The sequence below is a fragment of the Eleutherodactylus coqui genome, chromosome 13, assembly GCF_035609145.1.
Source record: "Eleutherodactylus coqui strain aEleCoq1 chromosome 13, aEleCoq1.hap1, whole genome shotgun sequence".
In the NCBI taxonomy this organism is placed as follows: Eukaryota; Metazoa; Chordata; class Amphibia; order Anura; family Eleutherodactylidae; genus Eleutherodactylus; species Eleutherodactylus coqui.
This window is the reverse complement of record NC_089849.1, coordinates 123,098,548-123,242,726: the sequence shown is the minus strand read 5'-3', so window position 1 is coordinate 123,242,726 and position 144,179 is coordinate 123,098,548. Positions and strand designations below refer to the sequence as shown.

At 46.7% G+C, this 144,179-nt stretch overlaps 5 protein-coding genes across 13 annotated transcripts; 3 read left to right on the top strand and 2 right to left on the bottom strand.

Moving 5' to 3' along the window:
* Positions 1-22,380: 22,380 nt before the first annotated feature.
* Positions 22,381-37,943, bottom strand: LOC136588104 (zinc finger protein ZFP2-like). 4 transcript variants are annotated; one of them, XM_066587067.1, is made up of 4 exons: positions 37,864-37,943; positions 26,037-26,105; positions 24,863-24,925; positions 22,381-24,780 (listed from the first exon to the last, which is right to left on the bottom strand). In XM_066587067.1, exons 3-4 carry the CDS (start codon positions 24,894-24,896, stop codon positions 23,309-23,311), a joined length of 1,506 nt encoding a protein of 501 aa, XP_066443164.1. In that variant the 5' UTR covers positions 24,897-24,925; positions 26,037-26,105; positions 37,864-37,943; the 3' UTR covers positions 22,381-23,308. The 4 variants fall into 4 exon arrangements, with proteins under 4 accessions (XP_066443164.1, XP_066443163.1, XP_066443165.1 ...); XM_066587066.1 differs by lacking the exon at positions 37,864-37,943 and adding an exon at positions 37,791-37,813; XM_066587068.1 differs by lacking the exon at positions 37,864-37,943 and adding an exon at positions 37,781-37,806.
* Positions 37,860-57,746, top strand: LOC136588077 (zinc finger protein 572-like). The gene is made up of 5 exons (XM_066587009.1): positions 37,860-37,937; positions 39,339-39,484; positions 48,784-48,972; positions 49,057-49,177; positions 50,210-57,746. The coding sequence occupies exons 1-5, from the start codon at positions 37,928-37,930 to the stop codon at positions 52,024-52,026; spliced, it is 2,283 nt and encodes a 760-aa protein (XP_066443106.1). The 5' UTR covers positions 37,860-37,927; the 3' UTR covers positions 52,027-57,746.
* Positions 38,422-70,238, top strand: LOC136588096 (gastrula zinc finger protein XlCGF53.1-like). Its single transcript, XM_066587053.1, has 5 exons — positions 38,422-38,453; positions 65,099-65,219; positions 67,489-67,674; positions 67,761-67,839; positions 68,069-70,238. Exons 2-5 carry the CDS (start codon positions 65,139-65,141, stop codon positions 69,325-69,327), a joined length of 1,605 nt encoding a protein of 534 aa, XP_066443150.1. The 5' UTR covers positions 38,422-38,453; positions 65,099-65,138; the 3' UTR covers positions 69,328-70,238.
* A 7,499-nt stretch (positions 70,239-77,737) lies between these two features.
* On the bottom strand, positions 77,738-91,902 carry LOC136588083 (oocyte zinc finger protein XlCOF6-like). Its single transcript, XM_066587026.1, has 2 exons — positions 91,820-91,902; positions 77,738-80,647 (listed from the first exon to the last, which is right to left on the bottom strand). Exon 2 carries the CDS (start codon positions 80,521-80,523, stop codon positions 78,631-78,633), a length of 1,893 nt encoding a protein of 630 aa, XP_066443123.1. The 5' UTR covers positions 80,524-80,647; positions 91,820-91,902; the 3' UTR covers positions 77,738-78,630.
* Positions 91,903-114,498: 22,596 nt separating this feature from the next.
* Positions 114,499-134,819, top strand: LOC136588126 (uncharacterized). Of its 6 annotated transcripts, none has more exons than XM_066587117.1 (9): positions 114,499-114,578; positions 117,857-117,954; positions 118,041-118,101; positions 119,120-119,217; positions 119,888-119,996; positions 131,584-131,672; positions 131,980-132,075; positions 133,022-133,435; positions 134,252-134,819. In XM_066587117.1, exons 2-9 carry the CDS (start codon positions 117,898-117,900, stop codon positions 134,588-134,590), a joined length of 1,263 nt encoding a protein of 420 aa, XP_066443214.1. In that variant the 5' UTR covers positions 114,499-114,578; positions 117,857-117,897; the 3' UTR covers positions 134,591-134,819. The 6 variants fall into 6 exon arrangements, with proteins under 6 accessions (XP_066443214.1, XP_066443211.1, XP_066443218.1 ...); XM_066587114.1 differs by having other exon boundaries at positions 132,971-133,435; XM_066587116.1 differs by lacking the exon at positions 114,499-114,578 and adding an exon at positions 114,612-114,749 and having other exon boundaries at positions 132,971-133,435.
* The last annotated feature ends 9,360 nt before the right edge of the window (positions 134,820-144,179 follow it).

Sequence of the window (144,179 nt, the reverse complement as noted above, 5' to 3'; positions counted from 1 at the left end):
TTTTCTAGATCTTTTTGAATCCTCTCTCTCTCTTCCCTAGTGTTAGCTATCCCTCCTAGCTTTGTGTCATCAGCAAATTTGATCAGTTTCCCACAATTCCCTCCTCCAGATCATTTATAAAAATGTTGACCCACACTGGGCCTAGGACAGAGCCTTGTGGTCCCCACTTGATACATTCTTCCACTTGCATATGCAGCCATGTATGACCACTCTTTGAGTACGATCACTCAGCCAGTTGTGAATCCACCTAACAGTTGCCTTGTCAATCCAATATTTGGGCATTTTTTTCCCATAAGTATGGTATAAGATACTTTACTAAAGTCAAGATATACTATATACACCATATTTCCCTGATCAACCCAGTCGGTGATTCTGTTATAGAAGGAAATTAGATTAGTCTGGTATGACTTGTTTGTTACAACCCCATGCTGGCTCTGGTTAATTACTCCATTCTCATCCAAGTACTTGCATACATGCTGCTTAATAATTTGTTCAAAGATCTTTCCCGGTATAGAAGTCAGGCTCACAGGCCTGTAGTTTCCTGGATCCACCTTCTTTTTTTGAAGATGGGGACAACATTTGCCCTTTTTCCAATCTTCTGCGACTTCTGTTCTCCAGGAATTTTCACAGATTCCAGCGAGTGGTTCAGCAATTACCTCCGCTGATTCCTTTAGTATCCTAGGATCTAATTCACCTGGACCTGGAGACTTGGACTCCTATACGTTACCTATGTATTCCCTCACCATCTCTCTGCTTACAGATAGCCTTCATTATTTTATTCCCCCAATAGCACAGGAAAGATCAGTTGATGTTCCATCTACTTTCTGAGAGAAACCGCTTAGCAGGAAGCAAAAATGATGGATTTGCTCTTTGTTTCCACCCCCTACAAAGGCTATATTGACGGAAAAATAAGATGGCTTTTAGAATCTAGTGACACAAATAATTTTTTCATTTTCTTCATAAAACAAGAATTTCCAGGTCGTCATCCTGACAGCCCCATTACATATGGAGGTTACCCTCTGACCTCAGTAGGGACAGGAGGAGAGTTTAAAGCACCTCCCTTTCCACCATGCTTTAGTGTCTTCCTGTCCCTACGGTGGCCAGATGAATCAGAGAACTCCATGCGAATCTTCGGAGAAAAAACTTACCGCACGCTGTGCGATCCCCGTGGAGGGTAGAGGTCGGGGCTGCATACTGCTGTAGTCCCTGCATCCCCGACCTGCGCCGCCGAAGGAGCCGTAAGTCGCCTCAGCAGCGTGGGTCTCCCTCGCACGGTCCGCATGTTCAGGTGTTCCCTGAAGCTCCTGGATCCTCAGCGCGCATAGCGGTGACTTCATCCGGCGTGGTGACGTCACGCGTTCAACGTAGGGGGGCGTGGCTACCGGCAGGGAACCCGGAAATGGCGCCAAATTTGAAAATTCTCCCTATATAAGCAGGCTCTGCTCCATGGAGGTATCCTGCTGACTGCCAGAAGTGCCAAAAAGCATGTCTACTCGTGACAGCTCAGCACGAGAGGGAGAAACAGAGACCCTACAAACCGTGACTAGGCTATATGTCAAAAAATGGAATGCGCAAATTGCCACTTGTACTGGATCGGATGCATATATGTTCCCCTTTTTCTCTCCCCCATTTTTTTGTATGGGTTAGATGGATAAGGAAGGTATGAAGACTAAGACGGACCCCAGAAAAAAGTCTAAAAAATGTGTCCTCTGCAGCAAAAAGCTCGAGGAAAATTATAAAAAGCCCCTATGCGAGGAATGCGCAGGAAAAATATTAGCAGAGGAAAAAGCGGCGTTTAAATCTGACATCCACTGTATGATCAGGGAAGAATTACAGGCCTCCATGGCGTCCTTCCCCCAGGCTCAGCCAGGTCCATCACGGGTCCCTAAAAGACCAAGACAAACCGAATCGGCGAGCTCAATTTCCAGTGAATCCCTGGAACTCCTGTCAGAAGGAGAACTAGAGGACCCGCAAGTACTAATAGAGGATGAGAAAAAATACTATTTCTCCTCAAACAACATTGCAGACCTCATCAAGGCAGTGAGGGAGACAATGCAGATAGAAGAGGATCACCAGCCCAGGACAATCCAGGACGAAATGTTTGGCGGCCTCTGGTCAAGGAGAAAGACCATGTTCCCGGTCAACCAGACCCTGCAACAGGTGATTGCAGATGAATGGCAGGAGCCTGAGAAGAGGCGTTTTCTCCTGAGAACGTCCGCCTATACAGAGAGACCCCCAAAGGTCGATATACAAATCGCAAAGGTAGCCAAGAAAACCCTCTTGCCCTTTTGAAAACGCCTCGCAACTCTCTGATCCAATGGATAAAAAGATCGACGGATTGATGAGGAAGGCCTGGGAAGCAACATCCTTTACCGTCGAGGCCAGCATAGCATCAACTTCTGTGGCCAGATCCATGGTCCTATAGCTAAACAGACTGGAAACCTCCATTAAAGATCGGGCCCCTAGAGAGAAGTTAGCCAGTTGTCTTCCCCTCCTAAAAATGGCTACCGCTTTTCTGGCCGGCGCATCAGCGGAGACCGTGAGATATGGCGCAAAAACCGGGGTCCTTAGCAATACAGCAAGAAGGGCATTATGGCTAAAGACATGGGCCGCAGACGTAACATCAAAAAACAAACTCTGCGCCATCCCATTCCAAGGGGAATACATGTTTGGGCCCGTCTTGGACAAGATCCTGGAGAAAGTCGGCAACAAGAGCAAGACCCTTCTCGATAGACAGCCTTACAGAAAACCATCCTTTCCGAGAAGGACACGGCAGCCACCTCCTCAAGTCAAAGGGAAAGGGAAGACTGGAAGATGGTCGTACCCCAAGGGAGGTCGGGGTAAGGAAGCTCAACCCTCCCCTGAACAAACAGGGGGTAGATTAGCGGGCTATCTAAGTCAGTGGCAGGGGATAACATCTAACCCCTGGGTACTCCAAATAATTGAAGCAGGGTACCGAATTGAATTCCACTCTCTACCCCCTAGGAGATTCCTCATAACCTCCCCTGGGTCCCTACAAGAACAAGGGAACCTCATAAAAGGCGTACAGGAACTCAAGGACTTAGGGGTCATTGCACAGGTCCCTGATCATGAAAGGGGTGAGGAATTCTATTCCCCCCCCCCCCCCTGTTTCTAATAAAAAAAACCAAACGGTTCTATTAGGAGTATCTTTAATCTCAGGGCCCTAAATAAGTTTATTTCATATAAAAAATTTAAGATGGAAACGGTGAGGTCTATCATCTCACTAATAGACCCTGATAGTGTAATGTGCACTATAGATCTCAAAGACTCATACTACCACGTCCCAATAGCTGCAGTCCATCACAAATACTTGAGATTCGCCCTGCGGGAGGGTGACGAAATTCACCACTATCAGTTTACGGCCCTACCGTTTGGAATCTTGACCGCTCCTCGGGTTTTCACAAAAATAATAATAGAGATGGTAGCCTATTTCAGACGGAACCAAATCCTTATTTTTCCATATCTGGATGATTTCTTGTTGGTGTCAAGAACGGAAAAGGCCATACGCGCAGACCTATCCATTGTCCTGTCTACCCTAAACAATTTAGGGTGAATAGTCAACGAACAGAAGTCCGACCTGAACCCAGGTACACAGAAGGTATACCTGGGTGTATTATTAGACTCCCACATCCAGGAATCTCGACTTCCATCATCTAGGAAGGAAGACCTTATCCAAGCAGTAACCTCCCTCTGTCAGGCTACTACGGTATCTATCAGAGAAACAATGAAGGTGCTCGGTATTCTAACAGCCTGCATACAGATAGTACCATAGGCACAAGCCCATACTTGGCAACTACAAGGGTTCATCCTTGCCAGGTGGGACAAACGGCAGACCTCCCTGGATAAGAAGGTGAGCCTGTCCATCCAAGTCAAAGAGTCCCTACTCTGGTGGACCTCACAGAGGAACCTAAGCAAAGGTACCACCTGGTCGCGAGAACCCGCTGTACCTGTCACAACAGATGCCAGCAAAACAGGATGGGGAGCGCAAGTAGCCGACCTAAATCTACAGGGAACCTGGGACTCCCAAGTAGCAAAGTGCTCATCAAATTATAGAGAATTAAGAGCAATCTGGGAGACCCTTCAGGCAGCAGAACCCCTTTTAAGAGGAAGGCATGTTAAAATTCTGACTGATAATATATGACAGCTCTGTCGTTTGTTCGTCACCAGGGGGGAACGCGACACCCACACCTTCAACAACTGGCGGCAAAGATACTCCGCTGGGCGGAGTCCAACGTGCTGTCCCTCTCAGCGATCCATCTAAAAGGGTCCACAAACGTCGTTGCCGACTTCCTGAGCAGACAGAGCGTCCTTCCGGGAGAATGGGGGCTGAACCAGCAAGTCTTCGACCAACTAATCTGCCAGTGGGGAGAACCGCAGATAGACCTGTTCGCCACGAGGGGAAATACAAAGTGCCGGGACTTTTACTCGCTAAATCCAGGAGACAACCCGTGCGGAGTAGATGCCCTGTCCCAAAGCTGGGACATGGGCCTAGCCTACGACTTTCCCACTGATTCCCCCACACCCTCAGGAAAATCCAGACCAGCCGGAGGTGAGTCATCCTAGTTGCCCCCATGTGGGACAAAAGGCCCTGGTATCCCTTACTAAAAGCCCTGACTATTCAGGGTCCACTTCTACTACCGGCCGTGGAAGATCTCCTTCTCCAGGGCCTGCTAACATACCCGGGAGTCGGAAAATTGAAACTAGCGGCATGGATGCCGAAAGCATGATACTGCGATGGAAGGGACTTTCCCATAAAGTAATTACCACCCTGACAAAGAGCCGTAAACCTATCACTACAGCCATCTATGATAGGATATGGAGGAAGTTCGCAGACTTCTGCAAAATAGATCCAAGCAAAATTCCAGAGATCGACATACCCGCAATCCTGGAATTTTTGCAGGCAGGCCTAGAGAAAAGCCTTAGCCCAAGAACCCTTAAAGTTCATACAGCAGCACTGGGGTCTTACCTAGACTTTCCTTTGGCAGAACACCGCTGGGTGCGTAGATTCCTCAAAGGGGCTGATAGGCTTCGCCCTTTTATTAGGGAAACTTTCCCTACCTGGGACTTAAACCTAGTCTTGAATAGTTTTTGCCAACCCCCCCTTTGAACCCCTCTCCCAACTCCCCCTAAGATTACTCACACTAAAAGTTACCCTTTTAGTCGCTATAACTTCGGCCCGGAGAGTAGAACTACAAGCTTTATACTGTATTGAACCATACATGGTAATACAAGATAACAGAATTACTTTTAAACTGGACCCAGCCTTCCTACCGAAGGTAGTGTCGAAGTTCCATAGGGAGCAGACGATCACTCTGCCCTCCTTCTGTCAAAATCCCCGCAATGATAGAGAACGAGAATGTCACAGCCTAGATGTTAGGAGAGCCGTTCTAGCGTATCTAGAGGCTACCCACTCTTTCCGTAAAAATAACAACCTCTTTATCCAATTTCAGGGGCCGGCAAAAGGAAAGACGGCATCTAAGGGCACCATTGCGAGATGGATCAAGACTGCCATCCAAGAGACATATAAAGCCAGGGGCCTCGATCCCCCGGGGAAAATTAGAGCCCACTCCACACGCTCTCTCTCCTCCTCTTGGGTAGAAAAAGGCCAGGCGTCTGCCGAGCAAATTTGCAAAGCAGCCACCTGGTCTAGTATACATACATTAATCAGACACTATAGGGTTAACGTCCAGTCGGACAAAGACCTAGGCTATGGACGAAAAGTCCTCCAGGCAGTGGTCTCACCCTAAAGCCACGTATAATTTGGTATACTCCATATGTAATGGGGCCGTCGGGATGACGACCTGGAAGTGGCTGACGGACGGACGGAGCAGAGCAGGAAGCGGTCATTTTGACCGCGCCTGCTCTGCTTCTACAAGCCACAGAAAAAGATGCCGGCTGGAGGGGACATGCCTGGCGATCGGTCCTGGCCAGGCAAGGTGAGTAAATTTTTTTTTTTATGTCAGAACCCCTTTAAAGCTACGACCCAGTTCTGCATACTCTCTCCATCCTGTTGTTACCCCCATTGCTCCCCACAATACTGGCACACAGTAATAATTCCTCATATTAATCACAAGAAATAGTGCCTCCTTTGAGCCCCCCCCCCCCACTGTAATATCACTTCTTTATGCCCCCCATAGTAATAATTCCCATCCGTGTCCCCGCACTGTAATAATGCTCACGTTGTGCCCCAGAAATGTAATACTCCCAATGCTCAAAGTAAGAGTGAGCTGCAATAGTTTTTCTGCTTCCAGCAGTTCATCCCGGGCACCTCTCCTGCCCAACCGTGGTGCCGCGCTCGCTGCCATTATCTCCTCTGCTCTTTAGGGCACCAAGAAGCAAAAACTAGTATGTATGTATGTATGTATGTATACTGGCAGAACTGTAAAGACAGATAACAAGCCAACAGCTACAGGGGCAATGTACTCCCCCACAAACAGACAACCCCCGAGACATGAGCCGAGGCTACCAATTTTGATGGGATCTTTTGAACTTGGGTGGGATTCTGACACTTAACCAAAGTCAAGCCTAAATGTTTTGAGCAGAGTTCTGCTTCTAGCCTTATTAGTTAAGCTTAACCCTTTCCAATCCACTTTGTATCCTGGTTTTCTTAAGGGGCTTACTCTTTTTCTGCCGTTATACAGCAGCGCTATCTGCTGGCTAAAGCCAGTACTGCATGAGGTGACACAATGGATAGGCTCTGATAGCAGAGAGGCTGGCAATCTACAGTAAGAGAACCCAGACGGGCATCTTGCAACATCGGAGCTGTACAGCCTTAAATTATAATGTCTTCAGTCATCAGAAAGAGGATTGGAAAGGGTTAATGTAAGTGATCTGCTAAGTGCGGGGATGTAGGTTATACTTATCTTAGGATGGGCGGACTACTTAACAGCCCCACTTCCAGCGCTGACAGCAGGGAATGATGGGGAAGGTAAGTATAACACTTCCATCCCCAGACTCAGTGGGTCACCTACTGTCAGCCCATGAGCTTAGCTTATACAGCTACAAGTAGGTGACTGAGTGGCTTTAACCCCTTAAGGACATGGCCTATTTCGGGCTTGAGGTCGCAACGATTTTTGGCGGATTTTCATCTCCATTTTTAAAAAGCCATAACTTTTTTTACTTTTCCGTCGACGCAGCCGTATAAGGGCTTGTTTTTTGTGTGCCGAACTGTGGTTTTTATCGGTGCCACTTTTGGGTACATAGACTGTACCAACCATAGAGAGGAGGAGACACAGAGAGCTGAGCGGACCCCCAGTGGTTCCAGCACCCCCTGTACCGACCATAGAGAGGAGGAGACACAGAGAGCTGAGCGGACCCCCAGTGGTTCCAGCACCCCCTGCACCGACCATAGAGAGGAGGAGACACAGAGAGCTGAGCAGACCCCCAGTGCTTCCAGCACCCCCTGCACCGACCATAGAGAGGAGGAGACACAGAGAGCTGAGCGGACCCCCAGTGCTTCCAGCACCCCCTGTACCGACCATAGAGAGGAGGAGACACAGAGAGCTGAGCGGACCCCCGGTGGTTCCAGCATCCCCTGTACCGACCATAGAGGGGAGGAGACGCTGAGAGCTGAGCGGACCCCCAGTGGTTCCAGCACCCCCTGCACTGACCATAGAGAGGAGGAGACACAGAGAGCTGAGCGGACCCCCAGTGGTTCCAGCACCCCCTGTACCGACCATAAGGAGGAGGAGACACAGAGAGCTGAGCAGCCCCCCAGTGGTTCTAGCACCCCCTGCACTGACCATAGAGAGGAGGAGACACAGAGAGCTGAGCAGCCCCCCAGTGCTTCCAGCACCCCCTGTACCGACCATAGAGAGGAGGAGACACAGAGAGCTGAGCGGACCCCCGGTGGTTCCAGCATCCCCTGTACCGACCATAGAGGGGAGGAGACGCTGAGAGCTGAGCGGACCCCCAGTGGTTCCAGCACCCCCTGCACTGACCATAGAGAGGAGGAGACACAGAGAGCTGAGCAGACCCCCAGTGCTTCCAGCACCCCCTGTACCGACCATAGAGAGGAGGAGACAGAGAGCTGAGCGGACCCCCAGTGCTTCCAGCACCCCCTGTACCGACCATAGAGAGGAGGAGACACAGAGAGCTGAGCGGACCCCCAGTGGTTCCAGCACCCCCTGTACCGACCATAGAGAGGAGGAGACACGGAGAGCTGAGCGGACCCCCGGTGGTTCCTGCACCCCCTGTACCGACCATAGAGAGGAGGAGACACAGAGAGCTGAGCGGACCCCCAGTGGTTCCAGCACCCCCTGTACCGACCATAGAGAGGAGGAGACACGGAGAGCTGAGCGGACCCCCGGTGGTTCCTGCACCCCCTGTACCGACCATAGAGAGGAGACACAGAGAGCTGAGCGGACCCCCAGTGGTTCCAGCACCCCCTGTACCGACTATAGAGAGGAGGAGACACAGAGAGCTGAGCGGACCCCCGGTGGTTCCAGCACCCCCTGCACCGACCATAGAGAGGAGGAGACACAGAGAGCTGAGCGGACCCCCAGTGGTTCCAGCACCCCCTGTACCGACCATAGGGAGGAGGAGACACAGAGAGCTGAGCGGACCCCCAGTGGTTCCAGCACCCCCTGTACCGACTATAGAGAGGAGGAGACACAAAGAGCTGAGCGGACCCCCGGTGGTTCCAGCACCCCCTGCACCGACCATAGAGAGGAGGAGACACAGAGAGCTGAGCGGACCCCCAGTGGTTCCAGCACCCCCTGTACCGACCATAGAGAGGAGGAGACACAGAGCTGAGCGGACCCCCTGTGGTTCCAGCACCCCCTGCACCGACCATAGAGAGGAGGAGACACAGAGAGCTGAGCGGACCCTTGGTGGTTCCAGCATCCCCTGTACCGACCATAGAGGGGAGGAGACACAGAGAGCTGAGCGGACCCCCAGTGGTTCCAGCACCCCCTGCACCGACCATAGAGAGGAGACACAGAGAGCTGAGCGGACCCCAGTGGTTCCAGCACCCCCTGCACCGACCATAGAGAGGAGGAGACACAGAGAGCTGAGCGGACCCCCGGTGGTTCCAGCATCCCCTGTACCGACCATAGAGGGGAGGAGACGCTGAGAGCTGAGCGGACCCCCAGTGGTTCCAGCACCCCCTGTACCGACCATAGAGAGGAGGAGACACAGAGAGCTGAGCGGACCCCCAGTGGTTCCAGCACCCCCTGTACCGACTATAGAGAGGAGGAGACACAGAGAGCTGAGCGGACCCCTGGTGGTTCCAGCACCCCCTGTACCGACCATAGAGAGGAGGAGACACAGAGAGCTGAGCGGACCCCCAGTGGTTCCAGCACCCCCTGTACCGACCATAGAGAGGAGGAGACACGGAGAGCTGAGCGGACCCCCGGTGGTTCCAGCACCCCCTGTACCGACCATAGAGAGGAGGAGACACGGAGAGCTGAGCGGACCCCCGGTGGTTCCAGCACCCCCTGTACCGACCATAGAGAGGAGACACAGAGAGCTGAGCGGACCCCCAGTGGTTCCAGCACCCCCTGTACCGACCATAGAGGGGAGGAGACACAGAGAGCTGAGCGGACCCCCAGTGGTTCCTGCACCCCCTGCACTGACTGTAGACCCTATTATTATGGGTCTGGACCAGAATACTATATCCACAGGGAGCGATAGAGGTGTAATCTGTACAACAGCCTGAAGGGGGCAGTGAGGCGGCACAACCATGGCCTTCATGTCCTCGGTCTGTGTGTTGTCACGCGGCTGCGCTCCTTCATGGTGAATCCACGTCAGTAATTCACCTGCACGTCAGAAAGCGAAAGCTTTTCTTCCGTGGAACTTAGTGGTGTGAACGAGACGCAACGAAGAGTCACCTGACCGCGCTCCTACCGGGGGAGGGTCCTGGAGCCAGAGGACTACTGGGCGACCAACAGGAGAAGCCGGCTGGTGCCCTTTAAGCACAGTACAGTGCATACACCCATGGATACCCACCAAGGACCAGCCAAGAGGGGAGCAATATGGCAGCCTCCTCTAATGACAGGTAAACAGACTAGAGTGGAGCTGCTGAAAGGAGGTCTGACGTCAGGTGACATTCTCTGGTCACATGACTCTGTAGCAGCCTGTAAAAAGGTCTGGAAGCTCAGGGGGAGGAGCTCCTCTCTGCATTCTAGTATCAAGCAGACACAAGACACGAGGCATATTACTATATTCCACAACAAACCTGAGACTAGCGGCTGAAAGACCTTTGATGATGTCAGTATCATGTTATCAAGAAGGCGGGGCTTGATGTATGTCATGGCTGGTGTGATGACTCCTAGGTGGACAGAAGAAACCAGAATATGCCGGAGGGGGGGGGGGGGGAATGACGGGAGCTGCCGAGGAGATGAAGAGTCCCACCCCTAGGGGTCGGTGTAAGCGGACCAGTGACGAGTCCCACCGCTAGGTGTCAGTGTAGAATACACAAGTGAGGAGCACAGCGCCCTCTGTTGCCCACTAAATGTTCCGTCCGCTTTACACGGACATGTTTCTCCCTGAGGGCTACTCGGATATCCATCCCCCTTCCAGCATCCTGATTGGTTGTTTGGGTTGTGTGATTCAACCTGATTGGTTGTTCGGGCCGAGCTTGAGAGAAAAAGGCTAATATGCGTCCCCTGATGTGCACACCATGGCCGTGAGCGCCCCCTGTGAGACCAAATGCGGAGCTGTGTGTAATGTATAGTGCAGCCGCACTTCCGTATGGTAAGCAGGTCGCAGGCTACACTGTGGTCGATATATCTATACGTAGTTGTTAGAGCGCCCCCTTGTTACAGTCCTGGGTATAATAGATGATGGAAGATATCTCTATACTGACCCTTGATATATATTTATACATAGTTATTGGAGCGCCCCCTTGTTACAGTCCTGGGTATAATAGATGATGGGAGAGATCTCTGTACTGACTCCTGATATATCTATACATAGTTATTAGAGCACCCCCTTGTTACAGTCCTGGGTATAATAGATGATGGGAGAGATCTCTGTACTGAACCCTGATATACCTAGTTATTAGAACGCCCCCTTGGTACAGTCCTGAGTATAATAGATGATGGTAGAGATCTCTGTATTGTCCCCTGATATATCTGTATATAGTCATTAGAGCGCTCTCTTGTTACAGTCTTGGGTGTAATAGATAATGGGAGAGATCTCTGTACTGACCCCTGATATATCTATACATAGTTATTACAGTGCCCCCTTTTTACAGTCTTGGGTATAATAGATGATGGAAGAGATCTCTGTACTGACCCCTGATATATTATACATAGTTATTAGAGTCTCCCCTTGTTACAGTCCTGGGTATAATAGATGATGGGAGAGATCTCTGTACTGACCCCTGATATATCTATACATAGTTATTAGAGCGCCCCCTTGTTACATTCCTGGGTATAAAAGATGATGGGAGAGATCTCTATACTGACCCTTGATATATATTTATACATAGTTATTAGAGCGCCCCCTTGTTACAGTCCTGGGTATAATAGATGATGGGGCAGATCTTTGTACTGACCCCTGATATATCTATACCTAGTTATTAGAGCGCCCCCTTGTTACAGTCCTGGGTATACTAGATGATGGGAGAGATCTCTGTACTGACCCTTGATATATATTTATACATAGTTATTAGAGCGCCCCCTTGGTACAGTCCTGAGTATAATAGATGATGGGAGAGGTCTCTATACTGACCCTTGATATATATCTATACATAGTTATTAGAGCGCCCCCTTGGTACAGTCCTGAGTATAATAGATGATGAGAGAGATCTCTGTATTGTCCCCTGATATATCTGTATATAGTTATTAGAGCGCTCTCTTGTTACACTCTTGGGTATAATAGATAATGGGAGAGATCTCTGTATTGCCCCCTGATATATCTATACATCAGTGATGGGCAACCTTTTGAGTTCAGTGTGTCAAAATTCGCCAAAAAACCGAGCATAACTCAGTGGTGTGTCACTTCGAGAAAAAAATCCATAAATTCGCGATATTTATAGTTTAAATTACAATTATACATATTTGTTATGTATAACTGTATTTAATAAACCCAAAACACCCATAGCACAGGCCATCAACTCCCGCTGATTCCCCCTCACTTATCTCAGTAATGATGAGCCCCCAGCAGCGACAGCGGCCCCCCGCAGCGACAGTGCACCCCACAGCGGCCCCCCAGCAGCGACAGCGCACCCCACAGCAGCCCCCCAGCATTACTTGCCCCCCACACAGGCCCCCAGCATTAACTGATCCCCCACAGCGGCCCCACAGCGGTGACTGCCCCCCACAGCGGCCCCCCAGTGGTGACTGCCCCCTCACAGAGTCCCCTCAGCGGTGAATGCCCCCCACAGGTGACTCCCCCCCCACAGCGGCCCCCCAACAGCGACAGCGCCACCCACAGCGGCCCCCAGCATTACTTGCCCCCCACAGAGGCCCCCAGCATTTTCTGCCCCCCACAGCGGCCCCAGAGCTGTGAATGCACTCCACAGGTGACTGCCCCTCCACAGCGGACCCCCAGCGGTGACTGCCCCCTCACAGTGGACGCCCCCCCCCCCGACCCATGTACTTACCTTGTGGATGCTTGGATGCTCTGTTCCTCCTGTGCCCGGCGCCCTCCAGCAGCGATGATCTCCTGCGCACACTGTGAAGTCTGTGTTGCAGGACGCCTTCTCCCCCGTACGCTCCCGAGGAACCAACAGGTAGGAGACGTCGGGGGACGGGGGGAGGAGGATCCTGGTGCACACTGACATCACAGTGTGCGCCGGGATCAGCGCTGCTAGTAGTGCTGGTTAATGAATACCGGCAGGGGAGTCACGGCCCCTGCCAGTATTCATTAACGGGGGAGCGGCCGCGTGTCACGACTATGGCTACGTGTGTCAGTGCTGACACGCGTGTCATAGGTTCGCCATCACGGCTATACATAGTTATTACGGTGCCCCCTTATTACAGTCCTGGGTATAATAGATGATGAAAGAGATCTCTGTACTAACCCTTGATATATCTATACATAGCTATTAGAGCGCCCCCTTGTTACAGTCCTGGGTATAATAAACGATTGAAGAGATCTCTGTACTGTCTCCTGATATATTTACACATAGTTATTAAAGCGCCCCCTTGTTACAGTCTTGGGTATAATAGATGATGGAAGAGATCTCTGTACTGACCCCTGATATATCTGTACATAGTAATTAGAGCGCCCCTTTGTTACAGTCCTGGGGATAAAAGATGATGGGAGAGATCTCTGTACTGACCCCTGATATATCTGTACATAGTAATTAGAGCGCCCCTTTGTTACAGTCCTGGGTATAAAAGATGATGGGAGAGATCTCTGTACTGACTCTTGATATATCTATACATAGTTATTAGAGCGCCTCCTTCTTACTGTTCTACAGGTATAACAGATGATAGGAGAGATCTCTGTACTGACCCCTGATATATCTATACATAGTTATTAGAGCGCCCCCTTGTTACAGTCCTGGGTACAATAGATGATGGGAGAGATCTCTGTACTGACCCCTCATATATCTGTATATAGTTATTAGAGCGCTCTCTTGTTACAGTATTGGGTGTAATAGATAATGGGAGAGATCTCTGTACTGCCCCCTGATATATCTATACATAGGTATTACAGTGCCCCCTTTTTACAGTCTTGGGTGTAATAGATGATGGAAGAGATCTCTGTACTGTCCCCTGATATATTTATACATAGTTATTAGACCGCCCCCTTGTTACAGTCCTGGGTATAATAGATGATGGAAGAGATCTCTGTACTGACCCCTGATATATCTATACATAGTTATTAGAGCGCCTTCTTGTTACAGTCCAGGGTATAATAGATGATGGGAGAGATCTCTGTACTGACCCCTGATATATTATACATAGTTATTAGAGCGCCCCCTTGTTACAGTCCTGGGTATAATGGATGATTTGAGAGATCTCTGTACTGACCCCTGATATATCTATATCTAGTTATTAGAGCGTCCCCTTGTTACAGTCCTGGGTATAATAGATGATGGGAAAGATCTCTGTACTGACCCCTCATATATTATACATAGTTATTAGAGCGCCCCCTTGTTACAGTCCTGGGTATAACAGATGAAGGGGCAGATCTCTGTACTGTACCCTGATATATCTATACATAGTTATTAGAGCGCTCCCTTGTTACAGTCCTGGGTATAATAAACGATTGGAGAGATCTCTGTATTGTCCCCTGATATATTTATACATAGTTATTAGACCGCCCCCTTGTTACAGTCCTGGGTATAATGGATGATTTGAGAGATCTCTGTACTGACCCCTGATATATCTATACATAGTTCTTAGAGCGCCTTCTTGTTACAGTCCTGGGTATAATAGATGATGGGAGAGATCTCTGTACTGACCCCTGATATATTATACATAGTTATTAGAGCGCCCCCTTGTTACAGTCCTGGGCATAATGGATGATTTGAGAGATCTCTGTACTGACCCCTGATATATCTATACCTAGTTATTAGAGCGCCCCCTTGTTACAGTCCTGGGTATAACAGATGAAGGGGCAGATCTCTGTACTGACCCCTGATATATCTATACCTAGTTATTAGAGCGCCTCCTTGTTACAGTCCTGGGTATAATAGATGATGGGAGAGATCTCTGTACTGACCCCTGATATATTATACATAGTTATTAGAACGCCCCCTTGTTACAGTCCTGGGTATAATAGATGATGGTAGAGATCTCTGTACTGACCCCTGATGATCTATACATAGTTATTAGAGCGCCCCCTTGTTACATTCCTGGGTATAAAAGATGATGGGAGAGATCTCTATACTGACCCTTGATATATATTTATACATAGTTATTGGAGCGCCCCCTTGTTACAGTCCTGGGTATAATAGATGATGGGAGAGATCTCTGTACTGACCCCTGATATATTATACATAGTTATTAGAACGCCCCCTTGTTACAGTCCTGGGTATAATAGATGATGGTAGAGATCTCTGTACTGACCCCTGATATATCTATACCTAGTTATTAGAGCGCCCTCTTGTTACAGTCCTGGGTATAATAGATGATGGGGCAGATCTCTGTACTGACCCCTGATATATCTATACCTAGTTATTAGAGCGCCCCCTTGTTACAGTCCTGGGTATACTAGATGATGGGGCAGATCTCTGTACTGACCCCTGATATATCTATACCTAGTTATTAGAGCGCCCCCTTGTTACAGTCCTGGGTATACTAGATGATGGGAGAGATCTCTGTACTGACTCCTGGTATATTATACATAGTTATTAGAGCGCCCCCTTGGTACAGTCCTGAGTATAATAGATGATGGGCGAGATTTCTGTACTGACCCCTGATATATCTATACCTAGTTATTAGAGCGCCCCCTTGTTACAGTCCTGGGTATAATAGATGATGGGAAAGATCTCTGTACTGACCCCTGATATATTATACATAGTTATTAGAATGCCCCCTTGTTACAGTCCTGGGTATAATAGATGATGGTAGAGATCTCTGTACTAACCCTTGATATATCTATACATAGCTATTAGAGCGCCCCCTTGTTACAGTCCTGGGTATAATAAACGATTGAAGAGATCTCTGTACTGTCTCCTGATATATTTACACATAGTTATTAGAGCGCCCCCTTGTTACAGTCTTGGGTATAATAGATGATGGAAGAGATCTCTGTACTGACCCCTGATGATCTATACATAATTAGAGCGCCCCCTTGTTACAGTCCTGGGTATAATAGATGATGGTAGAGATCTCTGTACTAACCCTTGATATATCTATACATTGTTATTAGAGCGCCCCCTTGTTACATTCCTGGGTATAAAAGATGATGGGAGAGATCTCTATACTGACCCCTGATATATATTTATACATAGTTATTAGAGCGCCCCCTTGTTACAGTCCTGGCTATAATAGATGATGAGAGAGATCTCTGTACTTACCCTGATATATCTATACATAGTTATTAGAGCGCCCCCTTGGTACAGTCCTGAGTATAATAGATGATGGTAGAGATCTTTGTATTGTCCCCTGATATATCTGTATATAGTTATTAGAGCGCTCTCTTGTTACAGTCTTGGGTATAATAGATAATGGGAGAGATCTCTGTATTGCCCCCTGATATATCTATACATAGTTATTACAGTGCCCCCTTTTTACAGTCTTGGGTATAATAGATGATGGAAGAGATCTCTGTACTGACCCCTGATATATCTATACATAGTTATTAGAGCGATCCCTTGTTACAGTCCTGGGTATAATAAACGATTGGAGAGATCTCTGTACTGTCCCCTGATATATTTATACATAGTTCTTAGAGCGCCCCCTTGTTACAGTCCTGGGTATAATAGATGATGGAAGAGATCTCTGTACTGACCCCTGATATATCTATACATAGTTATTAGAGCGCCCCCTTGTTACACTCCTGAGTATAATAGATGATGGGAGAGATCTCTGTACTGACCCCTGATATATCTGTACATGGTAATTAGAGCGCCCCTTCGTTACAGTCCTGGGTATAATAGATGATGGAAGATATCTCTGTACTGACCCCTGATATATCTATACATAGTTATTAGAGCGCCCCCTTGTTACAATCCTGGGTATAATGGATGATTGGAGAGATCTCTGTACTGTCCCTGATATATCTATACATAGTTATTAGAGCGCCCCCTTGTTACTGTCCTGGGTATAATAGATGATGGGAGAGCTCTGTACTGACCCCTGATATATCTATACATAGTTATTAGAGCGCCCCCTTGTTACAGTCCTGGGTATAATGGGGGATTGGAGAGATCTCTGTACTGACTCCTGGTATATTATACATAGTTATTAGAGCGCCCCCTTGGTACAGTCCTGAGTATAATAGATGATGGGCGAGATTTCTGTACTGACCCCTGATATATCTATACCTAGTTATTAGAGCGCCCCCTTGTTACAGTCCTGGGTATAATAGATGATGGGAAAGATCTCTGTACTGACCCCTGATATATTATACATAGTTATTAGAATGCCCCCTTGTTACAGTCCTGGGTATAATAGATGATGGTAGAGATCTCTGTACTAACCCTTGATATATCTATACATAGCTATTAGAGCGCCCCCTTGTTACAGTCCTGGGTATAATAAACGATTGAAGAGATCTCTGTACTGTCTCCTGATATATTTACACATAGTTATTAGAGCGCCCCCTTGTTACAGTCTTGGGTATAATAGATGATGGAAGAGATCTCTGTACTGACCCCTGATGATCTATACATAATTAGAGCGCCCCCTTGTTACAGTCCTGGGTATAATAGATGATGGTAGAGATCTCTGTACTAACCCTTGATATATCTATACATTGTTATTAGAGCGCCCCCTTGTTACATTCCTGGGTATAAAAGATGATGGGAGAGATCTCTATACTGACCCCTGATATATATTTATACATAGTTCTTAGAGCGCCCCCTTGTTACAGTCCTGGGTATAATAGATGATGGAAGAGATCTCTGTACTGACCCCTGATATATCTATACATAGTTATTAGAGCGCCCCCTTGTTACACTCCTGAGTATAATAGATGATGGGAGAGATCTCTGTACTGACCCCTGATATATCTGTACATGGTAATTAGAGCGCCCCTTCGTTACAGTCCTGGGTATAATAGATGATGGAAGATATCTCTGTACTGACCCCTGATATATCTATACATAGTTATTAGAGCGCCCCCTTGTTACAATCCTGGGTATAATGGATGATTGGAGAGATCTCTGTACTGTCCCTGATATATCTATACATAGTTATTAGAGCGCCCCCTTGTTACTGTCCTGGGTATAATAGATGATGGGAGAGCTCTGTACTGACCCCTGATATATCTATACATAGTTATTAGAGCGCCCCCTTGTTACAGTCCTGGGTATAATGGGGGATTGGAGAGATCTCTGTACTGTCCCTGATATATCTATACATAGTTATTAGAGCGCCCCCTTGTTACAGTCCTGGGTATAATAGGTGATGGGAGAGATCTCTGTACTGACTCCTGGTATATTATACATAGTTATTAGAGCGCCTCCTTGTTATAGTCCTGGGTATAATAGATGATGGGCGAGATCTCTGTACTGACCCCTGATATATCTATACCTAGTTATTAGTGCGCTCCCTTGTTACAGTCCTGGGTATAAAAGATGATGGGAGAGATCTGTGTACTGACCCCTGATATATTATACATAGTTCTTAGAGCGCCCCCTTGTTACAGTCCTGGGTATAATGGATGATTGGAGAGATCTCTGTACTGACCTTTGATATATCTATACATAGTTATTAGAGCGCCTCCTTCTTACTGTTCTACAGGTATAACAGATGATAGGAGAGATCTCTGTACTGACCCCTGATATATCTATACATAGTTATTAGAGCGCTCCCTTGTTACAGTCCTGGGTGTAATAAACGATTGGAGAGATCTCTGTACTGTCCCCTGATATATTTATACATAGTTATTAGAGCGCCCCCTTGTTACAGTCCTGGGTATAATAGGTGATGGGAGAGATCTCTGTACTGACCTTTGATATATCTATACATAGTTATTACAGCGCTCCCTTGGTACAGTCCTGGGTATAATAGATGATGGGCGAGATCTCTGTACTGACCTCTGATATATTATACATAGTTATTAGAGCGCCCCCTTGTTACAGTCCTGAGTATAATAGGTGATGGGAGAGATCTTTTTACTGACCCCTGGTATATTATACATAGTTATTAGGTAGACCCTCAGCCGTGTTTTATTCAAAACTAAATACCGTCAGTTTTGATAACCTCTCTGGGTGTTGCAGTCCGCCCATTCCAGTTATTATACCCCTAGACCTCTCCTGATGCCCCCCATGACCCAATTGGCCTTGGCAGCAGCAGCCTGACACTGGTTGCTTTAGTTAAGTAATCAAATTCCATTCTAATCTGAACTGTGTGTGTGTGTGTGTGTGTGTGTGTGTGTGTGTGTGTGTGTGTGTGTATATATATATATATGTATATATATATATGTATATATATATATATATATATATATATATATATATACATACACATACACACACGGCAGATTTGTTTGAGGTTTCACCAAGCATCTTAAGGCCCATTTAGACACGACGAATGTCGGGCAAACGATGCCAGACACTCGTCCCTGCAAATACACGCTCCTGTGCTGCTGCAGGGGAGCTAGTATCGCTGGCTCACAGCAGGGCGTCTGCAGGAGGTTTCAGTTCTCGCTCTCCCCCGGCCCCTTTCCATTTAGTTAACATGGTGGCCGTTCCATACTGTCCACCTCCCAAACTAAACGCCTATTACAACATAGAGTGGAGCACAACACAAGGCAGAGGTGCCCTTCTAAGGCCGGCTTCACACAGGCGTATGCGTATTTGCGCGCACCGATGGGTGTTTTACAGTACTTTTTGAGCACTCAGTGTAACACGGAGGCATGCTACCATTTATTTAAATGGACAATTAAATTAATTAGTTCAATTTGTGTTAATTTCGTGTGCAAAAGTGCAGAAAAATATTATTTTGGCAAATGAAATGTTCAGGTAAAATGGGCTTATATCAACGAACCCATTGGAAACAAGGGGTTTAATTCACTGCTGCGCCAATGTGTGAATATATCCTTAGATTTGTGAATTAAAGGGGTGCGGCTGATCTTTACCCTTTATTGTAAATGAGATAAAGAGGCCTGGATAAAGTACAACGCTGAGTGACCCTCCGAGTTATACCACATATATCACACAACAGCCGACAACCGTGTTCATCATGGCGTGAGGGGACCCGTCCAGAGACCGAGGCACTGCGCCACAAGTGTGGTGAGAACACGGCATAAGCCCGTTACAGGGCAGGCGTGGGTAATAATCTGTGGGGCGCCCTGAAGCAGAGGTCTGCATTCTACTTACTAATAGTTGGGAGAGTCTTGTACAGCTGGTTGGGGGGCTGCATTGCATTGTGGGGTACTATTATTGGGGTCTGCTCTGTAAAACCGCCAAAACATGTTTAAATACACCAAGACAGCTCCCTGTACATCACCAAAGGGGCTGCACTCTCCTTGGGGACGAGGGCTACAAGAGATGCGTCTTCCCGCCTCTGTCTGATTGGCCAGTTCATTCTGCCAGTTCTATCCATAATGAGTATTTGTGTTGTGAACGGCCGACACCACCAGGACGTCTGCTGCACTGCTCTACCATGTCATAAACACTACCGTTCAAAAGTTTGGGGTCACATTGAAATGTCCTTATTTTTGAAGGAAAAGCACTGTACTTTTCAATGAAGATAACTTTAAACTAGCCCTAACTTTAAACAAATGCACTCTATACATTGCTAATGTGGTAAATGACTATTCTAGCTGCAAATACCTGGTTTTTTGTGCAATATCTACAAAGGTGAATAGAGGCCCATTTCCAGCAACTATCACTCCAGTGTTCTAATGGTACAATGTGTTTGCTCATTGGCTCAGAAGGCTAATTGATGATTAGAAAACCCTTGTGCAATCATGTTCACACATCTGAAAACAGTCTAGCTCGTTACAGAACCTACAAAACTGACCTTCCTGTGAGCAGATTGAGTTTCTGGAGCATCACATTTGTGGGGTCAATTAAACGCTCAAAATGGCCAGAAAAAGAGAACTTTCATCTGAAACTCGCCAGTCTATTCTTGTTCTTAGAAATGAAGGCTATTCCATGCGAGAAATTGCTAGGAAATTGAAGATTTCCTACAACGGTGTGTACTACTCCCTTCAGAGGACAGCACAAACAGGCTCTAACCAGAGTAGAAAAAGAAGTGGGAGGCCGCGTTGCACAACTAAGCAAGAAGATAAGCACATTAGAGTCTCTAGTTTGAGAAACAGACGCCTCACAGGTACCCAACTGGCATCTTCATTAAATAGTACCCGCAAAACACCAGTGTCAACATCTACAGTGAAGAGTCGGCTGCGGGATTTTGGGCTTCAGGGCAGAGTGGCAAAGAAAAAGCCATATCTGAGACTGGCCAATAAAAGAAAAAGATTAAGATGGGCAAAAGAACACAGACATTGGACAGAGGAAGACTGGAAAAAAGTGTTGTGGACGGATGAATCCAAGTTTGAGGTGTTTGGATCACAAAGAAGAACGTTTGTGAGACGCAGAACAAATGAAAAGATGCTGGAAGAATGCCTGACGCCATCTGTTAAGCATGGTGGAGGTAATGTGATGGTCTGGGGTAGCTTTGGTGCTGGTAAGGTGGGAGATTTGTACAGGGTAAAAGGGATTCTGAATAAGGAAGGCTATCACTCCATTTTGCAACGCCATGCCATACCCAGTGGACAGCGCTTGATTGGAACCAATTTCATCCTACAACAGGACAATGACCCTAAACACACCTCCAAATGGTGCAAGAACTATTTACAGCAGAAGCAGGCAGCTGGTATTCTATGGGTAATGGAGTGGCCAGCGCAGTCACCAGATCTGAACCCCATTGAGCTGTTGTGGGAGCAGCTTGACCGTATGGTACGCCAGAAGTGCCCATCCAACCAATCCAACTTGTGGGAGATGCTTCTCGAAGCGTGGGGTGCAATTTCACAAGCTTACTTCAACAAATTAACAGCTAGAATGTCAAAGGTGTGCAATGCTGTAATTGCTGCAAAAGGAGGATTCTTTGACGAAAGCAAAGTTTGATGTAAAAACAATGTTATTTCACATACAAATCATTATTTCTAACCTTGTCAATGTCTTGGCTCTATTTTCTATTCATTTCACAACGCATGGTGGTGAATAAGTGTGACTTTTCATGGAAAACACAAAATTGTTTGGGTGACCCCAAACTTTTGAACGGTAGTGTATAACGCCCACCTCCCATATCACTCTTCTGTCTCACATTGATCACCACTACAGGAGCTTGGGGCTCTTTTACATGCTGCACCCAACAGCTGTCTGTAACAGCGGCTTTCACAGCGATCATCGATCAGTGAATGGAGACTGGGCAGCCGGGGATCATTCAGGCCACTCGCCTCAATTCACAGTAAGCAAGCAGTTGTAGGTAGATGAGCAACTGTCTGTTTTAAGAGGCCGATCATCATTTAATTTTTATGCCTGCACGACACGAACAACAAACAGATTCATTCGCCATTGCCGGCAGTCACGCTGAACGATGCTTCAGATCCCCGCGATCCGGTTTACAGTCGTGGAGGAGATACTAGGAAGTCTTATTCCATACAGACCAGCTAAACACCTGGGCATCTACTACATGTAACTACTACCTGCTGAGTTCTGGCTCTCACATGAGCATTTAACACACATGTATCTCCCGCGTGGAGAGCGCGCAATGCATTGTGTACCGCTGCGTGCCAACAAATCCCCATGCATGTAAGACATTCTTTATTGCGTGCGCATGGGGAAGGGCAATGACTACAGAGGGAATGCAGCATTCTCTCCTTCACTTGAGTCAGGAATGGTATCCTTTCTCCTTAAGGAGAGCACCTAGATGTGTGAGCAGACTTATAAGGCATCCATGCTCCTCTGGGAAATATGCAAATAAGGGAGATGGAAGAATACCTCTGCAGCGCCACCTGACTCACTTTGCTTTTACAGCTGCATCATCTACATTCAACACTGGCCAGTATTTCTGACTATTAGCCTATCCTTAAAATGAGGATTAACTGATTGTAACACCCACCATAGTCTGCTAATTCTCAGCGACGGCTCTTGTTAATGTAAGGGAGGTGTCACAGTAATGATGAGTAAGAGTACGTCTTTACGTTGACCTTCCAGGCATCTGAATTTGAGTGGTTTCTGCAGAATGTACATCGATTTCTGCAAAGTCTCATCATTTAAATGGGAGAAACTTCTACATCAGATGTGGAACATGTGAATGGAGGTTTAGGCTGCAGTTCCTTAGCAGTGAAAGGGCTCGTTAACATCTGCATCAGAGGTTCAATTTAGAGACTCCATTAATGTCCAGGATGAAAAGGCACCGCATGCAGTGTTATGTCATCTGGGAAACCGATGGAGGACACAATGGAAGCCTGACGTCACATGGGATCTGTCCAGCATGCGGATCTGGAACCTCAATGTCAACACAATGAAAGCGCACATGTGTGAAAGAGCCCTACGTCCACTCAACGTCTTCCTTCAGTCTAGTTTTCAAGAAACCTTGAAAAAGCATCAAGAAGACGGAAGTGTTATTAGTATTGTAATTAGGGCATTAATAAGTGAAGCTCTTTCATTACAGGTCTAGATTTGGTTTACCAAGTCATAGAATTGACTCTCTTGTCGTGCAAGTGATGATGTAGCCGCGGAGCACCCTCCTACAGTCTGTAGGTATTATTTGTCACCTGTGTGGCCTCTTTGATGCCTTTTTAAGCTATACTTCTGAGCAAACCTTTTCCCACACCGATTGCAAACATAGGGCCGCTGATCCTTTGTGTGGCTCAGTTCATGTGTCTTTAGTGTCCTCTTGTCAGAAAATGGCAGCCCACATTCATAGCAGGCATATGGCTTCTCCCCTGTGTGAATTCTCTGGTGCACAAGTAGCGATGACTTCTCAGTGAAACCTTTCCCACAATGAGTACACTTGTGCTTCTTCTCACCCGTGTGGGTCTTGTAATGTCTGTTTAAGTTGCTTCTTGCTGGAAATTCTTTTCCACAATCCGAGCACTGAAATGGCTTCTCCCCCGTGTGGATTCTTTGATGTATAAGTTGAGTGTTTGTTAGAAAACCCTTTCCACATTCACCGCAGATGACTGGCTTCTCCTTCAAGTGAATTTTTTCATGTGTAGAAAGGGCTGATTTATCCCTGCAGTTTTTCCCACACCTGGAACATATGAAGCACTTATCTCTGGTGTGTGTTCTCTGATGCCTCTCCATCTTATCCTTTGCGATAAACCTCCTTCCACATTGAGGACACTGGAAGGGCTTCTCTCCAGTGTGTGTTCTCTGGTGAACCACTAGCTGACCCTTCCATAAAAAACACCTCCCACATTCAGAACAGGCATACGGCTTGTCTCCTGCGTGCGCTCTTTCATGCGATACAAGATGGCCCTTGCTCCGAAAATGTTTGCCACACAGAGAACAGGAATAAGGTTTTTCTCCTGTGTGAATTCTTCGATGGACAACAAGATGAGAACTGTCCAAGAAACGCTTTCCACACTCGGAACACTGAAACCGTTTCTCTCCTGTGTGGATTCGCAGATGTACAGAAAGAAAAGAGCTCTTCAGAAAACACTTACCACACTCCGAACATCTGAACGGTTTTCGTTTACTCGCATTCCCTGGCTGATGTTCGGCAAGATGTTCTTCACAACGAACCAACTTCTCTGTCATGGGACTGGATGGATCTTGTTGAGCATGCACTGTGGATGAAAAGCCATCTGTATCATGTCCCTCGTCACAAGAGATGGATTCCTCCTTGATACGAAGGCACAGATCCTGGGAATAATCTGTGAGAATTTCCTCTTCACCAGAAAAGGATTCCTCCTTAATATGAAGAGAGATATAATCTGCATGTTCCATTAGTGTTTGCACATCCGTGTCCGTGAGGTGGTCCTCCTCCTTGTCGGAAACTGATTCCTCTTTAATATGAAGAGACATATACATTTCACTTGCTGTGATATCTCCTCCATCACACAAGACTGTTTCCTCTTGTTCTGTATCATCTGGAAAGCTACAACTGTCACCAATGGTGAGATCTTGTCCTTCACATAGAATGGATGTCTCATTCGAATGAGTGGATGGATGTTGTACATGACTGCAGGTATCTAATGAATGTTCCTCATGACATGAAACCAATTCTTCACCTTTAGAACAATTTGAGAGAAAGGCAATGTAATTAGAATGTCTTACTAGAGTCTAACTCCAGTTTATGAAGCCTACTCTTACCTGCTGATATGAGGGTCTGGTGAATCTCCATCATGACGTCCTCATTGAGATCCCCATGTTCTTCTAGAAATAAAGAAATAAATTATCCCATTCATTCTTCACATTTGCTCTAGATGCTGATAAATTACACACAAATAAAAAATACTTGGATAAAAATGTAAAACATCAAAAACTTGAAATCACACAGTTTATCTTGCAGACTTAATGTGGTCCTCCAACAGTGATACTAGTGCCACACAGATCCACTGAGTCTTCTACAGGTATCTATGGCTAGTCACAAGGCAGGGACATCAGTGAGTACACTTAGATGACAACACACAGACTGGTGGGCCACATGCAGCAAGGCCACACCCACTCGCAGTAGCAGTATTACACAGCCACGGGCCAATGTGAGTGGGCTTGGTCTGGCCGCATGCAGGCCATGTGTTTCAAGTAGAAGGAAGCAGGTGGAAAATGTTGTCAATATATTTTAAGTAGTACATGTGTCAGCAGGTCAGGATGAATCCTTGTATAATGAAGTTATATAATATTCTCTTTAACTTTCCATGCGAACACCTTATGGTTCTCAAGATCTTTTATATGCGTTCAGTGTTTCCTTTGCGTTGAATGGTGTTCACTGTGCAGTAAAATATGTTAAATAAATTCTGCGTATTACATCTAGACAGGACGCGTTGCATCCGAAAACCTGAAATACTCGCGCTACTGCCTACCAAACCGTGCTAAACAATAAAGCCAACTGCAAAAAGGAAAAACCTTTGTCCCTTATTAACCTTTCCCAAAGAAGGGACCTGTCTATACACAGATAACCCACCCTGACATGGAAGAACCCGACCACGTAACTTGGCCACTAGTAGACCCTACGTGAGATAGGTGAATAACAGGAAATAAGATGCAAATGATAACAAGCACAGTACTTAGCTTAGAGATGACTAATAGGAGATCCAGCACCCATCTCTGACTCCTATCACAGTCAGAGGGAGACGGAAATGAAAGAGCAATGAAGTCAAGCACAAGGCCAGGCTAAATAACCCTGACAAATTACCCACAGGTGAGACCAAGCATGTCTCACCTAATACCACTCCCACCAGAGCCAGAAGGTGGAGAAACACATACAAAACTTGTACCAGACTACCAGAAAGTAAGCGATCCCAGAACCGCTGCAACAGTACCTCACCTTTTAGAAGGGGCCCAAATTAAAAATTTCCATCAATCAGAACAGGGGAAGGAGTAGATGAACCATTTCCTGAAACAACAAACATTTTCAAAAGAGATTTATGAAACACAATTAGTTATTTTCACAAAACTGGGGGTCTCCAAACAAAACTATACAGGATTAATTTTTTCAATGATTTCGAAAGGGCCGAAAAAACGTGGACATAACTTGAAGGACTGTTTGAGTTTTACGTTTTTAGTCGAGAACCAAACCAAGTCTCCCACCAAGAAATTAGTTCCCTTAGAACCCCTATTATTTGCCACTCACTTGAAATTTTGAACTGTCCTCCGAAAATTCTTCTGAATGTTTTTCCACACTGCCTCGATGTCAAAAGAGAACTCATTCTCCTCTGACACATTGGACACATTTTTAGAACAGAGACCAAAACGTGGATGGAACCCAAAATTACAAAAGAAAGGTGACGTTCCCGAAGATTCCAATGATCTATTGTTCAGTGCAAATTCAGCTAATGGCAACAATCCCGACCAATTCTCCTGATTCTCTGAGACATAACACCGCGAGTATTGTTCCAGACTCTGGTTACATCTCTCTGCCTGGCCATTAGTCTCTGAATGGTGTGCCAAAGAAAAGGAGAGCTGAATTCCCACCCGAAAGAAAGTAAAACACCAGAATCTGGAAACAAACTGGACCCCATGATCACAAACGATATTCGCTGCTAACTCGTGTAATCTCACAATATGAGTAATGAAACATCTAAAATAAGGTTTTAGCATTAGGAAGACTGGGAAGAGCCATAAAATGACACATCTTGCTAAAACGATCAACCACAACCCAGTTGACAGTGTTACCCTCAGAAAGCAGCAAATCCGTAATAAAGTCCATAGACAAATGAGTCCAAGGTTTAACGGGTATTGGCAAAGACATCAACCTCCCAGCAGGGTGATTACAAGGCAATTTTGTTCTGGCACAAACCTCACAAGAAGAGTCAAAGCTGAATATATCTCGTCGTAATGATGGCCACCAAAAGATTCTTGTAATTTTCAGGTATTATTAATCCCTGGATGACCAGCTAACACGGAACTATGTACTTCATATAGCACCTGTAGTCTCAACTAAACGTGAACAAAAAGTTTTACGCCGGAAGGCTCGAATGGGGCTAAATCCTGCACTTTACGGACCTGTTCCTCCAAATCTAGTGAAACTGCTGACCCAATCAACCCCTCAGAAAGATTGGGCGCAGGAGGTTTGTCCGAAAACACTGGGACAAAAATTCCTTGAAGGGGCATTGGTCATTACATTTATACTGCCAGGAAGATATGTAACTATAAAGTCGAAACGCGAGAAAAATAATGACCACCGCGCCTGTCTCGGATTGAGTCTTTTAGCTGCCACTAAGTAGATCAGGCTTTTGTGGTCCATAAAAACCGTCACCTTATGTCGAGCCCCTTTTGAGGAGATGACGCTACTCTTCAAAAGCCCACTTAATGGCCAACAGCTCTGTCACCAATATCATAATTTTGCTCAGTAGTAAATTTACTTTAAAAAAATGCACAAGGACGAAGATTTTGCAATGTAGTAGTTCCCTGAGAAAGCACCACTCCAACCCCAACCTCGAAGGCATAAACCTTCACGAAAGATCTGCATGAGTCTGGTTGCATTAGAACCAGAGCCATCGCAAAATATCTCTTTAAGGCAAGAAAAGATTGTAATGCCCTTGGAGACATCTAGAAGGAAAACAACCTTTCTTTGTCACATTAGAGGCTTAATCACCACCGAAAATCCTCTAATAAATGTTCAATAGTAATTGGCTAACTCCAGAAACCTTCGGAGGGCTTTCACATTTTCAGGTAGCACCCAGTCCTACACCGCCCTGACCTTCTCCCATTTCATCTGGAAACCCTTTGCGGTCAGGGGCGTAACTATAGAGGATGCAGTTGCACCCGGGCCCAGGAGCCTTAGGGGGCCCATAAGGCCTTTCTTCTCCATATAGGGAGCCCAGTACTATGAATAAAGCATTAGAGTTGGGGGTCCTGTTACAGATTTTGCATTGGGCCCAGAAGCTTCAAGTTATGCCCCTGTTTGCGGTAATAACGTGTCTCAGAAATGTGATCTCTTGCATAGAAAAAAACCACACTCTTTCCTTTTATCAAACAAATTATTATTATTCAATGCTTAAAGAACTTGCCGAACATGAGAAATGTGCGAATCAAAATCTGTTAAAAGAGAACAATATCATCGGGATATAACAGTACAAAGTGGCCGATAAATTTATAAAGAACCTCAATAATGATGGACTGGAAAACTGTAGGGGCATTTGTTACACCAAAAGGCATCACCAGGTTCTCATAATGCCCTTCGGGGTGTTAAAGGCAGTTTTCCATTCATCCCTCTCCTTAATCCTAATCAAATTATATGCCCTTCATAAATCCAACTTCAAGAACTAGTTGGCGCCATTCAACTGAGAAAACGGGTCCGCAATGAGATGCAATGGGTAAGTATTACGCTTGGTGGTTTTATTTAGCTCTCTGAAATCAAGACAGGGCTGTAAACCCCAATCCTTTTTCTTGACCCTACAGTCTGGGATAATTTCCACAGAGCAATCTCCCTCTCCGTGAGGTCGTAACTTGTCTGTCCCCTCCTGAGCAAAGACATCAGAGAAATCCGCAATATATTCAGGAAATTCATCAACTTGCATGGAAGATACTTTTACAAATAAACAACAAAAAATACAGTAAGGACTCAATTTAGAGATGTCCCCCTTCTCCCAATCCACCACAGGTTTATGCAAATGCAACCAAGGCAAACCTAAAGGGCCATTTAGACACAACGATCGTCGTATCTATTTATGCCACAAGGTGATCGCTCGAGCAGGGGATGCAGAAGACAAGCGAGGCCGCTTGTCTTCTGCATCCAGCTGTTCTCTGCACGGAGCGCGTGGGTTTTATACAACCAAGCACTCCGAGTGGGGTATGGAGAACACAACTGGACAGCTCTGTTCTTTATACCCAGCCTGTATTCAGGGAGCGAAATACAGCTGAAACAATAGTATCAGCTGTATCCCGCTGTGAATTCCTGATAAGCATGCTGAAAGACAACGATGTGGGACGGCTTAACGAAAACTGAACGATGTCAGTGCAGTTAGACACAACGATTTTTGAGCGATAAACGGTCTGTCTAAATGGGCCTTAAGACAACCTGCATTGGGAGGGATTTCATGACATATAGAAAGATAGTCTCAGTATGAAATAATCCAATCTTTAGACAAACATCTGGAACACAGAACTTCAAACACTTCTGTGATAATGGAGAGATGTCGATGGTGGACACAGGTGAATCCAGAGGTTTTACCTCTAACCCTAAGTATTTAACCGTTTCATGATGGATTAAGTCAACACCAGCTCCACAATGCAAATAGACTGTGATCAGATCACTATCACCCCCCAAGAAGGATCTCCGTGGGAAGAACCAGCCTGGAGGACGACATCCAAACAATCTGAGGGCCTGGAGGGAACTTCCCTCTAACCTCCAGGCCACCTAGTTTTCCGTCAGAGACCTATTGGCAAAGACCATTCTGAACAAAATGTCCAGTATGATTACAGAAAAAGCACCGTCCTCTAAACTGAACCTTCTTCTCTCTCCTGATATTGCCAGCTAATAAACCCAGTTGCATGGGTTCCTCCCCATCAGAACGTTAAAGTAGAGGAAAACTCATTGTGTCTTTCTCTAACCTATCTACCAACTCTAATGGCTAAAGACATTGCATCCTCAAGATTGTGAAGAACTGGATAAGCAACCAATAAGTCTTTCATTTTATTAGCCAGACCACAATAAAACTGGTTTTGTAAAGCATCGTTATTCCACTAAGCTTCTGTCGCCCAACAACAGAATTCAGTGCAGAAATTCTAAATAGAAGGATCTCCCTGATTTAAACCTCTGAGTTTTCCCTCTGCCAGTGACATCCTATCAGGATTGTCACATTTTAAACCTAGTGCAGAGAAAAGACTATCCACCGAGCACAAAGCTTCAGAGGAGGGAGGCAAGGAAAAAACCCACGCCTGGGGAGCCCACTGGAACCTGGAAATGACGATGCCCACCCAAAACCTAAATGGGATCCATAGCAGATAAGTGAAGATATCCCACCAAGTAAGTGTAGGCTGTTTAATATGTTACATTCAGGCAAGATGCGCTGGATCTGTAAATCTAAAATAAGCACATGCATGCCAAACTAGTAGACCCTACGTGAGATAGGGGAATAACAGGAAACAAGATGAAAATGATAACAAGTGCAGTACTTTAGAGATGACTCAGGCAAATAGGAGATCCAGCACAAAGCTCTGATTTCTATCACAGTCGAAGGAAGACTAAAATTAAACAGCAATGAGCTAAGCAGCAGGCTAGGCTAAATAGCCCTGACAATTACCCTAGGTGAGGCCAAGCATGTCTCCCCTAATACCACTCCCATCGGAGTCAGAAGATGGAGAAACACCTACAAAACCTGCACCAGACCACCAGAAAGGAAGTGATCCCAGAACTGCAGCAACATTGCGGGTCAGTATGATTATTTCTATAGCAAATTTATATTATTTTTTATGTTCTGCTACTTTCTCACACTTTTAAAAAAAATGGATATTTTTCTGTATTGCCATATTCAAAGACCCCTAACATTTTTTCCCTTGTCAATGGTGCAGAATGAGGGTTTTTTATTTGTGGGACAAGTCGTATCTTTTAATGGTACAATATGATGATCCATATCAGTTTTTGATCACTCTCTATTCTAATTTTTGAAAGATGAGATATGTAAAATTAGCTATTTTTTCATGTCTTTTTAAAATATATTTTTTCACAGCATGCACCATCTGGGTTAAATAATTTTAAATAATGCTATCTCCTTCTCTTCTTCCTCCACACTCTCTCCATTTCTTTTTTTTTTTTTTGCTCTGTCTCTTATTTCCGTCTTTCTCTTCGTCTCTTTTTTCTTGCCTTCTGTCTTTTTTTCTAACTCTCCCCATCTCTTTTTTTTGCCCTCACTTTTTATGTACTCCGCCTTTTTCTCTTCTCTCTTTTTCCGTCGCAGCTCGTTTTCATTCTGGCTCTTGTTCTCACACACCCTGTATGCTGACATGTCCCTTTGTACAATCTACGCTCTAAAGGGCACTCCCACTTTTGATATGACCTGAGAACTACCCTGAGAAATGTTCTACCAGGGTGACATTTCTGGATATACCATGCATGATCATCACAATACTGTAGCACGCTCTGTGTATTCTTATAGGGTTGCCTGACTTTACAACTGACAAGAATGGAGTTAGGCCGGCTTAACATGACCGGGTCGGATCCTCATCTCAGAGGTAGAACTAAAATTACAGCAGTTCTGGATTCATTACATATTTGACACCAGCCTCTTCCTCTCTCACAGACTGCACCCCATGGCCCCCTTCCTTCAGCACTCACCCTACTTTCATCTTTGAGTAGGTAGCCTTGTATCCTACTTTCCCTGAATCCATTAAGGCTTATGCCGAAAGGTAGGTGTCTGTTAAAGTTAGGAACTGGCAATAGTTTCCTGGATGTGGGGGATGGGCTCACATGTTTTGATCAAAATATGTGTATAACTTTGCCATTTTTGTGGTTAGTCTCTATAGATAGAAATAGAGGAAAAAACAACAATAAAATCATCATAGGGGTTTTCTGAAACCTGCGGATCTCATAAAGGTAACAAGTTTCTGTCAATTACTAAAACTAATTACCTCACCCAACTTGCACAGGACCCAACTAGAGGGACGGACATTGTGGATTTAATAACACACAGAATAACAGGGGTCTGTCAGGAGGCACCTGGGAAATATTGACCATAATATAATATATTTCGATTTCTCTTTCAATAGGGTGTTTTGCTGGGAAATCACAAAAGTACTAAACTTCAGGAAGGCAAAGTTTGTTCAGCTTCAAGATGCTCTTAACGTTATTGACTGAGAAATAAGAGAACCAGCAGTATATAGGAAACGTTTAAAAACATCCTAACTACTTACTGTGAGCGGTTCATACCTTGCAGGAATAAAAGGGTTAGTAATAGGAGAAAACCAATATGGCTTAATAAATATGTAAAGGGGGCAATAAAGAGCAAAAAGAAAGCGTTTAAACTATTAAAGCAAGAAAGCAGCAAAAAAGCACTAAAAACCTATAAGGAAAAAAAATAATTAAGTAAAAAGCAAATAAAAGCAGCAAAGATGGAGACAGAGAGACTTATTGCCGAAGAGAGTAAGACTAACCCTAAACTGTTCTTCAATTATGTAAATAGTAAGAAGCTTAAAGGGGTTGTCCCGAGGCAGCAAGTGGGTCTATACACTTCTGCATGGCCATAATAATGCACTTTGTAATGTACATTGTGCATTAATTATGAGCCATACAGAAGTTATAAGAAGTTTTATACTTACCTGCTCCGTTGCTGGCGTCCTCGTCTCCATGGTGCCGACTAATTTTCGCCCTCCGATGGCCAAATTAGCCGCGCTTGCGCAGTCCGGGTCTTCTCCTCTTCTCTATGGGGCTCCGTGTAGCTTCGCCCCGTCACGTGCCGATTCCAGCCAATCAGGAGGCTGGAATCGGCAATGGACCGCACAGAAGCCCTGCGGTCCATGAAGACAGAGGATCCCGGCGGCCATCTTCAGCAGGTGAGTATGAAGACGCCGGACCGCCGGGATTCAGGTAAGCGCTGTGCGGGTGGTTTTTTTAACCCCTGCATCGGGGTTGTCTCGCGCCGAACGGGGGGGGGGTTTAAAAAAAAAAAAAAACCGTTTCGGCGCGGGACATCTCCTTTAAACCTTAAATTATTCCCCTTTAAAAAGTAATGAGGGAAGAATTGTAGCAGGTGATGAGGTGAAAGCAAATCTATTATATAGTTTTTTCTTCAGTGTATTCATAGAGGAAAATGAAATGTCAGATGAGATGCAGAGTGATAAAGTAAACTCTCCACTAAATGTCACCAGTCTAACCCAGGAAGAAGTGCAGAGCCGTCTAAGATAGACAAATCACAGGTCCTGTTGGCATAAACCCCTGGGTTCTAAAAGAATGAAGTAATGTGATAGACAGACAGTTGTTTCTTATATTTAAGTAGTGATGGGTCTGTTCCACTGGATTGGTGCATTGCAAATTTGGTGCTGATATTCAAAAAGTGAACCTGGAAACTACAGGCTGGTAAGTCTTACTTCTATTGTCGGTAAAATGTTTGAGGGGTTTCTAAGAGCTGCTATCCTGGAGTACCTCTAGGAAAATAGCTGTATAACTCCATAATAGCATGGGTTTGTGAGAGATCGCACCTGTCAATCCAATGTGATCAGCTTCTACGAGGAAGTAAGTTCTAGACTGGACCGGGGAGTCAGTGGATCTGAAAGTTTCCAAAGTGTTTGCTACTGTGCCACATAAAAGGTTGGTATATGAAATGAGAATGCTTGGTCTGGGCAAGAATGTGTGAAAATGGGTAAGCAACTGGTCAGTGATAGAAAGCAGAGGGGGGTTGTTAATGGTACTCTGAGTGGGTCAGAGTTACTAGTGGGATACCACAGGGGCAGTATTGCAGGGGTCACTGTTACTAGTGGAGTACTACAGGGGTTCTTATTGTATAGTCCCTGTTACTAGGGGGGTACCATAGGGAGCAGTATTGGGCCCTATTCTTTTTAATATATTAATGACCGGTTAGAACTATTGTACAGTAAAATAACAATATTTGCAAATGACACAAAACTATGTAAAGATATAAATACGAGAGAACACAAGGAGACTGCAGGAGGATCTTGATAAGTTGGGAGCGGAAGAGTGGTAATGGAGGTGTAAGGCCTCCTTCCCACGAGCGTGACGGGCTCCGCAGCGTAATATTACGCAGTGAAGCCCGTCACGGCGCCCCCCAGAGCCCCTATACTTACCTGCGGGACATAGCGTGAAATCGCTTCCCCGCCCACCGCCGCCGCGTCACCGCTCGTCACCGCCCACCGCCGCGCGTCACCAGCCGTGTCACGTGCACGGCCGGCCGTGTCACGTGAGGCGGCCGGACCGCGTCATTTGGCGTCATATGACGCTCGGCGGTGGGCGGGAAAGCGTTTTTTCACGCTATCTCCCGCTGGTTACAGCGGGAGATAGCGTGAATGGACGGCTTCCATTGACTGCAATGGAAGCCGTCAGTGCGTACAGCCCGTCCTCACCCGCAGAAAATAGAGCATGCTGCGGGTGAGGACGGGAGAAATCGCGGTGCGTAATTCCGCGGTGGAATTACGCATCGTGAGCATTGAGCTATTAGGTTCAATAGAACCTAATAGCTGCGTGCAACGCAGCGGATTTTCGCCGCGAATTACGCGGCGGAAATCCGTTCGTGGGAAGGAGGCCTAACACTGATAAATGTGAGGTTCTGCACACAGGCAGAGAAATCCATGTCACCATTATACACTAAATGGGAAGCCACTGGGGAACATTGACATAGAAAAGAACTTGGGGGTTTCAGTTAACTGTAAGCTTAAGGCCTCATGTCCACGGGCAGATTGGATTTGCGGAATCCGAGCGGGGCACCTGCGCAGGAGATCTGAAAATCAAGCCACCCATAGGGATGCATGGGTGTCCGCAAATTAATTAAAGCATGTGGATTTGATTTTCAGACCTTCTGGTCCGGAAAACGAATCACAGCATGCTCCATTGCTGTGTGGATCTCACACTGACTACTTCAATTGAAGTCAATGGAAGCCGTCCGATCCACGGCCATCCCACAGCTGACACTGCAGATGTGCTGCGGATTTGCAGGAAAGCAGGAGTTTAAAAAAAAGTGTACTGCATATGCACGCGACGTGCCGGCTGGCCGACACACCCGCAGTGCAGAAGAAGGGAGATCCAGACAGGAGGGAGAACACCCGCACAGGTAAAAAAAAGTTCTCTGCCACGGTGTCCTACCCGCCTGTGGACATGAGGCCTAACTGGAGCAACCAGTGTCAGCCAGCTGCTGCCAAGGCAATCAGTATCATGGGGTGCATCAAAAGAGGTCTAGGGGCGCATGACGACAACAGAACACAGATGCGATATCGCTGTCACCAGTGTGAAAGAGGCTTGATGGTGATACGATATAAGAGTATAAGAGGGTCTGGATGGCTTTCTTGAGTGTTATAATATTACATGTTATATCACTGATTACTCAGAAGGGTCGGGGATCCGGGGATCCGGGGATTATTCCGATTGCCATATTAGGATTGAAGGAATTCTTTTCCCTTAAATGAGGAAAATTAGTTTCTACCTCACTGGGGTTATTTGCCTTCTCTGGATCAACATTGCAGCATAATAGGCTAAAGTGGATGGATAGGGACTTTTTTCTGTTAGATTACTATGTTTAAAACAGTTCTGCAGGTTCCTTCAGATAGCATCTGGGTACTTCATAGCGGTGCTCAAACTGCTGCATAACTTGGTGGAACCTCTCTCCTTGTTCCTCGGAGTATGCTCCCATGTTCTGCTTGAATTTATGAGAATCCAGGATATGAACCTTGAACGACATCCAGCAGCCCATAGCATGGTATTTCTTTACCATTGTTTCCACCAACTCCACATAGTTGTTTGCTTTGTGATTTCCCAAGAACCCCTGAACCACAGGAACTAAACTGCTCCAAGCTGCTGTCTGTACTTCTGTGAGCATGTCAGGAAATTTCAGACATTCTATGGAGAAATGGAGAGTCCTACATCTGGGCACAAAAAATGAAAAAAAGCACATACAGAATGAGAGGAATTGGGCTAAGCAGCAGCACATGTGAAAAAGACTTGGGTATACTAATAGATGATAGACTGAACATGAGTCAACAATGTGATGCAGCAGCCAAAAAGACAAACATGATTCTGGGATGTATTAAGAGAGGCATAGAGTCTAGACCACGTGAGGTTATTATCCCCTCTACTCTTCTTTGGTCAGACCTCATCTGGAATACTGTGTCCAGTTCTGGGCACCCCACCTTAAAAGAGACATTGACAAACTGGAGCAAGTTCAGAGAAGAGTTACCAAGATGGTAAGCGGTCTGCAAATCATGTCCTATGAGGAACGGTTAAAGGATCTGGGAATGTTTAGCTTGCAAAAAAGATGGCTGAGAGGAGACTTAATAGCTGTCTACAAATATCTGAAGGGCTGTCACAGTGCAGAGGGATCAGCCCTATTCTCATTTGTACAAGGAAAGACTAGAAGCAATGGGATGAAACTGAAAGAGAGGAGACACATTAGATATTAGACAGTGAGGGGGATCCATGAGTGGAACAGGTTGCCACGGGAGGTGGTGAGTTCTCCCTCAATGGAAGAGTTCAAACAAATGCTGGACAAATATGAATCCTACACTGAGCAGGGGGTTGGACCAGATGAGCCTGGAGGTCCCTTCCAACTCTACCACTCTATGATTCTCTTGATTTGTGGTCCCATGAAGATGCCAGCTTTTACCTTGGCCTAAGTCTGCTTCGGGAAGAAGTTTAGTAGATGTTTTATCGCTGTAGATTCTTTATTTACAGCTGTGACAAAATGTTTCATAAGCCTGAGTTTTATGTGAAGAGGTGGCATCAGAATCCTCTTAGGATCTCCTAGGGGTTCCCACTTGACGTTGCTTCGTCCAACAGTGAAGTCAATCCGTTCAGGCCAGTCATGTCGATGTTAGTTATCAGTTTTGGCTCTGCTATCTCAAAGACAAAGATAGTAAGGAAGCATTGTGAAACCACCTTGAAAACCCATTAGGAAAGCAACCATCTTGAAGTCTCCAATTACGCCCCCATACTGATTGTACTTCAGAACTTGCAGGAATGTGATGCTACTGTCCTCCTCCTTGAGATGCGGGGAGCCACAGGAAGGGATTAATGAAAGGAACCAGACATTTTCATTGTGCCCTGTGTGGACACGCTCTGCATTGTGGAATGACTTTGGCTCATGGTTGTAAGGAATGTCAGGGAAACATTCGAAATACAAAATCATATATTTTTAATTATCGATGTCCGGACCACAAAAGCAAACTTTTTTTTATATGAAAGTTATGTTCCATTATATCTTACAATAAGGCAACAGGAACAAATACACTTCTCTTAGACACAAGAATCGCGGGTTTTGCCGAATGAATTATCAGCCGTTTAGACCTAACAATTTCTGTGCAGACATCTGCAGTGAGGAACGATTGGGGGAAGCGGCTGCGGGGATCATTCATCAGACCTGAAATCATCTCGGTCGCCCACTGCCTCGGCCTGTGCCAACAGGCAATTGTTCATCTTTGACTGGAGGCGGGTGGGCACAAGTGACCCTCGGCCCGCTGTGCCCCCAGACACTGAGGGATGATCTCTCCTGTATGACAGCACTGGGGTGGTCATGGCTGGGACGACTGACGGGCGCTCTGCACCCCACAGCTCACCCCCTGTAAAGGAGCCTTTACTTGCACCTGCCGAGTTATTTGTTCCAAGTGTTGACTTTGATTTTCTTGTTGCTCCAACATACAGTCCCATGTAAATACAACACTTTCCTGCCATCATCTCTTTCTACAATCCCTCTCTACACAGTCCCAAGTAAATAAATCACTCCCCATCACCTCCAGCCCCTCCGACACACAGTCCCATGTAAATACAGCCCTCCAGCCCCCCCCCCGACACATAGTCCCATGTAAATACAGCCCTCCAGCCCCTCCGACACACAGTCCCATGTAAATACAGCCCACAGTCCCATGTAAATACAGCCCTCCAGCCCCTGTGAGCTCCTCACCCCCCTCCCTCACCAGTACACACATGTAGATGAGCTCTGGTGCTGCTGCTTCCTGTCACCCCGGAGGCCCCGCCCATCCTGTGACATCATACCTACCAGGAGCCACTCCATTCTAGACAGGCCCATCCATATATAAAGGGAGCGAGGCCGGTGGCTGCGGATGACTCTAGGTGATGGTGATATAGGGCTGATGGCGGGAGGGGGCACAGCTGTGTGTGTGGTGTGCCCTGCAGATAGTGCCATGGCCCCCCATGTAGGGCCGGCAGCTGCGGATGACTCTAGGTGATGGTGATATAGGGCTGATGGCGGGAGGGGGCACAGCTGTGTGTGTGGTGTGCCCTGCAGATAGTGCCATGGCCCCCATGTAGGGCTGATGGCGGGAGGGGGCACAGCTGTGCGTGTGGTGTGCCCTGCAGATAGTGCCATGGCTCCCATGTAGGGCCGGCGGCTGTGGATGACTCTAGGTGATGGTGATATAGGGTTGATGGCAGGAGGGGGCACAGCTGTGCGTGTGGTGTGCCCTGCAGATAGTGCCATGGCTCCCATGTAGGGCCGGCGGCTGTGGATGACTCTAGGTGATGGTGATATAGGGTTGATGGCAGGAGGGGGCACAACTGTGTGTGTGGTGTGCCCTGCAGATAGTGCCATGGCTCCCATGTAGGGCCGGCGGCTGCGGATGACTCTAGGTGATGGTGATATAGGGCTGATGGCGGGAGGGGGCACAACCGTGTGTGCCCTGCAGATAGTGCCATGTCGGCAACCCACAGCGGCTAACTGAGATTTCTTGTAGCTTCGCCTTTTCTGCCAGCAGACCTGCAGTGTATAAGCGATGTGTGACCGCGCCGCCCGGCGGATTTACATGCCCCATGTTTTGCAGCATGAAATGCTCGAACTTTCAATGTTTGGCTGTTTTATTCCCTTTCTTCTGTTCCATCCTGTTTTATTATAACATGTACAACTGCAATAAAAGAATAAAACAAGCCCATAGCAGAATCCAGCCCCAACCCCGGCCGGAGCCCCCCGTGTACCCGTCTGCTGTAGTCTCCATCTGTGCAGCGAATGGTCCGACAGCCGTTTCGGGGTTTTCTGTGTATGGATTCTGGCTTGGTTTTCTGTTCCCAGTCGTTGCTCTACAGACCTTTATAAAGGGTAAAGCATTGATTTGAAGGAATGCTGCCATCCAATAGGTGGCGCTGCAGAGGTATTGTTCCATCTCCCTTATTTGCATATTTCCCAGAGGAGCATGGATGCCTTATAAGTCTCCTCACTCGCCTTACTGGTGCTCTCCCTAAGGAGCGATGGTGTCTTAAGACACATAACACAGGATGCTGGGGCTTCATGCTATACATTTCTAGCGTCATACCTGCCCACAACCAGTAGGGGCACTGTAGTTATTGCTTCACTACAATGAGATTCGACACAATGCAAGTTAGGTTCTAAATGATGTACGAGGCATTTTCTAACCCCAAGAGCTGACAGTCTAATACGAAGTAGTAGTGATGTGAAACAATAGACTTGCATTGTGGCTAATGAGTGTGATTTGTGTTTTTATTTCTGTGTGTGATGGACAGAAGGGCAAAGTGTGAAATCCCAAACTATTGGACCATCGTATAGCCCTATTCTGAATGAGGCTTCGAGGATGGACAAGGGCGCGAATAACGTAACCGAGACGGTGCTGCACCTCACCCTGGAGATCATCTACCTGCTGACCGGAGAGGTGAGGGCTTCTGGGAATGCATTATGGTGCATGATGTTACTGCGACCACTCCAGGATTACGTTCACACCTGCTGGAAACGGCATCATAAGACATAATAGGACGTTATTAGCAAATCGGCGCCAATGCTCTCCTTTCTGCAGCGCCACTGCCTTGTTTAGTAAAGTCAGCTCGGGTATCAGCATAGTGTCAGTTGGCACAATCCACAGGCTCAGTTACTGCATATTGGAGCGATGTAACACAAGATACTATACAGAAAATGGAATCCTCCATGCCCACCCGTATCACATCCTGTATCCAAGCTACAGGCGGTACAACAAGGTACTAGAGCCTCCATGCCCACCCATATCACATCCTGTATCCAAGCTACAGGCGGTACAACAGGGTACTAGATCCTCCATGCCCACCCATATCACATCCTGTATCCAAGCTACAGGCGGTACAACAGGGTACTAGAGCCTCCATGCCTGCCCATATCACATCCTGTATCCAAGCTACAGGCGGTACAACAGGGTACTAGATCCTCCATGCCCACCCCTATCACATCTTGTATCCAAGCTACAGGCGGTACAACAGGGTACTAGAGCCTTTATGTTCAAAAAGTGTTTTATTTGAGACTTTGCAGCATACAAACTATAACAACATCTGCTTTGTTACAAACCGGTGTACTATATTTCTATGGCTTCCAGAGTTGTGAGGACGTGCCCTCGTCTCGTACCCTTCTCTTCTGTTCTTGATTTGTGCAATAAGTCTCTTGTTAGTCTCTGTAGCCCTCAGTGGGTAGCTACTTAAAACTTCAGAAATACTTCTTTAATTTTGCTAATGTAATCCAACACTAATACAGTAGTATAGAAACTATATTTTAAATTCTGGAACCGGGTGTTCTCCCCGCCCCCGGGCGCCGAGCCAACCGGGACCGGCTTTCAGCTTAAGTACAATACAGTTAACGTATCGTGGGGAACGAAAAGAGGAGAATTAGGGAGCTATTGGGAAATGGAAAGAGAGCGAGATGAAAAGAAGGGAAAGGAAGATGTGGGAGAAAAGAAGAGGAAAGAGGTGTTCATAGTGACTCATGTTCCTGGTTGACCACCCTTCCCGTGATCTCTTACCTTGCTGGCAAGACCCCCTCCACCAACCACTTATCGAATTCAGCCGACTTGCGGAAGGTTAGACCGCGGAGATTTCACCCCTCTTTTTTCCAGGAGTGTCACACAGCACCTCAAAGGGTGTTGGGGGCGTTATCAGATTAGCTACCGGGCCCAGAGTTCCTATATAGTAGGCTAACTGTTGGTATTGGAACCACGCACCTGCCAGGGTACCTCCCTCTCCTGCTAGCTCGTTCAGTTTTAACAATCCGTCTGTCCCTACAATATCCCGGACTCTGGGAAACTGTGGGTTCACGCCCTCCAATAGAGGCAATCCCCCGTCCTCCTGTGGGAAATCTGGATTTCCTTTCAGGGGTGTCCACGGGCCTGGTATCCTCACTAGTCAACTCTTTACTGCAAAGCCATCCCATATCTCCCAACACTGACTTCATTAGGGGTGAGACCCTACAGCCCCGTCTACCCAGGCCTCCCTTCAACCAGAATAATCCTTGGATTCGTCCTGAGGAGGTTGCCTGTTCCAGCTCCACCCAACGCTCCGTGGATCCTCTACGAACAAGGTCTAGCACCACTTTGCAGATTGCCGCTCTGTAGTATAGACGTAGGTCTGGGAGTCCCAGTCCTCCCCTATCCGTTCTCATTAGTCTGTAACTAAGTCGTGGCTTTGATCTCTTCCATATGAAGCGGGTTGCTGCTTTTTGAAATTTCTTGAAATAATCTCTTGGGATTTTTATGGGTAACGTTTGGAAAAGATAGAGGATTTTGGGGAGGGAGTTCATTTTGAGCGCGTTTATTCTGCCGAGCCAGGAGAGATTTAGTGGCCGCCATTTGTCTTAGTCCTTCAGTATTGAGGTGAGGATGGGTTCAAAGTTTAGTTCGAATAACTTCTCCGTGTCAGGGGAAAGGACCATTCCTAGATATTTTATGTGGTCCTCCCGCCATCTCAGAGGGAACCTGTTTTTTTAATTTTGTGATTTCCTCAGTGGGGAGTGAAATGTTTAGTATTTCCGATTTAGTCAAATTGATCTTGAAATTACTGACCCTACTATATTTTTCAAATTCTTTTAGGATCGCGGGTAGGGCCGTTTTGGGGCTAGTCATATAGACCATTAAATCGTCCGCGTATAGTGCAACCTTGTGCTCACTCCTTGCTACTCTAAATCCCGTGACTTCTTTGTTTTCTCTGATGGCGTTCGCCAATGATTCCATTACCAGGGTATATAATGTCGGGGAAAGGGGGCATCCCTGACGCGTTCCATTCCTTATTCTGACTGGATTGGAGAATGTGCCATTTACACGTGTTTGAGCTGTCGGGTTGTTGTATAGGGCCATTATCCAATTTCTGCACCTGTCCCCTAGGCCTATGTGTCTCAGCGTAGCCTCTAAAAACGTCCAATTGACTCGATCAAAGGCCTTTTCTGCATCAACTGTGAGCATGCATAGTGGCAAATTTGCCTCCTTTGCCCGCTCAGAGAAAGTGATCTTATGGTATTGTCCCTGGCATCCCTTCCAGGGACAAATCCCACTTGGTCTCTATTGATGATCCCCGGGGTCAATGGACGTAGTCGGGTGGCCACGATTTTAGCAAAAATCTTAGTATCGATATTTAATAAGGAAATGGGGCGGTAGTTCTCGCAAGCTGTGGGGTCTTTACAGGGTTTTGGAATTAGTTATTGTGCCTTGTAGCGCTTGTGATGGGAAGATGCACGTGTCCGATATTGTATGTGTAGATTATACTTCTAGGGGAGGATGTTACTGACAATGTGTATGTATGTGTAGATTATACTTCTAGGGGAGGATGTTACTGACCATGTGTATGTATGTGTAGATTATACTTCTGGGGGGGGTGGATGTTACTGACAATGTGTATGTATGTGTAGATTATACTTCTAGGGGGGGATGTTACTGACAATGTGTATGTATGTGTAGATTATACTTCTGGGGGGGGTGGATGTTACTGACAATGTGTATGTATGTGTAGATTATACTTCTAGGGAGGATGTTACTGACAATGTGTATGTATGTGTAGATTATACTTCTAGGGGAGGATGTTACTGACAATGTGTATGTATGTGTAGATTATACGTCTAGGGGAGGATGTTACTGACAATGTGTATGTATGTGTAGATTATACTTCTGGGGGGGTGGATGTTACTGACAATGTGTATGTATGTGTAGATTATACTTCTAGGGGAGGATGTTACTGACAATGTGTATGTATGTGTAGATTATACTTCTGGGGGGGGGGGTGTTACTGACAATGTGTATGTATGTGTAGATTATACTTCTGGGGAGGATGTTACTGACAATGTGTATGTATGTGTAGATTATACTTCTAGGGGGGATGTTACTGACAATGTGTATGTATGTGTAGATTATACTTCTAGGGGAGGATGTTACTGACAATGTGTATGTATGTGTAGATTATACTTCTAGGGGGGATGTTACTGACGATGTGTATGTATGTGTAGATTATACTTCTAGGGGGGATGTTACTGACGATGTGTATGTATGTGTAGATTATACTTCTAGGGGGGATGTTACTGACAATGTGTATGTATGTGTAGATTATACTTCTGGGGAGGTGGATGTTACTGACAATGTGTATGTGTAGATTATACTTCTAGGGGAGGATGTTACTGACAATGTGTATGTATGTGTAGATTATACTTCTAGGGGAGGATGTTACTGACAATGTGTATGTATGTGTAGATTATACTTCTAGGGGAGGATGTTACTGACAATGTGTATGTATGTGTAGATTATACTTCTAGGGGAGGATGTTACTGACAATGTGTATGTATGTGTAGATTATACTTCTGGGGGGGTGGATGTTACTGACAATGTGTGTGTATGTGTAGATTATACTTCTAGGGGGGATGTTACTGACAATGTGTATGTATGTGTAGATTATACTTCTAGGGGGGGATGTTACTGACAATGTGTATGTATGTGTAGATTATACTTCTGGGGGGGATGTTACTGACAATGTGTATGTATGTGTAGATTATACTCCTAGGGGAGGATGTTACTAACGATGTGTATGTATGTGTAGATTATACGTCTAGGGGAGGATGTTACTGACGATGTGTATGTATGTGTAGATTATACTTCTAGGGGAGGATGTTACTGACGATGTGTATGTATGTGTAGATTATACTTCTAGGGGAGGATGTTACTGACAATGTGTATGTATGTGTAAATTATACTTCTAGGGGAGGATGTTACTGACAATGTGTATGTATGTGTAGATTATACTTCTAGGGGGGATGTTACTGACAATGTGTATGTATGTGTAAATTATACTTCTAGGGGGGGGATGTTACTGACAATGTGTATGTATGTGTAGATTATACTCCTAGGGGAGGATGTTACTAACGATGTGTATGTATGTGTAGATTATACGTCTAGGGGAGGATGTTACTAACGATGTGTATGTATGTGTAGATTATACGTCTAGGGGAGGATGTTACTGACAATGTGTATGTATGTGTAGATTATACTTCTAGGGGAGGATGTTACTGACAATGTGTATGTATATGTAGATTATACTTCTAGGGAGGATGTTACTGACAATGTGTATGTATATGTAGATTATACTTCTAGGGAGGATGTTACTGACAATGTGTATGTATGTGTAGATTATACTTCTAGGGGAGGATGTTACTGACAATGTGTATGTATGTGTAGATTATACTTCTAGGGGGGATGTTACTGACAATGTGTATGTATGTGTAGATTATACTTCTAGGGGGGATGTTACTGACAATGTGTATGTATGTGTAGATTATACTTCTAGGGGGGATGTTACTGACAATGTGTATGTATGTGTAGATTATACTTCTAGGGGAGGATGTTACTGACAATGTGTATTTTTGTGTAGATTATACTTCTAGGGGAGGATGTTACTGACTGTGTATTTTTGTGTAGATTATACTTCTAGGAGAGGATGTTACTGACAATGTGTATTTTTGTGTAGATTATACTTCTAGGGGAGGATGTTACTGACAATGTGTATGTGTAGATTATACTTCTGGGGGGGGGGATGTTACTGACAATGTGTATGTATGTGTAGATTATACTTCTAGGGGAGGATGTTACTGACAATGTGTATGTATGTGTAGATTATACTTCTGGGGGGGGGGGGATGTTACTGACAATGTGTATGTATGTGTAGATTATACTTCTAGGGGAGGATGTTACTGACAATGTGTATGTATGTGTAGATTATACTTCTAGGGGGGATGTTACTGACAATGTGTATGTATGTGTAGATTATACTTCTAGGGGGGATGTTACTGACAATGTGTATGTATGTGTAGATTATACTTCTAGGGGAGGATGTTACTGACAATGTGTATTTTTGTGTAGATTATACTTCTAGGGGGGATGTTACTGACAATGTGTATGTATGTGTAGATTATACTTCTAGGGGAGGATGTTACTGACAATGTGTATGTATGTGTAGATTATACTTCTAGGGGGGATGTTACTGACAATGTGTATGTATGTGTAGATTATACTTCTAGGGGGGATGTTACTCACAATGTGTATGTATGTGTAGATTATACTTCTAGGGGGGATGTTACTGACAATGTGTATGTATGTGTAGATTATACTTCTAGGGGAGGATGTTACTGACAATGTGTATGTATGTGTAGATTATACTTCTAGGGGGGATGTTACTGACAATGTGTATGTATGTGTAGATTATACTTCTAGGGGGGATGTTACTGACAATGTGTATGTATGTGTAGATTATACTTCTAGGGGGGATGTTACTGACAATGTGTATGTATGTGTAGATTATACTTCTAGGGGAGGATGTTACTGACAATGTGTATGTATGTGTAGATTATACTTCTGGGGGGCAGGATGTTACTGACAATGTGTATGTATGTGTAGATTATACTTCTAGGGGAGGATGTTACTGACAATGTGTATGTATGTGTAGATTATACTTCTAGGGGGGATGTTACTGACAATGTGTATGTATGTGTAGATTATACTTCTAGGGGGGATGTTACTGACAATGTGTATGTATGTGTAGATTATACTTCTAGGGGGGATGTTACTGACAATGTGTATGTATGTGTAGATTATACTTCTAGGGGAGGATGTTACTGACAATGTGTATTTTTGTGTAGATTATACTTCTAGGGGAGGATGTTACTGACAATGTGTATGTATGTGTAGATTATACTACTAGGGGAGGATGTTACTGACAATGTGTATGTATGTGTAGATTATACGTCTAGGGGGGGATGTTACTGACAATGTGTATGTATGTGTAGATTATACTTCTAGGGGGGATGTTACTGACAATGTGTATGTATGTGTAGATTATACTTCTAGGGGGGATGTTACTGACAATGTGTATGTATGTGTAGATTATACTTCTAGGGGGGATGTTACTGACAATGTGTATGTATGTGTAGATTATACTTCTAGGGGAGGATGTTACTGACAATGTGTATTTTTGTGTAGATTATACTTCTAGGGGAGGATGTTACTGACAATGTGTATGTGTAGATTATACTTCTGGGGGGGGGGGGATGTTACTGACAATGTGTATGTATGTGTAGATTATACTTCTAGGGGAGGATGTTACTGACAATGTGTATGTATGTGTAGATTATACTTCTGGGGGGGGGGATGTTACTGACAATGTGTATGTATGTGTAGATTATACTTCTAGGGGGGATGTTACTGACAATGTGTATGTATGTGTAGATTATACTTCTAGGGGAGGATGTTACTGACAATGTGTATGTATGTGTAGATTATACTTCTAGGGGGGATGTTACTGACAATGTGTATGTATGTGTAGATTATACTTCTAGGGAGGATGTTACTGACAATGTGTATGTATGTGTAGATTATACTTCTAGGGGAGGATGTTACTGACAATGTGTATGTATGTGTAGATTATACTTCTAGGGGAGGATGTTACTGACAATGTGTATGTATGTGTAGATTATACTTCTAGGGGAGGATGTTACTGACAATGTGTATATGTGTAGATTATACTTCTAGGGGAGGATGTTACTGACAATGTGTATGTATGAGTAGATTATACTCCTAGGGGAGGATGTTACTGACAATGTGTATGTATGTGTAGATTATACTTCTGGGGAGGTGGATGTTACTGACCATGTGTATGTATGTGTAGATTATACTTCTGGGGGGGGGGAGGTTACTGACACGGGGTGTAAATACAGATGCTAGATTGTAGTAGTGCGATAGCTCGTTGGGGTGTCAATATATGTTTTTGTTCCAATTTTATTGTGTTTTTTTTTCACATTTTAAAACTGACCCCCAGCAGTCTGCGCTCACGGGGTCACATCGCATTTTGCAGTTTATGACGTTTTTTTATAACAGTTTTGAGCAATAAATTGAAGATTATAAAACAATCTGGAAGATAAAACAAAAAGAAATAGAAAAGGAAGCATGTAAGCGTGAAAATAATTACCAGCTTAACCCTTTAGTGACCAGCCATACGTGTTTTCACGTCATGGGTGACTGGGCTGTATTCTACGGGGCTGTGAGAACATGTCGGCCCTGCGGGGTCAGAGGAACTCTAAGGGGCTAAATAAACAAAACCCATGTATTACTGCACACAGTTGCCATCTTCCCCTAATGATTTATTAATTCAGCTCAGTGGTGAGGGCTCTGATGAACACAATAATTGCTGATCAGCAATAGATTCGAGCGGTGTGGTCCATAATTCAGCTGCTATGATGTGGCTTCCGGGCTGTGATGGGGTAGGAGCTCCGCACCAAGCGGGCACGCCGGGTTCCCACCAGTAGATGCCTTTGTCAAATTCCCAAGTCATGAATTGATGAAGTCCGTTTGCTGTTTCCTTGTTCTTGGGACACGTGGACACCCAGGATGTCTACAACACTTGTATACTATGAGCTGTCAATTTACAGAGGATTGTTGTATCCAAGCATAAGTTGAGAAATGCATTAAAGTGGCCATAACTGTAAGTAGCTCCGTACCACCTTGCAACGCTCAGGTTTTCTACTTTTGGGGAAAATATTGTGCTTGGTGGTATTTTGTTATTTTAGGGGGGAGAGGAGTCAACACCTTTTTACATTGACTTGACTTCTTCAAAGCTTTTGCCTTTCTACTACTTTAATACTCTTTGGTAATGCAGCAGTATGGTACGCATGCCCTTTGCACACATTAAAGTTCTTTTGTAGATGGTCTTGCTTGGGTTAGATTTTTAACCCCTTTTGGACATGTATGGCAGATGTGGGTGGGGTTTCTATGAAGCGGGCATGGGTCAATGCTGACCATGGCATTTAAATGGCTGGACCGAGGGAGGGAGCTGATATCTCTACTGACGTATTGCGGCCTACTGGGCTGGTGATCAGCTAATGGCAGCCTAAGGCCTCTATGAGGAGTCCATTATAATTTACAAAAACTCTTTTCCCATTTATCAAATAAGATCAAATAAAAAGAATAGACATAATTGATCTGAGCTATTAAAAACTCATTATTTATCCAGCAAAGTGAACACTGTAAAAAAAATAAATTTGTGTTTTTTGGTCACCCAATCGCCCAAAAAGCTGAAGAAAAAGCAATCAAAAATGAATATGTACCTAAAAATGATACCAATAGAAACAGCTTGTCCAGCACAAAAGCAAGCCCTCACCCGGCGCCGCGGTTAAGGTGGTCAGAAGATATCGGCATCAAATCAATATTTTTTGTTAAAGTTATTTTGCTATTTAAAAGTAGTACAACAAAAACCGATATAAATTTAGTATTGCCGTAATTGTACTGACCCACAGAATAAAATTAGCATGTCATTACTGCTGCTGTAAAAACGAGACCCCCCAAAATGGCACAATTGTATTTTCATTGCATCCCACTTAAACTTTTAAACATTTTTTAGTACATTACATGGTACTTTAAGTGGTATAATTACAGTTTGTCCTGCAAGAAACAAGCCCTCAGATTGCTATGTCGATGGAAAATGAAAGAAGTTATGATTTTCTAAAAGCAGGGAGGAAAGTAAACAAAAACTGCCTGGGAGTGAAGGGGTTAATCCCTGGGGAGGGAGTCTAGTCATTATGCCACATCAATCCTCTTTAATAACGAAAGAGACACATTACTAATGAGGAATTCTGGAAATTATATCATGTGACGTCACAAGTAGCGGTGTTTTGATGACCTATATACCTGTATCATAGGACTATGGACCCGTAAAGAAGTCTAGAGACCAGCGGAAAGCGAAAACGCATCGAGATTTATCAAGAGGATGGGACAGGAGCCAGATCTCCATTGCAGAGCCCCTATCTCAATCACAGATCCGTAAGAGAAGCCAAGGGATGACCATCCTAGAACTCACCAACAAGATCATTGAGCTGCTGACCGGAGAGGTGAGCGCCGTCAGTGAGAATGGGACGTTATATAGGAATTGTAAAGGAGGTGCCTTCATGATGACTTCATCATTGTGTTGTCAGGTGCCGGTAAGATGTCAGGATGTCACCGTCCATTTCTCCATGGAGGAGTGGGAGTATTTAGAAGACCACAAGGATCTGTACAAGGAGGTTCTAAAGACTCAAGAGCCGCTCCATTCACTGGGTAAGAGGAGACTTGTTTCTAGTCTACTAAACTGCTGTGGTGACATGTGAGGTGGTGCGTTGTGTAGTTAAATGACCACTAATTGGCCACTAAGTATCTTCGATACATAACTTGTCCTTTGGATTGTTATGGTTGCACAATACAATTTTGCTGAATTTTCCAAAGGCTCTGCTTATCTACCAAATGTTTCCTCTGGGTTTGTTACAAAGGTGCGGTTTAGCACCAAAACGCCATCCACACAAGGTCTCCACGCCGGCGCTGGAGCTGGCAGAAATCAGATCAGGAAAGGTTGGCATCAGCATCTTTCAGGCTTAAGCTTTGGCTTTTTAAAGGTGCTGCAGAGGAAAAGGAGCATTGTGTGGGGTCCACCTTACAACTTCATTCTTGGAGTAAGCACTTGTTCACACCAGCATCGGAGGTTCCGCTTAGTCTCCTTTGATGATTTCCATTAAAACGCAGGACAAAATAGTGCTGCATGCTGCTCCGTTTCCATCCAACATTTTACAGGACAAAATAGAACAGACCCCATTATAGTCAAGTGGGGTCCATTTGGTGTCGTTTAGTCCCATTTATCAGATAGATCAATTTGGCCCGTGTTCCGTTTTCCTGCTTCCATAGCACAGATGTGAATGAAGCCTAATTCCGTTCTGGCTCCTTTTTAACTGCATTTGATCATATATTAGCTAAGCAGTAAGATTAAAAGCTGCTTATGCATTTTTTAATATACACTTAGAGGTTTTTGATATATCTTCTGATCGTCTTAGATTTTCCCTAACTTTTAAGGGGCTATACACCAGTCGTGATTGAAATGATGTTCCTCGTGTAAAATTGTTGGTATTTTAGAATATTCATATTTTATATTGACTTGGACAACAAATTGAAACGCTTACCTCTTCTTCCTCTTATTTGCCCTACTTGGGTTATGTACTTCTGGAAAGTACATAACCCATCATGAACATTTGCTGCTTAATTTACCTTCCTATTGACCGTAGCATTTATATATTGTAAGCTCAACATGTTTCTTTCCCACAGATCTTATTGAAGCCACAAAAACATCTCAAGCATCCGACATCTCCGATTCTTCACTGGATTGTATGAATAACAGTTCCAGCGGTTTTAATATTCAGACTACAAATATGATCAACTGTCTGAAAAATGTTACTGAGATGCCTCCTTCATGTGAAGAAGTGAATCTTGTCAAATGTGACATAAGATCTAATAAACTATTATTAACACCTCATATTGAAGAGGAACTGAATGAGGATAATGTTCTCGAAGAATCCCAGATGTATAGAAGCACCACTCACAAACAATACTATCCCGCTTCTTATATTAAAGTGGAATCCTTCTCCTACGAGGAAGAAGATCCAGAACATACCACCATTTATACTGTAACAGATTCGGCCCAGCAATATCCAACTATTCAAATTAAGGAGGAGCCGCTCTCGTGTGATGAAGAAACTCTCTCGGAAACGAATACATACACCTACATAAATCATAGACAGCTTTATCCATCTCATATTAAGGTAGAACCACTTTCCTTTGAAGAGGTAACTCTGGAAGACCCAAACATTTGTACGTCAGATCATATTCAGCAAAATCTATCTCACCATCTGAAAGAGGAACCAATGTTATGTGATGAAGACAATCTCACAGAGATATATTTGGGAGTAAACCATATACAGCAGAATGGACAAGTTTATCCATCCAAACCCAGACCATTCATGTGTTTTCAGTGTGGGAAGTGCTTCACCCGTAAGTCACAGCTCCATAGACATCAGATGATACATACCGGTGTGAGGCCATATTCCTGCTCAGAATGCGGAAAACGTTTTTTTCGGAACTCGCACCTTCTTATACATCAAAGAACACACACAGGAGAGCGGCCATATTCCTGCTCTGAATGCGGAAAACGATTCACCACAAATTCCAATCTTACCATCCACAAAAGAATCCACACAGGTGAAAATTTATATTACTGCCCTGAATGTCACAAATGTTTTACAAATAACTCCAATCTTGCGATACATCTCAGGATACACACAGGAGAAAAACCATACTCCTGTTCAGAATGTGGCAAATGTTTTACCACAAAGTCAAATCTCGTTCTGCACCAGAAGATCCACACAGGTGCCCGATTGTATCACTGTTCCGAATGTGACAAGAGCTTTACCACCAGTGCAAACCTAGCTCTTCACCAGAGGATTCACACAGGAGAAAAACCATACTGTTGCCCAGATTGTGGGAAATCTTTCTCAATAAACTCCCATCTTGTTCGACATCAAAGAGTCCACACAGGGGATAAGCCTTTCTCTTGCATGGAATGTGATAAGTGTTTCATTAGCAATTATGAACTCAAAAGACATCAACGAGCTCATTTTGAAGAGAAAGTGGATTCTGAGACTGTTGGTGAGGAATACATAAATGATCCAGCAGATCCCACCAAAGATTGGAGAGTTTCCTTAATGGAGAGATCACATTTTTGTACAGAATGTGGGAAAGGTTTTGCCACCAACTCAAATCTTGTCCAGCACAAGAGGATACACAGGACGGAACGACCATATTCTTGTTCTCAATGTGGTAAAAGTTTTACGTGTAAATCATATCTTCATAGGCATCAAAAAATTCACACTGGAGAGAGACCGTATTCTTGTCCTATATGTAGAAAGTGTTTCTCAAGAAACTCCCATCTCAAAAGACATCAAAAATGTCATACAAGAAAGAGAGCCTTCCCATGCCTGGACTGTGGGAAATATTTCAGTTCTCAGGCACGTCTTATTCAACACAGTCAGATTCATGCAACTGAAAACCCCCGGTCTTCTGCACAAGAGGAGGTTTATATTATATGAGGTTAGAATTTGTTCATGTTCGTTAAATTAGGGATTAAAGGCTGAAGATGAGCCTCAGTATTATTAGGACATGGATCATGATTTGTTATTACTATTGAAAAAAAAATGTCATGATGAAGTGAGATTAGAGATGTTTTATGGCTGATCTGATTATACACTCTTTGTCAAAAAACATCAACCTAGGAGGAGTTGTCGTTTTGCTGCAAAACATGGCATGCAGTTACATCTTGGGCAAATATGCAAATGATTAGAGTTGTAGTGTGATTAGATGAACTGTCTTGCCACCTGAAGCCCCGAAAGTGGTTCCACCCTTAGCCTATAAAAAGGCTCCCAGAGGCCCTGTGTGTGTAGTGGACCTTTTTTATGATTATGTAGAGATTGTTGAACACCAGATATTACTCTATGACACCATCAGAGATTTTGCCCAGTTAACAGAGTTTGAGAGGAGGCACATTATTGGAATGTGAAAAGCCGGATGGTCATATCGACGGATTGCCTGCCACATGGGCCGTTCTGACCAGACTGTTAGGAGGTGTTGGGACCAGTGGATGCGTGAGGGCACACAAGGTGACCAGGCTCAGGACGCCCCCTACAGACCACCACTAGAGAGCATTGGCTGATCACCTGACAAGCATGAGCAGCTCCAACTGTTTCATTGTCCAATATCCAGAGACAGGTAGCACCATTGTCACAGGCCTCTATGTCTATCAGAACCATTTCCAGGGGCTTGGCTGAAGGACATTTGGTCTCACGGTGCTCATACTGCGTTTGACACGCTCCCATCATCGCCTCAGTTTGCAGTGGTGTTGTGAATGATGAAACTGGACTGCTATGAAGTGGAATTTGGTTGTCTTCAGTGACAAATCCAGGTTTAGTTTGGACACTGAAGATGGCTGTGTTCTTATCAGGAGGCCTATGGGCGAGTGGCTCAATCGTGCCTTTGCTGTGGAGTGGAACACTGCCCCCACAGTTAGTGTGATGGTCTGGGAATCATCGCCTATGGCAATCAATCAGTCCTTAAGTGGTACGAGGGACAATGACAGCTCAATTATATGTTCAGGACCTCCTGCAGCCACATGTGTTCCTCTTGTTGCAGGGCTTTCAAGAGGCATGTTCCAGGAAGATAATGCTCGGCTGCACACAGAAGGGTGTTACAGGAATGTCTTCACAACATTGTCACTCTCGTGGCTGCCAGGTCACCAGATTTATTACCAATAGAACATGTATGGGACCATCTGGGATACCAACTTCAACAGTCTACGTATTTGCATGATCTAGAGGCTGTTACATCAAATGTGTAACGATATGCTGCAGGATACCATATGGAACCTGTATGCTTCCATGCCCACCCATATCACATCTTGTATCTAAACTAGAGGTTGTCCAGCAGGGTACTAGAGCCTCCATGCCCACCGGTATCGCATCTTCCATCGAAGCTAGAGGCGGCCCAACAGGGTCTTAGAGCCTCCATACCCACCTGTGTCACACCTTGTATCCAAGCTACCGGCAGTACAACAGGGTACCAGAGCCTCCATGCCCATCTGTATCACATCTTGTATCCAAGCTAGAGGTGGTCCAACAGGATAATAGAGCCTCCATGCCCGTCCATATCACATCTTCCATCGAAGCTAGAAGTGGACCAACAGAGTACTAGAGCCTCCACGCCCACCCGTATGATATCTTGTACCGCCTCTAGCTTGGATACAACAGGGTACTAGAGCCTCCCTTCAAGGGTTCAGTTTTCCATAATAAATAATCCTTTTGCGCTGATATTGTAATCACTTACTTACAATCACACAAAGAAAGTTTCATTCAATTCTGACAACTCCTCCTATATGGGGAATTGTTTTTGACAATGAGCGTATATATTAATGTAGTAATTGTGCTGAAAGAAAAGGCCACTAACCACTTTCATTTGGCTTTCCTGCTCCAGTGTCTTGATGGCCCGTTTGTACCCTAAACTATTGGCATCAAACTATTTGTTGAGTGAAGTGATCTTTCATTTTAAACGAAGGGATTTAGAGACTCCAACATTATATGTCCTTTCCATCTAAGAGGCAGGTAATGCTTGGGGATTGATGGGGATTAGACTCCCGGGCATCCTGAAAATTAATAGAAAGAAGGGATCACGGCACCCAAGTAACTGCTGAGGCCTGTTCATTGTCTACTCAAGCAGGTGTACTGAGTTCATGGGGAACATCAACCTAGAAGTCTTAAATATAGCAATTTTCATAGTGGCTACCATATGTCAGCACAACATGGACCCACAAGTCTAGACTGCCACAGCGGGGGATCTCTCTTTACAGTATGCTGTAAGAGTTATTTTCTTATTCCTAACAGATCAAGGCTTAATGATAGAATGACACGTTTTTTGTACTGCTTGGGTCCAGATAGATGGCAGTTCTACTCACATTGGTACATTGTGGGGTTTTGAAGCTATTTTTGATATTGCTGAAAGTGTAGTTTGTATATTATGGTTTTTCTGCATGAAGGCAATGCTGTCACATTCCACTCGGTGTTATAGTACTTGCGGTTATTTAAGTGTGCTCAAACGTTCTAATGGAGCAAGGAAAAGAGAAATATGCTGCGCCTGACACAATGTTTGCCCTATAGTGCATGGACGTGGTTAGAATTGGCTGGTCATAGCCATAATTTACTAATTATGTCTGATAGACAGTGTAAACCTAGACAAAGCAGTCTGAACCTCTATCAGATGTATTATGGAGGCTTTTGCTGGATGAGTGACCTGGTGCAGCTCTACACAATTTTGCCTAACTTTATACCATCTCAAGAAGTATCTACAACATACAATGAATGTGGTATGAAACATGAAAGCCAGGTTTATGGCAAAAGTTGAGTTAGAATTTAGCTCAATACTTTGGAAAAAATGGTCATAGGCACGGAGGTGATAAACTCATAAATTGCTGTCCGTATTTTAGAACACGGAGCCTTAAGCAGCCCAACCCCCCCCCCCCCAGAAGTACTTTCCCAACTGGCAGACGAGATGGTTTCTGGCCTCATTCTTCCAGCTAAATAAGCAAAGTGTGGAAGGAAGGAGCGAACTGAAAACATGGCCTAACACGTTCCCCTTGGTACGGTCTACATCAACACCGATACAGAGAGCCTTTTGAAGAAGGGGATTCTTTCAAATTAGATTATTGAAGATATAGATGTATTGGGGAAGATTCACTGAACATGATGTGAAGCACTTGGTATGCCACACGTTTAGCTATAGACACATTTCACACATCCTTCAGCAATTTTGAAACGTTTTTAGATAAAGGATATGACGAAGAGTCGTAAAAGCTCCGGTCTTATTAATGTCTTGCAACACTTTATTGGTGCTATATAGTGTAGAGTTCCACAAGGTGGTGGAAGGAAAAGGCTTTGCTAAACTCATTATTCCGTGTGCTCCACTGCGATAAGTTTGGTTGTGTTTTCCACCTGCACAATCTAGGCCTTCCATAACTTTAGCACAGTATTAACATATTTGCTCCATTCCATCTCTTTAACCAAGATCATGCCATTGCCCAAACATATTAGAAAGCCCTAGACTCTGGAGCCTCCATTTCTATAGATCACACGTGCCATTGCATGAGTTTTGGACTTTGTGGCCTCTAAACTTTGGTTGCTAAAAAAAAAAAATGACAAACACTATATAAATGTATCTGAGAAATACTCACGGAGGAAGGGCATCAACCTTTAATGCGTTTTGAGGTAGCTGCGCACCTTCATATTGCCAAATTCGGGTGAGAAAGTGGCATTTCACCTTTCTTCTGACTTCTATCCCAAGTCTTGATGTGCTAAGCCTGGGAGACATGTGAGGCTTGTGTGTGACTCTTGGCCAAGAGTACGCAGGGTTTAAGGATTGGTTAGTGAAGGTCCTCTCTGATCTACTCCATTGGAGGCACTAGGCATTAAGTTTTAGGCAAAGCTACATGTTTGCAAATGGAGGGAGGGAGGATTAACCTAGTCATTTTTTATTTACTAGTGGTTATGAGAATTTCTAAATAAGCTATTAGTACATAGTATGTAAATTAGATATAGAATTTAGGCCCACACAAATAAACTGGGTATAAAGTGACAGAGGAACAGGAAAGTTATGTTTAGATTTAGGTGGAGTTGCTATTGTAACTGGATTTCCATGTATTCTTTTCTTTTTGCCTCAGGATACAGTGTTAGTAATGCATGTCTTACTGTACACTTCCATGGCCGCCGGCTCTTAGGCTGTGTATGGCAGGTTTCTCCATTGAAATGAATAGAAAGCCAAAGCCATGAAGTTTGCATTCTTCCCAGGGCATGAATGTGGATGGTCCTACCTCAATGTGTGGATGGCTTCCCCTAATGTACCTTTCCTAGTAGTCACAGGGGACTGTCCATGAGAGTAAAGTATACACTATTGCCAGTCAGGAGGGGGGTAAGATGTGGTGTAACCTGATAGCTTATAGGGGCTTTTCCACTTGTAGCGGTTGTGCACAATGGCCGGGTGATAGTGTAGGCTGAGTCCCATTTACTTCAGTAGGACTCAACCTGCAGTACCAACCTGGGCCACTGTGCACTGTACGGAGATATCTGTCTCCTGCAGCACAACCACTAGAAGTGCGACAACTCCTATATGTCTAAAACAGATTTCATTGGTTGGAGATTAACCTAATTCCTTGAAACTGTTTAACATTTTGTCACAAATCATCAGGTTTAAAGGGAATGTGTCATCAGAAAATGACCTATTATATAAGTCACAGTTTTGTCCTAAATATGTTTAAGGATTTTTGGTGACTTTTTATTTTCATTTTCGGTTACAACCTATCTTTTAACAAAAAATCCTGCATTTTTCGCACTGACCACAGAGTCCTGTAACAGTCTGTCACTTCAGACCTACTGTCCGGCAGAAGAAATTTTGTTAAGATCTGCAGTTTTCTCAGCCGTCCCTGAAATGTGTTGTTATTGGATGTTTTTAATTATCTAATGAAGAAGAATGGGGTTAATTGCTCTCTATTGATTTATAGATATGTATAGACAAGATGGCCGCCCCCATAGTCATGATAGAATAAAAAAAAGTCTACAATCAGAAAATGAAAAGCGATTAAAAAAGTGGAAAATACTTCACTATTTGGTTTTAATTAATAAAAAACTGGAACTCTCAATCCCCGAGACGTCTTCCAATGTGAAGTGGATTAGTATTCTATTCAGCCATTTAAAGGTGCGCTCCATGTACATTTAGTGATGCCTACTACAAGAGCCCAGGGGGGATGGAGAAGTACGGCAAAGACAATTCCTCGTCCTGCTCCGCCCCTCTGACTCCTTCAGGACTTGGTACTTGTGCAGTTGTAGAGTCCTGGAACCCAGCAGAGAGAAGATGGCATATCCTACATTGGTGACAGATGCTGAGGCTGCCTGGTGCCCAATGGCGTTGCCACCCACATTTTCGGAGAATGACTACCCCCCTCCCTCTCTCCTGATGTTGCCCGTCTGTCTTCTGTAGTTTTCAGATCTACCTGTGACCACAACGCTCTGAATGAACTGTTTTATATGTTCTTCCTCCAAAGTGGAGTGCGACACTGCCTGGAATTGTGGAAAAACAGAAAAATAGAGGATTTTAATGGTCAAAGAATTTGTCATCTAAGTCAACTGCGAGTGCCATCGGTGGGCGATGGGTGCATCTGGAGCTGCACCTCCGGGGCTCCTGCACTAGCTGTTTAATAAACATTTCCCAAACTACATTCTCTCTTGCTTTCATTGTAGTACTTTACAGTAAAGGGTTGTGCGCTTCAGACGGTGGGGGCCCGGGGGGACATGTAATACCCCGGGGTCCTGCCCTCGGACGGTAAGCTACAGCCAGCTTCACAATTCCTTTGGGCAACTGTAGTCTTACAGGACATGAATGGCCACCTTGGAGCAGAAGTTGCTGCCTGGGCACGAGCCCGCTAAGGGGCATTTATGAAAGTGATGTTAGCAGCACACTCCCATGTTTGGGTCGGCATGCTCATGAATGTTCCTTACGGAAGTAAGGGGAGCGTACTGGTGGGGGGCTCCTCCTGCTACACTAAGGGGAGCATACTGGCGGGGGCTCCTCCTGCTACACTAAGGGGAGCGTACTGGTGGGGGGCTCCTCCTGCTACACTAAGGGGAGCGTACTAGCGGGGGCTCCTCCTGCTACACTAAGGGGAGCGTACTGGCGGGGGCTCCTCCTGCTACACTAAGGGGAGCGTACTGGCGGGGGCTCCTCCTGCTACACGTTACTCTTCAACTTTACAGTTGTGTTGTGGTCCCTGTAAGAGAGTAAAACCCAACACTGAAATCCATGTTCTGGGGCCCCCAGGAGCCCGTGTGCCATCCCATCGAGTAGCACATCCACACCTTCCTATTCATGTATGTTACTGCTATTCCACTCTAGGACCCCAGCGGCGCGGCAGATCACTTTCTGACTGCACCCTGTATAGCTGCTATCCTACTGTTCCTGAATCCATTGAGGCTTTGGCCCAAAGAGAGGTGTCAGAGTTACAAACTCATCGGAGAGCCGTGGTGACTTGGACGTGGCAGACGGGCACACATGTTTTGATCAAGTATGAGCTGAGGACCTTACATTGTTATTCCGTTAGTATATAAAGCAGTTCTGCCGCTTCCTTCAGATAGTGTCTGGTGCCGCAGCCGCTGCTTGTTACTGTAGGCGGTGCAGTCGTGTATGAAGTGCACCAGCCGACGGCCACGATGGAATACTGCTAGCAATATTCCGCTGTGGGGGAGGAGGGGGGAGTACTGTAAGGTCTCCTCAATGAGGCGATCTAATTTATAGGCTCATCATGGATGCCAGGCTGCGCTTTCCATAGTCATCCTATGGAAAGTGTGACATGCGAGCTCCGGGTGTGATTTATCGCCATGGATCTCGCTATGACATCTCGCTCGTGGACAGCCAGCCTAACTTCACTGGCTGGAAGAGCTTAGTTGGTTTTTTTTTGTTGCTCCAACACACAATCCCCCTCGTCTCCAGCCCCCATGACACATGGCCCCATGTAAAACACAATGCTCCCCTTCACCTCTGGCTCCCCCAACACATGGCCCCACATAAAACACAATCCTCCCCTGTCGACACACGGCCCCACGTAAAAGACATCCCTCGCCTCCGGCCCCTCAGATACACAGCCGCACATAAAACACAACACTCCCCTTTGCCTCCGGCCCCAAGTAAAACACAACACTCCTCGTCGCCTCCAGTGCCTTCCGACACACAGTCCCATGTAAATATAGCCCACAGTCCCATGTAAATACAGCCCTCAGCCCCTCCGACACACAGTCCCATGTAAATATAGCCCACAGTCCCATGTAAATACAGCCCTCCAGCCCCTGTGAGCTCCTCACCCCCCTCCCTCACCAGTACACACATGTAGATGAGCTCTGGTGCTGCTGCTTCCTGTCACCCCGGAGGCCCCGCCCATCCTGTGACATCATACCTACCAGGAGCCACTCCATTCTAGACAGGCCCATCCATATATAAAGGGAGCGAGGCCGGTGGCTGCGGATGACTCTAGGTGATGGTGATATAGGGCTGATGGCGGGAGGGGGCACAGCTGTGTGTGTGGTGTGCCCTGCAGATAGTGCCATGGCCCCCATGTAGGGCCGGTGGCTGTGGATGACTCTAGGTCAGTGACAGCGAACCTTTTAGAGACCGCGTGCCCAAACTGAAACCCAAAACCCATTAATTTATCGCAAAGTGCCAACACGTCGTGGGGGGGGGGGCTTATTACAACGTATGATTTTACCCCCATCATCCTAAAAAGGATCGGGCCGCTTCAAAATAGACGGGGTGCAGATTGTGACTGCTTTTTGGATGCGGAAATACTGCGGAACGTCCTCAGCGGAAAATACTGCGGCAAATTCTGCAGCATATCCTCATCTAAAAAGCAGTCAAAATCTGCACCCTGTCTATTGTGAGACAGCCCTGCCCATGTCCGCCACATGTAAACATACCCCAGTGGTAATAGTGACCCCCCCAGCAGCCCCCAGTGTAATAGCGACACCCCACGGCGGCCCCCAGCGTAACAGCGATATTCCACGGCGGCCCCCAGCGTAACAGCGATATTCCACGGCTGCCCCAGCGTAATAGCAACATCCCACAGTGGCCCCCAGTGTAATAGTGACATCCCACAGTGGCCCCCAGTGTAATAGTGACATCCCACAGTGGCCCCCAGTGTAATAGTGACATCCCATAGCGGCCTCGCCTTCACTCCCCACTTGGTCACTCATAGTTGTGGTGCGCTCACCTCCTGCGGCTCAGCCTCTGCAACTCCCAGCCTTGCTGCTGTCCTGTATGCCGGGGCCGCTGGCCAGGCCCTGCGCTGCCTGTGGCGGCGCCCCCAGCCAATCAGAAGCTGGGGGCGTAAATCAGTTGCTTGACAGGTGTATTATGTCGCCACCCCTTACTTCCGGTGGCGATATAATACACCAATACCGAGGAGACGTCGGTGGAGGAGGATCCCGGCTGCACACTGACGTGACAGTGTACGCCTGGAACAGGGCTACTAGCAGCGCAGCTGGGTGAATGCCGTCAGGGGAGCTGCGGCCCCTGCCGGTATTCACAAGTGGTTAGCAGCCGATGGCGGCGCGTGCCAGTAGAGAGGGCTCTGCGTGCCACCTCTGGCATGCGTGCCATTGGTTCGCCACCACTGATCTAGGTGATGGTGATACAGGGCTGATGGCGGGAGGGGGCACAAATGTGTGTGTGCGCGCAGTGTGCCCTGCAGATAGTGCCATGTCCCCCCATGTAGGGCCAGCGGCTGTGGATGAATCCGGCTGATGGTGATATAGGGCTGATGACAGGAGGGGGCACAGCTGTGTGTGTGTGTGTGGTGCCGGTTGACGGATAGTGCCATAGCCCCCCATGTAGGGCCGGCAGCTGCGGATGAACCTAGGTGATGGTGATATAGGGCTGATGGTGGGAGGGGGTACAGCTGTGTGTGTGTGTGGTGTGCCTTGACGGATAGTGCCATGGCCCCCCATGTAGGGCCGGCGGCTGCGGATGGATCTAGGTGATGGTGATATAGGGTTGATGGTGGGAGGGGGTACAACTGTGTGTGGTTTGTGCCCTGCAGATAGTGCCATAGCCCCCCATGTAGGGCCGGCGGCAGTGGATGAATCTAGGTGATGGTGATATAGGGCTGATGGCGGGAGGGGGCACAACTGTGTGTGTGTGGTGTGCCCTGCAAATAGTGTCATGGCCCCCATGTCGACATCCCACAGCGGCTGCGGATGACTCTAGGTGATGGTGATATATGGCGGGAGGGGGCACAGCTGTGTATGTGGTGTGCCCTGACAGATAGTGCCATAGCTCCTGGGACATCCTGTTGTGAAACCTTCTCCTCTCAGTAATTGGCCTCACAGATGCTCTTCAGGCTGAGGAGACACAAATTACCACAGAGTCCATAGTAACAGCCAGCTCTAGGACCTCCAGAACCTCTCAGCCCGCTAGTGAGGTCACTAGGCCATCTATTTTTACTGGCCAAAATAATGAATCCCTGTTAGCCAGATACAGCCCAATGCCAGGCGGCCACGGCGTAAAATATAAGAAAACCTCAACTAACCGTAGCCTATCACAATATAACATATCGGGGGGGGGGGGGGGGGGCATTAATTTACATAACATAGTACCAATGTAAGGCTGAAAGAAAGCCCCCGTCCATCCAGTTCAGCCTTTTATGCTGCAATGTTGATCCAGAGGAAGGCAAAAACCCCAATAAGGTAGAAGTCAATTTTCCTCATTTACGGGAAAAAAAATCCTTCCTGACTCCAATCTGGCAATCGGAATAATCCCCGGATCACCGACCCTTCTGAGTAATCAGTGATGTAACATGTAATATTGTAACACTCAAGAAAGACGTCCAGAATCTGTTATATGGTATCACCAACACTGCGTCCTCAGGCAAAGAGTTACATAGTCTCACTGCTCTTACAGTAAAGAACCCCCGTCTATATTGTGTAGAAACCTTCTGTCCTCTAGACGTAGAGAGCGCCCCCTTGTTATAGTACTGGGTATAAACAGATGATGGGAGAGATCTCTGTACTGACCCCTGATATATCTATACATAGTTATTAGAGCGCCCCCTTGTTACAGTCCTGAGTATAATAGATAATGGGAGAGATCTCTGTACTGACTCCTGATATATATATACATAGTGATTAGAGCGTCCCCTTGTTACAGTCCTGAGTATAATAGATGATGGGAGAGATCTCTGTACTGACCCCTGATATATCTATACAAAGTTATTAGAGCACCCCCTTGTTACAGTCCTGGATATAATAGATGATGGGAGATATCTCTGTACTGACTCCTGATATATATATATATACATAGTGATTAGAGCGCCCCCTTGTTACAGTCCTGGGTATAAATATATGATGAGACAGATCTCTGTACTGACCCCCGATTTATTATACATAGTTATTAAAGCGCCTCCTTGTTACAGTCCTGGGTATAAATAGATGACGGGAGAGATCTCTGTACTGACCCCTGATATATTTATACATGGTTATTAGAGCGTCCCCTTGTTACAGTCCTGGGTATAATAGATCAGTATTCTTGTATCTTGACGCCACCAGAAGCTAGGGGTTTAACAGGGGAACACCCCTGTCACACCTCTAGCTTCCGATTGGCTAGATTCAAGAAGGTCCTAGGAGCAGCATCTGGAAAACTTTTAGTGTGCTCTGGAGGGTTAGGGATTGGTGTTTCAGACACAAATACTAATCCCTATTCCCTAACCCTCCAGGGCAGGGTAAAAGCAACGCACAGTTTTGTCGGAGAACATAGACCCCGTACCCGCTGCCGGACAAGTCCACCGCTCTTCACAAAGCGGGTAGCGCTGCTGCTAAGCCGCTGGCTGCAGGACCTGTGAGGCTGAGCAAGGGGACAGCGTGCAGCCAATCACGAACAGGGGGTGTAAACCCCCTGTCAAGAACCCTGTATCTTGACCAGTACTTCCGGTGGCGTCAAGATACAAGAATACCTAACAGATGATAGGAGAGATCTCTGTTTTGACCCCTGATATATCTATACATAGTTATTAGAGCGCCCCCTTGTTATAGTCCTGGGTATAATAGATGATGGCAGATATCTCTGTACTGACCCCTGATATATCTATACATAGTTATTAGAGCGCCCCCTTGTTACAGTCCTGGGTATAAAAGATGATGGGAGAGATCTCTGTACGGACCCCTGATATATCTATACATAGTTATTAGAGCGCCCCCTTGTTACAGTCCTGAGTATAATAGATGATGGGAGAGATCTCTGTACTGACCCCTGATATATCTATACAAAGTTATTAGAGCACCCCCTTGTTACAGTCCTGGATATAATAGATGATGGGAGATATCTCTGTACTGACTCCTGATATATATATATACATAATGATTAGAGCGCCCCCTTGTTACAGTCCTGGGTATAAATATATGATGAGACAGATGTCTGTACTGACCCCTGATTTATTATACATGGTTATTAGAGCACCCCCTTGTTACAGTCCTGTGTATAATAGATGATGGGAGAGATCTCTGTACTGCCCCCTGATATATCTATACATAGTTATTAGAGCGCCCCCTTGTTACAGTCCTGAGTATAATAGATGATGGGAGAGATCTCTGTACTGACCCCTGATATATCTATACATAGTTATTAGAGCGCCCCCTTGTTACAGTCCTGAGTATAATAGATGATGAGAGAGATCTCTGTACTGACCGCTGATATATCTATACATAGTTATTAGAGCGCCCCCTTGTTACAGTCCTGAGTATAATAGATGATGGGAGATATCTCTGTACTGACTCCTGATATATATATATACATAGTGATTAGAGCGCCCCCTTGTTACAGTCCTGGGTATAAATATATGATGAGACAGATGTCTGTACTGACCCCTGATTTATTATACATGGTTATTAGAGCGCCCCCTTGTTACAGTCCTGGGTATAACAGATGATGGGAGAGATCTCTGTACTGACCCCTGATATATCTATACATAGTTATTAGAGCGCCCCCTTGTTACAGTCCTGGGTATAACAGATGATGGGAGAGCTCTCTGTTGTGATCTCTGATATATTTATACATAGTTATTCGGTCACCCACCAGCCATCTTTTTTCTAAACTAAATAAACCCAATTTTGATGACCTCTGTGGGTATTGCAGTCCGCCCATTCCAGTTATTACTTTAGTTGCCCCCTTTGTGCCCGCTCAAGCTCTGATATGTCCTTCTTGAGTACCAACGCCGAAAACTATCCACAATATTCTATGTATGGTCTGACCAATGACTTGTAAAGAGGATAACAATGTTCTCATCATGTACCCCTAGAGCTCTCCTGATGCACCCCATGATCCTATTTGCCTTGGCAGCAGCCGCCTGACACTGGTTGCTCCAGTTGAAATACAGTTAACTAAAATCCCTAAGACCTCCATGTCAGTGTTTCCAGTGGTTTCCCATTTAGTGTGCAATGGTGACATGGATTTCCCTCCACATATGCAGAACCTTACATTTATTAGTGTTTAACCTCATTTACCACTTTTCTGCCCCAACTTATCCAGATCCTCTTGCAACTGCATTCTGTCCTCTCTTATGTTAATATCTTTACATAGTTTTGTATCATCTGCAAATATTGATATATTACTGCACAATCCTTCTATCAGGTCTTAATAGACTCATAGACTGGTAGACTTGGAAGGGACCTCCAGGGTCATCTGGTCCAAACCCCTGCTTAGTGTATATATTAGAAAGAATAGGACCCAATACTGCCCCCCATGGTACCCCCACTAGCAATGGTGACCCTTCCCATACTGCCCCCTGTGGTACCCCACTAGTAACGGTGACCCAATAAGAGTATGTACCATTTATAACCACCATGTACTTTCTATCACTGACCAGTTACTTACCCACTTACACACATTCTCCCCCAGACCAAGCGTTCTTATCTTATGTACCAACTAGAGATGAGCGAGCACGCTCGGATAAAGCAGATATTCCTATTTAGAATATAAGGCTTATTTTCCTAATTATGCCTCATTTCTTATCTTTTCTTTGTTATCTTGAACCAGTACATATTGGTCACCTGAATTGAGGTTGTCTTCTCCCGTAATGAGGATGGAGTCTACCAGAAGTCAGATGACCGGAGTGCTGGATCTTACACTGGAGATCATCTACATGCTCACCGGGGAGGTAAGGGATTCTGGGAAGATTCTCCCATAGGTTAAATGTGCTCCAAACTTCTCAGCTTCAACTTGCATATTGTACAACCCACCTATTTTACACAGCATTCAGTGATGTACACAACATGGTCCATGTCACAATTGATGTATTCATTCATTTGTATGTGGATATATTGTCGTTATTTTGGAACGTCTATTATGCCTCCCGATGAAGGAGGAGTTTGTGCAAGTCTCCTCCATAATCCAAATTCCAGACCCTCTCAATACCATAAAACCTAAACCTACAACCAGTGCAAAAAAACACCAATATTGTATCCAGATTGTGTTCTCGCAATTGTCTTGAATGCAGAGTAGTGTTTGGCCACCATAGTGGCCCAGAGTATGTTTAGGAGTTTCTGCCACTGCTTGGGTAAGGCATGCTGGAATTTACAGGGGTGGATCAAATCAGGGCAGCACTTGGAACTGTGCGTTTAAAAGCCAGACGTTCCAAAATAATGGCAATATATCCACATCCAACATTAAAGAATGCATCATTGTGACACAGATCATGTCGTGTACATCACCGAATGTGTCATGCATCGTGTACAGTCCGCAGGTTGAAGTGGAGAATTTCGGAGCACATTGCAGACATAATTGCGTTTTCTCATGGGAACGTTTCTAGAACAGCATAGAATTTCATTCTAACACATAATGGCAACTTATATGGAGGTTTTACGGTATTGAGAGGATCCAGAGGCCGGATGACGGGGATATTGTTACAAACGTCACCTTCACAAGAGGCAGATTGAATATTTCAGTTAAAGGGGTTGTCCCGCGAAAGCAAGTGGGTCTATACACTTCTGTATGGCCATATTAATGCACTTTGTAATGTACATTGTGCATTAATTATGAGCCATACAGAAGTTATTCACTTACCTGCTCCGTTGCTAGCGTCCTCGTCTCCATGGTGCCGTCTAATTTCAGCGTCTAATGGCCGGATTAGACGCGCTTGCGCAGTCCGGTCTTCTTCTTTTCTCAATGGGGCCGCTCGTGCTGGAGAGCGGCTCCGTGTAGCTCCGCCCCGTCACGTGCCGATTCCAGCCAATCAGGAGGCTGGAATCGGCAATGGACCGCACAGAAGCCCTGCGGTCCACCGAGGGAGAAGATCCCGGCGGCCATCTTCAGCAGGTAAGTAAGAAGTCACCGGAGCGCGGGGATTCAGGTAAGCATTATCCTGTTTTTTGTGTAAACCGCTGCATCGGGTTTGTCTCGCGCCGAACGGGGGGGGCTGTTGAAAAAAAAAAAAACGTTTCGGCGCGGGACAACCCCTTTAAATTGTATTATAAAAGTGATGTTTTAGATGATTTGTTGCCGCTATCAAGTAAATACTTTGTTTCTGGTATTAGTTTGGCTGCTATTAGACAAGGTATGATTTAGACTGATGTAGTGATTGGCTGGCTTTGATTTTAACATGCCTTGGTTTCATTTCACACATCTCTAGATTAGCAGCGTTGTACGGTTGGACCCCGTAGACCTTTTGCTCCGATCTCTCTTTTTCAGGGAAGCTTTTTAACCAATAGAATAAAGTAATTCATTTTTTAACTGGATGGTGGTGCTGGAATCACTTTGTCTGGTTGCCCACTGGAACATCCCAGTACCCTCTTGATGCCATCAACAGCAATGAGCAGCAATGCGGTGGATACATTTTCTGTGAGCTGACCACATATCCCGAGGAGTGGCTATCAATATCTTATGGTCCATTTACACGTAACGATGAACGCTCAAAAGGCGTTCAAATGACCGAAAATGAGTTATAATTATTACATGTGAACGCGGGCATCATGCCCTTTTCGTCTAAACGATGATTTTAAGGTGAACTTAAATTCCATCATTCAGCCACAGAGATAAAGTGTGTCTCAATAGACTGCATGCTATGTTCTCCTTGGGAGCCAGGAGATTACATTGTAACCTGCTGGCAGCCCCAAGAAAAACAATGCAGCTGTATGCACAGCTGGGCGTTTGATTAATCACAAACTGGGCTCTGCAAACAGCTCCTGGAGGCCCTTTTACATGCAAACGAAGATGATAAAGTGTTAATGGACATTAGTTGCCATTAACACTTTATGCAAAAAGATTGCTAAAACTTTCAATTATTTGAAAGATTATTTTTGCATGTAAATAGGCCTTTAGTCCTAGAAAACCCCATTAAATAAATACCTGTCTAAGGTCATCTAACTGATTGAATGTTAAGTATTTTATGGCAGGGAGTGGTTCAGTATTCATTCACTGTCTTTTCATAGGATTATGCAGTTGTGAAGAAGACCTCTGGAGAACAGAAGACACATATTTCACATCGCCCAGAAGAGTTGAACAGGACTCAGAGTTCTATTATGGGACTTCCACACAACTCCTTTCTGCAAGGCAGAAGCAATGACAAGAAGATTCTGGAACTCGCCAACAAGATCATTCATCTACTGACTGGAGAGGTGAGCGGCGCCGGGGGTGTTGGTGCATTATATATTACAACGTAGACGTGTTTGGTGAGATTATCACTGTATACATCTCCCTACAGGTGTGGCAGTATTTAGAAGGACATACAAGTCTTTACAAGTACATAGTGATGGAGGATCGCCAGCTCCTCACATCATTTGGTAAGAAGCAATTCTATTGCCATCATAAAGGTCAGGGAAACGTCTTGCCATAAACGTATAGTAAAAAATTAGTAGAATCCCATATTACTGCCTTTTGGAGTGTTTTTATAGCAGGTTTTTGTGAATTGTTAGCAGTGTTAGTGTTTTACAAACTAATTTTAGAATTAATCTATTTACCGAAATCGTTATATCGGGTGTTTATTATTAATTTGCTTTCCCTCTACGATAGATTTATCTGAGCCCGAGAAGAACAAAGAGCTAGGACTAGACGAAGATTGTAATTTAGTTGATATTGAAATGTATACACCCACAAACCAGATGCACATTAAGGAGGAACCAGACTCATGTGATTGGGGACACGCCGCAAACAATTGTGCACACACCCATTCTACCTATTTTAAGGTGGAACCGGCCTCCCGTGAAGAACAAGATCTTACCAGCCATGATCATACCACATCCAAAGATCCTACACAGCATGATCCATCTCCTGAGGTTAAGAAGGAACCGGGTGGGAATGCCAGTTTTATAGATTCGGACATCTATACGCCTCGGGGTTGTGTGGAGCCGGATTATACAATGACTCCTATTGCAGGAGATTTTGCGAAGGGTTGTGGAACTCATGAAATAGATGGTAGTTTCACTAGTCTTTCTGGTGTTGATGAGCAGCATTCACAAAATAAGATATCTTGTATGTCGCTTTTGGCAGCAAACCAAAGTAACACAACAGGAAAGGAACAGTATTCATGTTCTGGAGATGGAAGTTTGTTTGATCAGTCAAATATAACAAACCCCCCCAAACCGCAACCAAGAGTGAAGACTTTTACTTGTCTTGTATGTCATAAATGCTTTAGTACTAAACTGGGTCTTTTTAGACATCAAATAACCTTTAGACACCAAATCGGCCAAGAAAAGGAGGGTAAGAATTCTGCAGATTTGGTTCCAGATCAGATTATGGATGGAAGACATCGGAGGTATCAACATCAGACATTTCTAGCTGGTCAATCAGATGATCAGCAAGCGCTCAGCAATGTGGTTTGTGTGGAGTGTGGAGAAGCGTTTGTCTTTAAGTCCCAGTCAAACCTTACCAGAAGGCTTCCATCTTTGGAGTGTGGGAAATGCTTGGCCAGCAGCTCCCGTCTGGCTGCCCATGAGAAGCCCTTTGTGTGCACTATTTGTGGCAAGCAATTTGCTAAGAAATCCACTCTCTTCATCCATCAGAGAATACACACAAGAGAAAAACCCTACTGCTGTCCAGAATGTCAGAGACGGTTTCCCTGCAACTCGCAGTTAATCATACACCGGAGAACGCACACCGGGGAGAAGCCGTATTCATGCTCCGAATGTGGCAAAGGCTTTATCAGTAACTCCGATCTCCTGCGGCATAAAAGAATCCACACCGGAGAGAGACCTTTCAAATGTTCTGAGTGTGGAAAAGGTTTCTCCCAAAAGCCACATCTTCGAGAGCATCAGAAAACACACAGAAAGTAGATCTGGGTTCGGCTAACTTATTTGTCCACTAAAATAAATGTACCTTTATTTCTAAAAATATGGCTGAAAAAAAAATGGTGGTGGTTTATACATTCCTGGAAAGGGTTAATAATGGCTCATACATGCCATCGTCAAGCCTTGTTCACGGAGGCTTTAGAGCTTCTTAGTGCAGAGCCACAATACAGACTTCGGCAACAAGCTATATACAGAGAATGCTCCTAGGGAAGAATACCTCCGCTCAGATGGCATCCGACATAATGTGGCACAGCATCTTTTTGTGTGATTCACCAGAGGAAAACGATGCCTCCATAAAAGTTTGAAAGCACACGTAGAAGTCTATGAGAGCAAAGGGTGGGAGGGGGAGAAGAGAAGCAGGGAAACACACAAAGGGACCTTGCCTGCAGTTGGTGGTGATTGTTTACGTCGTTATAGCTACTGAAATAATATGTACATCGGTCAGTACTAGAGATGAGCGAACACCCAAATGCTCGGGTCCGCGTTATTTGAGTCAAGCTTTTCGTAAAATTCGAGAGCTCTACTCGAGTAACGAACCCCATTGACTACAATGGGAGACTCGAGCATTTTTGAATGAGGGACGCCGGGTGCCGAGCTTTTTTTTTTCTTGGTTCGTGTTCTCTCTCTCTCAGATGATGGCTTGTCTCTCTATAGAGAGTTAGGGAGCAAAATCTGCCGTTTTCTCCTGGTGCATTGTATGGAACATGGTATAACAGCAGGCTCCTGCCACTAGCTTCGAGAAAGCTAAAAATTAGATATACAGCCTGCAGAGGGGAAAACTGGTGATAAATGCAGGATATAAGCTACGTAATTGCCAAAAAAATTGTGTTGTCATGTTCACACGGCGGCTTATTCTGAAAAGTCAGGTATGCTTTAAGGCTATGAACATCTTTTGAAGTAGAGCAAATCTATATATATAAAATTGAATGTATGCGTGTATGCGTGTCTGTCTGTCTGTGTGTCAGTATGTCTGTTTGTCCTTTATGCGCTACTACACCATTCATCCGATCGCCATGAAAGTTTGGGAAGTTGTTGAGTACACTCCTGGGAAGATTATTGGCATAGTACAACTATCCTACGATAAATGGTGCGCGTGCGAGCGTCGTCGACAGTTATGCACCCCCCCCCCCCCCCCACGTAGATCGTTTGATTTCCATCACTGCCACTAATTCTCTCACTTTGCAATGTCGTAGAAACTTGAAATTTGGCACAAGCATTGATTATGTCATAAATAGGAAAAGCTAATGGGTCCCAACTCAATAATTCAATTCTAAGCGCCAAAGAATTAGCGTCCAAATTTTACGTACAGAATGTAATTTTCACACTTCCCAAGGTCATAGAAACTTGAAATTTTGGCACGAGCATTGCTTATGTCATAAATAGTAAAAGCTAATGGGTCCCAACTCCATTATTCAATTCTATGCGCAAAAGAATTGGCGTCCAAATTTTACGTACGGAATCTAATTCTCTCACTTCCTGATGTCATCTAGATATATAAAAACGAATGTATGTATGTATGTCTGTCTTCGCAGCAACGCGCAACGGGTAAGCTAGTCTATATATATAAAATTGAATGTATGCGTTCTGTGTGTCTGTCTGTCTATCCTTTATGCGCTACTACACCATTCATCCGATCGCCATGAAACTTTGGGAAGTTGTTGAGTACACTCCTGGGAAGATTATAGGCATAGTACAACTATCCTATGATAAATGGCGCGCATGCGAGCATCGTCGACAGTTACGCCCCCCCCACGTAGATCGTTTGATTTCCATAGTTGCCACTAATTCTCTCACTTCCCGATGTCGCAGAAACAGGAAATTTGGCATGAGCATTGATTATGTCATAAATAGGAAATGCTAATGGGTCCCAACTCGATTATTTAATTCTATGCGCCAAAGAATTAGCGTCCAAATTTTACGTACGGAATGTCATTTTCTCACATAGAAACTTGAAATTTGGCACGGGCATTGATTATGCCATAAATAGGAAAAGCTAATGGGTCCCAACTCGATTATTCAATTCTAAGCGCAAAACAATTAGCGTCCAAATTTTACGTACGGAATTTAATTCTCTCACTTCCTGATATATATAAATGAATGTCTGTCTGTCTGTTTGTCCTTTATGCATTACTACACCATTCATCCAATCGCCATGAGACTTTGGGAAGTTGTTGAGTACACTCCTGGGAAGGTTACTGGCATAGTACAACTATCCTACGATAGGTGGCGCGCGTGCGAGCATCGTCGACAGTTATGCCCCCCCCAGACAAAGATCATTTGATTTCCATCTCAAGCACAAAAGCAAAAGGCATTACGAGCAACGGGATGAGTGTTCAACTACAAAATAATGCATCCGCCGAACGTTTCACAAGAGAATTGCTGCATATTGAGAATGCTGAGGTAAAATGAAAGCTGCGCTGTGATTGGTTGCTATTTCTTATACTGCTGAGGTAAAATGAAAGCTGTGCTGTGATTGGTTGCTACTTCTTATACTACTGAGGTTGCATGAAAGCTGTGCTGCGATTCGTTGTTATATATTAGACCACTGAGGTAACATGAAAGCTGCGCTGTGATTGGTTGCTATATATTAGACCACTGAGGTAACATGAAAGCTGCGCTGTGATTGGTTGCTATATATAATACCGCAGAGGTAACATGAAAGCTGTGCTGTGATTGGTTGCTATTTTTTATATTGCTGAGGCAGAATAAAAGTTGCGCTGTGATTGGTTGTTATTTCTCTTACTGCTGAGGTAACATGAAAGCTGCACTGTGATTGGTTGTTATATATTATACCACTGAGGCAACATGAACGCTGCGCTGTGATTGGTTGTTATCTAGATATATAAAAACGAATGAATGTATGTCTGTCTGTCTTCGCAGCAACGCGCGACGGGTAAGCTAGTGATTTATAAATATGCTGCATTTTTTTAACGCGGGCATCGTGCACTTTTCGTTTGAACAATGATTTTAAGGTAAACTTAAAATCCATGGTTCAGACACAGATAACAGTCTATTTAGAGACACTATCTCTGTGGGAGGTGGCAGATAACATTGTGACCTGCTGTGAGCTGTGAGAACAATGCAGCTGCTTGCACAGCTGGGTGTGTGATTAATCACACTCTGGGCTCTGCAAACAGCTCCTGGAGGCCATTTTACATGTAAATGAAGATGACAAAGTGCAAAAAGATCGCTAAATCTTTTAACTGTTTGTTTGAAAAATTATCTTTGCGTGTAAAGAAGCCTTTAGTTTGTCACTTCCCTCTGCTGCCACCTGATTTCTGATGTGTAAAGAGACCTTTTATAGGATCCTGCTTACATAACCAACAAGATCACATTCCACCAGTGACTGGTCATCTGGCCATTCTTTCATTCAGCAATCACACCCAAAATATACTGCTGTGTGATTCTTTGACACGGATCTCAAACCACAACTGTAGTGACTTCTTCGGCCAGCGAAGAGGGACAATCACAGCCTCAGGGATTGACAGATCATTTTGTACGACATAAGGTTTCTTACCTTTTATTTATAGAGCGCTCTGTCTGTCCTTCCCGGAGAAGAGAAAAATCACTGACTACTTTGCTGAAATCTGGGGATTCTGGTCTGCCCCACGTTGGGCACCAGATTTGTTAGCGCAATACCGATGTTCCAGATATATATTGGTGTTTGAAATTATAAAAAGAATGATATGAAGTACTTCACAGAACTAAAACATGTCACACTCCACTCAGCTCGGTGTAATCAAGATAGTTCTTCATTTTATTAGTGCCTGCAGAGGGCAGACCTGGAGCAACGGTGCAGGACACAGGGGGAGCGGAGAGACACGAGTATATACCCATTTGTTATTTTATTGCATGTGGATCAGACTTTTACTATAACTCGGACCACCCCTCTAATTGGCGAGTGCTGCGTGGTCATTAACAATCAACAGCGAATTTTAAAGTCTTTGTAGGGCTGCATAGCCTAAGCCACACTGCAGATACTACCTTGGGCTGCAGCCTCCCCTCTTCTTGAAACCTCTCATTTACCAAGCATATGACCTTGCCTAAGATGTACCCCAAGCAGTGCTGTAACATCACCTCAACCTGACATATCTAGAGCTGCTATCCATTATAGCTGGTAAGCTCCTACAGCCAGGGCTGCTATCTAATATAGCTTTCATTTGTACTACTTGGAAAACACAGTATGGTACAGTCCATACAATGGAAAGTATGAACCCTGTAAAGTGATAAACGCTTAAAAGAGTTCTAGCCTAGATATTTGTGATCCAAAGTGTACAACATAAGCATTAGGATTTACCACAATATAGAAGTAGAATGTCCCGATATATTTCTAACATCTTCCACTTGTAGCAGGTTCAAAAAGGTGTCCAAGTTACGACAGTCACAGAACCACTTAAAAGGGGAATTACGGCAATCAAAAATGGTGATTTTCCTGGTCATAAATAAAGATTGTAATTTACTCTTTGTCCAAAGAAATTAAGAACCAGGAAGGGGTTTTTGTTTTGCTGCAAAACTTGGCATGCAGTTCCATCTCAGACAGATATGTAAATAATGAGTTGTGGTGATTAGATGAACGGTCTCGTCACCGGAGGCCCTAATAGTGGTTCCTCCCTTGGCCTATAAGAGGCTCTCAGAGGCTCCTTATGTGTAGTGACCTCTTCTTCCGCTTGTGTAGAGCTTGTTGGCCACTAGACGCCTCTACGACGCAGAGAAGAGATTTCACCCCGTTACCAGAGTCTGAGAGGGTCGCATTATTGGGATGCGAGAAGCTGGATGGTCAGACTGTTAGGGGGTGTTGGGACCAGTCGATGAGGGCACACAAGGGGACCACGTTCAGGATGCCCTCTACAGACCACCAGTAGAGAGGACCATCTGACCAGACTGTTAGGTGATGTTGGGACCAGTGGCTGTGTGAGGGCACACAAAGCGACCAGGTTCAGGATGTCCTTGACAGACGACTAGTAGAGAGGGGCAAGCACGAGCAGCTCCAATTGTTTCATTGTTCACCATCCAGAGACAGGTGGTACCATTGTTATATCCTTGTGTCTGTCTGAACCACTTCCAGGCACTTGGCTGAAGGACATTTGGTCTCAGGGCCCCCATTACATGTACAGACTGACACCCACCCAGTGTCGCCTCCGTCTGCAGTGGTGTCATTAACAACAAAACTGGACGCTGCAGAGTGGAAGTGGGTTTTCTTTGGCGACGAATCCAGGTGTAGTTTGGGCATGGATGATATTTTTGTGTCTGGAGACTTAGGGGTGCACAACTCAGTCCTGCCTTTGCTGTAGAGCGACACACTGCCCCCACTGCTGGGGTGATGGTCTGGGGGGCCATCACATACGACAGCCGGTCCCCCATAGTAGTGGTACACAGGACAATGATAGCTCAGCGATATGTTCAGGACATCCTGCAGCCACATGTGTTGCTCTCATGGCAGGGTTTCCAAGAGGTATATTCCAGCAGAATAATCCTCAGCTGCACATAGCAAGGATATCACAGGAATACCTCTAGAACATTGCCCCACTTCCACACCCGGTCGCCAGATTTAATCGCCAATAGAACATGTGTTGGGAGCATCTGTGATGCCTATTTCGACAGCCTACACGTTTGCACAATCTAGAGGCTCAGTTACAGTAAATGTGGAGTGATATGTGGCAGGATACCATAAAGAACCTATATGCCTCCATGGCCGTCCGTATCACATCTTGCATCCAAGCTAGAGGCAATACAACAGGGTGCTAGAACCTCCATGCCCGTCCCTATCACATCTTGTATCCAAGCTAGAGGCGGTACAACAGGGTGCTAGAGCCTCCATGCCTGACCCTATCACATCTTGTATCCAAGCTAGAGGTGGTACAGCAGGGTGCTGGAGCCTCCATGCCTGACCCTATCACATCTTGTATCCAAGCTAGAGGCGGTACAATAGGGTACTAGAGCCTCCATGCCCACCCATATCACATCTTGTATCCAAGCTAGAGGCGGTACAACAGGGTACTAGAGCCTCCATGCCTGACCCTATCACATCTTGTATACAAGCTAGAGGCGGTACAACAGGGTGCTGGAGCCTCTATGCCTGACCCTATCACATCTTGTATCCAAGCTAGAGGCGGTACAACAGGGTGCTAGAGCCTCTATGCCTGCCGTATCACATCTTGTATCCAAGCTAGAGGTGGTACAACAGGGTACTAGAGCCTCCACGCCCGTCCCTATCACATCTTGTGTCCAAGCTAGAGCCGCCCTTGAAGTGTTCACATTTCTGCCATAATTTATCCCTGATATTGTAATCACTCACTTATATCAATCTTTCAATCAGATAGTTTAGTTTGATTCTGCCAACTTTAGTGTCATTTTTTGACAATGAGTTCACGTTGTGTATAACATTTGCTTGTTTTCAGCTGTAAATCTATCCCTCCTTTGTGTGACCCTCATGTCAACTATTTGGTCTCCTATGGATTCCACGCATTAGCATTGCTATCCTAGTGGTTGGGCAGGCACTGTAGCCGTGAGTAGCGCAGTGCCTGCTCATGCTGCCTCTAAAAACCACGTACTGCACATGCGCATTCAGCATTTCTCACTCCATGCGGAGTCAGCACATCTGCTCCAGGGAGGTTTGACAGTGCGCAAAATCTTGAAAATTTACTGGCGGGAATGATAATCTTCTTGTGACAGAGTTCTCCTGCAATCATTGGGTTTGAGGACGTGCACATGGACATTGTACCGTGAAAATAAAACATGTTCCCGCTCACAGGGAAAGGGTTTTTAAACTCAAATATATTTTATTAAATTATTAGTAGCAGAGCGATGCGTTCAGGCGATGGCATGTCCATATACAAATAACAAACACACATATATAAGGAATATAGATTGAACAGATCAATCTCACATGTTACGGCCCCTCTTGTCCAAGCCGTAAGGAGTATGCTGTGATTAGAATAGGGGGCGGAGACACGCCTCCGAGTCCTCAGGTTACGTAAACAGGCGCCACGTGGAACGCGCGCTGTGTTCCATGTATTCAACAGCAACTTTATTTAGACGTGTTGGAAGACACGCGATATATTACAAGCTTATCGTGACACACCACTAAAAGGTGTTCTATTAATTCACATGTTATACTGATCGGTATGATTATAATAAACTATTAACCCTTTCCAATCCAATGTCGGGCCTGCCCAGACATCATTATTTCCCTCCACAGCTCTGATGTCGGGGCAGGCCCGACACTGCAGTGCAGGAGTGCATCTGCACCCTATCATCAGACACATCGGGTGCAGATGCACTCCTGCACTGGTCCCCATCGAGGACCCCCGAGGAGAAGGTAGAAAGGGTTTTTAACCCTTTCTGCCTTCTCCTTTACACATTACATAGCGCTGAATTAGCGCTATGTAATGCATAGAGATTCCGGCCGGCGATCATGTGACCGCCGGTGTTACCTGACCCCCAGCGGTCACATGAACGCCGAGTCGGGAGCCTGCACCTTTTAATGGTGTGTCTAAATAAAGTTGCTGTTGAATACATGGAACGCAGCGCGTGTTCCACGTGACGCCTGTTTACGTAACCTGAGGACTTGGAGGCATGTCTCCGCCCCCTATTCTAATCACAGCATACTCCTTACGGCTTGGACAAGAGGGGCCGTAACATGTGAGATTGATCTGTTCAATCTATATTCCTTATATATGTGTGTTTGTTATTTGTATATGGACATGCCATCGCCTGAACGCATCGCTCTGCTACTAATAATTTAATAAAATATATTTGAGTTTAAGAACCCTTTCCCTGTGAGCGTGAACATGTTTTATTTTCATGGTTTACTGGATTCTGTCACAAGCACCCATATTGGTGTTGCCTGATATATGTCTGCGGCTCTCCGTATATCCACGGATCTGGGACTGAAAGTACCTGCTTTAAGCTTCCTTGGTCTACAGGTGTCAGCGTGGTGCGTCTGGCTAGATTTACCTGGCTGTGCACCAGGTGAGTGTTTGGCTGCTCGGCTACTAAACTCACCCATTGAATTTACTTGGCGCATCCTTAATCTATTACACAGGTACATTGTGGGATTTGTAGTATTCTGTCAGAGCAGAACGGGACAGCATTGGGGAGATTTAATGTGGACCATAAAAAAAGGCGTTCAATTGATCATGTCCACAACTAACTGTATAGCCTCCAGGCCATGTCGGTGGCAGAAAAGAAGCCCCCACGGCTGGAATACCCCCTTTCAGCTTTGCTCTCATCTTCTGTTGCTCCTCACATTAGGTTTCAGTAGCGTTTCGATTAGCCTTTTACGCACGATGATTACGGTTATAACAATTGATGACCTGTGGGTACACCAAGAGGGAAAAAAGTTTTTTATTTATAAAAATAACCATTAAGCATGACAATGCAGCTTTCACCTAAAGTAACCGCTCAGCCTGCATCCTGTCTGTGAGTGATGTACCACAATAAGAATGGTTGAAGAGGAGATCGTCTTTGAGAATCCACTAGAAGAGCTGTCCAGGACCGTTATCGGGGTGGTGGAGCCTTATGTTCCCCTCCCTCCCCTATCCAAGCCGAGTTTGATATTCATCTGTCATCCATATTTCGGGGCCCTGAGATATCACCTGAGCGCTTTTTATTTCCTTTCTGTCCTATTGCTGAAAAGAGTTTTTCTCAAGATATTATTTTTAAAACACATTTTGTGGAAATGCAGCCTGGAGCTCCAGAACAGGTCTGTGTTAATGCTCTCGCTTAGCAGTCTGCCTGGCTGCTACCCACCAAGGCATTAAATACAACGCGTCCTAATGATCTGCTGGGTCTCAGCACCGGGACCCTACATTGATGTCCTGTCATGCTTTTGTAGAGATATTATACAACCATGATTTACATGCATCAGCTTATGTGCAGTTTTCCAATCTTAGAGGTTTTCACATATTAGCTTCAAAGAAAAAAAAAGTCCACCAACCACTCCTCCATGTGTTAGTATAACCTGGTTTTATTAAGCAGCCATATTTAATTTGATTTGGACTTCATTAAAGGTCTGCCATGTTCAGATTCGTTCTTAACAGTGACAACCACAAACGAAGATGGCAAATAGCTATCAGCGCTCCACCCATGTTAATGATGCCCCAAATAACAATTCCTCCTCGATGAAGGGTCCATCAGGGAAGATACTCAAGGAGCGGACCCTTCATATCCTACAACCACCAGGTTATTTCTGTTTTATGGAGATGGACCCTATGAGCTTTCCTGGGGTCTCCTTTCTTCTCCAGTCCATTTCATCTTGGCCAAGTAGTCTGTACTTACGAAATTCTCCTACAATTTCTCCTTTTTGTGATGTTGCTCATGTTTACTTAGAGAAGACTTGTCACTGTAACATTTTCCACAGTGTGAACACACATATGGTTTCTCCCCAGTGTGAAGCCTTTGGTGGACTACTAGGGACGACTTATCGGAGTAATTTTTGCCACATTCCAGACATATAAACGCCTTCTCCCCGGTGTGAGTACGGTAATGCCTTATCAGATTCCGGTTCTCGCTAAAATGTCGCCCACATTCCGTACAAGTGTACTGATTCTCCTGCGAGTGGATGTTCTCATGTTTTGTAAGAGAGGACTTGTACGTATAGCATCTACCGCACTGGGAACATACATATGGCTTCTCACCAGTGTGCATCCTTTGATGAATGACAAGTGACAACTTATTGCTCAAATCTTTACCACATTCAGAACAACGAAATTTCCTCTCATCCAAGTGAGTTCTTTGGTGCCTGGACAACTTGCCTTTCTCTGCAAAACATTTCCCACATTGAGCACATTGGAATGGCCGCTCACCCGTATGAGTCCTTTCATGCCTCACTAGTTTACCTTTTTCAGTAAATCGTTTCTCACAGTGCATACAGTCAAAAGGCTTCTCACCTGTGTGGCTTCGTTGGTGCACCAAGAGTTGGTTATTGCTCTGAAAACATTTGTCGCACTCCGAACACTCAAAAGGCTTCTCTCCTCTGTGAATTCGTTGATGTGCCACAAGTTCGATATTATTTGGGAAATGCTTCCCGCACTCTGAGCATTTTACACCTGTATGGGTTCTTTGATGCCTGACTAGCTTGCCTTTCTCAACAAACTGCCTACCACACTCCATACAAGCATACAGCCTCTCACCAGTATGGATACATTCATGCCGCGCTAACTTTCCCTTCTCAGAGAACAGCTTTCCACAAAAAGTACATTTAAAGGGCTTTTCTCCAGTGTGGCTTCTCTGATGGACAAGTAATTGGGAATCGGTGGGGAACGTTTTACCACACTCTGGACATTCATTGGGTCTCAGCTGTTGGTTGTCTTTAGACTCATAATTGTGAGATACCTTCTGCTTCGCATGATGTCGCTGATGTTTTCCCAGATCTGCAATAGCACTAAAACATCTTCCACATTCAAAACATATAAATTCACTGTCTTCAAGGTTTCTTCTCCTTTTATGGGAAAGGGTATCCGACTTGTTTTGATACGCTGGAAAAGGTGATAAAATGGGCCACTCTCTAGGTACATACAGGCTTGTGTCCATTGTATTCTTTGCACTGAATGAATCTGGTTCATGCTTTATGTGGCATTTGGTATGACTTGTGGCTGAATTAGTGTCAGTCATGTCACCCACATCAGAGTCCTCCTTAATATTAGCTGGTAGATATTCTTCTGGAGGATCTATTGGCTTACAGATATTAGAATCTATTATATTTTCCCCATCCTGCAGGGTTGGTTCCCCTTTCATTTCAGCTGTATGGGAAGGTTTATCAGTGTCGGTCTCTGTGAGGCTTTCACCATGACATGCGGATAACTCTTCCTTAATCTGAGGGGACATATCTTGTTGTCTACAAATGTCAGCATTAATAGAATTTCCTCTGCCACATGAAACACATTCCTCCTTGATATTAGGAGATGTATTCTGCGTATGATCTAGGAGTGTATGGATGACATTGTCCCCAAGATGTCTCATATCCCAGGACGTTGGTTCCTCCTTAATGAAAGCAGAGCCATCTTGCCGTTTATGATCCACCATTATACAGCTAGCACGGCCTGTAACATTACCGGCATCCCATAAGACTGGTTCCCCCTTCATTGCAGACAAATATTGTCTTCGGTTATGTAATAACATAGCAATGCTGGATTCTGGGATGGTGGCATCTTCAAACAAACCGAGCTGCTTGGTCGCCATTCTCACAGTCTTTGCATCCTATTTCCGTAGCATACTTTAAGGCTTAAAATTCTTATTTGTGGCTACGAGATCAAAGGAAAGTATACTGCGTGAAATCCTGATGAAGGCTCAGATTCAAATACATCTGTTGGAGGAGAAATGCATTTCTTTAATATTTATATCACTAATAACAAAAGCACAAGTTATATGAAAAGGTCTGTAAGATATTCTTCTGGACTCATATTAGTAGGACTCTGTGTGGTGAGGAACAGCATTCTGACGTGTGAAGGTAAAAGACTCCCGAGTCCACTTCTGCTCGGGTTGTAACTCCTCACACGCCATCATAACGTTACTCCAGCACCCCTCTAGTGTCCGGTGGACACATCAAGATCTAATATGTGCATTTGGAGCTAAAATCCCTGACTTCAGATCCCCATTATATTTAAAGAGTAACTGCAAGTTTTACAAACTTTTGACAAGACAAAGATTTTGATAAGTTGAGACGCCGCTACCAAGACCTCCGCTGACTGCAAGAACATGGAAGCTGCGGCGACCATTCAGCGATCACTGTTCTTGCTTCTTGTTGGCTTCTCTGGGCAGCTGAAGTTTGATGTATAGAAGCCTATAGAAGATGTCTACAGAGTCCGTCTTCAGCTGCTGAAGGAGTGGACAAGCAACAGAGACAGTGGAGGGGGCACACGGCTCAGATGAGCGCTGCAGTCCTTTCATTCTAGTAATCAGCAGGAGTCTCCGCAGCGGGACCCCCGCTAATCAAAATTTTTGACATGTCAAAAGTTTGTAAAAAAAAAATCAGTTAAGATGATATTCTAGACCATATATTCGGTAAGGGTAGGAATTCTACAGGATTCTCAGTAGGAACCTTCCAAAGTCAAAAGGGCCTTTGATGTCTACAAGCAGCTTAAGCTGAGATGAGTTAATGTTCCCACAAGGTGGATTTGCTGCAGATTTTCAGAGCTGACCCTCCGCATGGAAAATCCACAGCATTTACAGTCGCAGCAAAACGGAGGAGATTTTCAAAATCTTTTACACATGCTGCAGAAAATAATCCACAAAAAGCCTGTATGGAAATTGACATGCTGTGGATGTAAAATGCATATTACATGCATCAAATTTTTGGTGCGGATTCCATCTATTCTAATGAGTGCGCAAAATCCACACCAAATGCCATAGCATTACATCATACTGCGATCGGGCAGGCAGTCTATCAAGCCACACAACAGGGTAGCTTGATAAAAGGCCATCAGCTGCCATGACACCCACATGGCTCCCTGCGATCTCATCACGGGGGAAGGGGGCGTACAGAACCCCGGTAAATCGTCTGGGGGATTTAAATGGTGCTGTAAGAACTCACAGTGCCAATTAGAGTGTTAACAGCTCCGATGAGCCGCGCAGCTTATTGGAGCTGTTGCCGCCGGATGTCGACAGTAAGAAAGAGCGGGCAGATGCACTGTATGGAGCGAAATTGCCCTGCGATCTCTTGTCATACATAGCCTGCTGATACAGGCTGTCAAATGTTAAGGTGTTAAAGGGGTGAAGTCTGCTGCAGATCTGCATCAAAATCCACATCAAATGGCGTGTATTCAGTTGCGGATCCGCACAAACATGCTGTGAATTTTGGTGCAGATCAGCACTAATATTCACCATGTGTGAAAGAACCCTAAAAATTGAATTTCTCTGTCATTGAATATGCGTGGCCATCAACAAAGGTCTGCTTAACATTGCTTTCCTCATCACCAATGGCGTCAGTGGTTTGAAGGCCCATTTACATGCAATGATTATCACTTGAAATTTTTTCAAACAAGCAAAAGTGAGTAATAATCGTTACATGTAGACACACGGCCGTCACGCACTATTCGTTCGCTTGTCCTTTATCGCCGAGTTTCAGCCGGCATAAAAATAGTGATTCAGTAGTTCAATATTTGTTTAATTTAAATCGCAATTGTTCAGTCTTTTGATCGACTGAAGGACTGGAGGGGGGGGGGGGGGGGATAGTTTACCTTGTCAAACACAATGACCACTTGTCTACTCACCTGAGCAGAAGCATTTTATGCAAAAAAGTTGTTCACTTGCTCAAGCAATAATGGTTGTGTGTAAGAGGGCCTTTTAAGGGTCAAAACTACTAACAGATTAAGGGGTCATTTGCATTCTTTTACATGAAAAAAAGCCACCAACAAAACACAGCATGTTCTATCTTGGTGTGTATTACGCACCGAAATAGCTCATTGAAATCAATGTGCACGCGGAAATACACTGCCTAATCACCGCATATTTACACATGAAACCAATGGGTTCCAGTGCGGCTTTTTTTGTGTGTGGGCTGTGAATACCGATGTGAATGCACCCTAAGGAACTATGAAGGGATTCCAGATTCTGGTCAGTCCAAGTCATGTGAGGTATCACATGTCTATCAAACCGATTCAGTAGACTGCTACTATAATCATTATCACAAAAAAAAGATCAAACACCTAGAAGTTGTCAGATGGATGAAACGTTCTCTGTGATTGTAACATTGATGTAAGTAAATGATTACATATCAGAGCAAAAGTATCATTTATTATGGAGAACCGACCCCTTGTAGGGAGGCTCTAGTACCCTGTTGTACCGCCTCTAGCTTGGATACATGGTGTGATACAGGTGGGCATGGAGGCTGTAGTAGACTGTTGTACTGCCTTTAGCTTGGATACAAGATGTCATACAGGTGGGCATGGAGGCTGTAGTAGACTGTTGTACCGCCTTTAGCTTGGATACATGGTGTGATAGAGGCGGGCATGGAGGCTTTAGCACCCTATTGTTCCGCCTCTAGCTTGGATACAAGGTGTGATACAGGTGGGCATGGAGGCTCTAGTACCCTGTTGTAGCACCTCTAGCTGGGCTACAAGATGTGATACAGGCGGGCATGGAGGCATATAGGTTCTGTATGGTATCCTGCCGCATATCGCTCCATATTTGCTCTAACTGAGCCTCTAGATCATCAAACTCTTAGGCTGTGGCAGTTGGCGCCCCAGACTGTCCCATATGTTCTATTGGTGAGAAATCTGGCAACCGGGCAGTCACGAAAATGTGACAATGTTGTGTGTGCGGCCGAGCATTATCCTGCTGCCTCTTGGAAGCCGCCATGAGAGGAACACATGTGGCTGGAGGATGTCCTGAACATATTGATGAGCAGTCATTGTCCCTCCTACCACTACTAGGGGGACCAACTGTTGTATGCGATGGCCCCCCAGACCACCATACCAGCAGGGGGCAGTGTGCCGCTCCACAGCAGAGGCAGGATTGAGGTGCTCACCCAGAGGTCTCCAGCCACGAACGCGGCCGTTGTCAACACCCAAACTAAACCTGGATTTGCCGAGGAAGACAACCAGTTTCTGCTTTGTAACGTCCAGTTTCATTATTCACGACACCCCTGCAAACGGAGGTGATGGTGGGTGTCAGAGGCCGTACATGTAACGGTAGCCGGGAGTCAAATGTCCTTCATCCAAGCGCCTGGAAATAGTTCCGACAGAAACGGGGGCCTGGCGGACAACAAAATAGTTGCTTGTCTGACGAGCGAATGATCCTCTATACTGGTGATCAAGGGTAGCCTGAGCCCGGTCACCTTGTGTACCCTCATCCACTGGTCCCAACACCTCCCAACAGTCTGGTCAGACGCTCTTCTCTACTGGTGGTCTGTAGGGGGTCCTGAGCCCGGTTACCTTGTGAGCACCAATCCACTGGTCCCAACACCTTCTAAAAGCCTGGACAGACGCTCCTCTCTACTGCTGGGCATCCTGAGCCCAGTCACCATGTGTACCCCCATCCACTGGTCGCAGCACCTCCTTACAGTCTGGTCAGAATGGCCAGTGGGGGACAATTCATTGATACGACCATCCAGCTTCTCTCATCCCAATAATGCACCCCTCTCAGACTCTGGTAATGAGGTGAAACCTCTTCTCTGCGTCGTAGGTCCGTCTAGTGGCCAACAAGGCCTACAAGCGGAAGAAGCGGTCACTGCACACAAGGAGCCTCCGAGAGCCTCTTATAGGCCGAGGGGAGAACCACTTTTAGGGCCTCCAGTGACAAGACCGGTCATCTAATCCCCTTTGTATCTCTGCATGTCGAGTTTTGCAGTAAAACAACTCCTAGGTGCTTGGGGTTTTTTTTCTTACAAAATGTATTAGTGAACACGAAGTAATACAAACAAGCTGCAGAAGAGAGGTCCACAATCCTCACATCACTGGAAAGAGGAAGGTTCACAGTTCTTTTCTATGACATAACAGTAAGTACTATTGTCTGGCACATCGCAGCGCGGTTTCTTGTTGTTTCCAGTGTATAGTACAATGGTGACACCACGGGAGGAATCGTTTTGTGTGCTTCAGTTCACTGAGTGTGAATCCATCAACGTGAATTCCAGCGTTGATTCCAAAACCAGCCGCCTCTCCACAAGCCAATTTCTGAGTGGCAGAGAAAATTTGTTGAACTTGGTTGCAGATGCAAACGTGAAAGCATCGGTCATCCGCACGTCTGGGGGAGCATAAAACTAAACAAGACACCCAGCGCGGTGGCAGCTAATGGAATGGATTGGTATATCATGGAAATGTTTGACCCTTCCCCTTTTCGGTGATGTGCAGATTGTGTCCCTCTCTTTTGTAGTTGTAATTAAATCACCAAATCTGCTCCTTTGTGAATAAGGCCGAATGCCCATGGATGGATTATCGCTGCGGACTTCGTGGTCAGAAACCTGCCGCGAATTCCACATCAATGTCTGTCCATGGACATGCGGTGTTATACGATTCTCCCCCGCCCAAGAGTGGAAATGAACGGGGAATATGTTCTATTCTGTGCGAAAAATGCAGTCAGTGGAAGCCGTTCGTCCCGCGATACTTTTGCAAGTGAGAATCTGCGTCACAGCCCAGAATTGTATTCTAGTAAATAAACTTTATGTTTTATCCAAAGAACTTGATTTTATCATAACGGTGAAGAAAAGACAATCACCATCTAATACAGTAAATGTATCGCTGTAAAGACATGAGCCCTATATGAAGGAATCAGAGTTGGGAAAAGTGAGGAGTCGGAGTTTTGGCTTACCAACTCCACAGAGCTGGATGTTCTAGCAGTTAATGAGCCCCAATGATACGCCAGCACCTCTTATGACAACCATTTGCTTCTTAAAGCAAAACAACAGGCTCGTCACTAAGGGGTTAAACTTAATGTGATGGGGGCAGCCTCATGAAATAGCCTCTTAACGCCACAGGGCGTAACTGTACATCCTGGCAGGGGGGGTACTTAGCGCAAGATCAGAAGAGATCTCACACTATCCGCTGTCACCAATAGCCAGCCAGCCAGCCAGCCAGCTGCTGCGACAGACAGACAGACAGACAGACACAGACAGACAGACAGACAGACGCACGCACGCACCTCCTTACATGCCGTAAAGGGTTCACAAAGGGAGCGTGCTCCCTCTGTGACGCCATCAGACTCTCGCAATGTAATCGCAGAGTGCTGTCGGGTTACCATGGCAACAGGACGCCAGACACAGGCGTCCTGCATTGCTTTATCATAGGTGTTATGGTGAAAAAAACAAAAAAAAAGCTAAAAGCAGCGTCAAACTAAAAGAAGCTCTCACAGAGCTCTGCCCATTGTAAAATAAAAAAGTTTATGGACTCTGAATGCAGATTTAGAAAAACAAAGCATTTCCAAAAAAAGTTTTTTTTATTGCGGAAAAGTGAAAAAAAAAAATTTAAAAAAAAAAATTTTGGTATCGTAATCGTATCGACCCGCAGAAAAAATGTATGGTGTCATTCATGCTGCATGATTAACACTGTAAAAAAAAAAAAAACTGCAGTGCGCGTCTTCTCCGTCCCGGCCGAATCTTCTTTCTGCTGCACGACGGATATATGCGGGTGCGCCGTGCGCATTTTTTTTTTAACCTCCTGCTTTCCTGCGACATGTATGCATTGTCAGCTGCGGGTGTGCCATGGATCAGATGGCTTCCATTGGCTTCAATGGAAGCCATCTATGCGGGAGTCCACAGAAAATGGAGCATGCTGCGATTTTTTTCCTGTGCATGCGATCCGGACATCGAAAAAAATGACATCCGCAGGTTTTTAATTACCGGCGGATTCCACAATTCAATTATGCCTATGGACATGAGGCCTTAAACGGAGCAAGAAGTCGTGCCGCCGTTCTCTTGGGAGGTCGGCTTACACAGATAAGTTACTCTCTCTTCAATCTTGTTCCGCTCTGTAGCGGTGGACGAGCGTGACGGAACGATCCGTATATAACCCTAACGATTAGTGAACGAACCAACGATGGGTTTATGCTGCATGAAATAAACAATAAGCAAATAAATTATCATTCAATCGTCGGCCGTCCTTACACCAAACTATTATTGTTCGAATGATCCAGCAATCACTGTGTAAAGCGCCTCAGTCCCCTGTCCTCATGGGGGCGCTGGTGTCAGGAGGGGGACAGCTGCTGTAGGTAAAGATGACAGCACTGGTCCACACACCGGGCACCCGGAAACGGTATTATTGTATCTTGATGCCACCGGCAGCTAGTGGTTTGACAGGGGAACGCCTCTCACACCCCTAGCTCCCAATAGGGTGAAGGCCGGCAGGTCCTAGTTGCAGTGTGCATTGATTTGTGCGCTCCCTGCAGGCTTAGGCTGAGGGTTACTGCTCTTCTTAGGCTTAGATTATGAGCAGTAACATAGCAGCATAAACATCTAATAATGTAAACCTAAGACATGTTACGCTCAGCCTAAGCCTGCAGGGAGCGCACAAATCAATCCACACTGTGCAGCGATGAGTGTCAGTGGCAGACGGCTGTCAGCTCCATGCCGGCTGCTCCCCCGCTCACAGCTGACGCCCTCACCGCTTGCGCTCCGCCGTCGGACTGTCAGCTCCGTGCCGGCCGCTCCCCCGCTCACAGCTGACGCCCTCACCGCTTGCGCTCCGCCGTCGGACTGTCAGCTCCGTGCCAGCTGCTCCCCCGCTCACAACAGCGACCCCCACCGCTTGCGCTCCGCCGTCAGACTGTCAGCTCCGTGCCGGCCGCTACGCCGCTCACAGCTGCTGCCCTCACCACTTGCGCTCCGCCGTTGGGTCTGTCAGCTCCGTGCCGGCTGCTCCCCCACTCACAGCTGCCGCCCTCATTGCCGGTGCTCCGCCTGGTAAGCTGGCCACCCGCGGCCTCAATCCTGTAGGCAGCTGATCCCCTGCTGACGGTGGGCAATGTTGGCCTCTGTGAAGTCAGCACCCCATCTTTCAAAAAAGTTAATTTTTTTATAAGTTCTGGATGCACCCCAAAGAGTTCGAGTTCCCAATTAATTTTAAAAATAGTTCTAGCAAATTAGGCAAAAAAAATCAACAAATGTATCTCTGCGGTGCTAACTTCCAAAAATGATATTACTAAATCAGTGAGAACTTTGTAAATATTGGTTCTAGAGCTTCGAGCAGTAAGAGTTTTCTTCAGAACTCTTAGAAAATCACGGGATTTCAAAAAAAAAAAATTATTTACCCATAACGTTGAAATTTTTGGATCCGGCATTTGAAAATCAAGCCTTGGTCACACGGGCGTTTTTTCCCGCGATTTGCGGATCGCAAGACGGATGCGCATCCGCAAATCACGTGACCGGGGCCGAAAAATCGCCCGCAAAAACTGCTCCTAGCCGCGTTTCAATAGAAACGGGCCGGAGCAGTTCAGCGCTGTCCAGCGCATTGAATTCAATGGAACCGGCAATACAGCCGGCTCCATTGAAAGCAATGGGCTGCGGGCGATCTCACGATGAATTTTCGGGAAGGGCTTAAAAATATAAGCCCTTCCCTGAAATTCATCCAGAAATGTGTAAAAAAAAAAAATATATATATATATATATACTCACCTGGTCCCGGCAGACGGAGTTCAGCCGCGGCCGGCCGGCAGTTCTCCTGAACTGCTCAGAGTAGTATTCAGCAGCCGGGGCTTTAAAATCCCCGCCTGCTGAATGAGCTGCCTCTGATTGGTCACAGCCTGACCAATCAGAGGCAGCTCTTACTCACACTCATTCATGAATGGGTGAGTGAGTGCTGCCTCTGATTGGCTCAGCGCAGGGACCAATCAGGGGCAGCTCTCAGCTGAATGACAGCTGAGAAATCTCAGAAATCTCGTCCACACTGGATGGCAAATCCGCTGCGTCTAAACCTGCAGAAGCCGCCGCTGCGGATGTGTGTAAATAATTTTTTTTTAAATCCCGCGATTTTATAAGAGTTCTGGGTAGCACCTCAAGAGTTCTGAAGAAAACTCTTAATGCTGAAAGCTCTAGAACCAATATTTACAAAGTTCTCACTGATTTAGTAATATCATTTTTGGAAGTTAGCACCGCAGAGATACATTTGTTGATTTTTTTGCCTAATTTGCTAGAACTATTTCTAAAATTAATTGGGAACTCTAGAACTCTTTGGGGTGCATCCAGAACTTATAAAAAAATTAACTTTTTTGAAAGATGGGGTGCTGACTTCACAGAGGTGCAATGCTGGCCCACTGTACACTTGTGGTCCATGGCGGGGAAAGGCTGACGGTTGCTGCCTCAATACTGCGGACGGCTGTCAGCTCCATGCTGCCCGCCGCCTCTGTGCCCACTGACCACTGCTCCTCCACTCACAGCTGCAAATGCTGAGCCACTCTCCACTTTTGGTCCGCTGCCAGGGATGCCCCTTCCACCTGTGAATCCTTGGTGGGCTTCCGTGACCTGCTGCCCAACCAGGTGTGCAGCCGATCACGTACAGGGGGCGTCACCCCCCTGTCAATCTTGGCTCCACCAGGACTTCTTGGTAGCGTCAAGATACAATAATACCCCCAGAGACTGGCACAACTGTATGGAGTGGCTGCATGGACTCGGCTGATCCTCCATTCACCTCTATGGGAAATCATTCACTTTTTAGGAGATTCTTGGAGCAGAGGTCACACATACTCCATTCACACGGAACCATCGGGGGCGCCGTTCTCTGTGGGCCTCAGCACTTTGACCCCCTGGGATCACACATTTATCCTATAACATGGATACTGGAAAAATGTCTAATGGAAAAAAGCCTTTAACCCCTTCACCACCCATACACCGTTTTACGGCGGCCTTTAAGGGGCTTTATTCTGATGCGGGTCTCTTGTGCCAGGGGAGCGGGTGCTTGGCTGTTGGATAACACACTGCTACTTCCTCAAACAGCGAAGACCAGAGAAACCTCCGGCCCCCCGCTGTTTAATCCTTTACATGCTGCAGCCAATGTGACCATGGCATGTGAAAGGCTGACGGAAGAAGGGGCTTCCCTCTGTCACCCACCAGACCCCCAGTGATCACGAGGTCCTGACGGGTTACTTACCGAACCGAAAGGTTGGCAAAACAAACCCGCATGCTTTACTTTAGGTGCGGACGCCCGTGTCTGCCTATGGGCAGCTGGCAGATCTTTTGCGAGGGTGAGCCGCGCAGATTTTGCAAATCAGATCCGCCGGCGGACATGGGGGGGCTTTCAAAAAAATGGAATAGAAAGTCATTAAGATGTTGCATAAATCAACAAATGGGGCGATTAGAAAATAAAACCAAACCGCAAAAAGAAAATAAATCCCTCACACAGCGCCGGGGAGAAAACAAACTGAAAAAACTTTTAAAACAAGGGAAAAAAATTGCAGATTTTTTAAATTTTTTTAAAATCTACTTAAATGAGGTATTGAAATAATCGCACTGCCGGCCGAGACAATCCCACCGCCCAGGAGCTCTGAGGTAATCCAGAAAAAAAGCTGAATAAGAAGCAAAAGGTTATGTTTCCAAGAGGCAGAGAAATGAAGCCGAGAGCTCCGGCACCGAGCCCGGCGGGGGTTCAGAGAGCTCCGGCACCGAGCCCGGCGGGGGTTCAGAGAGCTCCGGCACCGAGCCCGGCGGGGGTTCAGAGAGCTCCGGCACCGAGCCCGGCGGGGGGTTCAGAGAGCTCCGGCACCGAGCCCGGCGGGGGGTTCAGAGAGCTCCGGCACCGAGCCCGGCGGGGGGTTCAGAGAGCTCCGGCACCGAGCCCGGCGGGGGGTTCAGAGAGCTCCGGCACCGAGCCCGGCGGGGGTTCAGAGAGCTCCGGCACCGAGCCCGGCGGGGGTTCAGAGAGCTCCGGCACCGAGCCCGGCGGGGGTTCAGAGAGCTCCGGCACCGAGCCCGGCGGGGGTTCAGAGAGCTCCGGCACCGAGCCCGGCGGGGGTTCAGAGAGCTCCGGCACCGAGCCCCGCGGGGGTTCAGAGAGCTCCGGCACCGAGCCCCGCGGGGGTTCAGAGAGCTCCGGCACCGAGCCCCGCGGGGGTTCAGAGAGCTCCGGCACCGACCCCCGCGGGGGTTCAGAGAGCTCCGGCACCGAGCCCCGCGGGGGTTCAGAGAGCTCCGGCACCGAGCCCCGCGGGGGTTCAGAGAGCTCCGGCACCGAGCCCCGCGGGGGTTCAGAGAGCTCCGGCACCGAGCACCGCGGGGGTTCAGAGAGCTCCGGCACCGAGCCCCGCGGACCTCCAGCACCGACCCCCGCGGACCTCCAGCACCAACCCCCGCGGGGGTTCAGAGAGCTCTAGCACCGACCCCCGCGGACCTCCAGCACCGACCCCCGCGGGGGTTCAGAGAGCTCCAGCACCGACCCCCGCGGACCTCCAGCACCGACCCCCGCGGACCTCCAGCACCGACCCCCGCGGGGGTTCAGAGAGCTCCAGCACAGACCCCCGCGGACCTCCAGCACCGAGCCCCGCGGACCTCCAGCGCCGACCCCCGCAGACCTCCAGCGCCGAGCCCCGCGGACCTCCAGCACCGACCCCCGCAGACCTCCAGCGCCGAGCCCCGCAGACCTCCAGCACCGACCCCCGCGGACCTCCAGCACCGACCCCCGCGGGGACTCCGGCACTGGAGCGACAACAATACTCCGCCTCCTGGAATGCAGGGAGATGAAAAACACGGAAAAAAGACTTTTTGTGCCCAAATATTGCGCATGACGTTGCAGAGAGCCGCCCGCTTGGTGTTGTAGATCAGACCGGAGCGGAGAGCAGCGCTACATCATATCACAGGCTGAAACCAGAGAACAATCAGCGGTGGGGTTATTCTCCCCAATCACCCCACATTATCTGCACCCCAGAACGAGGCCCCTCAAAACTACAAGTCGCCCCGCAAACACCGAGCGAATGTGACGAAGGAGCCCGGCTGTCACCGAGGGGTTAATGAGTGGTACTGCAGTGTAGTATCAGTGGGGGGCGCTACACTCACACCGCACTCTCAGGCTCTCTCACATGCGGCGGGGCTCTGCAGCACACACCGGACATGGCCACCTACCGTCCGCGGCCGCCCTATCCTCACACTGGGATGCCAGACAGGTAACTGCTAACCCTGCCCGCCGTGAGGACCTTCCGACGTCACCAGGTCATGTGACATCCCCCAGTCACGTGACTAACAGGCGGGCTCTGAGGGAGTCCTGTGCTAGCTGACAGATGACGGCTGTAGAAGTGGGGAGCAGGGTGGGGGGACACTGGAGGGACATGGGAGCAGGGTGGCGGTGCACTGGAGGAACATGGGAGCAGGGTGGGGGGACACTGGAGGAACATGGGAGCAGGGTGGGGGGACACTGGAGGAACATGGGAGCAGGGTGGGGGTGCACTGGAGGAACATGGGAGCAGGGTGGGGGTGCACTGGAGGAACATGGGAGCAGGGTGGGGGTGCACTGGAGGAACATGGGAGCAGGGTGGGGGTGCACTGGAGGAACATGTGGGGGTGCACTGAAGGCTCATAGGGTAAAGTGGGGAGCAGGGTGGGGGTGCACTGAAGGCTCATAGGGTAAAGTGGGGAGCAGGGTGGGGGGACACTGGAGGGACATGGGAGCAGGGTGGGGGGACACTGGAGGAACATGGGAGCATGGTGGGGGTGCACTGGAGGAACATGTGGGGGGCAGGGTGGGGGTGCACTGGAGGCTCATTGATAATGGTTGGATGTGGGGCGCATGGTGGGGGTGCAGTGGAAGAACTTGGGGATGGTTGGATGCAGTGTGCAGGATGGAGGTCACTGGAGGCTCATGGGGGATGGTGTGATGTAGGGAGATGGTGGGGGTGCACTGGAGGCTCATGGGGGATGTGAGGCGCAGGGTGGGGGTGCACTGAAGGCTCATAGGGTAAAGTGGGGAGCAGGGTGGGGTGCACTGAAGGCTCATAGGGTAAAGTGGGGAGCAGGGTAGGGTGCACTGGAGACTCATAGGGTAAAGTGGGGAGCAGGGTGGGGGTGCACTGAAGGCTCATAGGGTAAAGTGGGGAGCAGGATGGGGGTGCACTTGAGGCTCATGGGAGATGGTGGGGGTGCACTGGAGGCTCATGGGGGATGGTGGGATGTAGGGAGCAGGGTGGGGTGCACTTGAGGCTCATGGGAGATGGTGGGGGTGCACTGGAGGCTCATGTGGGATGTGAAGCAGAGGGTGGGGGTGAACTGGAGGAATGTGGTGGGATGTGGGGAGCATGGTGGGGTGTACTGAAGGCTCATAGGGTAAAGTGGGGAGCAGGGTGGGGGTGCACTGAAGGCTCATAGGGTAAAGTGGGGAGCAGGGTGGGGGTGCACTGAAGGCTCATAGGATAAAGTGGGGAGCAGGGTGGGGGTACACTGGAGACTCAGGGTAAAGTGGGGAGCAAGGTGGGGGTGCACTGAAGGCTCATAGGGTAAAGTGGGGAGCAGGGTGGGGTGCACTGAAGGCTCATAGGATAAAGTGGGGAGCAGGGTGGGGGTACACTGGAGACTCAGGGTAAAGTGGGGAGCAAGGTGGGGGTGCACTGAAGGCTCATAGGGTAAAGTGGGGAGCAGGGTGGGAGTGCACTGGAGGCTAGCAGGGTGGGGGTGCACTGGAGGCTCATAGGGTAAAGTGGGGAGCGGGGTGGGGGTGCACTGGAGGAACATGTGGGGGGCAGGGTGGGGGTGCACTGGAGGCTCATTGATAATGGCTGGATGTGGGGCGCACGGTGGGGGTGCAGTGGAAGAACATGGGGGATGGTTGAATGCGGTGTGCAGGATGGAGGTCACTGGAGGCTCATGGAGGATGGTGTGATGTAGGGAGCAGGTTGGGGGTGCATTGGAGGCTCATGGGATATAGTGGGGAGCAGGATGGAGGTGCACTGAAGGCTCATAGGGTAAAGTGGAATGTACGGAGCAGGGTGGGGGTGCACCGGAGGCTCATGGAGGATGGTGGGATGTAGCGAGCAGGGTGGAGTGCACTTGAGGCTCATGGGAGATGGTGGGGGTGCACTGGAGGCTCATGGGAGATGTGAGGCGCAGGGTGGGGGTGCACTGAAGGCTCATAGGGTAAAGTGGGAAGCAGGCTGGGAGTGCACTGAAGGCTCATAGGGTAAAGTTGGGAGCAGAGTGAGGGTGCACTGAAGGCTCATAGGGTAAAGTAGGGAGCAGGGTGGGGGTACACTAGAGGCGCATAGGGTAAAGTGGGGAGCAGGGTGGGGGTGCACTGGAGGCTCATAGGTTAAAGTGGGGAGCAGGGTGGGAGTGCACTGGAGGCTCATAGGGTAAAGTGGGGAGCAGGGTGGGGCTGCACTGGAGGCTCATAGGGTAAAGTGGGGAGCAGGGTGGGGCTGCACTGAAGGCTCATAAGGTAAAGTGGGAAGCAGGGTGGGGGTGCACTAAAGGCTCGTAGGGTAAAGTGGGGAGCAGGCTGGGAGTGCACTGAAGGCTCATAGGGTAAAGTTGGGAGCAGAGTGAGGGTGCACTGAAGGCTCATAGGGTAAAGTAGGGAGCAGGGTGGGGGTACACTAGAGGCGCATAGGGTAAAGTGGGGAGCAGGGTGGGGGTGCACTGGAGGCTCATAGGAGAAAGTGGGGAGCAGGGTGGGGGTGCACTGGAGGCTCATAGGTTAAAGTGGGGAGCAGGGTGGGGGTGCACTGGAGGCTCATAGGGTAAAGTGGGGAGCAGGGTGGGGCTGCACTGAAGGCTCATAAGGTAAAGTGGGGAGCAGGGTGGGGGTGCACTAAAGGCTCGTAGGGTAAAGTGGGGAGCAGGGTGGGGGTGCACTAAAGGCTCATAGGGTAAAGTGGGGAGCAGGGTGGGGGTGCACTGGAAGCTCATATGGTAAAGTGGGGAGCAGGGTGGAGCTGCACTGAAGACTCAGGGTAAAGTGGGGAGCAGGGTGGGGGTGCACGAAAGGCTCATAGGGTAAAGTGGGAAGCAGGGTGGGGGTGCACTGGAAGCTCATGAGGGGATGGTGAAATGTGGGGGTGCACTGGAGGCTTATGAGAGATGGGAAGTGGGACGCAGGTTGGGGGTGCAGTTGAGGAACATGTGGGGGTGCACTGGAGGCTCATTAGGGATGGTTGGATGTGTGGCACAGGGTGGGGTGCACTGGAGGAACATGGGGGATGGTTGGATGTGGGGCACAGGGTGGGGATGCCCAGGAGGATCATGGGGGATGGTTGGATGTGGTGTGCATGGTGGAGGTATGTGCGATCTAGGGAGCAGGTTGGGGGTGCACTAGAGGCTCATGGAATATAGTGGGATGTAGGGAGCAGGGTTCATTGAAGGCTCATAGTGTATAGAAGGATGTAATGGTGTGATGTAGGGAGCAGGTTGGGGGTACACTGGAGGCTCATGGGGTATAGTGGGGAGCAGGATGGAGGTGTGCTAAAAGCTCATGAGTGATGGTGGGATGTAGGGAGCAGGAAGGGAGTGCACTTAAGGCTCATGGAGCATAGGGGGGAGCAGGGTTGGGGTGGAGGTGCACTTAGAAGCTCATGGAGGATGGTGGCATGTAGGGAGCAGGGTGGGGGTGCACTGAAGGCTCATAGGGTAAAGTGGGAAGCAGGCTGGGAGTGCACTGAAGGCTCATAGGGTAAAGTTGGGAGCAGAGTGAGGGTGCACTGAAGGCTCATAGGGTAAAGTAGGGAGCAGGGTGGGAGTGCACTGGAGGCTCATAGGGTAAAGTGGGGAGCAGGGTGGGGCTGCACTGAAGGCTCATAAGGTAAAGTGGGAAGCAGGCTGGGAGTGCACTGAAGGCTCATAGGGTAAAGTTGGGAGCAGAGTGAGGGTGCACTGAAGGCTCATAGGGTAAAGTAGGGAGCAGGGTGGGGGTACACTAGAGGCGCATAGGTTAAAGTGGGGAGCAGGGTGGGGGTGCACTGGAGGCTCATAGGGTAAAGTGGGGAGCAGGGTGGGGGTGCACTAAAGGCTCATAGGGTAAAGTGGGGAGCAGGGTGGGGGTACACTAAAGGCTCATAGGGTAAAGTAGGGTGCAGGGTGGGGGTGCACTAAAGGCTCATAGGGTAAAGTGGGGAGCAGGGTGGGGGTGCACTGGAGGCTCATAGGGTAAAGTGGGGAGCAGGGTGGGGCTGCACTGAAGACTCATAGGGTAAAGTGGGGAGCAGGGTGGGGGTGCACGAAAGGCTCATAGGGTAAAGTGGGAAGCAGGGCGGGGGTGCACTGGAAGCTCATGAGGGGATGGTGAAATGTGGGGGTGCACTGGAGGCTTATGAGAGATGGGAAGTGGGACGCAGGTTGGGGGTGCAGTTGAGGAACATGTGGGGGTGCACTGGAGGCTCATTAGGGATGGTTGGATATGTGGCACAGGGTGGGGTGCACTGGAGGAATATGGGGGATGGTTGGATGTGGGGCACAGGGTGGGGGTGCCCTGGAGGAACATGGGGGATGGTTGGATGCGGTGTGCATGGTGGAGGTATGTGCGATCTAGGGAGCAGGTTGGGGGTGCACTAGAGGCTCATGGGATATAGTGGGATGTAGGGAGCAGGGTGCATTGAAGGCTCATAGGGTATAGAAGGATGTAATGGTGTGATGTAGGGAGCAGGTTGGGGGTACACTGGAGGCTCATGGGGTATAGTAGGGAGCAGGATGGAGGTGTGCTAAAAGCTCATGAGTGATGGTGGGATGTAGGGAGCAGGAAGGGAGTGCACTGAAGGCTCATGGAGCATAGGGGGAGCAGGGTTGGGGTGGAGGTGCACTTAGAAGCTCATGGAGGATGGTGGCATGTAGGGAGCAGGGTGGGGGTGCACTTGAGGCTCATGAGGGATTGTGGAGGTGCACTGGAGGCTCATGGGGGATGTGAGGCACAGGGTGGGAGTGCACTGGAGGAACATGGTGGGATGTGGGAAGCAGGGTGGGGGTGCACTGGAGGCTCATGGGATATAGTGGAAAGCAGGGTGGGGGTGCACTGGAGGCTTATAGGGTAAAGTGGGGAGCAGGGTGGGGGTGCACTGGAGGAACATGTGGGGAGCAGGGTGGGGGTGCACTGGAGGAACATGGGGGCAGGGTGTGGGTTCACTGGAGGCTCATTGGTAATGGTTGGATGTGGGGTGCACGGTGGGGGTGCAGTGGAAGAACATGGGGGATGGTTGGATGCGGTGTGCAGGATGGAGGTCACTGGAGGCTCATGGGGGGTGGTGTGATGTAGGGAGCAGGTTGGGGGTGCACTGAAGGCTCATGGGATATAGTGGGGAGCAGTGTGGGGGTGCACTGAAGGCTCATGGGATATAGTGGGGAGCAGGGTGGGGGTGCACTGAAGGCTCATAGTGTAAAGTGGAATGTACGGAGCAGGGTGGGGGTGCACTGGAGGCTCAAGGGGGGATGGTGAAATGTGGGGGTGTACTGGAGGATTATGGGAAGTGAGGAGCAGGTTGGGGGTGCACTGGAGGAACATGTGGGGAACAGGGTGGGGGTGCACTGAAGGCTAATAGGGTAAAGTAGGGAGCAGGGTGGGGGTGCACTGGAGGCTCATGGGGTATAGTGGAATGTACGGAGCAGGGTGGGGGTGCACTGGAGGCTCATGGGGGGATGGTGAAATGTGGGCGTGCATTGAAGGATTATGGGAAGTGGGGCGCAGGTTAGGGGTGCACTGGAGGCTCATTGGTAATGGTTGGATGTGGGGCGCAGGGTGGGAGTGCACTGGAGGAACATAGGGGATGGTTGGATGCGGTCTGAAGGATGGAGGTTACTGGAGGCTCATGGGGGTTGGAGTGATGTAGGGAGCAGGGTGTATTGGAGGCTCATGGGGTAAAGAGGGATGTAAGAAGCAGTTTCGGGATACACTGGAGGCTCATAGGGTATAATGAGGAGCAAGGTGGGGGTGCACTGGAGGCTCATGGAGTATAGTGGGGAGCAGGGTGGGGGTGCATTGGAGGCTCATGGAGTATAGTGGGATGTAGGGAGCATGGTGCATTGGAGGCTCATGGGGTATAGTGGGATGTAAGGAGCAGGTTGGGGGTACACTGGAGGCTCATGGGGTATAGTGGCATGTGAGGAGCAGGTTGGGGGTACACTGGAGGCTCATGGGGTATAGTGGGATGTAAGGAGCAGGTTGGGGGTACACTAGAGGCTCATGGGGTATAGTGGGGAGCAGGGTCAGATTCACTGAAGAGTCATAGTTTAAAGTGGGCAGCAGGGTGGGGGTGCACTAGAGGCTCATGGGGAATAGTGGAATGCAGGGTGGGGTGACTGGAAGCTCATGGGGGAATGGTAAAATGTGGGGGTGCACTGAAGGCTCATGAGAGATGCGAAGTGGGACGCAGGTTGGGGTGCAGTGGAGGAACACATGGGGGGCAGTGGAGGCTCATTGGGAATGGTTGGATGGGGGGGCACAGGGTGGGGGTGCACTGGAGGCTCATTGGGGTTGGTGTGATGTAGGGAGCAGGTTGGGGATACACTAGAGGCTCATGGGATATAGGGAGCAGGGTGCATTGGAGGCTCATGGGGTAAAGAGGGATGTAAGGAGCAGGTTGGGGGTACACTGGAGGCTCATTGGGTATAGTGTGGAGCAGAGTAGAGGTGCGCTGAAAGCTCATGAGGGACGGTGGGATGTAAAGAGCAGGAAGGGAGTGCACTGAAGGCTCATGGAGCATAGTGGAAAGCAGAGTTGGGTGGAGGTGCACTTAGAGGCTCATGGAGGATGGTGGGATGTAGGGAGCAGGGTGGGGGTGCACTTGAGGCTCATGGGGGATAGTGGGGGTGCACTAGAGGCTCATGGGGGATGTGAGGCACAGGGTGGGGGTGCACTGGAGGAACATGGTGGGATGTGGGGAGCAGGGTGAGGGTGCACTGGAGGGATATGGGGAATGGTGGGAACACAGGAGGGACGGTGAGATATAGATGTGCACTGGAGGAGCATGGGGTAGAGTGGGATGTGGGGATGTTCTAGAGGCTCATGGGAAATGCTGGGATGTGGGGAGCAGAGTGGGGGTGCTCTAGAGGAACATGGTGTGATGTGGTGAGCAGGGTGAGGGTGCACTGGAGGGACACGGGGAATGGTGGGAGCACAGGAGGGGTGGTGGGATATTGGGGTGCACTGGAGGAACATGGGGTATAGTGGGATGTGGGGAGCAGAGTGCAGGTGCACTGGAGGAACATGTGGTATAGTGTGATTTAGGGAGCAGGGTGGAGGTGCCCTGGAGGAACATGGGGTATAGTGGGGCTCAGGGTGGGGGTGCACTGGAGGCTCATGGTGGGATGTGGGGTGCACTTAGTGTTGCCACCCGGCCTGTATTTTTGCTGCCAGGCCGGTGCCGGTATTTTTCCTTACTGGCACTATTACAGGCCGATATTTTGGTCGGGCTGCCGTGTCCCCTGCGGGGATGAAGAACACATGCCACATACTACATGCGGCAGATGTTTTCTTCATCTCCGCGGAAATAAAGAATTCCCTGCTGCACCTGTCACAGATGTGACAGATGCAGCAAAGGAGTTCATCCCCGCGGTGAATCAAGAATTCCCTACCACATCTGTCACAGATGACAGCTGCGGTAGGGGATCCAGCTGCTGGCACCCCTTAATTGTTTTTCAGGAAAGGGCTTTAAATATAAACCCTTCCCTAAAAAACAACCCAAACTGGTGTAAAAAAATCAAAAAAATATCATACTCGCCTTTCTTCAGTTGCCGGGGCTCAGCCGCATCCTGTCTCCGCTGTCCCCGGCTCTGCACTGAAATTCTTTCAGCGGCCGGGGAATTAAAATCCCTGCTTGCTAAAAGAGCTGCTTGTGATTGTCTGAGGCGCTCAGCCATTCACAGGCAGCTCTCGGCCATTCAATAGATGACAGGCGAAAGCTGCCTGTGATTGAATGAACGCAGAACTTGCACACATGTTAAAAACAAAGAAAAATATGTTTATCAAACAGAAAGAGGGGGGAATATCTAAAGAAAAATATAATGCGGTCTGCAAAAACTGTAGGGCAAGTGTCAGAAAAGCTAAAGCTAATAATGAATTGAGGCTTGCAACAGAGGCCAAACGCAATAAAAAAGGATTTAGGGGGTATGCCAAAAGCAAAAGAAAAGTCAAAGATGCTATTGGATGCTTACAAGATGAAAATGGTGAATTTGTTAAGAATGATGTTGAGAAGGCTAAACTTTTAAATTCTTATTTTGTATCTGTTTTCTCTCAGAAAGTAGATGGAACATCAACTGATCTTCCCTGTGCTATTGGGGGAATTAAAGTATGCAGTCTATCTATAAGCAGAGAGATGGTGAGGGAACACATAGCTAACTTAAATGAATTCAAGTCTCCAGGTCCAGATGAATTACATCCTAGGATACTAAAGGAAGCACAAGAGGTAATTGCTGAACCACTCACCATAATTTCTTCAGTACAGTGGGACTGTACTGCAGTACTCAGAATGGCCACAAATGATAAATCTTCTACACTAGAAGAAGTTCGGCATTCTGGTATAAACAGGATCCTTATTGAATTCAAATAGCTGATTGGTGGAGGTGCTAGAAGGCGCCGCACTACTGATCAGATAGTGGTGACCTGTCCTGCAAACTTACCGCTTGAGCCAGCACCTCTTCTCCACTGCTCCCTGCCAGCCTTTGGTTAACAGGTTGCTGCGGTCACATCAACAACATGTGACCGCTGCAGCCCGTCACTGACCTCAGTAGTGCATCGCGGGCGGTGCTTTAGCCCGGCGGGGTTCAACCTGTAACGCTATTTACCCCAGCACCTCCACAACAGCACTAATAGGATTCCCCCCACTTCTTCTGGGACGGGAACAACGTGGAAGTCCTTAACTTCCTCTATGCTCTTTATCCAGTTGTTTCCTGTCCCTTGGGAGAAGTGGAAGTAAGGTCACCAGAAGCCCTGATTTAGGAGGGACAGTCCCACTTTCAGGATGCAGGGTCTCCATTAAGGTGATTACCCGCTGGGGTGCTGCGGCTTCAAGGCTGGTAATCATTCAGTGGCACTTCTTGTGGGATGCACACACTGAAGTCAGTGTGTGCACCCAGGATCTTCCTCGACAGACCTCTCATCCTTGGTTCTGCAGGAGGAGAGGAGAAGGGAGGAGGCATCCGAGCGCACACACTTCCACCCGCATCAGCGCAGAGAAAAGCAGCAGCAGCGGCACTTTGAATACCAAGAGAAGGGTAAGTATATGGGTTTCATTGGGGGGTTCTATTACTACTAGGGCTACTGTGGAGGTCACTGTGACTAGTGGGGTCGATATAAGGGATAATATTAGTAATAGTGACCCCTATATCAGCCCCAGTAGTAACAGCATTACTACTGAGGCCACTGCGGGGGAAGCACCATTACTACTGAAGTCACTGCCGAGGGGGGGAGGAAACACTATTACTATGGCGACTGCGGGGGAGGGGGGACACTATTATGATGGCCACTGCGGGGGGGGGGCGCGAGGGGTCACTCACTACTATTGAGGCCACTGTGAGGGGGGGGTCACTCACTACTACTAAGGTCACTGCGGGGGGGGGGGGGGGGGGCGAGGGGTCACACACTACTACTGAGGCCACTGCGGGGTAGGGGGCTCACTCACAACTACTGAGGCCACTGTGGGGGGAGGGTGTCACTCACTACTACTCACTACTACTGAGGCCACAGTGGGGAGGGGGGAGGTCACTCACTACTACTGAGTCCACTGTGGGGAGGGGTGGGGGTAACAACTACTGAGGCTACTGTGGGGAGAGGGGGTCACTCACTACTCCTGAGGTCACTGTGGGGAGGGGGGGTCACTCACTACTCCTGAGGCCACTGTGGGGAGGTGGGCTCACTCACTACTCCTGAGACCACTGTGGGGAGGGGGGGGGGGCCTCACTCACTATTACTGAGGCCACTGTCAGGAGGGGCGGGGGGGGGGTCACTTACTACCACAGAGGCCACTGTGGGGAGGGGTGGTCACTCACTACCAAAGAGGCCGCTGTGGGGAAGGGTGGGGGGAGTCACTCACTACTAATGAGGCCACTGGGGGGGCTCACTCACTACTACTGAGGCCACTGGGGGAGGGGGGGGGGTCACTCACTACTACTGAGGCCACTGTGGGGGTCACTTTTTCTACTGAAACCACTTGCATGTGGCAGCATACCTTAAGCTGACTTACAAGTGGCAGAAATGCTGCACAATGTTCGCAGCAGAAATTTCCTGCGGCAAATTCTGCATTTCCGCATTCAAAAAACAGTCAATCTGTACAGTTGGTGCAGATTTTGATTGGAAATCAGCCACGTATCTGTATCTGATTCCATACTATGCAGTGCTCCCCCCTCATCTGCTCCTCCTGGTGTGGATTTTCAATGTGGAAATGCTGCGGAATTTGCTCTGCCTTCTTTGAAACAGCCCTGTACTTTTTAGAACTACAGAGGTAAAATCATACGTTGCGATATGCACCGCCCCCTGACCACACCCCTTTGTCCCTGCAAAAATATGGTCACCTCAGTGGAAGTCCATCCTGTGAGTTGTCTCCCTGTTGAAAAAGTTAATGTACCTTTGGACACCATTGCCTATCATCCCATGCTGATGTGTATTCTGGCGGGTGGGCTGCTAACAATGCCTAAATCCCCTTGGATCTCTTTCCATGCGTCCTGTTGAGGCAGGCTCCCTGGGCTGTGTTCCAGCACAGAATCATAGAATGGTAGAGTTGGAAGGGACCTCGAGGGTCATCGGGTCCAACCCCCTGCTCAGTGCAGGGTTTACTAAATTATCCCAGACAGATATTTGTCCAGCCTTTGTTTGAACACTTCCATTGAAGGAGAACTCACCACCTCCTGTGGTAACCTGTTCCACTAATTGATCACCCTCACTGTCAGAATGTTTTTTCTAATATCTAATTTGTGTCTCCTCCCTTTCAGTTTCATCCCATTGCTTCTAGTCTTTCCTTGTGCAAATGCGAATAGGGCTGATCCCTCTGCAGTGTGATAACCCTTTAGATATTTGTAGACTGCTATTAAGTCTTCTCTCAGCCTTCTTTTTTGCAAGCTAAACATTCCTAGATCCTTTAACCGTTCTTCATAGGGCATCATTTGCAGACCGCTCACCATCTTGGTAACTCTTCTCTGAACTTGCTCCAGTTTGTCTGTCTTTTTTAAAGTGGGGTGCCCAGAACTGGACACAGTATTCCAGATGAGGTCTGACTAAGGAAGAGTAAAGGGGGATAATGACCTCTCGTGATCTAGACTCTATGCTGCTCTTACTACATCCCAGAATTGTGTTTGCCTTTTTGGCTGCTGCATCACATTGTTGACTCATGTTCAGTCTATGATCTATTAGTATACCCAAGTCTTTATCACATGTGCTGCTGCTTAGCCAAATTCTTCCCATTCTGTATGTGCTTTCTTCATTTTTCTTGCCCAAATGTAGGACTTTGCATTTCTCCTTGTTAAATACCATTCTGTTAGTCTCTACCCACTGTGCAAGCTTTTTTGGATCTTTTTGAATACTCTTTCTCATGTCCCTAGTGTTAGCTATCTCTCCTAGCTTTGTGTTGTCGGAAAATTTGATCAGTTTCCCATCAATTCCCTCCTCCAGATCATTTACAAAAATGTTGAACAACACTGGGCCTAGGACAGAGCCTTGTGGTTCCCCACTTGATACATTCTTCCACTTGGATGTGCAGCCACTTATGACCACTCTTTGAGTACGATCACTCAGCCAGTTGTATATCCACCTAACAGTTGCCTTGTCAATCCAATATTTGGGTATTTTTTCAATAAGTATGGTATGAGATACTGCTTTAAAGTCAAATTCTTTACTAAGGTCAAGATAAACCATATCCACCGCATTTCCCTGATCAACCCCGTCGTTATTGTCATAGAAAGAAATTAGATTTGTCTGGCATGACTTGTTTGTTACAAACCCATGCTGGCTTTGGTTAATTACTTCATTCTCATCCAACTACTTGCATACATGCTGTTTAATATTTTGTTCAAAAATCTTTCCCAGTACAGAAGTCAGGCTCACAGGCCTGTAGTTTCCTGGATCCACCTTCTTCCCTTTTTTGAAGATAGGAAAAGGGCAAATGTTGTCCCTATCTTCTGGGACTTCTCCTGTTCTCTCAAAGATTATAGCGAGTGGTTCAGCAGTTACCTCCGCTGCTTCCTTTAATATCCTAGAATGTAATTCATCTGGACCTTGAGACTTAAATTCATTTAAGTTAGCTAAGTGTTCCCTCATCTCTCTGCCTATAGAAAGCCTGCATTATTTTATTTGCCCAATAGCACGGGGAAGATCAGTTCCATCTACTTTCTGAGAGAAAGCAGATGCAAAATAGGAATTTAAACTTCGGCCTTCTCAACATCATTCTTAACTAATTAACCATTTTCATCTTGCTGATTTAATTTCACTTACTCCTGGATTGCTGAGGCTTTTCACACGGAAAGGAGTTGTCTGCAGGACACACCACAAACAGCTTTTCCGCTTCTGAATGTAATCTTGCGGTTTTGAAGTAAAGACGTGCAGATTTTAATAGTCACACAGGCGTATCATGTGAAAAATATGCTGCAGCACAGAATTCCGTCGTTCGGCAGAAATCCTCGGAATGACTGCTAATGCTTAAATAGAGCCAGCTGTCTTCTTTTCCAAGCGCCACACGCAGAACAAAGTCTGTTTTTGGATTGGGTTTAGAATTCCTCCTTTATCTACACGAGGTACAACCATATGACCGCAGGAAGGTTTTTTGGTATATTTTGGAACCATTTTCATCTTGTAAGCGTCCATTAGCATCTTTGACTTTTCTTTTGCTTTTGATATACCCCTAAAATCCTTTTTATTGCTTTTGGCCTCGGTTGCAAGCCTCAATTCATTATTAGCTTTAGCTTTTCTGACACTTGCCCTACAGTTTCTGCAGACTACATTACATATTTTTTTTAGATATTCCCCCCTCTTTCCATTTGATAAACATATTTTTCTTTGTTTTTAACATGTGTGCAAGTTCTGTGTTCATCCATTCTGGTTTCTTTAAATGCTTCCCATTCTTCCTTCTTTTAGGGATTGATAACGATTGTGCTTTGAGAATCTCATTTCGCAATATTTCCCAAACTTCTTGGGCATTTCTGTCCTTAAGAACATCCAGCCATTGGATTCTTCCTATCCTCTTTCTGAGTTCATTGAAATCTGCCTTTCTGAAATCCAACATTGAGGTCTGCGTTTTCTCAGGTCTTCCTCCCCTTTTTATCCAAAATTCAAGGATATCATGATCACTGCCTCCTAAGGTCCCAGCCACCCTTACTCCCTCACAACCATTCCCTTCCTGTTGGTAAGAATTAGGTCCAAGATAGCAGATCCCCTTGTTTTCTCTTCGACCTTTTGGAAAATAAAGTTATCAGCAAGATCGGATAAGAATTTGTTGGATCCATTACTTTTACCTGGGAGAGATTCCCAACAAATGTCTGGACAGGTAAAATCTCCCATGATCACTATGTTATGCTTTTTTGAGAGCTTGGCCCTCTGATGTAGAAAGAGATCCTCCATATCTTGTGCTTGTCCATGCGGCCTATAGTAAATGCCTACAATGGTGTCCTTTCTGCTGTTCTCTCCTTGTATTCTTACCCAAACAGTTTCTACAGAACTCCCAGCTCTGAAGCTTGAATCTCTGTGGAGATGAATGTTTTCCTAATATACAACGCAACACCTCCTCCCCTTTTATTAGGTCTGTTTCTTATAAATAAGTTGTATCTTTCAAGCCTTGTATTCCAATCATGTGTATCACTCCACCAAGTTTCCATGATGCCTATGACATCATATTTCTTTTTTTGTGTTAGGAGCTCCAATTATGCTTCTTTCCTATGCTCTGTGTATTTGTATAAAAACATTTTCCTGATCGGTGTCTCTTGCTCCACTACTTGCCTTCTGAATTTTTTGCCTCTGTTCTTTCTTTCCACCTGGCCTTTCACTTCCCTTCCCATATTGTTCTAGTTTAAAGCTCTCTTAATGAGTGAAGCAAGGCGCCCACCAAATATATGCTTACCTGTTTTTGTAAGGTGCAACCCATCTCTAGCAAGCAGTCCATCATATAGATAATTCACTCCCTGGTCTAGAAATCCAAATCTCTGCTGATGGCACCATCGACGTAGCCAGTTGTTCACCTCTAGAATCCTGTTCAATCTTCTTATTCCATGGCCATCCACTGGGAGGATGGATGAGAAGACCACCTGTGTTCCTAGTTCCTTCACCCTCTTTCTGAGTCCTTCAAAGTCTCTGCAGATGATTGCAAGGTCCTTTTTGCAGTGTCATTTGTACCTACATGTATTAGTAGGAATGGGTGGTGTTCTGTAGGACTGAGGAATCTTCACAGCCTATCAGACACATCTTTGATATGTGCACCTGGAAGACAGCACACCTCTCCTGAGGTGTCAGGTCTGCAGACAGCATCCTCTGTTCCCCTCAATAGGGAATCTCGCACAACCACCACTCTCCTTTTCTTCTTCACAAAAGCACTTCTTTTTCTCCATTCAAGAGGACTCTGTGTGCTTACTACACAGTTCTTTGTGGGTAGAGTCATTTCTGGCTGTACCCCTTTCTCCTCTGCTCTGTTCTTTGTGGATAGAGTCATTTGTTGCTGTACCTCTTTCTCATCTGCTCTGTTCTTTGTGAGTAGAGTTGTTTCTTACTGTACTTCTTTCTCCTCTGCTCTGTTCTTTGTGGGTAGAGTCATTTCTTGATGTTTTTTGTTCTCCTCTGCTCTGTTCTTTGTGGGTAGAGTCATTCCTTGCTGTACCTCTTTCTCCTTCTGTTCAGCAACCAGTACCAGGCCCCCCAGCGTGAGAACCTCATACCGGTTCCCGAGCAGTATGGGTGCTGGCTGATTCCTGATCCTCCTGCTTCTTTGGGTCACATGCTTCCATTCCTCGGCTTCTGCAGGTACACTGGACATTTTTTTTTCCTTCAACATTTTGAAGACTTTCTTCTACTCTGTCAGAGAAATCCTCACCTTTCTTAATAAGTTTCAATGTAGCTATTCTCTCCTGAAGACTCTGCACCTTTTCCTCCAGTAGAGATATGAGCTTACATTACTGGCAGGTGAAGTTTGGCTTTGGTACGTCTGTAAACATATAGCATACGTTGCAGCTCACCATATGGCTGCTCTCCTTTTCACTTCCAAAAGTCAAAAATTGTAGTGAAGATCTGTAACCTGTAAAATACTACTAAGTGTACAATTTCGCGTTTGGCGATGTCCTCCGAGCACCTAGACCCAACTAATCCCAACAATCTTCCCGCTTACAGTGATATTTTGCTCTTCCCAGAATGCACATAGAATATGCAAATGATCTTCCTGCAACTCCAATCTCTGGCATCAGTCGGATGTCAGTGGTGCTTCGGTAGCGCAGACTCCTTGTGTCACATCTAACCGATGCTGGATTGGAGCCGCAGGTGTAGTAGCTGAGCTGGTCACTGGAGAGCAGTCAGAATAGCTGCAAGTCATTATTGGGAAGTCACGGTATGCTGTTCAAATGGATGAGACAGAAGTGTAGTCCATGGAAGCCAAATGTCAGCAGCAGGTATGGGTATACTTGAAGAGGCGCTTGATCAAAGTAGTGGAACACAATAATCACGCACTTAGGGAGTGGCAAAGCCAGGCTTTTATAGGAGATGCAATCAAGGCAAGAGGTAGGGTCAGGAACAGGAAGCAGGGGATAGATAACTGGGATCAGAAAACAAGGCTGAGAGTTATGCAGGGAAAGTGTTCACAAACTGGATAGCTCAATAAAAAGAGTCAGTGCTTGCAGTATAAGAGGTTCCCGACACCTTTAAAGTCCTGACACCTTTACAGGAAGGAGTCCCTGCAGTTTGTGCTAAGAGCGTGACACGCTTGCCCTTTGTTGTGTGAAGCAATGCCGCTCGAGTGCACTCTCTGAACACGACATGAGAGAAGTGGCACGGTGGCCATGTTGGATAGGGCCAATGGGAAGATGCTGGTGTGCACTAAAGGGAGATTTAGCGGTCTGACAGCTATGGTGTGTTCTGGCCCTCAATGGAACCTTCTTTTCTCCTGCTCTTGGTTAGGAAGTAAAAAAAATGCAGCAAGATGGCACCTGGTGGACCTATTGCTGCCTCTATTCCGGTAAGAGATGTTGATACCCCACTTACGCAAGAGTTGAGTCACTAATTAGGTGTTTTTTCCTATGGTCCCTCTCTTCTCCTTTTAACCCCTTAAAGGGGTTGTCCCGCGCCGAAACGAATTTTTTTTTTTTTTCAAACCCCCCCCCCCCCCCCGTTCGGCGCGAGACAACGCCAATGCAGGGGTTAAAAAAGAACACCGCACAGCGCTTACCTGAATCCCCGCGCTCCGGTGACTTCTTACTTACCTGCTGAAGATGGCCGCCGGGATCTTCTCCCTCGGTGGACCGCAGGGCTTCTGTGCGGTCCATTGCCGATTCCAGCCTCCTGATTGGCTGGAATCGGCACGTGACGGGGCGGAGCTACACGGAGCCGGCATCCTGCACGAGCGGCCCCATTGAGAAAAGAAGAAGACCCGGACTGCGCAAGCGCGTCTAATTTGGCCATTAGACGCCGAAAATTAGACGGGCTCCATGGAAACGAGGACGCTAGCAACGGAGCAGGTAAGTGAAAAACTTCTTATAACTTCTGTATGGCTCATAATTAATGCACAATGTACATTACAAAGTGCATTAATATGGCCATACAGAAGTGTATAGACCCACTTGCTGCCGCGGGACAACCCCTTTAAGGACACGGCCTATTTTGGCGTTGAGGACCAAACGATTTTTGGTATTTTTTCATCTCCATTTTTCAAAAGCCATAAGTTTTTTTTATTTTTCTGTCGATGCGGCCGTATAAGGGCTTATTTTTTGCGTGGCGAACTCTAGTTTTTATTGGTACCATTTTTGGGTACATAGACTACATTGTAAAACTTTTATTATTTTTTTATGATTGTAGGGAGAGAAAACGCATCAATCCTGCCATAGATTTTTTGGTTTTTTTTTAAAGCGTTAATTATGCTGCATAAATGACACACTACATTTTTTTCTGCGGGTTGGTATGGTTACAACGATACCAAAATTCTAATATTTTTTTTAGGTTTTTCCACTTTTCCACAATAAAACCCCCCCTTTTTTTTTCTAAACTCACTGCATTCAAAGTCCCGTAAGTCCATGGACAGAGCTCTCTGAGGGCCTATTTTTTGCGAGACGAGCTGTAGTGTTTATTGGTACCATTTTGGGGTACACACTTTTTTTATCACTTTTATTGCGTTTTTTGGGAGGCAGTTTTTAGCATTTTTTTTAAACGCTTTTTGCCGTGCAGGATAATAAGCGCGTTCAATGTATTGTACGCGTCATTACCAAATATGTGGGGTTTTAAATTTTTTTTAAACTTATTTTTATGCCAAATGAGAAAAAGCATGAAAAAAGGGTTTTTTAACATTTATTTTTTACTTTTTTATTTTTTGTACTTTATTTTTCTTTTCTTATTACACCATCTGTGTCCCTCTGAGGGACTTTTACTGCAGAACTGCAGAGTGCTGCGATAAGGCATGGCAGGACATCTCTCCTGCCATGCCTTATCGCTTAGTATAGCGATCACAGCCTATGGCAATACAGGACGCCGGTATCTGGCGTCCTGTTGCCATAGCAACCAGCCGGGCTCTCGCGATAAACATCGCGAGAGTCGGCTGTAGTCACAGAGGGAAGGGGTTAACAGCGCGCGGCGGGGGGGGGGGGAATCTCCGATGCCCCCACTGTTGCAGCGAGATGCCGGCTATGATCTCTGCTATGATCTTGCGCTATCCCCATGACGTAAGGGTACGTCATTTTGCGGGAAGTACCCCGCTCCCATGACGTACCCTTACGTCATGGGGCGGGAAGGGGTTAAAGAACACTTCATCAAAAAACCCCTCTAATTTAAAAAAATTGCTTTATGCAAAAAGATTTTAAGGGCAGCTCATAAAAAGTGTACAGAGAAAGTGGTGTCAAGAAAGTCACCGTCACTACGTAACAATATCAAACAGATGGTTAGAGAGAAAGTGGATGATGTCCTTCAATTTAGAACAAAAGAGTGTTCCCCACTTTCGGGTCCTATTGTAGACAAGTGCATGGCAGTACATTGGCTGAGCGGTTAGCACTCTTGCCTTGCAGCGCTGGGCTCCTAGGCTCAAATCTAAGGGCAACATTTGTATGAAGTTAGTATGTTCTCCCCTTGTTGGTTTTCCTCACATTCCCCCAAAACATGCTAATAGGTGAATTTAAAAACTGAGAGCCCCACTTGGGACAGAAAATATCAAGCAATGTAAATTGCTGTGGAATATGTACGTGCTATATAAATACAGGTGATTATTATTAAACAGGTCACTTTGGAATTTACCTCCGCTTTCTAAGGGCTCATGTCCACGGGCAAAATAAGAATTAAAATCCGCAGCAGATTTTAACTCTTCTCCCGCGCGCGGATCCGCACCCCATAGGGATGCATTGACCACCCGCGGGGTAGATAAATACCCGCGGATGGTCAATAAAAGGGATTTTAAAAAAAATGGAGCATGAAAAAATCTGGACCATGCTCCATTTTCATGCGGGTCTCCCGCGGGCTTTTATTGAAGCCTATGGAAGCCGTCCGGATCCGCGGGAGACCTAAAATAGGAATTTAAAAGAATTTACCCATCCGGAGCGGGCCGGGAAGGTCTTCTCTTCCTCACGGCCGCATCTTTCTTGCTTCGGCTCGGCGGATGTGCCCGGCGCATGCGCGCGGCACGTCAGCGACGTGCCGCAGCCGTGACGAGTTCATCCGCCGGCCGAAAAAGAAGATCCGGCCGTGAGGAAGAGAAGACTTTCCCGAACAGCTCCGGATGGGTAAATTCTTTTAAATTCCTATTTTCAGCGCTCATGTCCGCGGGGCAGGAGGGACCCGCTGCAGATTCTCCATGTAGAATCCGTAGCGGGCCTGATTTTCCCCGTGGACATGAGGCCTTAAGCAACTGAATGGGAAATGTGGTGACATTCATGAGACATTCATGAGACTGCAATGATGGGACCTCATTGGTCTCCTCCCTCCTGTGTCCTCAGCACGCACACCACAATCCTAACCATGATAGATAAGAAGTTGTCTTAAAGTGTTACTATAAAAAAAAAATCTCATTCCATCTCCATCCATCATGTGTGCTGCTGCATATTCTAAAACGTATACACAAGATGGCGATAGTCACACTCCTAAACATTAGCTTGTGATCACAGATTAGCCATCTTTTCGTGGGTCTGACTGTAGAGTCCAAATACTTTGGGCCATATAGTGTATGTGATAAAGGGTTTTGCTATATTGGTCAGCCAATCAGGTGACGCCCATAGCGTAGTCGGACAAGGCGAGCCTAGTTCTAATATTTCACTTTTCAGGGGATTCATTTTACAGCCCGAAAAAACCCACTATTTGGCTATCATTCTTAATAGTGGTTTCAGGTGCATTTCTGGGTGTTTTAAAAACGGTAGAATGTCATCTGTAAATAGGGTAAGCTTCAATTCGTGGGAGCCTATATGTATGCCCTTATACACATCGGAGTCGGTCAATCTTTTGACGAGCGGCTCTAGTGCTCGATCGAATAGTAGGGGTGATAGTGGGCAGCCCTGTCTTGTGCCTTTGTAGAGTTCAAATTGGGCTAACCAAAAGCCTGGTGTGTGTATTCTGGCTTTGGGGTTGCGTTATATACTGTCAATGTAAATTCTAAAGGTTCCTTTGATGTTCATTTTGTTTAGCACAAGGTTCAGCCAGTCCCAGTTTACATCATCAAATGCCTTTTCTGCATCCAGCGCTAATAGAATTGGGCTGTGCTTCTTTGAGGCACATGATTTAGGCGCAGTTGTCGTATGGGATCGAGTGTTGCCAGGACTTTGTGGATATTTGTAACTGCCTAGTGGCCTTTCACAACCCCCACCTGGGCCGGGCCTAACAGCAAGGTCATGTGTTTGCTGAGTCTGTCAGCCATGATTTTAGACAATAGTTTGGTATCCTGGTTGATGAGCGATATTGGGCGGTATGATTGCCCAGTCTTTGTTTGGTTTTGGGATTAGTTTTATGTGTGCTAGGTTGGCTTGGTCAGACTGCCTTCCGGTTTGCAGTATTTGGTTGAAAAGATTTGTTAGCGTGGGGATATCCTGGTCTTGAGGGACTTGTAAAATTCCCCTGGGTATCCATCTGGGCCTGGTGCTTTACCGTTGGATAATTGTGTTTACTACTAGAGATGAGCGAGCGTACCCGGATAAGCACTACTCGCTCGAGTAATTGGCTTTATCCGAGTATCGCTGTGTTCGGGTCTAAAGATTCGGGTGCCGCTGCGGCTGACAGGTGAGTCGCAGCGGGGAGCAGTGGAGAGCGGGCGGGAGAGAGGGAGAGAAAGATCTTACCTCCGTTCCTCCCCACTCTCCCCTGCAGCTCCCCGCTCCGTGCCGGCACCCGAATCTTTAGCCCCGAGCACAGCGATACTAGGATAAAGCCAATTACTCGAGCGAGTAGTGCTTATCCGAGTACGCTCGCTCATCTCTATTTACTACCTGTTTGACCTCCTCTTCTGTTGTTTTTTCATTTAGTGATTCAAGTTGTTTGACTTAGGGTGGGCAGTGAAACCTCCTTTAGGAATTCCTTCCTGCGTTCCGCACTGTTTGTCTGGGGCTTTTATAGTATTGCAAGATATTTCTGGCATAATATGCCAACCTTTTCATGGCAAAACTGGAGAGTGACTTCCTGGCCTCCTGCTCCAGCAAACCATTGGCCTACTTCCGCTACATTGATGACATCATAATCATCTGGACCAACACCGAACAACAACTAATAAAGCTAAGGTCATCGGATTTTCCCAGGGTCAAAGTGGGACAAGGGGTGGTCAGGGGCGGGGCTTATCACGATGTATGATTTTACCTCTGTCATAAAAAGTACAAAAACAAATTCCGCAGCATTTCTGCATCCAAATAACAGTTAAAATTTGTACCATTGGTGTGGATTTTGACTAGAAATCAGCCAAGTACCTGCAGTTGATTTCCTACTATGCGGCACTCCCCTCACCTCCTCCAAAGGCTTCCTGTTGTCAGCGCTCCCTGGCTGCTGGTTCTCATCGGCCTGATCAGGTGCGGCACCGCTGGGTAGGTGAGGACACAATACACCGCTGGGAAGTCGAAGCCAGGGAACACTGACAGCGGGATGCCTATGGAGGAGGTGAGGGGGATGCCGCATAATATGAAATCAGCGGGTACACGGCTAATTTACAGTCAAAGCCGCACCAATGGTAGCATTTTGATTGCTGTCTGATATGCTGCTGAGTTCGCCTTTGAAATGTCTGCTGCGGATATTCCGCAGTATTTCCACTACATGTAAACATACCATAAGTCAGCTTGAGGTACCACGTGCAGAGTGGCCTCATAGTAATACTGTCCCCTATATTAGCCCCAGTAATAATAGTGTCCCCTATATCAGCCTCAGTAGTAATAGTGTCCCCCTACAGTGGCCTCATAGTAATACTGTCCCCTATATTAGCCCTAGTAGCAATAGTATGCCCTATATCGGCCCCAATAGTAATAGTGTCCCCTACAGTGGCCTCATAGTAATAGTGTCCCCTACATTAGCCCTAGTAGTAAGTGTCCCCTATATCAGCCCCATTAGTAATAGTGTCCCCCACAGTGGCCTCATAGTAATACTGTCCCCTATATTAGCCCTAGTAGCAATAGTATGCCCTATATCGGCCCCAATAGTAATATTGTCCCCTACAGTGGCCTCATAGTAATAGTGTCCCCTATATCAGCCCCATTAGTAATAACGACCCCCTACAGCTCCCTCGCTCAACACTGCTGCAGGACGCACACACTGACAGAAGTGTGTGCACCTGGGCTTTTCCTCCCTTCTCTTCTCCTTCTGCAGAACGGGTGCACAAACTGCTGTCAATGTGTGCATCCCGCAGCAGCGTTGGGGAGTTATTAGCAGCTGGGAAAACACGGAACCCTGGTTAGTAATCACCTTCATTGTAACCCCGAATCTCAAAAGGGACAGAAGTCCCAAATGTGGGACAATTGGCTGTCCTGCTTGGGATCCTGGGGAAAGTGGGACACAGGGTCTCAAAGCGGGCCTGCCCCATTTGAATTGAGCCGTCTGTTTGCCTTACTATGTAGAGGTTAGACGCTGGTCTGGTTACCCTCAAACACCAATTTAGAGACTATAAAACTTCCACATCCCTTATCAGTGGACTAATTATTTACCGCTCTGCTCAGCCTGTCCTGGGACTGCTTTAGTTGTAAGTGCAAACTTATCACATTCATGTCTGTGCAAACTTATCACATTCATGTCTGTGCAAACTTATCACATTCATGTCTGTGCCTCATCATATGTGTCTGTATGGATGTATGTATGTATATATATAAAGCTGGAGGTCCTGTCATTAGGTGTAGCGAGCGAAGTGATCCAAGTCACCAAAAAGTACAAAAATTATGCTCTTAAAACTGTAGCTCTATAAATGCAGAAGGTTGCTGAACTGGAAGTGTGCGGATAGCGAGGAGCTGCTGGAACGCAGGACCGGAAGTGTGCAGATAGCGAGGAGCTGCTGGAACGCAGGACCGGAAGTGTGCAGATAGTGAGGAGCTGCTGGAACGCAGGACCGGAAGTGTGCAGATAGCGAGGAGCTGCTGGAACGCAGGACCGGAAGTGTGCAGATAGCGAGGAGCTGCTTCGTCGCAGGACCGGAAGTTGCAGACAGTGAGGCGCGTGTGGACCGGAAGTTTAGAGACAGTGAGAAGTTGCTGGAACGCAGGGCCGGAAGTGTGCGGACTGTGAGGAGCACCCGGAAGTGAATGCAGTGGCTCTGCATAATGCCGATATTTCCCGTTCCTGTGATTTAGTCAACAAGAGCCGTGGAGCTGGTGTGTAAGTACGGGCCGGCGCGGGGCTCCCGGGTCACGTGGTATGGACGAGCGGGAGTGAGATCCTCCTGAACGGAGCGGCGGTGGTTGGAGCGCCCCCGCCCGGCGCCGCGAGGAGCAGGAATGGCTGATTTGTTTCCCCCCCAAAATCCACATAAACTGAAGAGAAATCCTGGTATTTGGGGGGATTATAATTAACCCCTGGGCTGCCGGCAGGTTTTCACTCTAATTTCCTCTCCAGCTTCACAGTTTAGGAGCAGAACAGAAGTTGTCATGAAAAACAAAGTGCGAATGTGCCGTTTTTCTGCAGGGCGCACAGCGTGGGGGGAGGGGTTGCGCGGTGCAGTGGGGTTGCGCGGTGCAGAGGGGTGGCGCGGTGCAGAGGGGTGGCGCGGTGCAGAGGGGTGGCGCGGTGCAGTGGGGGTGCGCGGTGCAGAGGGGTGTGCGGTGCCGTCTGTCTCCTTCCCGCCATCCCTCCTGGTCTGTCAGTCCGTCCGGCTCCTCCTTCCCGCCATCCGTCCTGGTCGTATAGATGCGGCTGTGTCTCCGTCCGTCTGTCTCCTGGTCTGTCAGTCCGTCCGGCTCCTCCTTCCCGCCCTCCGTCCTGGTCGTATAGATGCGGCTGTGTCTCTGTCCATCCGTCTGTGTCTCTGTCCATCCGTCTGTGTCTCTGTCCATCCGTCTGTGTCTCTGTCCATCCGTCTGTGTCTCTGTCCGTCCGGCTGTGTCCGTCCGGCTGTGTCTGTGTCCGTCCGTCTGTGACCGTTTCACGGCTGAAGTGATTGTGATGACATTTGGCAGGAAGAATAACAACATGGAGGCAAAAAGTACAATAAGCGGGTCCTGCTGGCTTTTATAAAAACAGACGTGAAAAATGCGGCCTGGCGAACGGATGCGATAAATCTACCTGTGCTCCGTATTACGGGCCGCAAAACACGGCGCTAAAGTATTCTCGTCTGACACCAGCCCGACCGCGAGGAGTAAGTAAAGGCCCACTAGTTCAAACGAGCGAGAGTGCGCGACAATCGCGTATAAATGCAAAGCCGTCGTGCGCCATTCCTTCACTTATCGCTGAGTTGCGGCATAAATAAAGATAGTGGCTCATTTGCTTTTCACTTTGTGTAAATGGCGTTCGTTCCGCCCTCCGATAGGCTGAGGACTTGTGGGGAGGGGTGACTGTCACACGATGACCCTGCGGCAGACGGCAACGGCTTTTTCTTCGCACAAATTAAAAACCTTCAGGCCAGAGATTCCTCGCATAAACACTCCCCCCGGAGCAATCAACATGTGGAGCGTTTACGTGGCTAACGAGGGGAGCGGCGAGGAGGTCAGACAATTATCTGTGCGTTTAAATGCTCAGGAGTTCTATGCAAAAAAAGCATTAATTCGTTCAAACGATAATTGTGTGTAAAGGCTCGTTTACACTGATAGATGAGCGATCAAAATTCGCTCAAACCACTGTTTGAGTGACAGTTTTGAGCGATCATCTTTGCATAACTCTAAATAGCTAATTAGCTACTTAAGAGTTAATACAGGCGGGGTGGGACACCATCGCGATAGCTCCGAGAACAATGCAGCTGTTCTGTATATGCAGACATCTGCATTGTTCTCCTTGCTGATTTTCTCATCAGCTTGCTACAAAGCGGTAAGTCTGGCCATACAAATTACATGCAGCTCGACCGAACATGCTGCTTCTGTCAGGTCAAGCCAATCGTCTCCCATGTGTGGGGGTCTCCCGGCTTCTCCCTAACGGCAGGTCTCTGCGAGGATTGGACTCCCCAGTACCCAGCGCTTTTGTTCTTGGGGAGATAAGCTGATACTGATGGTTCTGCTGTGGTTTTCTCATGCGGGCCGGCCTGGGGGTCTGCAGTCAGATACAAGTGCGGTGACCAAATATTTGCTCCTCCCACAATTTCTGGTTTTGGTTTCTGAACGCCCGTCCTCTATAGTAGATACAGGTTTTGAAAAAAATCTTTTTCGCCCATGTGAAAAAGTTATTGCCCCCTTAATAATTGGTTGTGCCGCTCTTGGCGGTAAGAAATGTCTGTGATGGCCTTCTTAACCAACAGAATCGCGCCGTTTCTTTGGGCATGAAAACCGACCGTGATGGGAAGATGGACAAAGGTCCCGATTGGTGTCATTCCTCTTGCCGGGTGCCAACGGTAAATGGCTGGCGGAGGTAACCTCTCGGGGAAGACCCAAAAGAATCTCAGCGGAAGCAGAAGTTGGGGCTTTGATATATTATGACTTCTTTGCTAAGTGAAATTGTAACCTTGGCGGTATCTTACGAATGGCGCCATTTAGTTTCTACTGGTAGAATTGAAAACCTGGAAGATGGCCTCCACCCGTGCTTCACCGTGGGTCATAGGGCTGCTGAACACGCCGCTAACACCAGTGTCTTCCAAGAACGTGACGCGCATTGGCAGTGGTGCCCACCTTTCCTGATGAGCGGTCATATCCGTTGGAGCGGCGCCGTCCTGTTGGGTTTGAGAGTACAGCAGAACGTTCCCCTCTTTGGTTCCTGCCGCGCTCTGCTGGGACTTGGGCTGGTAGTCCTGAAGTTTGGACTTGGCACGTATCCATTACTAATAACTTGTGAGGACACTTTTATGTCACCCTGAGGAATGGTGGGCCAATCTCCTTCTAACAACACAAAATGAACATCTTATGCCTTGGGGGTTGTATGGCTGACACCCACCCACAACAGCCATGATCAGCATGAATATCCCGGCTGGTGTTCAGGGGCCCCGGGCCCCCACAGTGAGGAGGAGACCGACTGGAGTGCTGACGCTGCATTCACTTGCACTGGGACTACGGAGATATCTGAACAGCAAACACTCTTGTATCTCCGTCAGCCCCACTGAAGTGATCGGTGCCGACCACACATGGTCTGCCAGCGCTCCATTTATTCTGACATCACTGTGGGGGGAGAAGAGACCCCGCAGTGATAGGTGGAGGGGGCATAGGATCTCCGTTCTCGAGATTGGTGAGACCCCCAGCGATCGGCAGGTTATTCCATATCCAGTGGATCCCCCGTGATCCGGGTACACCCCTCACCGGTCTCTCTAGCCTTCGCGGTTGCGGTGAAGGTGCAGCTGTATGTATCTTCCAGTCGCTGTGATGCCATTCATGTCTCATATCGGCACAGAGGGGCTAAACCAAGGAGACACTGGCTTCTTTTAATTCCCGCTTTTCACAGTCACATTACTTCATTCTGACTGTAAAATCCCAATGAAATGTTTGAAATCCACGAATTGTACTTTTTCTTTCCTGCAACTTTAGCGCCATCATTTCACCATATGCCACTGCAGCACTGACCAGCAATGGCCGATAAGAAGTGTAAGGAGGAAGGTGCCAATTACACCTTTCAGAAGACCCAGGTAAATGGGATGTCGGCTCGCTGTCACTTCTGTACATTTCGTGTTACAAGTTGTTAACAACCAACCTTGTCGCATTGAATATGCAGGGTGAATTTCATAGACTTGTGAAGATCAAGGAGGAGGAAGAACCTACAGACATCAGTACAGGTGGGTCCACCACGCATCTCCATAGGCTTCAGTATTGGGTCCTTCTACAGTGGATGGTCGTGGGGAGCCTCAGAGCCCGATAGTCATCCCAGCAATAAGCTTTCACACAGTGAGGATCACTCAGAGAATGGAGGCGGAGTGGTCGGAGATCACTATGGCTGCCCACCTCTAGTCGCAGTAAGCCGGCTGTCGTTCATAGCTGCTGAATAAACCCCCCTCGCTCACTCTTCTCGTCACATGATGCCCCCGTCCCCCCCTCGCTCTTCTCGTCACATGATGCTCACGTCCCCCCCTCGCTCTTCTCGTCACATGATGCCCCCGTCCCCCCCCTCGCTCTTCTCGTCACATGATGCCCCCGCCCCCCCCCCCCCCCTCGCTCTTCTCGTCGCATGATGCCCCCGCCCCCCCCTCGCTCTTCAGTGTATCGAGTATCTCGTACAGGGGGCTTCATCCTCTCCTTAAATACCTGCTGGTGTGTTAAAATGACCAGTCCCCATAGCCGACGGGCTGCAGGAGAACACCCGTGGTCTCTTCATTCACAGAGAATGCAGGAGACTTTTGGAGGTGGAGGGTGCGCCAGCACTCTGGGGGAAAATCCTGGGTTTTCAGCTTTTGCCTAAGGGTATCGTTCTAAAACCTGATCTAGGGCTATGTGCCCGTGGGGGACACTTGCTGTGGAGCGTCCGCACTGTACATTCTGCCGCAGCACAAATGCCACATAAAGGTCTGTACAATTGGGTTAGAAATGAGAGTCCGCACCAAAAGCCCAGTGCTATTATTGACCTGCTGCAGATTTATAATACGCACCACAGGACAATTTTGCGGGTTTGTGAGGATTGTTTCCGCTGCATGGGGATGGGATTTAGCTAATCCCATCCATTTTGCTGCTGCAGTAAACGCTGCGGATGTTCCTTGCAGCAAATCCCTTGCATGTGAACGCGGTACTGGAGGAGTGGCGGGCCGGAGTCTGAGCGCTATGAACACGCTGTTGCTGTTAAGATCCTTGTGTTTCTTACAGATTGCTCCAGCAACAGGAATTCTCCAGAAAGATGTCCGGCCGCTCGCTACGCACAGAGTCGCACGGAGGAAGCGTTCACGTCTGACAAGCCTATTAAGGTATCCACAGCACAGCCTAGTGGTGAGGGTGGAGTAAAGCTCCTCGTTAGGGCTGCCCTTTATCTGAGGAGCGGGGCTGTCCTTTGTGCTCGTTTCCTTAGAAGTTGCTCCTTAGCTCCCTGCTCAGTCCTGTACTTTGCATGAGTTGTCAAGTGCAGTTTCTCGTGACTCTCAATACCCATGCAATCCACAGACTGATACGGCTGTCCCTATAGACCAGCATATAAACCCCATAATGCCCGGCTCCAGTGTACAAGAATGTAGCTCTGCTCCAACATCTGCCATATGTTCTGTAACTGGTGGGGCTGTACGGCTCTCAGAAGCCGCTTATGAAGCTCAAAGTTGCTTAAATGCCGGAAAAATAAGCACAAAACGCTGCGGACGTTTCCCTGCGGTGCGATTGCTGACCGCTTTTTCTGCGTATTCCTGGCGTACCGCACCCTTTCCTTACCACACGATGGGAATTTTGAGGCTGCAGATTTCCAACTCTGCCGCTGTGTACAAGCGTGTAACTATCATAATGCTCCAATATACAAGATGTAGTCCTGCACATAGCAGGGTGAATGCAAGCAAGGGTTGGGCTATGGAGAATCTGCAATGAAGCTGACCCTTCTACAAGCCCTATGCTCTAATGTACAAGAGTATAACATGTTCTGTTTGTATTACTTAGGAAGAAAACCTGAATATTGTGGTGGTTGATATTGGTCCAGAGATTCAAAGAGAAACCGAGAGGAGTGTGAGGATTAAGGAGGAAGAAATCCCTGCAGATATCAGCCCAGGTAAGAAGTGACCACGATAACCCCTACAGGGCAGAAGTCCCATGTCCTAATGAGCGAAATGTAGGTGTAAGTCATGAGCTGCGGCGACAGTTTATTACATGAGGCTGTTGAAGTTACGGCCCATTTATACACAATGATGATCGCTCAAAATGCTTTCAAATGAGCAATAATACTTGCGTGTAAACACGGGCAATCATGCGCTATTCGTAAACACGGGCAGTGGTGCGCTATTCGTTCACTTGTCGCTTATCCCTGAGGTTCAGCCGGCATAAATATGGTTGTTGTTTGGTTTGCTTTTCGCTTGGTTTAAATGGCATTCCTTAAAGGGGTTGTCCCGCGCAGAAACTTTTTTTTTTTTTTTTCAATAGCCCCCCCCCGTTCGGCACGAGACAAACCCGATGCAGGGGTTAAAAATAAAAACCGGACAGTGCTTACCTGAATCCCCGCGCTCCGGTGACTTCCTACTTACCTGGTGAAGATGGCCGCCGGGATCTTCTCCCTCGGTGGACCGCAGCTCTTCTGTGCGATCCATTGCCGATTCCAGCCTCCTGATTGGCTGGAATCGGCACGTGATGGGGCGGAGCTACGAGGAGCCGCTCTCCGGCACGAGCGGCCCCATTAAGAAAAGAAGAAGACCGGACTGCGCAAGCGCGTCTAATCGGGCGATTAGACGCTGAAAATTAGACGGCACCATGGAGACGAGGACGCCAGCAACGGAACAGGTAAGGGAATAACTTCTGTATGGCTCATAATTAATGCACAATGTACATTACAAAGTGCATTAATATGGCCATACAGAAGTGTATAACCCCACTTGCTTTCGCGGGACAACCCCTTTAAGCCGTTTGAAGGACTGAAAGACTTGAGGGGAAGGAGATTGTTTGCACAATGACTAGTTTATTCATGTTGGCAGAAGAATATGGCTTTTCTTCCCACTAATTAATTAAAAAGCTCCTGGCCAGGGATTCCTCGCATCAACACACGCCGACCTGAGCAAGCAACATGCTTTAGCTGTTGAGGGAAATGGAGAAGATTATCTGTATGTTTAAATGCCCAGCAATTCGCATGCACAAATGTCAGTTCAGCCGTTCAAATGACAATTATGTGTAAAAGGGCCTTTAGTGCTTTCTAAGACTGGAGTTGAATGCTGTAGCTGATTCTGGGTTACCAGGAGGTAGACTAGGATATAATTAGTATTTCTGCAGGAGCGGCGCATTTACATTCACCAGTATGCAATAATACTGAGTCTCCAGGACCAAGAAACAGATCGGTACATACGAGCAGCCAGAGCACTAAATCACTGACCGGTAAGGTGAAGAATATTGAGGATCTTATGACAATGGCAGCGGGATATATTGGACAGCAAGTGAACCTTCAGTTCCTCAAGTTCATGTGTTAGAAGCATAAAAAAGGGTAAATGTAAGGGCCATGGCGAAAATATGATGGCTAGACTGGGGAAGAGAATCTCCAAAATGGCAGGTTTTGAGGGGTTTGCCTGGTCTGCTGTGTTTAGTTCCATCCAAATGTTCTCCAAGGAAGGACAACTGGTGAACGACCATGGGTCATGAGGGGCGTGAAGTCTAGTCGGGTTCAGAGAAGAGATGGTGAGCGGTCTGCCAATCATGTCCTACGAGGAACGGGTGAAGGATCTGGGAATGTTTAGCAGAAGAGAAGCCTGAGAGGAGACTATTGGATTACTGTCTTCTGCTAGACGGTGTAACTGAATTTGCCGTGTCGGTTCTCACATTACCCGTTTAGTAACTGTCATAATTTGTGTTCAGCTAGAGAGTGTGAAGGCCGTGTCCACAGTCGGTGCGAGCTTCACATCCCCACATGTCCTCCTTCCAGAACGGCGGCAGTCATGTCATGCAGTTTCCTTTGACCGGTTGCACTAAGTGTTGCCTACACAGTTGACGCGAGCGCCAGTTGATTTTGTTCAACAATAATGTTATTACTTCTAAAGGCCTTTACACTACGTACTACTATAATAACTCCAGGGTGGTCTTCTGCATCGCCACCAGGACAACCGGGCCCCGCACCTGTGGCCCTGCATCCTCTTGAGCCAGCTACGCTGTGCCTGATAATTATCTCTAAACCTGCCTTATCTTCGTGTCTCCAGTCCCACAGGGCCGTCCGCTGAATCTCAGTTGCAGGGCTTCCCTTGCAGCAGTCTATGTAATAGGACCAGGTCTAGCTCTTGCCTTTCTGCTCACCCTCCACCACGGTTCTTTGGACCACAGTTAGTTGTTTTTCTTGATCTCTGGCTGCTTTTCTCCTGGTTTCTAGTAGCCATCTCGCTATTGACTTTCTCCTCTAAGATGTAGTTGTTTTTTTTTTTTTTGCTTTTCAAGAGAATAGAACTGGCTGTTTATTTACTCAAGTGCTTCTAAGACCGGTGAGATGTTTTCTTGTGCATACCTCTTCCAGGGCCTAGAAGGCCTTCATCGCTTTGTCTGGGTAGCACACGTCTGAATGGCGTCACGGAGTGCGCTGATCGCCTTGTGAGGATCAAAGTGATTTTTTTCACTGTTGATAAATTGATGCCAAACCCCTAAATGCTCGGCCCACCAGCTGCCCCTCAGGTTGGTGGTTATTCTCCTACCTTTATTAGCTTGCAGCTCTACCTTCAGCCTGACGACTGCCCCTTCTGTGATGCTTGTTACATTGTCATCCATGCCTGACCGACCTACTGGTGAAGGCTTCTCCCGTTCCAGAAGCCCTGACGGCCTGCAGATCCTCTGGATAGTCTTCTCCATTCTGACTGATAATCTTCCAGGCATCGTATCTTCCTCCATAAGCCAGAGTCCTCCATCTCCAACACAGGCTGATCTATCTACAGGAAAGTATCTGACCCCTTTATAGTCAATGCCAGTTTTCTTGCACAGTTCTTTCTAGTTGCCTTCTTTTTCAAGTGATTCTGTCCACTGATTACCCTCAGCAGATCTTCCCATTTTCTTAAATCCCCTTCCCTGACCGCACCACCAGAGGTTGACCTCCATGCCCTAATAGGGACAGGAAGCATAAAGGGGTTAAATAGGACCTCCGCCCCTCTGATTTTCCTGTCCCTGTAAGGCATAGGAGAGGTGGCGATCGGTGTGCATGCTTCCCTTCCCTATAAGCGGTCTCTTGTCAGGACTTGATGCTTCTCCGCTGCTCCCTTGGGGAGTAAAGCTGAGCAGTTCCCAGACTGCTTTGGTCCTCTGAGCTTCCAGCAGATCTGTCTTCATGCCCGCTGTGATCCTCGGACAGATGCCAGCTGTCAACCCAGTGACTGACTTGTGGTAATGGAAGATCTAGCATCACATGAACTTCTGGCGCTGGACTAGCGGGGATGCACTTCCGGTTGACTGCTTGAGGTGCTCCTGAGCTGTATGTGATGGCACGTTTGATCCGGGAGGTTCCACGCTTCAGGGTCATGGAAACCAAGGAAGTATGGAGATGCTTTTAGAATTCGGAGGGGGCGTTCCAACTTCTGTGGCTCTTCTGATTTGAGCAAGAAATCTGTCACTGGGTCTTGACTGGAATATTCTTCTTCTGAGAAAGGCTCTTGCTACTCCTGCACCATGCCTGAAGTAGAAGGTCCATGTTACTGCTCTGGGTCTGCAGAACGAGGTGTTAACTCTAGTTTAGGAAATTTATCTGGTGAAGGAAAAGGGGAACCTTTTGGCTTAAAGGGCTTTTCCGAGCTTCTATTGATTGGCAGGGGTCTGCCACTCGGGATCCCAGCCTATCCGCTGCCAGTGCATTGGGATGGACATTGTCATTGGAGTCAGAGCTGAAGGTGTAATAGTTGGCTTTGCTCACCTTGATTTCAATGGAAGTGGAGCTGGCTGTTGCACTTCGCACTCGGATGATATCCAGCCCATTGCACCAACAGGTTGATCGGGGGGTAATCCTGAGTGGCAGACACATACCAGTCAACTGTTTGCTGGCTTATCCTGAGGATAGGTCAAGAGTCGGGAAAACACCTTTTGACACTGTATATTAATTTTTTAACTTCACCTCCCCTCAGGGTGACAAGGAAGCTAATAGAAAAGCCAAAAGGAAAAGTACAATACATGCCACAAATCTGCCATCTGTAACAAACAACTCTGCTAATAAATCCCTTTGTCAGAACTGCACAGAAAAAATACTGAGGGATGAACTGTCGCAGGGAGTGGTCATGGCACACGGGTTCAGGATACGATACAGTAGATGGAGTTACAGAAAATTTGGAATAATAATTTTTATTCGTATAGCGCCTACATAGACAGGCGGAATACAGAAAGACAAGATACAAAAATTACCGAACCACGGTTACATATAGTAATCAGATGATGGACACAATAGGGGTGAGGGTCCTGCTCTAACGAGCTTACATACTACAAGTAATGGGGTAATAGAGAAGGTAAAGGGGCTGGAGATGTTCACGGTATGGCGAGGGGGAGAGTGAGGGTTGCTATACACATAGACAATGGTCAGACATTAAGCCGTGTGACAGCAGGGGGCAGTTGATAGTGGCTAGCAGGGATTGCAGTCAGTAGGTCAGGGAGCATGTTATCAGGCGGCGTACAGAGGGGTTTGTTTAGGGAATTCGGTATGCCTCCCTGAAGAGGTGCGTTTTTAGAGCACGCCTGAAGTTCTGCGAGTCCTGGATTGCCCGGCTAGCCTTTTGTAGTGTTCCAGAGGACCGGTGCTGCTCTGGAGAAGTCTTGGAGGCGGGAATGAGAGGTTCGAATTAAAGGGGCGCTCAGTCCGGTTTCGTTAGAACGGAGGGCCTGGGCTGGTTGATGGATTGAGATGAGGGAGGCGATATAGGGGGGCGCTGCACTGTGGAGGGCTTTGTGGATGAAGGTGGTGAGTGTGAATTGTATTCTGTATTTGACGGGCAGCCAGTGCAGTGACTGGCACAGGGCAGAGGCATCCGAGTAGCGGCTGGACAGGAAGATGAGCCTGGCTGCCGCATTCAGGATGGATTGGAGGGGGTAGAGTCTGGTGCGGGGGAGGCCGATCAGCAGCGAGTTGCAATAGTCGAGCCGGGAGTGGATGAGGGCAACAGTAAGTGTTTTTAGCGTGTCTACAGTGAGAAAAGAGCAGATTCTTGCGATGTTCTTGAGGTGCAGCTGACATGTTCGGGCCAGAGATTGGATGTAGGGGGTAAATGATAGATTAGAGTCGAATATGACCCCAAGGCAGCGGGCATGTTGTCTGGGAGTTATGGTGGCGCCACACACTGAGATGGACATGTCAGGAGGAGGTCAGTTAGTGGAGGGTGGAAACACCAGTGGGTCAGTTTTAGAGAGGTTTAGTTTTAGGTAGAGAGAGGACATGGTGTTAGAGACAGCAGACAGACAGTCGGTGATGTTTTGGAGGAAACGTGCAGAGATGTCACGGGAAGAGGTGTATAGCTGGGTGTCATCAGCATAGAGGTGTATAGCTGGGTGTCATCAGCATAGAGGTGTATAGCTGGGTGTCATCAGCATAGAGGTGTATAGCTGGGTGTCATCAGCATACAGGTGCTATTGGAGCTATTTACTGAAGTACAAAATAATGCAGGAGAATGTTATAATGTACAAGTAAGCAATATAACTCTTTATCGTAGTTTCCAATCGCTGGTGAAGGCTAACTAGATCCTAGAATTAATACGTTCTGCACAATGCAGAATAGTCCTGACTCTCCACTATGCTTTTGTAAGAATTCTGTATGCTTTCGGCCAGAGCTCTGCAAGAAGAGGGAAATTCCAGATTATCTTCTCTGTGGTGCCCACTGAGCGCCACGTCACCACTGGAGTGCCCACCAGGGCATGAGCTACAGACAGATCCGCTTGCTGAACCTCCGAGGGCATCCGTGAGTTTGTGGCCTAGTGTTATGCCTGAAGCAGCAGGCTGCCCACCCACTGAATAAACTTCCTGCAGCATAAAGCTCAGAAGCAGCACAGTGATGGGTGTTGGCAGGACCATGAGGCAGGGAGAGGGTATGCCTGTGGAAACCATGGGCGTAGAGGACTCTCCTTACCCGTGTGTCGGGTTCCTGGGGCTTCGCTGCAGGTGGGTCTTTCTTCCCATTTGCTTTATGGCTGCTTGGGGGGACAGGGCGCTGGCCCATGCTTGTCTTCCCTGGCGAGCGGCCTTCATTCCCAGCTGCATTTTAGGGATTTAAAGGGAAAGTATTGAATTCTATTGGGTCCCTTGTGTGAAACACATATACAACACATGAACGTTCTATAAAGCCACGGTGGATTGAAACCTACATTTTTTTGCAGTATGCATAGCGGACATTCTTGACTCATTTGTTCATGTACCACAGAAGTAATTACCTGGGGATAAAGACTTTTCTATGCTCTACAAAGGGAACGCTACTCATCTACAAGAGATCAAGAGATGCTGCTATTTCCAACCTAACATGGACCAAGTCTGCTGCTGCTGGAAAACTTACAGATTGATAGATTTCCCCCCCCCCCCCCCCCCCCCCACCCAGCCTTCGTGGCACCATTGGACATACTCTCCTCCTCCAACTCCCTAAATTGTCTTTTTTTTTTTTTTTTTGCCTGATGAGAAAAAAAAAATAATTATTGGCAGTCAGTAAGTGGGAATTGTTTTCTCAGCAAGGCTTGCACCTAGAGCCTTCAGGTTGATTTATAATCCTTCTCTGTGAGATTAATAATTCCCCTTTTACCTTAATGAATGTATATCTGCCGTATAAATCTCAAGCTAGATTTTTCTCGCGTTTTGAAAGAAATGGCTAAGATCTGAAAGACTACTTTGATAATTGGGGTGACTTCGCTTCAGCTATGGATCCAACTCTGGCTTCTACTTCTGGATCTTGATTACCTCTCCCTATAGAACTGCTCTTGCAGAAAGATGAATTGCATGATGTCTGGCGCTGTTTTCAAGGCTCTGAGAGATACTGTACTTTTGTTTTTCTTTTTTTTTTAAGTTATCTTTTTCTTCTTCTTCCTGTTCTAGAATAGATTTGTTTTTCTTAGTCCGTATAACCTCCTCCAATCCTCTGGAATCTGAGATCGGAACCATCACCTGGTCAGATCATGCCCCGGGGTCTTTGTCGCTAAACAAGAGGCTCCCTTATTCTCCTTCCTTCCTTTGGAGACTTAAAGGGGTTGTCCCGCGGCAGCAAGTGGGTCTATACACTTCTGTATGGCCATATTAATGCACTTTGTAATGTACATTGTGCATTAATTATGAGCCATACAGAAGTTATAAAAAGTTTTTTACTTACCTGCTCCGTTGCTAGCGTCCTCGTTCCCATGGAGCCGACTAATTTTCGCCCTCCGATGGCCAAATTAGCCGCGCTTGCGCAGTCCGGGTCGTCTTGCTGTCTTCAATGGAGCCTCTCGTGCAGAATGCCGGCTCCGTGTAGCTCCGCCCCGTCACGTGCCGATTCCAGCCAATCAGGAGGCTGGAATCGGCAATGGACCGCACAGAAGAGCTGCGGTCCACGGAGGAAGCAGACCCCGGCGGCCATCTTCAGCAGGTAAGTATGAAGACGCCGGACCGCCGGGATTCAGGTAAGCGCTGAGCGGTTTGTTTTTTTTAACCCCTGCATCGGGGTTGTCTCGCGCCGAACGGGGGGGGGGTTAAAAAAACAAAAAACAAAACCCGTTTCGGCGCGGGACAACCCCTTTAATGAATGTATTCTTTGCCACTCAGAATAGGAATCTAATTTTAAAAACTGAATTAGAAATGTTCTTTACCACCAATTCTCCATCGGTTTTTAGTGCTTTTAAAGTGTTGAATGCCCACAAAGCCCATATGAGAGGCTTGTGTATGAAACCCTGTTCTAGGGCTAAACCAAAAAACAGGAGGAATTAACTTCCTAGACCTCTGAAACTAATACCAGCGACTCCCTAAAGAAGGCTAATCCTACGCCGGAAAGAACAGAAGAGCTATTTGGCTTGCGGGCCAAACTTCAGGCTGCTTTGAAGGTGAAAACTAGTTCTCAAAAAATGAATATGCAATTCTATGCACATGATGATCGTAGCGGGGCATTACTGGCCAAACGGGTCTGACTTCTAAGGAAAGGATTTGATATCTTTTTGACGCCAGGGGACATAATATCACTCCTCCTCCAGAGATTGCTAATGCATTTGCCTCATATTACTCCTCTTGTAATCAAAGGGAAGATATAAATGTGCATCTGCTCCAACCAAAGGAAATATTGGGCTGTCTCCAGAACATCAGTCTCCCGTGCCTCTCACATGACCGATTAGCTTCTCTTGGTTTCCCCCATCTCTGTGGCTGAGTCTTCTGAGAACCTCACAAGATCGCCTCACACTCCTAGCGGTCTGGCTTTGAGAGTGAAAGCATCTGGTTATCTGCTGGGCAAGATACACAAAGTAGAAGATGGAGACTAGCAGACATTGTCTTCTCTCCCAGTACATTAGAGGTGCAGATCTCAGCCCTCATCTCTTACTTCATACCCAGGCTGAACATCACTGGATCAAGAGGTTTAGGAAGGCTGACAGCAGGTTATTTCCTAACCATTCTATTGTACCTCCTTGGGCCCTCCTTATTGTTCTAAATGGATTAACCCACCCCTTTAGTCCCCTTGAAAAGCTGCATTCTTGGTTGCAATCCCTACAACAGGAAAACTTGTAGCAATCTAAACCCTCTCTATAAGGATCCATATTTAACCACCTTAGATGACAGAATGCTTCTCTGCATAGATCCTGCCTTTCATCTTAAGGTGGTTTCTGAATTCTGTATGTTGTAAGATATCATTCTGGCAGAACCCAGCGAACCAGAAAGAGCAGGAATTTCAGATCTTGGATGTAAGGAGAATAATTCTGAAGTATTTGGAAGTTTCCAAACCCTTGAGGAAAGACCTACAACCTCTTTATCCATTTGTGTGGCCTGAACAAAGAAGAACCTTTCCGAGATCCACCTATTAAATTGGAGAAAACCCCCTCCATCCAGATTCATCTACGGCCGAGGCTGTCACCTGGGCGAAAAAAGGGCAATGCTCCCATCGAGCAGATCTGTAAAGCTGCAACATGGTCATATTTCACACTTTCATGAAGCATCATTAACTGGACTCTATCAATAGCAATATTGCCTTTGGGAGAACAGTTTTCCAATCTGTATCTTATTCCCCTTCCTGTAGGGCAGGTTCTCCCAAAGTGTGCTCTGTGGAGCCCTTGGGGCTCCGTGAGAACTTCTCAAGGGGTCCGATGGTCTAGGTCCCCACTCTAATCACTGCTATGGCAGTGGCTGGATAGTCTGTACCAAGAAAATCAGCATGCAAGACCTGTGGTCGGCATGAGCCGACTCCGGTCATGTGATCTGCGTTGCTATGCCAACCACAGGTCCTGCATGCTGATTTCCTTGGGACACTGCTACAGGGATAAGTAGAGCCTGGACCAATGGCGGATTATGATTGGGGCGACTGCCCCGGGCCTGAGACTCCAAGGGAGCCTGCGGCTGTTCGAATTGCCTTTTTTTGTAATCCGCACTGGTAAACCTCTCCCTACATATGAAGAGCATAGCGGCAATGGGGGACCCTAATACTACTGGGATGACAATGGGGGACCCTATCACTACTAGGGCCAATATAGGGGTCACTATTTCTACTGGGGCCACCAATATAGGGGACCCTATTACTACTGGGGCCACCAATATAGGGGACCCTATTACTACTGGGGCCAGCAATATAGGGGACGCTATTAATCATATCATAGGCTATCACTTGTGACCAAGCCTGATTGTCTTCCAAATGGGCATTGCGGTGGGTCTGTAGAGGATTATAGAGACCTATTCTTGATCCGTAGGTTCTTTCGCAGTGCGGTATCAGTTTCCAAGTGGAAGACTGTCCCCACAAGGGTTGGCTTGACGTGCTTTCCTTCTGATACACTTCTCCCTGCATTCGTGCCTTTTTGAAATTCACAGTGCTGTTGGTAACGGCTGACCCCCAAATTGAGCACTTGGGGGCCAGGGCTTCCCAGGTCTCGATATCCATGCACCAGTTTTTAGAGGTTAGCTTTAAGTCTATCCTTAAGTGGCATAACTCCTGTGGTGCTGTTATGGAGGGTGATTTGAGAAAATAGAATTATTCTTATGGCTAATTCCGTTTATAAGAAACCCACCATGATGGCAAGCTTGATGCCCACCCTTGTATTCACGCTTCGAATTCTTTAGGCGTCTTTTCTTGTTCAGTAACTGTTTTCTCCAGCAAGGCTTGGACCGAATTCCCTTCGTAGGGCAAGGCTCTGCATTCGTCATCTGAGGGTGACCTTTATACTGTAAACCTGATGCAAGGCCCTTTTTCTTCTAGTGGGTCATTCGGCTACCCCACAAGATGTCAAGTAGTTTACAGACTCTGAAAGGTCTCTCCCTCTCTATAAAATGGTGTTTAGGCCTCCTGCGTCGTCTTTTTGGTGGCTGCTGTCATCTATCCAGAGGGGCTGTCAGTTGGCAGTTCCTCCTGCCGTTCTCTTTCTCCTAAGCTTAGCATGATCTATGATTCCTCCATCAGTTTCCCTTTTTTTTTCTCTCATATGAACAAAATCCTAAGGAATGCTTGCACTCCATCTGGATGTAGTTGGATCCTCAGACTTTTGAAGCTCCTTTCACTGGTCTGCATCTCCGTCTCACCCGATAACATCCAAAGTTTTTTTTTTTCTGCAAGACCCTCCCTTCCAGCTCACAGCAGGTACTATGGCGGTCTTTTAGACAGTACACCTTGAGTTTTTGCTTTTCGTATGTGAAGGCAACTTTCGGGTCTTCTTTGTCTTACTGGGTTCTCTAGAGAGCATTGGACTGCTTTTGGATGGGTTCCTCCTTTTCTTGGTCCTCATTCTTTACCTTCTGTGTTTCTCCTAGTTACTACTTCTATATGTCTACAAACCCATTAGCTCAGAGTCTGCAGGACAGGCATAGCCTTTAAGAGGAAGAATCACTTCTTGCTTAGAGTCCTCCTAATGGCAGCAGCGTATACCGGGTCCTCCGTGTCTCCCAATGAATTCTGTTACAAGGATTTTAAAGGGGAGTAGCAAAAAATCTGGGTTTTTTTTGCAGGATGACACTGATCTGCAAAATATCAGGCAGGGGGCTTTAATTCCGCTTTGTTTATACCAGTAAATATTGCAGATCCCACCGGGTCAGAATGAACTGAGGAATGTACATACTGGCAATGCCAATACAACTAGGTCACAAATAATTTGGCAATGTTTCTATGATTGGGCCGTAAGTATGGGCAATGTGCATACACATCTAGGCTGCCTGGAATCCAGCAATGCTTTTACGTCATTGACCAGTTTTACATACATGTACCCCTGGGTTAACGTGAACTGATCAGTACATGTAATACTCCTTCACCAGTGTGAAATTCATACATCACCTGGCATCAAGAAGCAGGTGTATGTATATTGTGTATAGCCTCTAGGCTCCCAGGAACAGAGCGTTCTGTGTAAGAAGTATGTATGCCTTTGATTTACCAGAGGTTTAATGCGTATACTACTGGGCCAAGAACCGTATGTACTGTAGAACATTGCTTTACAATCGACTTGGCATTTTATATATGTGGACTGCTGGGTCACCAAATAACAGACGTTATACACTACGCTCCATTTTTTTCCCTATTAAATCTATTTCAGTGCACCTGAACACGAGGCGGAGCTCTCTGCGAAATCCTTACAAGAAATGGTGGTCTCCCGCAAGAAGCAGTCGTGCAAGTGCTCATAAGGTAAACTGTTTCACATGGTAACGTCGCCCAAGATTGTTCTCTTCTTGTGAAGCTGTTGTTAAAGGTTAGTGTGATGGGTGTAGACCCATGGTGGTGAACCCATGGCACGCGTGCTAGAGTGAGCCCTTGGAGCCCTCTTTGTGGGCACGCGTGCCAACGTCTGGTCACCATGAAAGTGATTACCAGGTGGGATGCCGCGGCTCCCCGTCTGGTAATCCCTCATTGGCACTGTTACGGGTGCACATACTGACACCAGTGTGTGCACCCGGTTATCTCCTCCCCTTACCTCTCCTCCTTGGTTCCGCAGGAGGAGAGGAGAAGGGAGGAGGCGTCCGTACACACACACTTCCGCCCGCAGCAGCGCCGAGCAGAGAAGCAGCGCTGCTTTGAAGACAAGGAGGAGGTAAGTATATGGGTTTTAGGGGGGAAGGGGAGGGGGTGGGGGTTACTACTGCGGCCGATATAGGGGACGCAATTACTATTGAAGTCACTGTGGGGGACACTATTACCACTGAGGTCACTGTGGGGGACACTATTACCACTGAGGTCACTGTGGGGGACACTATTACCACTGAGGTCACTGTGGGGGACACTATTAGTACTGGGGGTGATATAGGGGACACTATTACTACTGAGGCCACTATGCACGTGGCAGCATTCCTCAAGCTGACTTGGGGTAGGTTTGTACGTGGCGGAAATGCTGAGGAAAATTCTGAGGCAAATTACGCAGTAATTCCGCATACAAAAACAATGGTGCAGTTTTTTTTAGTGCGAATCCACAACTGATTTCATATTATGACCTCCGTAGGCTTCCCACTGTGAGCACTTCCCAGCTTCTGGTTCCCAGCGGCCTGGTCAGGTGTGGTTCCGCTGGTCAGGTAATGCCACTACAGTCAGAATCCACACCAATGGTTCTCCAGCTAGGGAAAAAAATACAGGGCGTTCCTCCTGGTCTATTTTGCGATTATCAAGTGGGTTTTGCAATTTGGGCAGTTGGTCTGTAAAAGGTTTGCCATCAGTGGAATAGGCATTAGTTTTTGGATAGACCGTGTCCTATAGTTCTACTTTTACAAGTCATGGCCTTAGACCAGACAATACCTAGAAGTAGTCCGACTAGGATTAGCTCACACATTATTTTACTCTAGAGGTTCTGTCACTCTCCAGAATGTAGATGCAGCACCACATTAAGATGGCTGCCTGGCTGGCTGACCCGAGTACTTTTGATGGAGTTAACTTTTAACAGTTAACTTTTACTTTGCCAATTGTGATGTCAGAAGTGATAAATGTTTTTTTAATAGATGGATCTCTCAAAAAAGAAAATTTATTCCGAATATCTCATGAATCCACAGTTCCTGAAAGAATTCATAGACATGTATCGGTCCTTTCCGTGCCTGTGGAACATGAAGATCTCAGACTATTCGAATAAACAGAAGAGACTGAAGGCCTATGAGAGTATGGTCAACCTCTGCCGGTCCGTGTGTCCCAGCGCCAACATCCAGTTTGTGAAACATAAGATCGCCAATTTGAGAACAGTCTTCAAGAAAGAATTCAATAAAGTACAGGTGTCCAAAAAGACGGCAACGTCCGCTGATGATGTGTATGTGCCCCGGCTGTGGTACTTTGACCTGCTCAAGTTCACAATTGGTCAGGATGTTCCAAAAGAGGGGTCCTCCAACTCCGGAGAATCCCAGGAATGCCGACAAGAAGATGAGCCAGTTGATGAAAGCATGGAAATTCTGGAGGACTCTACTAACGTGTCTCAGGTATTTCATGTTAACCATTGAGTCTGCTCTACTATCTTTACTTTCACTCGTCTGTTTGCAGTTTACTCTATATATTTGCTGTAACTGAGCCAATGATGAACAATCACTGGTTCGCTTATAGTTTCATGCAAGCAAATCATCGTTTGTCTCGTTCACTAATCGTTCGGTTTAAATACTGTTCGTTGAATCGTTCTTTTTTTTATATAGTGAATGTGACGCATTTAGCGAGTAAACGGTTTATCTGCCTGTATAAACGGGCTGCTCGGGTGAACTCTGACATTGTTCACTAGAAGCACCTTTATGCCTTACGGGGTTTCTATTTCCTTCTGAATCCGGATGGAGAAATGGTACCTTATGATTGAATCTCCCTCCCCTTCATTTTATTCACATCTTCTCTTCCTCTGATTGAACTTGATGGCCGTATACTAGTTTTCAACCATACAAACCATGTGGGAAGTGAATGTTAGACAGGTGGGAAGCCACAGACTGGGGTTATGTAGATGATAGAGCAGGGTCCTCGGCAGCATGGCATATCCAGGAAGGAAGCCTGCTGGTCTTGTGGGGGGTGATGATCTGTCCACATGTGACTTAGTGAATACAGAACTGTGAGTATAGTAGGGTTGCTCGCTGGCTGTGGGTTCTAGTGGGCAGGGTCTTCCAGCAGCATAGAGTATTGTCTTGGGTTTACTGAACTGACCTTTATCTGGACATTATGAACTCATTCTGGAACGAGACGGGACCGCAATAGAACTTCCTAAAGGTTTTATTATCAAATTTATGCAGAAGGATTTTGACGTTTAAACATGCAATTTTCAGGTCACCAGTAACAGCCAGTCGGAGGACGTAGACTACGACCCGCAGGAGGATGTTCCCTTTATAAGGAAGAGGAAAAAAGGGAAAATGTACAATGACGACGACCTGAGCAACGAGCTGCTTTCTCAAGCTGCAGCTATTCTCTCCAAAAACAATGATGAGTATGACGCCTTTGGGATAACGGTGGCATCGAAATTACGGAGAATGGAGGAAAAACAGAGACTTGTCGCCGAGGTTCTTATAATGGATGTTTTATACAAGGGCATGCTGAACCAGTTAAGTGAAGAATCCTACATCGCAGATTATCCCATTCACTACTACTCCTCCAACGCAATGAGCTGACCGCCCAGGTTCACTCATACTTACCAAATGGCCAGGAGACGCTGGGACTCTGCACCCATTTATAATGTCAGATAGTTGGGGCTCCTCATCCTGTTTAAAGGGTATCTCCACTTATTAGTTCAATTATTTTCTATTTGCCTTATGTAAATATTATGTGATGGTTGTATACACATTATATTGGATGTTTTCTCTACCTACGTTTGTAGTGTTACATCGCTGTTAAGGATGAGCGAGTATACTCGCTAAAGCACTACTCGTCCGAGTAATGTGCTTTAGACGAGTATCTCTCTGCTCGTCCTTAAAGATTCGGGGACCGCTGCGGGGGAGAGCAGGGAGGAACGGAGGGGAGATCTCTCTGTCCCTCTCCCCCGCCCGATCTCCCCTGCTCCCCGCCGCAACTCACCTGTCAGCCGCAGCGGTCCCCGAATCTTTATGGACGAGCAGAGAGATACTCGGCTAAAGCACATTACGCGGACGAGTAGTGACTTAGCGAGTATACTCGCTCATCCTTAATCGCTGTGTAAAATCCCATTGCCTCTCATTCGTTATCCCGCAGCCTTCAGTCTCCAGTTGCTCTAGATGTAGATATATAAATATATATATATATAGTTTGTAGCTGAAGGATGTGAACCCTTTGACATGTATGAAGGCAACTCCACTGAAAATACATAATTTAACTACATGCAAATGAGATCATTCTTGAGATCCACTTGTTCCCATACAGGTTATTCCCATCAAAAAGCATTGGAACCTGAAAGCAATCTCTTGTCAAGGATGGGAGACTGATCAGATACCAGTGAGGGGACGATAAAACAGCCTGGAGAATTTGAGCAGACAACATGACGGTTAGCCATTGTCGCCCAATGCAAGCAGGGGCATATTCACTACAAGATATCACTGACTGCTCTGGCGCCGCTGCACAGCAGTCACTATCCCTTCTGGTAGGAAGGTGGGCTGATCACAAAAACTTCCATTAAGGGTGACTACTATTAATCTTCAGTGAAGAAAGAAGGCAGAGGTGTGTCGTGTATGTCTCTGGATGGGTCACATGTAGTTGGACAGGGGTCCGTTGCTTGGGATCGCTGTCCAACAGTTGATCGTCCGACCCGCTGTCCAGTGCAGTTGGCCGGATGTTATAAGCGGAAAGGGGAAGACCTATGGGCGCTGGCTTTTTTTTCTTACTTAAATCAATGGGAGAGTTGTGCTGCTATACTCTACTTACATAGTAACACATAGTATGTAAGGCTGAGAAAAGACACCTGATCAGCCTATTACCCCCCAATGTTGATGCAGAGGAAGGCAAAAAACCCTAATGAGGTAGAAGCCAATTTTCCCATTTAAGGGAAAACATTCCTGACTCCAATCTGGCATTCGGAATAATCCCCGACTCTTCTGAAGTTATTAACTTCCTGGTCAGGGCTGAATGAGACATCTTGACAAGCAGGAAGTCCCATAGCAGCGCGACTCTCCCACTGATTTCAATGGGAATGAATCCCACACCGGCATTTCCTGTGCTGATGACTACTTGTTACATGGTGCCGAGGATCAGGCTGGAGTTTCCTCTGGGTCACAAGAGAGAGTTGAGATCGTACCATGTCCGTTTGCATACAAGTTTCGACTCCCCACGGAGTCATGGTGCTCTCTGGTCAGCTTTGGTGAGTTGTAGTGAGGCATTCGTGTGCCGGCTCGGGCTGTGACCGGATCTCTCTGAAGTTGGCTGCATCGACCCGTGCCCTTCTCATCTGCCGGAATCACTGACATAAGCAACAGATATCTTCTATGCTGAAAACAATAGTTCAATGTTAACAGTGCAATCGGCACATTGGAGTTTAAGTCCGTATACTGACCATCAGTAAAGTCCTTTCTCCCTTCTCTGGGAAGGTAATAGGCAAAAATAAGCAGTCCATTATTGCACCAGTACTTCACAGCTGAACCTTATTTGTGGAGATTATCCAACTTGGTGATAACTCATAGAGCCGGAGGACACGGCTGCAGCGGCCCGTTAATCAGCTTCAGACCATGGTGCTTTGCAGTCATCCCATACTTGCCCATAGGGCTCACGGTAGCTTTGCTTTTTTCTGTGTAGCACCACACTGCTCAAAAACCTCACTGCAGACACTACACTTTATCTTCACTCCGCCCCATTCGCCAGATGCTGGTCCAGGGTTGCGTTCGCCCTCTCAAAGTTACAAAGTCAAGTGCACAAGTTCAAGCACGATTATCACAGAGAAACATCATCCACTGAGCCGAAAATGCCTGCCCTACGTAATGACATGAGGCCAACGATGGGCCCCATCCATCAACTGTTGATGGCCTAGCCAGAAGATGGGTCATCAGTGGGAAAAAAGGTCAAACAACCCCTTTTAGATAAAAGGAATTTGCTTCCGCCCACCCCACACGTGAAGTTTTAGAACTTTTTAATGTGGCGATATGAATATTTGATATAAACCTAAGCATGATATAACTAACCAATGGACTTTACAAGAAAAGTTCAGATATAACATTTCCTTCTGTGGAACAGATAGGTTGGCTGGAATATCTGGTATTGCGCCTTTTGCAGGCTCTTTTTCTTATAACTGTTTACCGGTCTCTGATGTCAGCTGGGAGAATTTTTTTTTTTTTTACCTACCTGTTCCATTACGTTTTTACCTACCTGTTCCATTACGTTTTATCTGCCTTGTGCTATCTGAGACGTTTCTTGCATGAAGACTTGCATATAAAGCCAGTCTCGCATCCCTTGGCCTGCTGAAAACCACGTTGTGACAGCACCATTCACTGCGGTGTCCATTTGACAAGCGTTCTATTTATTTCTGTTCTATTTGGAATATAGAATAATGTAGTCAACAGTGCTGCTCTATACTCCAGATATAGCAGCGATGAATGGAAACCTTGTCGAACGGACACGGCAGTGTCGTCCGTTTCACTATTGATGGTGAATTATTCCATTCATTTCTGTTCAGGGGTCCCGTCATAATAATTTCGACAGCTGAGCCGTAACCTACAGATTGAATCCCACTCAGCTGGTGTGGACCCACTGTGTCACTGATGGCGTAGGCTTGGACCCACTGTGTCACTGATGGCGTAGGCTTGGACCCACTGTGTCACTGATGGCGTAGGCTTGGACCCACTGTGTCACTGATGGCGTAGGCTTGGACCCACTGTGTCACTGATGGCGTAGGCTTGGACCCACTGTGTCACTGATGGCGTAGGCTTGGACCCACTGTGTCACTGATGGCGTAGGCTTGGACCCACTGTGTCACTGATGGCGTAGGCTTGGACCCACTGTGTCACTGATGGCGTAGGCTTGGACCCACTGTGTCACTGATGGCGTAGGCTTGGACCCACTGTGTCACTGATGGCGTAGGCTTGGACCCACTGTGTCACTGATGGCGTAGGCTTGGACCCACTGTGTCACTGATGGCGTGGGTGTGGACCCACTGTGTCACTGATGGCGTAGGCGTGGACCCACTGTGTCACTGATGGCGTTGGCTTGGCCCTACTCCTTAGCGCTGCTCCAAGAGGTCTCTGGTTTTCCTGCTTTTTATAGAGGAATCTGGTCTTCAATGCAGGAAAACTCCAGGTTATTTCCCAAGGAATAGCCTCAGTATGCTGACAACTGACCCAGATGGGTCAAAAGGCACTAGAGTGCTGTACCCATAGAACGCTCGAGGCTGTGGTCAGTATAACTGGCCGAGGTCACACAGGCAGAGTTCATGTAATATGGAAACTGGGCCGAAGGTCAGAGCAGGCGGAATGCAGTCAATATAGTGAGCAGAGGTCGGGGCAGGCAGAGATTGGGAAGCTGAGTATTTGGGTGTAGGGTCAAAACTGAGAAGCAGGATACAGATACAACTTCACAGAATTGCCATTCCTCAGGCACTTCCCAGACCTCACAGAAATAAATGTTATGGGCCTTTTGAAGGTGGCGACAATCATCTGGATTTTTTTAAAACTTGTTTCCATTCTGCAGAAGTAGTAGTACAAAAATACATAAATTTGGTGTTGCCAAAATTGTAGTAACCTGCAGAAATAAGGCACACGTCATTTATGCCAGAATTGCTGTTTTTGTTTTAATCGCTAATTTCTTTTGCTTGTGAGGTGAAACAAATGTCACAAATACCCCAAAATGGTAACTATGAGAAGACAACCCCGCCGACCGCTCATTAATGGGAATATAAAATATATATATATATATATATATATATATATATATATATATATATATATATATATATTTTTTTTTTTTTAGATTTTTCAATAGTTTGAAAACCCAAAAGCGTTATAAATGTGAAGTCTCGTAATTATATTGACCTGCAGAATAAAGTGTAATTTATACTGCATGGTGAACGCCCTAAAAATAAAATTGGGGAACTTATTTCTTTTTTTCCCCCAATACAAATGGTAACTTATTTTTAGTCCATTACATGTCCTCTACCCCGGTGGTGGTGAAAATGTAACCCAGCACAAATCAAGCCCTGCTACACTGACAAACAGGAGGGTTATGATGGAAGGTGGGGAGGAAATATGGAAAAAAATGGCTGTGTCAAATCTGGCTGTAGCAGTAAGGGACAAGTAGGTCAGGTTGCTGGCAGCTGCAGTTATATCACACGTTCTGCCATGATTTCCGTTAATTTGCTAAGAGGCCCTCATGGTCTGATATCATTTTGCAGAAATTGCCGCAGGATTTACCGGTTTTATATTCTGTTTAAACTAATATAAATATTCATATGCCCACATTTGTAAAGAGTTAAAAACCCCTGGGGTGTCTTTACTCTTCCCAAAACTGAATGTGCGCTCATGTTCTGCGCTATATAGCTGGACTGCCTGCGTTTTCCAAGTGAGAATATGATCTAGGCAGTCTAGTGGCTTCCTCCCTCCGAGTGAGCGGTGAGCAGGCCCGATATCAATGGCTGATGCAAATCTACACGTTGGTAGAGGGAAGCTAGACATGGTTCAGCAATGTATGCATGTTGGGTGGAGTTTCCATTTACCATATCTATGTACCCGTTCCCACCCAACTTTCTGATTGGTTTCTTCATAGAAAATACTTGATGGCAGCAGATTTTTCCTTTTTGTAATTTCCTCTAATATTTTACTCCACCACAATCAACATTTTGGCCCACAAAGTGAACTGTTCTACTGGTTTTGTAATGTTGGTTGCATGTTGTACTCCAAACAACTAGACAAGTCAAAGCTGTAGCCTATGGGGACTACTTCCAGTAACTTGCTCATCGCTGGTAGGTCAGATCTCCACTATTTTCTCCTTAACTGTGACTAAAAGAGCTTGTAGCCCCTCCTAGTTCAGTATACATTGTGGGAAATACAGCTTTTGTACAGCACACCATTCTCCAGTACATTTCCCACAATGCAGTAGTCGTTCAGCTCAGGCTTGGTGTTGACGGACGTTTGCACGCAAATATTGTTTAAATCTGTAGAAGCAATGATTAGTGTTTCGGGTGTCGTGAACGGCCAGGTTTGTTTCATGATGGCATGCTCCGAGTGTTATTTACAGCAGGTAAGGCTGGCAGCATGATAGCTCTTGTATGGCATGAGGTCTGACTTCCTCTCTTATTAAGAGATCTACCTTCTAAGAAGCAATAGGTGCAGAAACTTCTAGTGAGAAGTCACCGGGACACATCATTACGATGGTGCTGGTAGGTACAAGTGCTATTGTTTCAGGACTCCCATCCAGGGTTTAATTGCAATACTGCAAGCATTGAGGCTCAGTGCTAGTTTATAGTATGGGTTGTTATGGATGTGGTGATACCAATTGTGGTGGTGTGTTTTTTGTTTTTTTTTTCTTTTCCAATTTTTAAAGCTTTGCATAAGGGGAACCAATTTTTTTTTTCTGTTAATGTTTTGATGCCACTGTCAGCACGGACTGCAGCATCTATGAGGTTAAACTGTATAGAGAAGAGCTCATCATTTCACTCTTTTCTGGGGAAAACTCCAATAAAAGGGCAAATAAATATGCTCTTTGATTGATAAGAGGTGATGATCTGAACAAAAATTCATGTCACCCAAACGCAGATCTACAGAAGAATCGCTGATCTCTGTTGCCGACGGTCTCCCTGCCCTCTATGCTCTGCGCACTGACTGAAACAGACAACTGAAAATTCAGTATTTTTGACTAAATGTTTCTGTACAGAATACAGACAGGGTTCTGCTGCCCTTCCTTTTAAAACCAAGACTTTTAGCACATCGATGGCCCTGATAGAACCAGCGCTACGGCCGTTCAAACAGTGTCCAAAACTATTTAATGTCCTTTTACTGCAGAACATACTGAGCTCCTACAAAACTGTTGGGGGGGGGGGGGATGAATTACATTTCTGCTCTGCAAGTCTCGAAACAATAAGAGGAGGCTGATCGGAGCCTCAGCTAGTAGGGGGAAACCAAACTGAAGTCGATCGTGTCTCATCAACATAGAAGGCTGCGGCTCCAGATCGGTTATCCTCACTGGAGGCATAAGCAAAGTCGAAGAGCATAGTAAGATACTTGTTACATAAACTAGTCGCATCTGGCTTTGCTATGCCGCCCACTGAATTTGTGGACCTGGAGCGAGAGTGTACCAAATTGTTGACTTGGCCACTCCTCACGTTTTTACTCTTTCTTTTGATGCATTTTTTTAATCTTGACTTGTACTGACACCTCTTTGAACCACATATTGTGAACTTCTATGAATCATTACCAAATGCAAAGTCAACTCTTGGAATTCACTTCAGACCTCTCATCTCCTTAATTTATCATAAAATAAGGGAACGCGCCACACTGTACCATGAAACAGCTTATTGGTCAATTGTCAAATTGCTTTTAAACCTATGAAAATGCAGGGACTAGGTAAAACATGGCTGTAGCTTCTAAAACACTTTGCAATATTTTGTTAAACTCCCAAACTTGTGTTCTCCCCCATGTTTATCTTCTGGGACTTCTAGATGGTGTGCTACAGGGAGTCTAGGAGAAGCTTTCTCAGGCTTCTGCACGGAAGATTGTTGTGGCTATATCTTAATAAGAAATGCTTGCATATATTCGAAAAGACTTGGTCGCGATGGCTGTGTTGACGGTTACCAATGCTTAGTGACTTTCTGTACCCAGTTCTCTCCTTAGAGAGCCACTAATCTGGAAGATCCATTTTTTCTAAATCTTGTCGTTTTCTGTGTGTCTTGGGACTGTGCCCCGCCGTGTACGTGGGTGTATCTGAGTCGTGTGTGCCATGTGCTCTCTGGGATGTATTTGCCAGCTGTTTTCCTTTTGATTGGTCTCCAGTGTATCTATGGGCCCCTTTTACATGGAATGATTATCGTTCAAAAAGTAATTGGATCGTGCAAATTTGAATGAATCATTCAGTGTACAAACGGCCAACACTTGTACAACGAACGTGAATTCATTTGCTTCTTGTTCTTCATTCGTTTTCTACAGGCATAAAAATAATCGTTTGCTCATTAGTGCGTCCTTGTGTGTGAACTGCAATCGTTTGTCGTTCAAATTGACCGTTACAGTGAATGTGAACGACTGAACAAGATGCAAAAGATGCTCCTGCCTGTATAAACAGACGCGCGGGGTGACGCTGTCAGACGATTCATCGCTCCGTGTAAAGAGAGCCTGTGACTGAGCACAAATGTGCGGATATTGTTAATCCAACCTTGATCACCCTTTAATGGGCGCTCGTTTCTAGGACTATAGAGATCTAATGTGGACATATAATTGTACGTGACACGGATTATGTGACGAATGAGACAAATCTTTTTAACTTCTTATTGCAAATAAAAACCTAAAATGTTAATTTAAAAAACACTCCTTTTGATTAAAGCTGAAAGTCTGCACTTCAATCATATTGCTAGCTTGGTATGGTACGGTACAGAGACTTGATTATGAAAATTGCCTGAAGCCAACTCTAACGACCAATCATTTTGCAGTATATAGAGTGTTCTTAATCCCTTATGAAAATGTAATTTATACATCCCACCAAACCCTGTTATATTTTTCTTAGGTGTACTCAAAGTTCTAGTCCATTTCTTCCATATTTCAAATTTTAATTTCTTTTTATGTTGCGATTGTGTCCTTCATCAAATAACTGCCGGTAGACCATTTAACTGTCAAGAACTTGGAAGGACTTTTTTGACTTCATGTTTTACCGTCGGAGAAAGATGTGGATGTCTAGAACGAGAAACCGTTTTGTCCAGATGATGGTTTTTATAAATGCTGACTTAGTTCTTCTGAACGTCGGCCTCGTGTCTCCACTAGTTTTAGATCAGTAACTATACAGAGGTATCACAGTCGTATTATGAATTATGGAAAGCTTGAAAAACAAGGCACGTGGCTCAAGGTCTGCCATCATCTGTACAGCACATAACTAGAGCGATCCTTCAGATGGAACCTTGATGAGCACCCACCACTTCATAATCGCTAGCGGGTGACCGTGGTAGACCCCTTAGTTCTGAACCGGAAGAGTTTGCATGTCATCCAATGAAAGCTGGTCTTGAATCATCAGGTGAAACATAAGTACTATGCAAAAACAAGAAAATAAATGTATTTTTATGTTTTGCCATAAACACATATGTAAGCATTCCACGTGTCTAGCTAACGAGCCTGAGTACATCTCATATATTTAGTTTTGATGTAAACTAGAGGACGCTGTCACTGTTAACACTTATTTTCAGAAGAGAATGGTTATCCCCATCTATATATATTTTAAAACTAAACAGTTTAAACAAGTGTTATAATGTTCCGATGACGGTTGTAAAAATGTATTGAAATTAAATAATTTCACAAAAAAAACATTTAGTTGTGCAGGTTTTCTGGAGTTTTGGATTGGGGTTGAAAAAAAGTTTTGAGGAGTCATCTGGTTACGAACAGCTCATGAGCTACAGTCTTGCATTAGTTTTATTTACCAGACCATCGCACAGCCCAGATCCGCACCTAAAAATCTGTAATCAAAACCCAAAAATTAGGAAGCACAAAGTCTCATATTTTATAAAAGTTTTTGGGAATGCGTTTTAGTAAGTAAAAATCATTTTGGCTTTGATTTTGAGTGTTATTCAAAAAGGTTCTATCAAGAGAAAACGGATGTGCATTTTATTTTAAAAATCACTGGCTTTCAAAAAACTGATCCCAAAATATAATTAGTACAAAAGACGAATTATTTCTTACTGATCATTCCTTTTCAATGAGTCCATCATGACAGCACACAAGGAGGTTGCCCCGCCTGTGTTCCTTGGGACAGGAAGGAGAGTTCTTTAAATGGCAACCTCCCACCGATTAACTCCAGTGACTTCCAAATCATTACATTGGATATGTGGCCCAACAGTTTTATTAATACTGAAAGACATCAAGACACGTACATGTATTATAAACCATACAAGGGTGGGAAAGTATGTGCTGTTATGATGGACTCATGGAAAAGGAATTATCGGTAAGAAATAATTCTAGTCTTTCCATCATGTCCATCCTGATGGCACATATGGAGGTATACCAAATCATCAGATTTTTTTCAGGGGGTGAACTACTGTCTGGAGCCCTTTTTGCCCGAAAACCAGATCCCTACATGAATAAAGGTCTAATCTGTAGTGTTTTGCAAAGGTATTTATACTTG

Coding starts and splice junctions, on each gene's coding strand:
- LOC136588096 (XM_066587053.1), top strand. CDS start 65,139: ATGAGGATGGAGTCTACCAGAAGTCAGATGACCGGAGTGCTGGATCTT. Junction 67,675..67,760: donor TTCATCTACTGACTGGAGAG/GTGAGCGGCGCC, acceptor ATCTCCCTACAG/GTGTGGCAGTATTTAGAAGG. Junction 67,840..68,068: donor CCAGCTCCTCACATCATTTG/GTAAGAAGCAAT, acceptor CCTCTACGATAG/ATTTATCTGAGCCCGAGAAG.
- LOC136588077 (XM_066587009.1), top strand. Junction 48,973..49,056: donor TTGAGCTGCTGACCGGAGAG/GTGAGCGCCGTC, acceptor TTGTGTTGTCAG/GTGCCGGTAAGATGTCAGGA. Junction 49,178..50,209: donor AGAGCCGCTCCATTCACTGG/GTAAGAGGAGAC, acceptor TCTTTCCCACAG/ATCTTATTGAAGCCACAAAA.
- LOC136588104 (XM_066587067.1), bottom strand. CDS start 24,896: ATGATGGAGATTCACCAGACCCTCATATCAGCAG. Junction 24,781..24,862: donor CCAGACCCTCATATCAGCAG/GTAAGAGTAGGC, acceptor ATTGTTCTAAAG/GTGAAGAATTGGTTTCATGT.
- LOC136588083 (XM_066587026.1), bottom strand. CDS start 80,523: ATGGCGACCAAGCAGCTCGGTTTGTTTGAAGATGCCACCATCCCAGAA.
- LOC136588126 (XM_066587114.1), top strand. CDS start 117,898: ATGGCCGATAAGAAGTGTAAGGAGGAAGGTGCCAATTACACCTTTCAG. Junction 119,997..131,583: donor CCCTGCAGATATCAGCCCAG/GTAAGAAGTGAC, acceptor AATCTATTTCAG/TGCACCTGAACACGAGGCGG. Junction 131,673..131,979: donor GTCGTGCAAGTGCTCATAAG/GTAAACTGTTTC, acceptor TTGGTTCCGCAG/GAGGAGAGGAGAAGGGAGGA.